Source organism: Cannabis sativa, chromosome 8, assembly GCF_029168945.1.
Source record: "Cannabis sativa cultivar Pink pepper isolate KNU-18-1 chromosome 8, ASM2916894v1, whole genome shotgun sequence".
NCBI lineage: Eukaryota > Viridiplantae > Streptophyta > Magnoliopsida > Rosales > Cannabaceae > Cannabis > Cannabis sativa.
Genome location: NC_083608.1, coordinates 20,055,406 through 20,184,271, shown reverse-complemented (window position 1 = coordinate 20,184,271; position 128,866 = coordinate 20,055,406). Strand labels below are relative to the sequence as shown.

Here is a 128,866-nt window from a genome sequence, read left to right as displayed (position 1 = left end):
ACCTTACATATATTACCAAAAAAAAAACATTTCAACTTTGTCTCTTGATCTCTTCCTCCCACTCACTCTAGTGCACTCATGGAGACTAGGTAAGTCAATCTATTGTTTCATATTCTCAATTTGTTGTTGTTTTATATAAATTATATAAGATATAATTTATTTTATCTAATTTATGTCTACTTTCTTTACTTTATCTATTGTTTGAGACTCACTTTTTGTACAATTATTTTCTCTTCATGCAACAATATATACGCCACAATGGGGTGTTGGAAGTTATATGTATGAGTATTGTTATATTTCATTTTATTCATATTAATTTAATTTCAAATAGTAAATGGTGGCATTTCTTTTAGAGTAAATACAATTTTGTCAACGCCAAAGACTTTCTCACTGTCTACAGATTTTGATTAGCAAATATGTATATTTTGTGTTTATGATTCTTCTTTTTCCTTTTGTTTATATATTAATATAAAGTTTTGATATTATGTTACTTTTAATGAGCAGGGAAAGATTTTTCTAATTTCAAAATATGGAAATTTTCAGCTTAATATATTTGTTTATACAATGAAGTGTCTCAAATACTTTATTGCCTTGATTTCAAAAAAAAAAAAAAAACTTTATTGCCTCAGGTTCATTTTTACTATGGTAACCTCTCTATCTCAAGTTAATTCATTTCTTTTATTCTGTTATTGATACTGATTTTTAAATAATAAGAGAAAATTATTGATATATATTCTAATTCTATAGCAGTTAATAATAGTATATTTGTCATGATATTTTTTTTCTCTATTCAAGTAATTTACGTGTTAATAATTACATAAACAGATTTTTTTTAAGATATTTTTATACACGATCTCCATTTATTTTATATTACATTTTTTTTACTGTCTTTATAATATTTTTCATACTCAAGAGGTGATAAATTAAATTGTACTTTTTATGATCTAACATAATATATTTCAAATTACTATAGGACATATCTCCAAATAGGCGTAGAAGTAAATTTTGAGTCATATTAAGACTACAATGCAAGACAAAGTGTTGTTTTAGATTAACACAAATATATAGCATTTTTCAATTATGTGTTTTTCTCATTTGTTTCTTCTCTTTCTATGGATATGTTTTGTATGATTTTTTTTATTGATTTCTATTCATTGGTTATTTTAGCAAGACTATCCCACAAATATTTTAGAGTAATTTAGTGTATACTAATTTAATAGTTTTTATTGCTGTGTATTTTGGAGTAATTAGTCTTGCTATTTATGGTATAAGTTTTATACTTTAAACTTATATAAAATTAATTATAAATTAATAAAATTATATATATATATTTTTTTTTTGTGAATTTTTTAGATTTTTCTTCAATTTTTAGATTATTTTAATTAATATTATTTAAGGTCATTAATTAATTATTTTTTTCTTCTGAAAAGCCATACTGTACCGGTTATTCCTCCTAATTTATTTTCCTTAAAAGAAAGCATAAATTTAAGTAACTAATTATAATTCTTCTGACATATCCTACCATTTTCCTTTTTTATATTAGTCAATATTAATATTAATTATTAATTAATATTTATTAATACACCAATAGTCCGGTTACAAAATTGTATAACCTTACATATATTACCAAAAAAAAAACATTTCAACTTTGTCTCTTGATCTCTTCCTCCCACTCACTCCAGTGCACTCATGGAGACTAGGTAAGTCAATCTATTGTTTCATATTCTCAATTTGTTGTTTTATATAAATTATATAAGATATAATTTATTTTATCTAATTTATGTCTACTTTCTTTACTTTATCTATTGTTTGAGACTCACTTTTTGTACAATTATTTTCTCTTCATGCAACAATATATACGCCACAATGGGGTGTTGGAAGTTATATGTATGAGTATTGTTATATTTCATTTTATTCATATTAATTTAATTTCAAATAGTAAATGGTGGCATTTCTTTTAGAGTAAATACAATTTTGTCAACGCCAAAGACTTTCTCACTGTCTACAGATTTTGATTAGCAAATATGTATATTTTGTGTTTATGATTCTTCTTTTTCCTTTTGTTTATATATTAATATAAAGTTTTGATATTATGTTACTTTTAATGAGCAGGGAAAGATTTTTCTAATTTCAAAATATGGAAATTTTCAGCTTAATATATTTGTTTATACAATGAAGTGTCTCAAATACTTTATTGCCTTGATTTCAAAAAAAAAAAAAACTTTATTGCCTAGGTTCATTTTTACTATGGTAACCTCTCTATCTCAAGTTAATTCATTTCTTTTATTCTGTTATTGATACTGATTTTTAAATAATAAGAGAAAATTATTGATATATATTCTAATTCTATAGCAGTTAATAATAGTATATTTGTCATGGTATTTTTTTTCTCTATTCAAGTAATTTACGTGTTAATAATTACATAAACAGATTTTTTTTAAGATATTTTTATACACGATCTCCATTTATTTTATATTACATTTTCTTTACTGTCTTTATTATATTTTTCATACTCAAGAGGTGATAAATTAAATTGTACTTTTTATAATCTAACATAATATATTTCAAATTACTATAGGACATATCTCCAAATAGGCGTAGAAGTAAATTTTGAGTCATATTAAGACTACAATGCAAGACAAAGTGTTGTTTTAGATTAACACAAATATATAGCATTTTTCAATTATGTGTTTTTCTCATTTGTTTCTTCTCTTTCTATGGATATGTTTTGTATGATTTTTTTTATTGATTTCTATTCATGGGTTATTTTAGCAAGACTATCCCACAAATATTTTAGAGTAATTTAGTGTATACTAATTTAATAGTTTTTGTTGCTGTGTATTTTGGAGTAATTAGTCTTGCTATTTATGGTATAAGTTTTATACTTTAAACTTATATAAAATTAATTATAAATTAATAAAATTATATATATTTTTTTGTCAATTATTGAAAGGATCGCGAAATGCGCGGTTACGTTACCTAGTTATACATTATAATCATGCTCTCATTAAGTCATTATGCCTTATGGAAGAATTATATACCCCTTATATTGTATCAGAAAGAAAAGGGTGTTCTATTTTTAGGTGTAATTCCACCACGTAAGAAAAAGCATCCACCTACTAATTTGGTCCGGTGAATTTTTTCCTCTTGAACTTTGACATGTAGCAAATCATGCCCCATAAATTTTTAAGGTCGTTAAAAATGCCACATGAACTATTGAGATTGTTGAATTTAAAAACTTTTGTCCACTTTTAGTAAAACAGAATTTAACATGGATGAAAGTTCAAAGAGCATGATTTAGTATATGTCAAAGTTCGAAGGGCATGATTTAATAGATATCAAAGTCTGGAGATCATAGTTTAGTACATAAACAATTACTGAAATAGTAAAATTAAATGAAATTAAACAAAAATCCTTAAATCTAACAATCTGAATAGTTCAAGGAAAATTTTTAACCGCCAAAAAAATTCAGGAAACATAATTTAGTACATGTTAAAGTTTAAAGGGAAAAAAATTCTAATTAGCCTTTTTTTTTTTTTAATTTAGATGTTTACTTCTTTTAAGCTTTCCTAGAGAGAACCTTTATATTACATTAATAAAAATTATCAAATTTAAAGGATATACCATTAGTCCTTTAACATTTTTTTAAAAAAATAAAGAGCCATGATATGATACTACTTTATAATTCAAAAAAGAAAATCTGGGAACCAATATTTATTGAAAGAGATATATTGCAATATAAATTTTTGAAGACCTGAATTTTATTCCATACAATTTTTATGCTCGTGTTTACATTAACCCCAACCAAACGGGCCTTAATGGAAAAACATTAACAAAATTTGAGGGTGTACAATAATTTACTGCAATTACAATATATACAATTAACAAAATAATGGCTCTAGTTAACAATACTTTCTCTTGTATAATCGGAAGAAGGAAAAGAAAGATTAGTTTCTAGATGAAAGGGAATATTATATATTCCACGTAGAAGAGATTCCATATGAATCTATAGAAACCTGCTATTGCCTCCTGCACAATTACTCAATATTATAAGAAAATTAAGTTTATTGCTTTCTAAGTAATAATAACAGAAGGGCCAAGATTATAGTACCTTAGTGTAATTTGCTTGTTCCAAAACCCAGGCCTGCAAGTATACAAGAAAATTATTTCAAGAAAGAATTCGACAATAAATAGATGTTTTACTTTTCGAGTCATGTTGATTTGACAAACCTGGAAAACTAAGGACAGTGCCAAGATTGTGTGAATGGGCAACATTAAGTTACGCTTGAAAGCCTATGAGCAAGAAATGATAAAAGGATAGGCTTCAATATTTGATTGATGTAAAATTTATGGAAGAAGCAAGGATTAAGAATGTTTTACCTGAGGCATGTAAATTGCAGCCGCTATAGCACCGATATAATTTAGCAAAAGAAGCCCAGAGCCAAGGTATGCTATGTTTCGAACTCCAAGTTTTGTTGCAAAGGTTGATATTTGAAATCTGTGAAAAAGATAGTTTCACATGATAAGCAGAAGGGACAAGTGGAGAATCTGGATTTCAAGATGTAGGTGTAAGATTTATTGAGATTGGGTGATTAAATTGAATAAAACTTGGCATTTTACATTCAGTATATCAGCATGATCAACCAAATATTTGGGAATTCTCTTTGTGGGTGCATGTGTTTTTTCCGATGGAAAGTAGAAAGTGATGAATTTCCTGAAACTTACTTGCGGTCGCCCTCCACATCTGGAAGATCTTTTGTGATGGCAATGACCAAAGCAAACAATGTCACAAAGGTAGTGATGAAAGCAACAGCTGAACTGCAGGTCAAACAATAATTTTATTTCAACTGTTGTTTGGAATTAGTGATGAACATAAGTTTATCTTAAGAACCAAATAAGAAATTACTGCAGATTATGAGGATGACCAACTGAAATCATATACGAGTTTATTTAGGTTTTCTCCATTTGTTCATTATCAAATGTCTATGAACTGGGAGAAAATAAGCCCTATATTATGACCAGTAGATTCAGAGTTTAGAATCTTATATACAATTCAAAGTGTTATTCTTTTTACATGCCAAATAGATTTGCCAAGATACTATGAAAAACTCACTATATAGAAAACATTTAACCAACCTCCACTCAAATGTAAGTCCAAGGGCAGCTCTGGTGGCATAATATACACCGAAATTCAGAAGGAACCCTCGTACCTGCATAAGTTGCTTTGGTTAGCTTTTCAACCAAATTTCAACTCTTTTTTTTTGTTAGGGGTTATGCATTCAAAGGATGGGGGAGAAAAATTATAATACCGTAGCTATTATAAGAAATGCTGCAACAGGAAATCTCTTCATTCTAAATGGAGGAACAGAGTAGATGGTGCCAAGGACAAGACCAAGACAGTAGAGTGAAGTGATGAATGGCCCGAAGTTGAATCCGACAGTCAATAAACCAGCTACTGCAAAAAGTATCACCAAGTACCATGCTGATTGAACTGAAAGGTCACCAGCAGCTATAGGCAAATAAGGTTTGTTTACCCTGTAAATGAAACATACATAGGTAAAGAGCAAGTCAGGGATGTTTGCCAGCAGATTAATTTCCATGAATAATTGATAACTCGATATAAAAATTCGCATGCCAACAGAAATTTTCTTTCTAGTTTGCAGGTTGAAGACTTAAAAAATTGAGCCAATTTGGATATCGAAAAATTATTATTTTATTTTCTTACAATATTGACATTAGCAACAACAACCAAAAGACCAAGAGACCTTCTCTAGCTATACATATGTGACTATGTCCTTTTGCACAAAAACTAGAACTGACTTCTCTATGAGTCTACAAGGTGCATAGTCATATACACCAAATATGGCTATACAAATCAACTGTGAGTTTATAAAGGCAAATCTGAACCTGGTTTAAGCCTCAAGAAACAGGAACTCTTATACAAATTCAAAGGTGGTTTGCTAGAATTGTTTTAGAATAATTGACTAAGTGATATAATAACATGTGTTAAATTTGTACAGCGTACTTGTCAATACCGATATCGTAAATCTGATTGATGCCAACAATATAACCATTCCCACATATTAAAGCAAGTAGGCCAGAGAATGCCTTTAGCAGTAGAGACCACTTGATCAAATTTGGGTTCTCAATCAATGCTCTTGCAACCAAAGCACTGCAATATAAGAAGAAGAGAAAAGAAATATTTTTATGATTAAGCTATATCAATCTCAGGATTCTCAGCATGGGTTTGAAAGAACATTGTGTTGTCCAACAATATTTTTTTGCTATTCCCAGATGTGACATTGACTTACATTGATCCTAGAGTGGTTCCCCGTATTGTATGGGGCCTTAGGAATCTCCAGCAAGCATCTCTAAAGTCTGAAACTTTGTTAAGTACTGGATTTGATCCAGCAGCTCCAGCTTCAGCACATGCCTGAAAACATCTACCTTTACTTTACTAATCACACATACTAACAAAACTACACCAAGTTCAAAACAGGTAAGGGGAAATATCAACCCAAAAAACATGAAAATTGGGCTCAGATTACTCCAGTGTTTCAGTACTTATTCAATATTATAAACACTCAAATTTCTTGCTTTGACATACTTAACCATTCAAAGTTCCAAGATAACCAGTTAATGTTCACATCAAAGCAAAATTTAATAGACAAAAGCTCAATTCCACAAATTTTCATAATTTAAAGACATAAAAAAAGCATTATTAAAATTCTCTAAGCCGAGCTAAAAATACCCAGAGTGAGATTTCTTAGAAAACAATATATAATCCTTATTATGGTAAAACCAAAGCGACCCACCAATCAAAATGCAAGGCTAATATAAAGTTATGAAAAAAATGAAGCTTTACCCGGATGGAATTTCTCCATTGGTGGGTGTTTAATAAAGATTTTGAGCCCCTGGTCGGGCCGTAGAAGCTAAGTGTTTGATGAAAGTTTTTGGTGGAGAATTTTGAAGGGAAGTTGGAGAAGTGGGTTGTGAGCTTGGTAGAAGTATATGAGGCCCTGTAACGAGGGAATATAGTTGGTCCTCCAAGGGAGAGTGAGAGCTCCATGAGAAAAGAAGAGAGAGAATGAGAATGGCCAGAGAGAGAGAGAGAGAGAGAGAGAGAGGTTGATTTGATTATATGGTTGTGCTTCTACAAAAGTTTAAGCGGTTAACCCACCAAATGCTGCCTGAATCCATGCATACCAGATCATCTCTCATTTCATTTCTTTTCTTTCCCAAAATTAACTCAACTTAAATGGGAGAGGTAAAAATTGTGGTATATTTAGCACAAAAAATAATTTTGTGGTAAATTTATACTAAATTTTAGTTTTGTGTTCTAATTTATAATTATAAAATTTTGATGTAAAATTTAGAGAAAATTACACTCTATATTCTTTTTATATTGTCCTTTTTTATTTTTATCCTCTTTTTTAAAGTATATTATTTTTACTTCTTTTTTAAACATTGTACCAATTTTGCCACTGTCACTTCAACATTGTACCAATCAATGGAGGTATATACACATACAGATATTTTATTTCATACATATAAAGTCTAACATATTGAAGATATTCAAACTCCACTAAGCATGCATTGATAATCAATTAAAAACAAAAAGTTAGTAAATGTATACATACCCTATCCCTTCGGTTATTAGAAAATAGTCGACGACATAGGATACACATGTCAATTATTGCGTGTACCCTATGGCAACGGTTATTTCTTAATAATCGACGGGATAGGGTTACATAAAAACCTTCGAGAATAAAATTCCTCCAACCGACTCTAAATGATATAGTCTAATTCTATACTTATAGTTTTTATAAAAAAACTGCCTCTAAATATCAATTTTCAATAGGCGGATATTTTTACACTTTTAACTTCCCTTTATCATTTGTGAAAAAAAAGTTTCTAAAAAGCTATTTTGTAGTAGTGGTGTTTGGATATACCATTAAAAAAAAAATTATGAGTATTTAGGAAATATATAAATTATTTTAATTTGGTTGAAGCTACAAAATTCTAGCTTTTTCTAAAATGACTTTTAAGTTTAAAATTAAGAAAAAAGACTTTTCATTAAAGACTTTAAGCCTCGATAATAAAATTTAGGCTAATTAGGATTTTTGCCCCTTGAATTTTGACATGTACCAAATATTGCCCCCTGAATTTTGAAGGTCGTTAAAAATGTCACCTGAATTATTGAGATTGTTGGATTTAAGGACTTTTGTCTAATTTCATTCAATTTTACTATTTCAATGATTGTTTATGTACTAAATCATGCTCCCCAGACTTTGATATCTACCAAATCATGCCTATCGAACTTTGACATGTATTAAATTAAGTCCCTGAATTTTCATCCATGTTAGATTTTTTTACTAAAATTGAAAAAAAGTCCTTAAATCCAACAATCTCTATAGTTCAGGGGGCATTTTTAACGACCTTAAAAGTTCAGGAGGCATGATTTGGTACATGTCAAAGTTCAGGGGGCAAAAATCTTAATTAGCCTAAAATTTATGACTAATTTTAAACTGTTAAATATTGAAAATTTTGAAAAATATTATTTCACAATTATAAAATTTTTAATTATATTACTATGAATAGATAATTCATTGAAATCTAACTCATAAATAGAAAAGTTCTGGATCTTGCAAAAAAAAAAAAAAAAATAAATTAATAAAATTAATAAAATAAAAAATAATTCTTACTAAAATAGGTACTAAATATTTTTTATTTAAATTTCATAGAAAACTAAACTTGTAACTTTGATTTGATCTTAAATCATTAAAAAAAAACTATTTTACAAAATTTTATAAATTTTTTAATCATTTTTTTACGATATATCTTATACATTAAAATTGAAGTTAAAATAATGAAATAATATTTATTTATTAAAAAATTATTATGAATATTTTGTTAAATAATAGTTATATTTTATTAAAATTCACAAAAGAAAAATGTTAAACCAAGGTTAAGTCTTATAGTCACATTTTATAGTTTCGGCCGGAAGAGATTTTAAAATAATGAATTCCATCGTTACATGAAGATTATTTCATCCTTTTGTGAATATGGAAGAGATCTTATTTTATTTTTATTTTTTGTGTAAGGGAAGGAGATCTTATTTTATTTTTATTTTTTGTGTAATAAGGGAAGGAGATCTTATTATCACTGATACTATTATCTCTAAAATAAATTGAGATGATGAGCAATTGTGTTGTATAAAACAAGTAAATGTTGAATGCAACATATCTAAAATTAGAATTAAAATATGCGGCTAATTAATATTCATTATAAAATTGATATTTTTTTTTAATTATTTTATTCAATGACAGATAATCATGTTAATCTGGAAGTTAAGAAAATTGAAATTGTTTAAGAAATCTTTTCTAAATGCTAATGCAATATATAATATATTGTGTACACGTAAAGAAAAAGGGAAAAAAAAAGGTGAACACAGAAAATCTAAAATTAATTAATTAGGACCTTAATTGTAAGAGTAATACACTAATAGATTATCTTAAGAAAATCTGAATTACATATTGAAATATCTTTTTTTTTTCTTAAAAATAATAACTATAATAAATAAGAAATCTCGAATATTGAAATAAACTTTAGTAACAATATACATGAATAAGAGTAATTATTCAGTGCACAATCTATATAAATCTGCATATACGATTTTATTAATACACATATATATAGAATTAAACAGAAGAAGAAAAATTAATAACTTCTATATATACATATCGATTAGTTAAAAACAGAAGAAGAAATCGAACCCGAAAACATACTCTGAATAGGTTCTCAAAATATTTTGTAGTCAATTAGGCCTAATATAATTAAGATAACTATGCATATAAATCAATCTTGGTTTTTAATCAGTTATGAAATAATTAATTAATTAGTCAATAAAATGATAATGTCTGATCAATTTTTTACGTGAAGCGAACAATTAAACTATATTTCAAAACAAATTAACAAATTATTGGTTTGTCTAGCTATGTAGCTCTAGGTTCACCCATATATGTAGAGGGATTTATTGATTTTTATTATATATAAGAAACTACTATATATATATATATAAGATGACAGAATAAATATTAGTGAACAGGATATCTTTCTCATATTAATAATTCCTGATCCTATATATATGTATAATAAAAACAAAAAGAAAAGGCTCTAGATTTGTGTGTAATATAACCAGTGATTAGAGACTCTGGTCTCTAAATTAAGGCTAAATATTCACATATGATGATGAATTTTCAAAGAAGATCAAATGGGGCAAATAGTCATCATCATGTGATTATAAACATTCTTATTATTATCGTATTTATGAGCAATACTACTCATCAGTCACGTGATAAGCTCGTGACCGATACAACAATAGATCAATCAGCAAACAACGACTACTCCAATCTTGCTCTTCAGCCCGTGACGTTGAATATCCTTGATAAATATGTAACATGATTTTTCCCATTATTATTATTATTATTATTACATACATATAACATATTTGTGTAAATTTGGACAATTATATATGTATTTTATTAATGTGCAGATTGTGTTGGACAACGGCATAGTGCAAATAACGCTGTCAAAACCGGAAGGATCAATCACCGGAATAAAATATAACGGCGTCGATAACTTGCTTGATGTAGTCAACGATGAAATCAACAGAGGGTACATAAGAATTCTTATAATATATGCATTTTCTTATTTGAAAAATAAATTAAGAGCATGTTTATGTATGGCTGACAAAATTTAGTTTGGATCAATAGTAATATTGTAGAATATTTTAAATACTAGTACGTATATAATAATTTTTAATTTATATTTTATTGATGATGAAAGATTAATTACCTTTTTCTTTTCTACACATCTTTATATATAATAGGTACTGGGACCTTGTTTGGATTGGGAATGGAAGTACAGGGAAAAAGGGCTCTCTTGATAGGTATATATATTGATGATCACCAGTTTTTTCTTTTATTTTTTCCTTTTTACAAATAAATAGATCGATATAAATATATATTTCTAATTCAAAGAAAAGAAAATATCATTGATTAAAATACTCAGCAAAAGCTAGCTAATTGAAACCAGTTTTTCTAAATTGAATAAAAAAAAATGTTACCAGATCATTGAAAATAGATTTGATTCAAAAATTATAAATATGGAAACTTTAGTATACGTACGTTAAATGTGATTAATCCCAACTTGGTGCTAGACATACGATTATATATATATACATATATACTACTAATAGAACTTCTTTATGGGTTGTAATTATATATATGCAGGCTCCAAGCAACAGATTATAAGATAATACTCCAAAATGAGGAGCAAATAGAGATTTCATTCACCAGAACATGGAATTTCTCACAAGAGGGCAAGGCCGTCCCATTAAACTTTGACAAAAGGTTTTAGTTATATATTCATATTTATTTTTATTATTATTATTACAATTTTGATTTATTACATTTAATTATTATATATAGATACATAATACTTCGGGGTTCGTCTGGCTTCTATACATATGGGACATACGAACACTTGAATGGATGGCCTGATTTCCAACTCACCAACACTCGAGTAGCTCTTAAGCTAAACAGAGACAAGTAATAATTAATATTTTCAATTATATATTTTTGTCAGTTCCTCTGGATCGTAATTAATATTTAATAAGAATTTGTACATATATATTATATATAGGTTCAAGTATATGGCTATAGATGATGATAGGCAAAGATATATGCCGATTCAATTAGATAGGTCACCAGAAAGAGGCCAAGCCTTGGCTTACCCTGAGGCCGTCAAACTTGTCAACCCTGTCGAGCCACAATTCAAAGGAGAAGTACGTCTATATATATATATATAATGAGTTTTTCATTAATGATCAACACTGTTATTAATATGTATTATTGTGATAAAATGATGAATTAATGAATTAGATGTTTTGACAGGTGGACGACAAGTATCAATATTCTATGGAAAACAAAGACAATCGGGTACATGGGTGGATATCCACAGACCCACCTATGGGTTTTTGGCAAATTACTCCCACTGATGAGTTCCGCTCCGCTGGGCCCCTCAAACAGTGTCTCGCTTCTCATGTCGGCCCCACCACACTCGCCGTAAGTATCTAATAATTATTATATTTTTGCCATCATTTAATTATTTTTTATAAAACAGTAAACTTAAATAATTTACAATGTTAGAAAACAAAATTTGAAAATTCGAATATGTGAATCTTGTTTTTTATACTAAATTTTAATGTTTACTATATCGTCTAAAAATAAAGATGTCCCTATATGTAGTAGATTTTTTCTATAAAATAATATATTTATGGAATGCATGTGAATCAGATTTTTCACAGTACCCATTACTCAGGAGCGGATTTGATAATGGAATTTAATAAAAATGAGTCATGGAAGAAGATGTACGGTCCCGTTTTCATTCATCTTAATACCTTATCAAAACAAGGTGACCCACTTCATCAACTCTGGCAGGACGCTAAAAAACAGGTACTAATAAATTCCATTTTTTTTTAATATTAATTACTTGTCATATATTTGGTAAATATATATATATATATTGATCATTATCTTGTTATAGATGGAAGTTGAAGTTCAAAGCTGGCCATATAATTTCCCACAATCAAAGGAATATCCAAAATCACACCAACGTGGCAGCTTAAGTGGCAAATTACTACTCTTCGACAAGTATTAATATTAATTTATTATTAGACTCTCGTATATAAATTTTTATTGGAAATTTTAATTAAGCTCATTTTATTATTTACTAAAAAAGCTTTATTAATTTTATTGGCGTGAGCGTAGGTATGTGAGTAATTTTCCTATAAGTGCAAGTGGTGCGTTTGTGGGGTTGGCTGCCCCAGGAGATGCCGGATCTTGGCAAAGAGAAGCTAAGGTACATTATAATGTTATATTATTTTATGGCTAATTATTATTTTTCCCTTCTAAATTTTAATATGTACTAAATCATATCTCTTAAATTTTTCTGACCAATTTAACGATTTTTGTCTAATTTAATTCAATTTTACTAATTTAGTAATTATTTATATACTATATCATACTTAATATATACCAAATCACGTCCTTTTTATTTTTACATGTGTCAAATTATACCCCTTGAACTTTCATCCAGGTTAAACTTTTCTTACAAAAATTGGATAAAAATCATTAAATTCAACAATCTTAATAGTTCGGAGAGAATTTTTAAGAGCATAATTTTGTACCTGTCAAAGTTTGAGGGTAAAAATCTTAATTAGTCTTATTTTATTAGACCAAAAAAAAACCATTAATTACATGCATGAAGAAACACAACATAATTAGTATTAATTAACTATTAATTGGCAGGGATATCAATTTTGGACCGAAACAGACAAGGATGGGAATTTTCGTATCAATAATATAAGAGTGGGAAACTACAGTATTTATGGATGGGTGCCTGGTTTTATTGGTGATTACCGTGATGGTAATGTTGTTACTATTACTCCAGGTATATATGATCTTATTAATATAATTAATATATATATGTATAGATTTGTTTTAATTAATTGACTTTGTAGGGTTCTTACAACAATTAATAGTAATAATAATGTTGTAGGTGCACATAAAGAGATGGGAGTACTTGTGTATAAACCCCCAAGAAATGGGCCAACATTGTGGGAAATTGGCACTCCTGACCGCTCTGCTGCAGAGTTCTTTGTTCCTGATCCTAATCCTGATTATGTCAACAAACTCTATCTCAATAACACTCAAAAGTACGTATATTCAATTTTGAATAGTGTATTATAAATGGTTCTATATATATAATTTTCAAGATTTTTAATTAATTAGCTAAATTTTGATTAGTTTTTTGCAATGAATTTACAGGTATAGGCAGTACGGACTTTGGGATAGATACACCGATTTATATCCAAATAACGACTTGATTTACACTGTTGGTCTCAACGATTACCGTGAAGATTGGTTTTTTGCTCAAGTCGCCAGGTTAATAATAATTAAATCCAATTAATTAGTAGTTTCTAATTTAAACTAATAGTAATACCACACACATATATTAGGATTATATTTATTTATTTATTTTTGTGATAGGAGGAGTAATAATAGCACATATACAGATACTACATGGCAAATAAGATTTGGTCTTCAGAATAGGACTGAGACCCAAACCTATGCATTGCGCATAGCCCTCGCCACCGCACATATTTCCGAATTACAAGTATGTTACACAACATTTAACCTTAACTAATATTTCTTTTTAACTAATTTTTTCACAAGAAATAATAAATGCACAAAATTCTTATTTGATGCAGGTAAGAATTAATAAAGCAGATGAGAAGATTCCATTATTTACGAGTGGAGTAATAGGAAAAGACAACAGTATAGCAAGGCATGGAATTCATGGGCTTTATTGGCTGTTCAATATAGAGATACCAGGGTCATTGTTTGTGGAAGGGAATAACACCATTTTTCTTACCAGAACAAATACGACCACCCCTTTTCAGGGAATCATGTATGATTATATTCGTCTAGAAGGCCCTGCTACTGCTTCATTCACCACCCACTTATAAATTAAACTATTTTTTACTCTTTATATATATTAAATTCTTTGCCTTAATAGCTGCTTTATAATAAGTATGTAATGATCCATATTAGTTTCTCATTAGCTTAGCTGTTGAAAGTATATATATGCTTTACTGCTGACAGCTTAGTTAAAAGTGCTGTGAGAATTATTTTATTCCTGGCATCTTTAGTTTATTTTTGTTGATTTAATTATAATATTATTAAAAAAAATTATATTTATGAAATAAAATTTGTCTGTTTCTAAATAGAAATTTTCATTTTTTTAATTTCTAAAATAGACTTTGGCTCTTATTGAAAGTATGGCATTTGTTATGATCTGTTATATATACTTTAACAACATATCATTCAGTTTATTTTGACTATTTAATTTGGAATAGGGTCCACTTTTAAAACTAATTAAATGAAAAATTAACTACATTTTCCTACATGAAAGGAAATACAATATACTCCGAGTAAAACTTGCTCCAAAATACTATGTAGAAATTTGCACTTGCCACCTGCATAATATTTATACATTATCAAATTATATTCATGCACATTAAGGTGTGTTCTCTAAAAGTTTTGTTTTTTTATTTTTTAAATGTTTATAGAATTTGAAACACAATTTCTATTTTTATTTTTAAAAATAAAAATGAGTTTTGGTAATTGTTGCCCCTGATTTTGCCCAATATACGTGGACCAACCAGATAAGGACACGTGGATCAAGCAATTTACAATATTTGCTAAGTCTTTATGTCATAAGGTAGCGTCCAGGACGTAGCTCCCGCAGAAGGCATATGGAACTCCATATGCTCCCGGAAGCTCGAGTAACGTTAAGGCATCTCCGCGAGGTGTCAGTTTTTTCCTGAGCAATCAAGTCGCATTAAATGCCGCATGGGAGGAAGCGTGTTGGGACTGCTACACGCAATAAAGTCTGACGGCACAACCTCCAACCAACAGCTACACAGTAATGATCATTTAAGTCTAGCGACGGCTACACTGTGAAGAGTCACATCAGTCAAAAGGCAATAAGGACATTCCACATAAAAACCCTACAGCACCTAGGGATTTGACCATGCATTACCCATGGTATATTCATTGGGAATGCCCAACTTTATGGATACTTACAAATACACTTGTAAGGATAATTCTGGGGATCGAGAATCTGGGGCTGCATATGAGCAAGTAGAGAAAATGCTCACCAAGAACATTCTCTGTATTTATAAGAGTGAAACACTCCCCAAATACATTCTCTGTATTAAAGACATCCATAAATAAAAAAGACTCGTGGACTAAGGCTCATTAACGCCCCAACCACGTAAAAATCCTTCTCTCAATTTCTTACAGCTCACTAACTTTATAATATTTTATTAGTTGCCGAAAACCTCGGTCAACATTTTGGTGCTTTCATTGAGAGCTGAAGAAAGCTACTATAAACGAACACTTGACTTCACAAACATGGTGGAGACTAGAAGTACTCGTCAGCCTCGCCCTCTAGAAGATGCTCAAGACCCGAATGAGGAAGATGTAGCCTCAAGAGCAGCAGAGGGTTCCGAGGAAGAAGAAGGAATTCCAGATGATGACTACGAGGGAAACCTCGATGAGTATGCCTACGACGAAGGTAGTTACTCGGAGTTGGTGCTTCTCAGACAAAAAGCTATCAATCACGAAGCCGAGATCGAAGCTCAGAAAGCGCAAAACCAGAAAATGCAAGAAGTGATGTTGGCCATGCAAAAAGCCATGGAGGCGGCTGGCATTCACGTGCACCCCAAGGCAATGACCGCTGGACCTGGTAAGGAACCAGCGACGTCCTCGCCTAGTTCCCAACAGCAGAAATCTAGGGAGCCTAGCCCTATAAGGTACCTTGCTGAAGGGAACCAAACAAAAAACCCTACCTCTACCCCAGTGCGAAAGAAAAAGGCGCAGGATCCGTGAAAGGTTCGCTCAGATTTCCCTAAAGGGAAATGTCCGCAGAGGGGCAAGCCCCAAAAAGGGAGCTTTGGCCCTCAGGATCGAGAGGACTGAAAAAGCGTTTCCGTGCACCGACCCCGGGGGTAGAGGGAGAAGAGGACAGAGGTGTCCTCCCGTTGATCTGAGAAATCAAATCAATGGGAACCAAGGTGATCTCCGAGATCACCTTGACCAAAAAAGATACGGACCCGCGGTCTCCACGGGTACGTTAAATGAAGGAATTATGGCGGAACTCGCCATACTTTGAAAAGACATTGCCCGAGTCTCCCGGAGACAGAAAGGAGACGACTTCGACTCAGACAGCGAGGATCGGGAGCCATGTGCTAAGCACATCTTAGAGGTGCAACTCCCTAAGAACTTCAAGATGCCCGAAATGGCAGCTTATACCGGGAACTCCGATCCTAGCGACCACTTATCACGGTTCAACCGTGTCATGACGGTCATGAGGGTCAGCAATGACGCCAAATGTCTGTGCTTCCCACTTACTCTAAGTGGGTCCGCGGAGGAATGGTTCAAAAAATTGGAACCGGGATCCGTGGGTTGTTGGAACAAGCTACAGACCAACTTTTGGAGACAGTTTGTCGCCGCAAGAAAGGTCAACCTGGAGGTCAGTGCCTTGACTAATATCAAGCAACTGCCCACCGAGACCTTGAAGAATTATATAAAGAGGTTCCGAGAGGAAGCCTCAAAAACTAAGAAAGTTGACGACGGACAACAGCTTGCGCTACTCCAAGCAGGCATCCGCACTGGGACTCCTTTCTGGAATGAACTACAGCAAGAAGTAGCCGCTAGCCTTCAGGACTTCCAGAAGAGTGTCCAAAAATATATCAACCTCGAAGAAGCCTAAATCGTGGCTTACGGAGGATACTATCCCACCGGGATAGTAGGATATACGCCCGGAGTATCGCCCTCGGGTATTACCCCGACCGCAACTCCACAAGCAAGTGGCATACAATTCTCTGCTACCCCCGGATATAGTCAGGGCCAGGCCTTGGCACCAGCATCATCCCATTTCGGCAACCCGTCTGGAATAAATGGACAAACTCCTTCGCACTCTGCTCCGGCTACTAGCCTGGCAGGCCCTTCCCAGGGCTCGAGGAGTAAAAGGTCCTCCAAGGGTAGCACCCGGACGGGGGAGAAGCGCCAGAAAATGGGGTACACCCCCCAGTACACTAAATACACGGAGCTGTCGGACTCCCAATAGCGTGTGTACTTTTCTACTAGGCAAAATACACACTACCGGAGGCCACAACCGTTGTACAAGGATAGCTCCCGGAGAGATACGAGCAAAAGATGGGAGTACCACAACGACATCGGTCATAGCACCAATGAATGCAAGAATCTCAAGGACGAGATTGAAAACCTAATCTTGTTAGGCCACCTCTACGAGTGGATCAAAAATAGGTTGCCCCACCTTAATCCGGGCCAGGCAACTGTGGGTATGCCTTAGGGAACACCGGGGGTACAGAAGGGGCATTAACTCCAGCTGCTCCCACGGACGACGCCCAACACATCCCCGGTCTGCCGCCCAGGCCTAATGGGAGGGTAGCCATGATCTCCGGAGGTCCCCATATCGGAGGAACTACTCGCAAGAAGCTTAAACGATACGCAGGGGCCGTGAAACACAATGAGGTTTGGGAGGTTACTCAACTCCCAGCTCAAAGGCCCCGGCTGATGGACCAACCCATCACGTTCACGGAAGAAGACGCCAAGACAGTGCGCTTCCCTCATCATGACCCATTGGTCATAGAGACCCCCCTCGCGAATAAAGTGGTGGCCAGAGTCTTAATTGACAATGGAAGTTCCGTGAACCTACTCTTCAAGGAAGCCTTCACCGTAATAGGCTTGACGGACCGGGACCTCTCGCCCAGTGGGTCCCAGCTCACAGGGTTTAACGGGACGACACTTATCCCAATGGGAAAAGTAAGGCTCCCAGTCACCTTGTGCCCGGACACCCCCCAGAGCACATTTAAATACTGCACTTTCGTAGCGGTGGACTGTCCGACTGCTTACAACGCGATCCTCGGCCGACCGGCCTTGGTAGACTTTGGCGCAGTCACATCGATTCGGCACCTGTGCCTGAAGTTCCCTACCTGGGAAGCCGGGATCGGGACGGTGAGGGGAAACCAGGGGGAAGCAAGACAATGTTACAATGTCGCAACCCACCTGCCCGTACTAATGGTCCGGAACCGCCGAGCCAGAAGTGGCTGAAGAAGATGAGTTAGACCCCCGTGTGGGGTCCGAAAGAATTGTGGAACCGATGGAGGATGTCGAGAAATTATCAGTGTGCGACCTCGACTCCACCAAAGTACTCCGGCTGGGGAAGAACCTAGATCCGGAGGAAAAAGAAAAAATAATAAAAACACTAAAGGGCGCCATCGACCTCTTTGCATGGCGCCAAGAAGACATGACTGGCATAAGCCCTCATGTCATCACCCACGTACTCAACGTCAATCCGGACATGCCCCCCGTCCAGCAAAAGCGACGCCCGCTTGACTCGGTGAAAGCCGAGGCTCTGGAGAAAGAGGTGGACAAACTTTTGACTAACGGCATGATCCGCGACGTATACTATCCGGAGTGGCTAGCCAATCCAGTCCTGGTGCCCAAGCCGAAAGGAACTTGGCGAGTTTGTATAAATTTCACTGATCTAAACAAAGCTTGTCCGAAGGACTGCTTCCCGCTGCCCAGGATCGACCAGATGGTAGACGCCACTTCTGGGTTCAAACTACTATCCTTCATGGACGCCTATGCTGGGTACAATCAAATAAAGATGCATACGGCAGACCACGAGTGCACTAGCTTCAGGACCGATAGCGGGGTATACTGTTACTTAGTCATGCCCTTCGGACTGAAAAACGCCGGAGCAACCTACCAGAGAATGGTCAATCGGATGTTCAAAGGCCTCCTGGGGCGAAATATGGAGGTTTATGTAGACGACATGCTCGTCAAGTCCAAAGCATGCAACAATCATGCAAGCGACTTAGAGGAATGCTTCGAAGTGGTCCGGAGATACGGCATGAAGCTCAACCCAAAGAAATGCACCTTTGGGGTCAAGTCAGGAAAGTTTCTGGGCTTCATCGTCAGTCAAAGGGGGATTGAGGCAAATCCGAATAAAATCCAGGCCCTCCTGAGCATGCCATCCCCCAAAAAGCATAAAGATGTCCAGAGCCTGACTGGAAAGGTAGCTGCCTTAAGCCGCTTCATCTCACGGTCCATGGACAAGTGCATACCCTTCTTCAACATATTGAAGAAGTGTCAAAAGTTTGAATGGTCGGACGAGTTCGAGGAGGCATTCAAAAAACTAAAAGAGCACATGGCCAAGCCTCCCATCCTATCAAAACCCGTTCTTGGAGAAGACCTATTTCTATATTTGGTTGTCTCTGAACACGCGGTCAGTGCTGCCCTAGTCCGGGAAGAAGAGAAAACTCAGCATCCTGTGTACTATGTCAGTAAGCGCATGATAGGAGCCGAAGCAAGATACCCAATCATTGAAAAGCTGGTTTTTTGCCTCCTGATGGCATCAAGGAAATTGAGGCCATATTTCCAAGCACATTCGATCAAGATACTGACCAACCACCCACTCCGGCAAGTCCTACAAAAACCTGAAGCATCCGGAAGGCTCCTCAAGTGGGCGATGGAGCTAAGTCAATTTGACTTGCACTACATACCCTGAATTTCTATAAAAGGCCAAGCCTTGGCAGACTTCATTACTGAATGCAACGAAGCCGAGGCGACCGCAAATATGCTGGTACCAACCGGACTGCGGCTCCAAGCGGCCCTACGGTTCAACTTCGCAGCTTCAAACAATGAGGCCGAATATGAAGCCCTAATAGCAGGGCTGAAATTAGCAAAAGCTGTAGGAGCCAAAAGAGTGGAAGTCTACAGTGATTCCCAACTGGTCGTAAACCAGATATCGGGAGAATACCAAACACGGGGCGAGCGAATGTCCGCGTACGTAACAATAGTTCGGGAGTTACTCCACGAGTTCACGGACTACAAATTAGAAAGAATCCCCAGGGAAAAGAACGCTCACGCGGACTGTCTGGCTAAGTTAGCCTCAAATAGCGAAATCGAAGAGTTGGGGGTAGTACCAGTGGAATGCTTGGCAGAGCCAAGCATCAAAATAAAAGAGACCACAATAACGGTTGGGCAAGAACCCAGCTGGATGGTCCCCATCATAAAATACATAACAAAAGGTGAGTTGCCCCAAGAAAGGGCACTGTCTCAGAAGATTCAGTATCAGGCTCATCGTTATGTAATGATGGATCAAATTCTCTACCGAAGAGGACTCAGCATGCCTTATTTAAGGTGTGTATCGGATCCTGAAGCTAGACAAATCATGCTAGAGGTCCACGAAGGGTTCTGTGGAGATCATACGGGAGGACCCAGTCTCTCAAAGAAAATATTGAGACAGGGGTACTTCTGGCCAACAATGAAAAAAGATTGCATAGACTACGTCCAAAAGTGTGATTCGTGTCAAAGGTTCGCGAACATACCGAGAGCTCCTCCAAATGAAATCACCCTGATGACTAGTCCCTGGCCCTTCGCGGTATGGGGAATAGATCTTATTGGGTCCCTGCCAACAGGAAAAGGAGGAGTAAAGTATGCAATAGTAGCAGTAGACTACTTCACCAAATGGACGGAGGCTGAGCCCATGAAGACCATAACTGCTAAAAAAGCACTGGACTTTGTTATCAAAAACATAGTGTGTCGATATGGCTTGCCTCACAAAATAGTCTCTGACAATGGAAAGCAATTCGATTGCGAGGAATTTACTGACTTCTGCAACCAACACGGAGTAGTGAAAAGCTTCTCCGCGGTGGCCAGACCTCAAACAAACGGTCAAGCGGAAGCAGTCAACAAAATCCTAAAGGTCACCTTGAAGAAAAAGCTGCTGGCCTGCAAAAACAATTGGCCTAAAGAGTTGCCTGAAGTGTTATGGGCCTACCGAACGACCCCCAGAACCACGACCGGTCACTCGCCTTTTTCAATGGCATACGGTTGTGAAGCGATGGTCCCGGTAGAAACGTTATTCCCGTCCCACAGGAGAACGACTTACGATCCAGCCACGAATCAGGCTTTGCTTCAAGAAGCCTTGGATCAAGTTGAAGAACTCTGGGACGAGTCTCAAATACGGATGGCAGCTTATCAAAAGAAGGTGACCAAGTATTTTAACTCTAAAGTTAAAAACAGAAAATTTGCTATTGGGGATATGGTCTTAAGAAGAGTCTTCCCCGCCACCCAGGAACCCGGAGTGGTGGTACTTGGGCCAAATTGGGAAGGACCATATGAAATCGAGGACGAAATCAGCTCAGGCACTTACAAGCTAAAAAGAATGGATGGAACCATTGTGCCAAGAGCCTGGAATGCCGATCACCTCAGAAAATATTACCAATAGCCAAAAATGTAACTTAGACTTTGTTTAAAGAGTTTGTACCGTCTAAATGTATACATCTTCCACATGTTGAATAAAACTGAGTGCCTTAAAAACAAAATTTCTATGCCACTCAGGGGGGTACTAGGGTATACCGCACGGACAGACAGAAAACAAACTAAGTAAAATATCCTGACCCAAAGGGAAAGTCAAAAAGAGTATGCACAAAAATAGAAAAAAAAAAAAGCATAAGTATAAAAATCCTGATCCAAAGGACAGGTCAAAAAGAGAAATATGTGCATCAAAAAAGATCACGTATAAATATCCTAGCCCTAAAGGGCAGGTCAAAATATATACAAATGGCCCGGGAACAGGACTTAGAAATTGTCTCCCCTCTAAATAAAAACAGCTATATAAATATTGTCTCAAAATAGCTGTATATAAACAAATATATACATAAAAAAAAAGTGGGTGAAATCCTGGTTGTACTGGGTTAATCTCGAGCGGCCTAATCAATGCGCGGAGGGAGACGAGGTCCGATGCGTGCCTCCACCATGGCATCAAGCTTTTTCTTCTTCTCCCGAAATTTGGCGATCATCTCCTCAGGTTTGGGGTAGAAGGTAAGCTTGATATTCTGATCATTGGTAGACCAAGCCATGAAGATGCCATCGTCAAAGCGCTTAGTGCACCGGCTGCAGGAAACGGGAGAAAGAAGCTCAGCCCTTTTTGCCTTCTTTGAGGCTTGCTCCTTGAAGTCCCTGAGCTCCTTCAGCTCCGCAGCCAGAGTGGCCCTGGATTCTAAGTTTGCCTGGTGAGTTTCCTCTAAGGATCTCACCTTGGCAACCATCTCGTCCAAGGCTTCCCTGGCCTCCCGAAGCTCCCGCCTGGCCTTTGCAGTGGCCTCGCCTTTCGCCCTCAGCTCCTCTTGGTGCCTGGCCTCCAGCCTGTCTCTCCGCAAGGCCTCCTCCCGGATCATCGCCTCCGCCTGGGCTTCCCTCTGCTTAGCCTCTTCCTCATTAGCTTTGGCAGCGGCCTCCCGGCGCTCAGCAGCCTCTTGGTAAAGCCGCCTCTCAGCAGTAAGATCCTGAAGAATCTTCCTGACTTCGACCATGTCCCCAAAATCAGACAGGACGAAGCCATGGTTGATTATGTTCTTGGAGAGACGGCCGGCTTCAGCAGCAAGCTAAAAAACAATACAAGTATAAGAAAGAATCTCCAAAAAAAAAAGAAGAAGAAAATAATAAGGGGAAAAGCAAATTACAAAACACTTACCACAGTGAGGGAGTGGCTGAGATCCTGGACTTGGAAGATGGAGTTCAAGGATGCACAAGCAGCGAACCGCTTAGGTGCGCACCGGGTAAGCTGAGACGCAAACTCGCCAGTCATCTCCGTAGCAAAGGGAGCTAAGGTGGGCCCAAGGAAGCGACCGAACCAGTCCGACAGGGGGTCCAAATTCAGGTCCCACGGATTCTGGTATTCTGGGTTGTTGATGGTGTTTTGCATCTCAACCCGCAAAACCCTACTAAGGGCTTCCACCTCAGCATACCCCCGGGAGTATTCATCCATGGCGTAGTTGTGTTTAGCTATCCGGAGCTCTTGTCTCGCCTCATCTCCAGGAACCGGAGTCAGCACAATGTTGGGAGGGGCAGTATGTTCTTCCATGGGAGAGACCCCACCATCAAGACCGTGGGCCGGAGTATCAGCCCTCCGAGGCCGCTTAGGCTCCTCCTGGGCAATCATTTTGCCTTTACGTTTGTGAATCAGAGCAATTTCTTGCTCTTTTTCACCTTCTTCAGCTTCCTCAGGAAGAGCCCGGAGCCCTCCTGCACCTTCTTCAACTTCCTCAGAAAAGTCCCATTGCTTTTCTTGACCTTCTCCCGGCAGCACCTCCTCGTCATCCACTAAATCAATAGTGTCTGGAGGAGTACTGGAAGAAATCTTTAAAGCAGGGGCCATCGGGGAAGAAGTAAAGGGAGGAGGAGCCTCAGGAGTGTGAACCCCGGCAAGTTTGGCCATAATGGCGTCCATAGAAGCACCTGCTACAACAAAAGAAAGCAAGTGTTAGAACATCCGTGGGAAACCACCAACACAAGATATGACAAGCAAGCTAGTCCTACCCTGACTCTCTAATTCGGCCCTAGCAAAGTTGCGAATTTTGATGCTGGCAGCATCATCTCCGAGATAGCTGTCTGAAGGCCGGAACCAGCTGGATGTAATGTAAGCTGAAGGGCCTAAGGGAACTGGCTCTGGAGGACCAGAACCCATCCGGGACCGACCTAGGAAATCTCCTAAGTTTGAAAAATAAAATTCCTTCAAATGGTCTCCCCACCGGGTCGAGGGCATCCTAAACCTATAAAGACACTCGTCGAACCCTACGGGCCTAAGACTGGCATACTCGCCAACAGAAGGGACATAATGAACTACTAAAGGACACTTACCGCCGGCGCCGGAAGTGCTGGCACCAGGAGCCCCAGTGTTCGGCTCCTGAGCCGAAGGCTGCGGCCTGGGAGCCCTTCTCTCCGCCGAGTCCCCAATATGAAGGGGCTTCCCGGCGATCGCCTGGCTTCTTCTCTCAACCGGGCTCCCCACGCGAAGTGACCTCCCGGAAGCCGCCTGGGCCTTAGAGTACGCCTTCTCCTGAGCCTTCCGGTAGAGATACTCCTGGTACTTCTTCTCTGCAGTGACAATGATCTCGTCCCGGAAGGTCTTCTCCGCGACCGGTGCCCTCACGTTGAGACAGATAACCCGGGAAAGGTTAGAGTCCTCCACGGATTGGTGCGGAAGGATGAGTTTTGCCTTCCTGCAATTCTCCGTAGTGACCAGGCCCCCGACGTCAAGATCAGCCCGGTCGTAAGAGGCAAAGGCCTGGGCTCTCCGAAGAAAGACCTGAGTAGGTGCAGTCCGTTCATAGGGAGGAATCCTGACCCACTCAGTAAGGAGATCCGGATGGTCCACTGCCCGGAACCCGGAGGAGAAGAAAAAACGATGGCGATACTCCTTAACGTGAGTTTGCCTATTATACGGGACCACTCCTTCATTAGCATGGTGGACCTGGAACCCGTAAAAATCATCCTTAAGTTTGTCCCCCTTCTTGGGGATGGAAACAAGTTTGTAAAAATACAATATTTTCACCGGGCGGGGAGATCCCCATCCCCGGGCAGAATAAAAAATAAATAAGCTTGAAAGCAGGCGGTATGCTTGGGGAATAAGTTGGTATGGCGCAAGGCCGACAAAAACTAAAAAATTAACAAAATAATCTTGAAGAGGAAGCATGGCCCCAGCCATCAGATGCGTCTGGCTCCAGGCCCCGAAGCCGCCGTAATTGTGATTGGGCGTCTCCGCGTCGCGAGGTGGCCGATGGTAGGTCTTTGATGTGGAAGGCTTGATTCCAACTACCTCCACGATGTTCTCCAACTGATGGGGACAGGTCAGAGTGGAGTGAAGCTCGGCCGCCTTCCATCCGGTCGCCCAAGACTTGTACCCCTCCTGGGCAACGGGACCCAGGGAGACCTCCTCGACGGTAGCTAGGCGCTTGCCGCTCTTCTTCGATGATTTTGATCCAGAAGCAGACATTTTTCGATTCTGTAAAAAGAGTAAGATTCCAGCAGTTAGGCCCCATACCAAACCCCAAATCAAGAAAAAGGGAATGGGGGTCCCCTAACCGCTGGAAAGAGGCCCCCTCCGGACACCTGTCATGGAGGAAACCCTAGGAGGATTCCCTGGACAAGAGTCGGGTGCAATAAATTTACAGAAGACGGCCTTACACGCTAAAGAAAAAGAAGAGAAAACAACAACAGACGCGTGACAACAGTAATCCTATCACTAGAGCAGTAAACTCAAACCGATTATATGAAGGACTTAAACACTTGCATGCCCAGAAACTTCGAATGCAAACCCAGAAAAGAACAAACAGATAAGTAACAGCATGCCATTCAATAATAAAGCAAAGGTTGCAAAGAACTTACGATGAAGTGTTGAAACTGGGGGTCCTGATGTGAATCGAATAGAGACAAGAAGGACTGATAGTAACAAACGAAGAGAAACTGGAGAAAATTGCAAAGTGTTTAAAGGCGTTGTTTTGGGTCTGAGAATTTTCTCTCTGGGAAATTTGAGCAAAGTTGGCAAGAAATAGAAAGTAACCGAAATGAAGAAAAGGTGGTGGCTTTTATAGGCAAAGCTGCATGAGGAACAGGCGTCATCACCTACCAATCAAACAGTGGGGGAAGCGCACGATTCGAATGCTCAAAGATCAACGGACCAGATTGATTTGCAATAAAGGCGGTGGGAACGTTTGAGTATCCGTCTGACACCATTAATGCGCCGTATCAATCAATGGGCGCAAAACGAATCGACCCCTGCAAAAAGTGAATCGCTGCATTAAAAGCCATCATTAAATACACCCTCACGCGCTCAAAGCTCGTGCCAAGAAACCGAGTAGTCAACCGGAAGTACTTGAACAAGCCTTGTTTTATTTTTCAAATAAACAAGGCTTGGGGGGTAAAATGTTGACCGAGGTTTTCGGCAACTAATAAAATATTATAAAGTTAGTGAGCTGTAAGAAATTGAGAGAAGGATTTTTACATGGTTGGGGCGTTAATGAGCCTTAGTCCACGAGTCTTTGTTATTTATGGATGTCTTTAATACAGAGAATGTATTTGGGGAGTGTTTCACTCTTATAAATACAGAGAATGTTCTTGGTGAGTATTTTCTCTACTTGCTCATATGCAGCCCCCAGATTCTCGATCCCCTTTAATGAGCTTTGAGGGGGGTATTTATAGTGTTTTTGGTGAGGTGATCCCCAAAATTATCCTTACAAGTGTATCTATAAGTATCCATAAAGTTGGGCATTCCCAATGAATATACCATAGGTAATGCATGGTCAAATTCCTAGGTGCTGTAGGGTTTTTATGTGGAATGTCCTTATTGCCTTTTGACTGATGTGACTCTTCACAGTGTAGCCGTCGCTAGACTTAAATGATCATTACTGTGCAGCTGTTGGTTGGAGGTTGTGCCGTCAGACTTTATTGCGTGTAGCAGTCCCAACACGCTTCCTCCCATGCGGCATTTAATGCGACTTGATTGCTCAGGAGAAAACTGACACCTCGCGGAGATGCCTTAACGTTACTCGAGCTTCCGGGAGCATATGGAGTTCCATATGACTTCTCCGGGAGCTACATCCTGGACGATACCTTATGGCATAAAGACTTAGCAAATATTGTAAATTGCTTGATCCACGTGTCCTTATCTGGTTGGTCCACGTATATTGGGCAAAATCAGAGGCAACAGTAATAATTTAAAAAAAAAAAAAAAAAAGAAACAGACAACCATTTGGTAACTTTTATTTCTCTCTTTTTTTTCCTTTTGTTTTTAACTTATTTTTGTTTTGAAAATTTTAAATGTTATTTAAAAAATTGAAAATAAAAACCAAACACAATATAACCCTTTAATTTTATGGATGCTGATGCTCTGTTATTGGGATAATTAATATCACTTTTTTAGTTATTGAGTAGTGTTAAGCATTCCCATTATCCATATGCTGGATTTTACATACCTTTATCTTTGTGTGCTCTAATATCCAATCCTGAAATTAAGCACATATTTGAAGAAGAAAAAAATAATAATAATAACAAAAATAGAAGAAATTGAAAAAAAAAATTGTTCAAGAATTACATTATTTATAATGGAGGACTAACCTGGAAAAGTAACCACAATGCCAAAATAATGTGAATAGGAACCATCAAATTACAACTGAAAGCCTGTAAATATATATTTATATATATGGAAGAGGTTTCAATGGTTATATTTTTATTGTAACCATCATGGTTACATTTTTTTAAGCCATTGGATTAATATTAAATGGTTATGATTAATTTGAAAATTAAATAAAAATAAATAATAAATAACTTGTAACCTAAAAGTGACCTAATCATTTATTTTCTTATAAAAATTTAATTAAGATTAATTATATTTTAAAATTAAATTAATTATAATTATTAATTAATTTTTTACAATTTATTACTATATAAGGATCTTTTAACAATTTATTTTTTATACTTAAATTATTTAAAATTTTATAGCAAAACTTTTTATAATTTAAAATTATACACATATAATTTCATAATTTAAATTTTATTATACTTGTAATATTAATTTTAAATTATTACACTTAATTATTTAATTTTTTTATTTAAATATTTAAAAATTTAAAAATGAAATAAGTTGAAGGATTTTTTAGAAAAAAAATGGCTGCACTTGTTATCGATTGATTAGCTTGAGGCCTCATACTTAGTTCATATAATTGTAACAAAATAATTAAATATCATTTAAAAATAATTAATTATTTGAAAATTTATTATAAGAAGAGAATTTTAATTTGTGTCAAAAGAAGTTTAATTTTTGTAAAAAAAAATAAATTTTATTGTAAATATTATGATTAAATGGCTTAATTATTAAAATAATTCAAGTAAGGATTTAAATATAAATATTAATTGTTAAAAGAGGTCTTGTTAAATATTTAATTAATTATTTTAAGAAAATAATTAATTATAATTAAATAATTCTAAAAAAGAAATGTCTATTATTTAATTAATTATTTTAAAAAAATAGTTAATTATAATTAATTAAATCTAAAAAAGGAAAGTCTACCTATTAGTAACATGCTATTACAGGTTAAAAAAAAATGTAACCGTTACAATAAAAATGTAACCATTGAATAGTCACCCTTATATATATAGTAAAGAAATTAGTATGGGCATATTTCTTTTTGTGATACATATTACATATCACGTTTTGATAGTGAAATTACATAGAATTTAGATTGGATTGAAAATATGAAAGAACAAAATAAAAGAATAAACTATAGTTCATCATTTGCCAATATAGTAAATTTAAAATAAATATATAGAAATAAATTGCCATGGAGATAAATATGTTGATAAATATTAAAAAAGATAAAATTATTATCTCAATTTTTTATTAACAGTGTTAAGAAGTTATCAAGGGGTATAGTATTTAGGTTGTTTGATTAATAATATTTTCGTATCCTCTGTAATTTACAAAAAAACAAATATAAATTACAATATTTTATAAATTCTATCAAATCTAATCTTGCTTTCCAAACATAAGATATTCATGTATTTTTCCATTTTAATTAAATTAGAACTGTTGCTTATTTCAAATAACAATTACTTATTCAAGATATTATATCTAATTAAATATTGTACTAAATTGCACAAAAATCAACAAAATGGTATAGTTCACACAATATTTTGAAACTGTAGTCAAATGTGTAACATAATAAAATACAATTCATAAAAAAAGAAAAGAAGAGAGGAAATTAATGATTGACTAATTCACAAAAATGAGAATTAATGTGTTTGTATAAGAAAAATATAAAGACCATAAATAAAAGTCATTTATTGTTAAAGAAAAAAAGAGTCGTTTTAAAGTATAAATTCTATTATTATTATTTAATTATTAAACAAATTATAGTAGACGTAAGAAAGGTACTTCACCTGAGGAACACAAATTGCCACGAAAATGGAACCAATATAAATGAGCAGGAGAAGACACGTGCCATGGAACACAATTTTTCTAACTCCAAATTTTGTGACAAATGCTACTATTTGATATCTGTAACTTCAAGACATGATGATAAACTGTTAATTACTATTTGTACACACTAGAAACCATAAATAACGAAGTATGAAAATTAAGAAGAAGAAGCTATCTTAATATACTAAAATAAATAATAATTAAATACAGGTTAATAACTACAATACTAAAAATACTTTTTAATACTTTTTAATCAGTTTTTTATTTGAAAATATTTTCTAAAAATATGATTTATACAACTGTTTTCACTTTTTAATTTTTTTAATTGAGAATCAAAATTTTAAAAAAAATTGAAAACAAAATAAAAAAATCACTTTCACAATTTTTTTAAATAATTTTTTTTCTTAATCAATATTTTAAATTCTGACCCAACTTGAACTATATGGGACCCAAACTCCAGCCCTAGACCCAATCCCGAACTCGGAACACGACCCCCCAAACTTGAACCTAGACCCATCTTAAATAAAAACAAAAAATAAAAATAAAAAAAAAAATGAAAGTTAGTGATTATAGAATACATTTTTTAAAAAAAAAAAAAAAATTAAGAACATAAATTTTACTTTCATTTCCGCGATTAAAAAATTAAAAATAAAAGTATTACCAAATGCCACCTAAATATATAAAAAAAATTATCGAAACGTTGAATGGATTCAAAAATAGGGTGACCACATCTGGTGTTCAAAGAAGCAAACAGTGGTAGGCAGGTCCAATACAAAATCAGAGTATCGTGCCCTTGCCTTAGCCACATCTGAGATTTAGCCATTGTTATTTGAAATTCAATTATAGTTTCCTCAATGTCCTATTCTCTGGTGTGATAATCCCCTTGCCTCCAATCAATGTTCCATACTCGTACTAAGGCACACTAACCTATTTGAGGGATATCCACGACTATGGGGTCTGGGGTTGCTACGATTGAAAGAACTTGAGGCACCACCTCTGCCATTGTAATTACTGGTTCTTGAACCTGTAGAAAATCTTGAAGAGCTCACAGACAGATTGGCAGAGGGCTTTGATGGTTGATCTCCAATGGTGTAATGTCTTTCCAATCGAATTTCATGAGTGAGAAGAAGAGACTGGATCGATTCAAAAGAAAGATCGTCGACGAGGCTTGTTACATGAACGACTACTGGATCGTATTCTGGACCTAAGCCATTTAGCAGGTGCATGATGAGGTCACTTTCATCAATCGGATGACCAGCAGTGGACAAAGTGTCTCTAAGAACTTTGACTTTATCGAAGTAATCAGCAATGGATAGGTTCCCTTTTTGAATCATAGAGAGCTGAGATTTTATTTGTAGAAGTCGAGCTTTGGACTGAGAGGCAAATCGTTGTTCCAAGGCTCTCCAGAGTGTATGAGACGAGAGACGATTATCAAGAGATCCAAGAATGGATTCTGCCATTGATGATCGAAGCCAGCTGAGAAGTAGCTGATCTTTTCTTTTCCAGGCAATGAATTCTTGATTGGGGGCACCAGTGACTAGTCTTTCAGGAGGTACAACTCTGGTGAACAGCAGATCGTCAAGGCCATGACCAATCATAGTGGGAACAACCTGTGATTTCCAGGCGAGGTAATTGGATCGATTGAGTTTTACAGTGAGAGAAGAGTTTAGGGAATTCTGGAAAGGATTCCAGTTCTGCGGGGGGAGGACATTGCCGGAGCTTTGCCCCTGAGTTTGAGTAGTAGAGCGCGGTGGATTTTCGAGAATTTGAGGATCCATATGAGACTTGCGTCAATGGTTTCCTGATACCATGCATGAACCTATCAATACTAAGCACTAAACAGAAAACTATTGAATGCAATGTCTCTAAGGCTTGTAAAGGTTAAGCCAAAGAGAAGAACCATTTCATTATTTATAGAGAGAGAGAGATACAGAAAGATTGAGAGACCAACTAAAGAAAACAGAACAAGAATGTAACAAAATTAGTTACAGTTAGGTACAAACAGTAAAAACTGAACAAACTAATTAACTGTAGAAGTTAGTTGGTTGACAGTTTGTAACAAAATCTTAGCTCAAGAATTGAATATGCGTTATGTTGACTCAGTTGGTCGATTTTTTCACAAAGCCTCTTCCAGTTATTTTGTTCTTTCAAATGATAAGTTGACACTTGGTGTAGACAAATGTCACTTAAGGGGACTTAAGGGGATATTTAGGATAACAAAATGTTAGCTGATTTTTCAAGTGTTTGTACTCTAATAGAAAGTTAGTTAGATCAATTATGCTTTTTGTTAGTTTAATTTTCTGTTATTATAGTCGGCCTCAGCTAATTCTTGTTTGATGTAATAATATTTTGTACAAACATTGTGTATAAATAAAGATCTAAGGTTAATCATTTGATGATTGAGCAATTCATTTTACTTATTCATCTTCTTCTGCTTTTCTTCTTTGCTCCTACCCTCTCCTCTGGTTTTATAGTCTTTCACTTATAAATATTTTCTCATAAGTTTTTTAGTTACTCAAATTTTTACCATAAATTATGGAAAAAGTATATTTTCTCCATATTTTTGCACTTGCACATGATGTGCTTAAAACCCATATCTATGTATATTATGAAACTTAATTATTAGTTGAAATAGAAAATTTTTAAGGCACCTCCATTTAAATGTAAGCCCAAGTGTAGTTTTGGTATCATGACATATTATGTTATTGATGAGCAGCATCTGCAAATTAAATCACTATGTGTTATTTAAACAAAATCATCTAAAAAAATTAATAAAAACGAATACCATATATAATTGTATATATATTATATAGTTACCGGAAGAAGCAGGAGAGGATTGTTGGCTTTAATAAGTGGAGTAAGTGAGTAGATGGTGCCAAGGAAAAGGCCAAGGCAATAGAGAGCAGTAATCACTGGTTCTCCACATAATCCCATAATTATCAATCCACTGAACAAATAAAATATCACCAATAACCATGCTGATTTTACCGAAACTTCACCCGCTGCTATTCCTAAATAATGTTTGTTCAATCTGAAATACACAATTGTATTGTATTATAAAAGACTTGAGTTTTAGTAGTTCATTTTAAAAGGGCATGTAGTTTTTATTTTCATGTAATAAGACCCCTAAAATATATGTTACTTACTTGGACATATCTACATCATAAATCTTATTAATGAAGTAGGCATTCCAACATATGAAAGCAAGTAGGCCAGCAGGTGATGCCTCAGCTAGTAGAGACCACTCAAACAAACCTGGGCTCTCAGTCATCACTCGTGTAAACACCGATCTGCAAACCAATAATATAAATAAATTTATGAGTAGTGTAAGTAACTCTATATATATTATCAAAAGAAAAATGTAAGTCTACAAAATTTATGAATAAGTGTAACTTTATATATTTAGATATATAAAAAAGTCACATACATGAATGCTACAATTGTTCCAATTATTGAATAGGGCCTCACGAATTTTAACCACACGTATCCAAAATTTGGAGCCACCACTTGAGGATTATAACTCACTTCACCATCTCCGACTTGATTGTGTGCCTAGTGATTAGATTAATTTTCACTTTAGCACTTAAAAAATATAAAACATTACACACAATGTGAAGTTGTTTCAACTAACTATGTCACTGTGTATAATAATTGGGTATACATTAAATAAGTGGCAATTTCTCTCTCTTTACCTCTTAGTTACATACATGTTTGGTACTATTGTATTAGGAAAAGCATGACATAAACTCTTAACAAATCATGATCCTATCATTTTTATTTACAAATGTATGTAACCATTGTTAAAAATAATTGTGTTTTAATAAACAAAATTTCTATTAAATCTTTGTGTTTTTTTTTTGGAATAATGTATATTTGTGCATTTTTAGAAATTCCCCAATGTACATAAACATACTAGTTAATCAAATTAGATATGGTAGCTACATGAAATGATATGTAATGAGATATCATTTACATTGTATAACTATTTTAATTACAACTCACAGAATTTTAACTGAATTTTTTTTAGATGAATTTTAACTGAAAATTGATGCCTTGTTAATAAAAAAATACAAGAATGATATAAAATAAAATTAGGAAAAATTAATATGAATAACATACTTGGAAAGAATTGAACCCCCTCGGCTGGCTGTTCAATAATGATTTGAAACAACTATTTCTGTTACCCAACCTTTCTTTATGATGAATCAAATTCTTAGTGGAGTAATTAGAGCGAGAAACAACGTCGTAAGAGAAGGATTTAGTTGTTGGGTTGTATTTAATTGATGCAAATTCAGAATGAGAGGAGTTATTTTTAAGATGAGCCGGTATAATATTTAGCGATAAGGGGGAGACGAAGAGCCCCATTGTATGTATGTATGTATGAATGAACAATGTAATATTCATACAAATCTATATAACAATTCAAAGAAGAATATAGACTTGACAAAAATACAAGTTTATTATCATTATTTAAAATTTAAAAGACATTTGTTTATTCCATCTCATGATACCATTATTAGGCCGGCAATTGGTCATGAATATGTTTTTCTCATTTTTGTTTCTACCTCTTTTTTTATTATTAAATTATTATTTCACACCTCCAATAATTTCCTTATTCATTTTCCTGTTAACAAAAATAATAAAAGCTTCATCACTTCAAGCTTATTTTTCTAGAATAGTTGTCTATTATTGATTCTCATGAAGTCCTTAGAAAAATGATACTCATTAAGTAACTAATCCCACAAAGTATTTTAACTCTTAATATGCACCCAAAATCTAGTTAACATAGAGTGGACGTTCATTTCTTGTATGTCCGCCTACGCTAAACTTCACTTTTAGCTTTTACTTAGGACACATTCTTCAAATAATTCGAATTGTCCTCATTATTTGCATTTTAGAAGTAGGAATATCAAAAAGATCCATTTAGTTAGATCTGGTTGGAGCTCCAATTCAACGGATCATTTCTGATTCGAAACATTCGAATACTTATTAATTTTTGGATTAGATCTGCTCTATCCTGCCTAATTTTTTTTTTTTTTGTTGGATCAGATCTGATCCAATTCGGTTTCAATATATAAAAAAAATTAATTCAAAACCCGGACCCGAACCCAAATTCGGACCTAAATCCAGACCTAGAACCCAAACCTGGACTCAGACCTAGGACCTTGATCCAGACCTAGAATCCGAACCCGGAGCCAAACCCGGGTCCCAGACCCGAGACTCGAACCAAACCTAGACCTGGACTTGGGACACAGACCCAGAACGACCCGGACCCGATCCGTAGTGGGTGTTGTCAAGCTTATTGAAAATATATTATAACTTTACACAATTTATTAATACAAGTCAATATCAAACATAGTATTGTATTAAATAATACTAATACAAAATTAAAATTAATATAAAACTAAAATTCTTAAAAAAAATAAAATAAAATAAAAAAAGATAAGTCGGGTTGGATTAGATACATTAATCTGAATATGTAAAGCCGAATTTAATCTGATCCAAGTATTTGATCTAGTGGGGTGGGACGGATCATCTGGATTGAGTTGGATCATAGTCAGATTAAATTCGATCCGATCCATTTACACTCCTACTTAGAATTAACAGAACCAACAGTTCGTTTTTTATTATGATAATGTGAATGCAGCGCAAGAAAGTGTGGTGGGAATGATGAACCACACAAACTTCATAAAAACAAATTTATAATTTTTCATGAAAAAAAATTCAATTCTAGCAACCGTAACTAGAATAGATTATTCTCGTTCACGACAATAGATCTAAAAGAAAAATAATACATAAATTTACCTTTCGCAGTGCAGATTTTCAAATTCTGATGAAGAAAGACACCAAGAATGAATCTCAGTTCTCCTCTTATGCATGTAAAATAGCTTCTATGACCAGTTGTGTAATGACCGCTCTAGTAATTTGGATTAATAAGGGCAATTAGCACTAATTTTTATTATTTTATTATTATTTGTGAATTAATTTATTTGTGGACCCCAATATTTAGAAATAAATATTAGAGTTATAATTTCTCAATTCCGGAGATTTTATTAAACTCTAGGGGTATTATCTAGCTTATATGTGTAATATGTTATTTTTGTAATTTTTGCTTGGCGATAACGGAAAATGCGATGGATGGCTAGATTGATCACATGGGTAAGTTTAGAACCTTATTTCATAGGGGGAAATATTTTAGGAAAAATATTTTATCGGGATTGAGCGGGGTTATGGAAATTGACCATTTTACCCCTAGCTTTTGAAGCACCTAAATGGTTAACTTAAAGGGCAAATTGGTAATTTGTTGCTAAGTGATTTGGTGGCTTCCTAGGGTGGGAACACCTGTCCATTTTATTCAGCAAGCTATTAGATTAGGTTAATTCTTTTTATTTGAAGAAAAAGTCAAAATTAAAAGGAAAATTGCATTTCTCTTGGCACTCTCTCTTTCTCTTTTTCGGCTGAGACAAAACCAGAGCAAGGATCAATTTTTCCTTCCAAATTCTCTGAATTTAAGCTAGGGATTGAAGGAGGAGCAATCAAAGGTAACCCTAGAACTATAGTGTTATGTTTTGAAGCTTTAAAAGTTAGTTTGAACTTGTAATTTTGAGATTTAGTGGCTGTTAGGTTTAGGCTTACTTAAGGTTCGAATCATAGGGTTTAATTGAGTTGGTTTTAGCTTCTTGTGGATGGTTTTGATTGTTGGATTAGGTTGTATGCAATTTTAAGTTTTAAGTGCAAAGCTTTGTTCATTAATGGCAAATTGATTTTGGATGGTTTGTTCTGTGAAATACTGCCTAGATTTTGTTGCTTATGCATTGTATAGGAGCTCTGGAAGGTTTCATGGCAATTGGTGGAAGATTGAGCAACAAATGAAAAGTTTGGGGAATACTGGTGCAAACCGGCTAGCCGGTTTGCAGTGCCACAAAAACCGGCTAGCCGGTTTTGGCAGGGTTCCCCGGGCCTTTCATTTTCTCAATTTTTGCCATTTCGATGCCTCGGTTGGGTGTTTCCCCATTTCCAGAGTTAGAATAACCCATTAAGAGTATAACAGAACCTAGGGTTTTTGTTTTGGGTTTCCCGGGATTAGGGTTTAAATCATGTGACTTACCCAGTTTCAAATGTGATTAGGGCATCCATCTAGCACAGAAATTCCGTTCAGGTCGGCCAGCACACTTGAATTCGGAAAACAGGTAAGAACTGTGTATAATGTATGATGTGATTATCTGAATGTGTGTATATGTGTTTGTATATGCATGCTTAAATTATGTTATGCACTACCAACACTTGTATGAATAAGTTACAGAGTGCATTGGTATAGTGATTATTGTCGTTATGAGTACGACACAGTGATACCAACACGGGCACGGGAAAATGCTCAGGTGTGTGGTACATCACTCAGTGTTACTCAATATTCGGGGTAAACCCTACCAACACTCGTATAGTGAGGTACGACGTGTATGTGGTATAGTGGTTGTACCCTAGTGTTGAACGTTCATACTCATCTGTTAAGCTCTGTAAATAGGTGTATGGGCGCCTATTTACAGGTCAGAAATTATATGGTATGTTATATGCATTTCTTACTGAGTCTATTGACTCACAGTTTCTGCTTCCATGTGTAGGTAAAGGAAAGGCGAAGGCCGAACAGAGTGAACCCGAGCTCGGGTGAGATTGTACATGTCGAAGTAGCGCGACCTGGAGTGTTCGGTCTCGGGACATCTGGGAGTTGTATTTTGAAAGTCGCTGTGCGACCTGAAAATTATGTATTTTGAAATGTAAAGTTTAAACAGTGAATTTTACAAAGTTTGAAATCGGGATCCCGGAATTTGTAACTTTTATATTATATTATAAAGTTTAATAATTAAAGTAAAAGTTTTAATTTTACACGTTTTTTTTCGAGAAATTTCTTTGATTAGCAAAGATTGCACAATAATTGAAAAAGCACTGTAGCGTGCCTTAGCATTAGGGCGTTACAATTTTGGTATCAGAGCCGCCAGGTTTGTCTACCGAAGCTTGCTATGACATGTACAATCTTCATCAGAGAAAGCTCGGTTCACGGTTCAGTAAGCCCGTACTTGTTTAGTATTTTAAATAAGTGTGATGTGAAAGCATGTTAGGAAGCATATTAGATTTAAATTAAATATATTTCTTAAAAAAAAAAAAAGAAAGTGTGTTGTCTTTAAGTTATTAAGAGCGGTGTTAATTTTGATCGCTGTCTAACCTGCCTGGCTTATGGATTCGCAGGCTAAGTCCTATTAAATGGACGCCCCGCGAAATACAAGAAGTCAGGGTGGTATGGTTGAGACCGGAGGCGGTCAGGGGAACCCTCGTGGTCGCGGCCGTGGCCGTGGTAGAGCTCAGGGTGGTCTCCCTGTAAATCCACCTCAAGCTCCTCCTGATTGGGAGCAAAGATTTGCTGAGATGCAAGATAGAATCCGCCAGCAAGATGAAGAGATCCAAAGGTTGAGGCAGCAGGGTCCTCCTGCCGTACCTCCTCAAGTGGTTCAGCCGTTGCGGTTCTGCGGTGCCGGCAGAACAACCCGTTGTTGGCAACCGTATGGAACCGATTGTACGAAAGATTTCGAAAACAGCACCTCCAAAGGTTTCTGGGAGGCCCTGATGTGATGAAGGCCGAGCAGTGGCTTTCAATGATTGAGCGCATCCTTAATTTTATGGGAGTGGTTGGAAATGACCGGGTGACCTGCGCCACTTTCCAGTTTCAGGAAGATGCTCTCGTGTGGTGGGAGTTGATAACCCTCACTCGGGACGTCACGCTGATGACCTGGGAAGAATTTAAGGAGTTATTTAACTCCAAGTATTACAACGAAGCGGTCCGCAGTGCAAAGCGGAAAGAGTTCACTGATCTAGTTCAGACTGAGGGAATGTCAGTCACTGAGTATACAACGAAGTTTGATCGGTTGGCTAAGTTGGCAGCAGGAATTGTGCCCGCTGACTTCAGTAAGAAAGAAAAATATTTAGCGGGTTTGAGTGCAAAGATCCGGCATGATCTGGTTATTACCACTACTGAAGCAACCACGTATGCAGATATGGTTGAGAAGGCTTTGAGAGCCGAGGGTGCAGTAAAATTTCTTCAGGAGCCCCGGGTGACTCCGAGTGTTGGTGGAACCCCCACTATTCCTACTCCTGTTTATGGTAGGGATGGTGGTGACTCCACCACTGAGCAGAAAAGAAAAGTTGTTCCAGCTTCTGGTGGCTCGGGGCAAAGCAAGCGGTTCCGTGGGAACCAAGGTAGAGGAGGACGCCAGGGTTACTCTTACCCTGAGTGTCCACGGTGCAAGAAACATCATCCGGGAGAGTGTAACCGGAAGACATGCTTCCTGTGTGGCATGGTGGGGCATTTCAAGAAAGATTGCCCCCAGGCAAGGAAAGATGAGCCGAAAGCTGAGGTGAAACCGGTTCCTTCTCGAGTGTTTGCCATCACCCAAGCTGATGCTGCAGCCAGTCCGTCTGTTGTGACAGGTCAGCTTCTCGTCAACGACTTATTGTTTACAGTATTATTTGACTCGGGAGCTACACGCTCATATGTGGCTACAAGAGTAATTGATCTTATGGGTAGACCTTGTGATATTTTAGAAAGAGGGTTTGGAACCCTAATGCCTAGCGGGGAATTGGTTATCTCTAATAGGCGTGTTAGGTCTATGCCGATTAGGATCGAAGATAGAGAATTGAGTACTGACCTTATAGAATTGAGACTAACTGAGTTTGATATTATACTGGGAATGGATTTCTTATCCAAGTATTCGGCCAGTATAGATTGTAGGCGTAAAATGGTGACTTTTCAGCCGGAAGGTGAAGATCCATTTGTTTATGTTGGATCGGTTCAGGGGTCTCGGATCCCGGTTATTTCTGTGCTGAGAGCTAGGGATTTACTATGCAATGGTTGTGTAGGATTTCTAGCGGTGGTATTTGACTCCAGCAGACCTGAAACATTTGGGCCTGAGGTAGTCCGGGTAGTGAAAGATTTTCTTGATGTGTTTCCCGAGGAGTTGCCGGGATTGCCGCCACAACGAGAGATTGACTTTGTAATTGATTTGGCACCTGGAGTCGAACCTGTTTCTAAAGCTCCATATAGGATGGCTCCAGCGGAACTCAAGGAGCTTAAGTTACAACTTCAGGGCATGCTTGACATTGGGTTTATTCGACCCAGTGTATCGCCCTGGGGAGCTCCGGTTCTTTTTGTGAAAAAGAAAGATGGTTCCCTCAGAATGTGTATTGATTATCGGGAACTAAACAAGCTGACGATTAAGAACAAGTACCCGTTGCCCAGGATCGATGATCTATTCGATCAGCTTCAGGGAAAGACAGTGTTTTCGAAGATTGATTTACGGTCTGGTTATCATCAACTCAGAATTCGGAAGGAGGACATACCGAAGACTGCTTTTAGAACCAGATATGGGCACTATGAGTTTCTGGTAATGTCATTCGGATTGACTAATGCTCCTGCGGCCTTTATGGATCTCATGAATAGGGTGTTCAAGGATTTCCTCGATAACTGCGTTATAGTGTTTATCGATGACATCCTTGTATACTCTCAGTCAGAAGAGGAGCACGAGCATCATCTTCGAATGGTGTTACAGCGACTTAGGGATCACAAGCTGTATGCCAAGTTCAAAAAGTGTGAATTCTGGTTGTCCGAGGTGTCCTTTCTGGGTCACATTGTTGGGAAAAATGGAATTATGGTCGATCCAAACAAGATAGAATCAGTGAAGAATTGGCCGAGGCCCAAATTTGTGACAGAAGTTCGAAGTTTTCTCGGGTTAGCAGGGTATTATCGACGTTTCGTCGAAGGATTTTTTAAACTTTCTATGCCCCTAACCGAACAGACCAAGAAAAATCAGAGATTTGTGTGGTCAGATAAGTGTGAATCAAGCTTTCAGGAATTGAAGCAGCGTTTGATAACAACTCCGGTGTTAGCTTTGCCATCAGATCAAGAGAAATTTGTTGTTTATTGTGATGCATCCAGACAGGGTCTGGGATGTGTTCTGATGCAAGCTGACAGAGTCATAGCTTATGCCTCTCGTCAACTGAAGGATTATGAGCAGCGTTACCCAACTCATGATTTAGAGCTCGCTGCTGTGGTTTTTGCTTTAAAGATATGGCGACATTATCTTTACGGTGAAAAGGGTGAAAATTATACTGATCAGAAAAGTCTTAAATACTTTTTCACCCAAAAAGATTTGAATATGAGGCAGAGAAGGTGGTTGGAGTTAGTTAAAGACTACGATTGTGAAATACTGTATCACCCCGGGAAAGCCAATGTTGTGGCCGATGCTCTAAGCAGAAAAGGTCCCGGTCAAGTGTGTACTACGGTTATGATAGCTCCTCAACTAGCCTCGGAAATGGTTAGTGCAGGAATTGAGTTCGTGGTCGAGAAATTACATAATTTAACCCTCCAATCTGATCTGTTGGAGAGAATCAGAAAGGCACAACTAGAAGATCCCGAGCTAGTTAGAGTTCGAGATGAAGTAGTGGCTGGTCGGCCTAGAGGCTTTTCAGTCTCAAGCAGTGGAATGTTATTATATAAGGCTCGAGTTTGTGTTCCTAGTGTTGATGAGCTTAAGAAAGAAATACTGGATGAAGCTCACACCACGCCTTATTCGTTACATCCGGGAACCACCAAGATGTATCAGGATTTGAAACCCTACTTCTGGTGGTATGGGATGAAAAGAGATGTGGTGGACTACGTGTCCAAGTGTTTAACCTGTCAGCAGATTAAGGCTGAACATCAGAGGCCGGCAGGGTTATTGCAACCTTTAGTCCTTCCAGAATGGAAGTGGGAGGACATCGCAATGGACTTTGTAACTGGTTTGCCTAGAACTACGGGAATGTATGATTCTGTTTGGGTTATCGTGGACAGATTCACAAAGTCGGCTCACTTTCTACCAGTGAAAGTCACCTATTCAGTGGATCCGTATGCTGAATTGTATGTGAAGGAGATAGTTCGTCTCCATGGAGCCCCTAAATCTATTGTATCAGATAGGGATCCAAAGTTCACATCGAAGTTTTGGGTGAGTCTTCAAAAGGCTATGGGTACCAAGTTAAAGTTTAGTACAGCCTTTCACCCTCAGACTGATGGCCAGTCATAAAGAACTATCCAGATTTTAGTAGACCTACTGCGAGCCTGTGTCATGGACTTTGAGGGTTCATGGAGTAAGTACTTGCCTTTAATTGAATTCTCCTACAACAACAGCTACCAAAGTACAATAGGGATGGCTCCCTATGAGATGTTATATGGTAGAAAATGTCGTTCTCCTATCCATTGGGACGAGACAGGAGAAAGGAAGTACCTGGGTCCAGAGTTAGTGCAGAGGACCAATGAAGCTATTGATAAGATCAAGGCACGGATGCTTGCTTCTCAAAGCAGGCACAAAAGTTATGCTGATCCGAAGCGCAGAGATGTTATATTTCAGGCAGGGGAACATGTTTTCCTGCGGGTTTCACCAATGAAGGGTATTAGGCGCTTCGGGAAGAAGGGTAAGTTAAGCCCTAGGTTCATTGGGCCATTTCAGATACTCGAGAAGGTCGGGCAGGTAGCGTATCGGCTAGCCTTACCACCAGCTTTATCAGCTGTTCATGACGTATTTCACATCTCTATGTTAAGGAAATACGTGTCAGACCCGACTCATATCTTGAGTTATGAAGCCCTTGAACTACAACCAGACTTATCCTATGAAGAGCAACCTGTTCAGATTTTGGATAGAAAAGAAAAAGTTCTTCGGAACAAGACTATTGCACTGGTTAAGGTGCTCTGGAGGAACAGTAAGGTGGAAGATGCCACCTGGGAATTGGAGTCAGATATGAGGACTCAACATCCAGAGCTATTCAGGTTAGATTTCGGGGACGAAATCCTATTAACGGGAGGATAATTGTAATGACCGCTTTAGTAATTTGGATTAGTAAGGGCAATTAGCACTAATTTTTATTATTTTATTATTATTTGTGAATTAATTTATTTGTGGACCCCAATATTTAGAAATAAATATTAGAGTTATAATTTCTCAATTTCGGAGATTTTATTAAACTCTAGGGGTATTATCTAGCTTATATGTGTAATATGTTATTTTTGTAATTTTTGCTCGGCGACAACGGAAAATGCGATGGATGGCTAGATTGATCACATGGGTAAGTTTAGAACCTTATTTCATAGGGGGAAATATTTTAGGAAAAATATTTTATCGGGATTGAGCGGGGTTATGGAAATTGACCATTTTACCCCTAGCTTTTGAAGCACCTAAATGGTTAACTTAAAGGGCAAATTGGTAATTTGTTGCTAAGTGATTTGGTGGCTGCCTAGGGTGGGAACACCTGTCCATTTTATTCAGCAAGCTATTAGATTAGGTTAATTCTTTTTATTTGAAGAAAAAGTCAAAATTAAAAGGAAAATTGCATTTCTCTTGGCACTCTCTCTTTCTCTTTTTCGGCTGAGACAAAACCAGAGCAAGGATCAATTTTTCCTTCCAAATTCTCTGAATTTAAGCTAGGGATTGAAGGAGGAGCAATCAAAGGTAACCCTAGAACTATAGTGTTATGTTTTGAAGCTTTAAAAGTTAGTTTGAACTTGTAATTTTGAGATTTAGTGGCTGTTAGGTTTAGGCTTGCTTAAGGTTCGAATCATAGGGTTTAATTGAGTTGGTTTTAGCTTCTTGTGGCTGGTTTTGATTGTTGGATTAGGTTGTATGCAATTTTAAGTTTTAAGTGCAAAGCTTTGTTCATTAATGGCAAATTGATTTTGGATGGTTTGTTCTGCGAAATACTGCCTAGATTTTGTTGCTTATGCATTGTATAGGAGCTCTGGAAGGTTTCATGGCAATTGGTGGAAGATTGAGCAACAAATGAAAAGTTTGGGGAATACTGGTGCAAACCGGCTAGCCGGTTTGCAGTGCCACAAAAACCGGCTAGCCGGTTTTGGCAGGGTTCCCCGGGCCTTTCATTTTCTCAATTTTTGCCATTTCGATGCCTCGGTTGGGTGTTTCCCCATTTCCAGAGTTAGAATAACCCATTAAGAGTATAACAGAACCTAGGGTTTTTGTTTTGGGTTTCCCGGGATTAGGGTTTAAATCATGTGACTTACCCGGTTTCAAATGTGATTAGGGCATCCATCTAGCACAGAAATTCCGTTCAGGTCGGCCAGCACACTTGAATTCGGAAAACAGGTAAGAACTGTGTATAATGTATGATGTGATTATCTGAATGTGTGTATATGTGTTTGTATATGCATGCTTAAATTATGTTATGCACTACCAACACTTGTATGAATAAGTTACAGAGTGCATTGGTATAGTGATTATTGTCGTTATGAGTACGACACAGTGATACCAACACGGGCACGAGAAATTGCTCAGGTGTGTGGTACATCACTCAGTGTTACTCAATATTCGGGGTAAACCCTACCAACACTCGTATAGTGAGGTACGACGTGTATGTGGTATAGTGGTTGTACCCTAGTGTTGAACGTTCATACTCATCTGTTAAGCTCTGTAAATAGGTGTATGGGCGCCTATTTACAGGTCGGAAATTATATGGTATGTTATATGCATTTCTTACTGAGTCTGTTGACTCACAGTTTCTGCTTCCATGTGTAGGTAAAGGAAAGGCGAAGGCTGAACAGGAGTGAACCTGAGCTCGGGTGAGATTGTACATGTCAAGTAGCGCGACCTGGAGTGTTCGGTCTCGGGACATCTGGGAGTTGTATTTTGAAAGTCGTTGTGCGACCTGAAAATTATGTATTTTGAAATGTAAAGTTTAAACAGTAAATTTTACAAAGTTTGAAATCGGGATCCCGGAATTTGTAACTTTTATATTATATTATAAAGTTTAATAATTAAAGTAAAAGTTTTAATTTTACACGTTTTTTTTCGAGAAATTTCTTTGATTAGCAAAGATTGCACAATAATTGAACAAGCACTGTAGCGTGCCTTAGCATTAGGGCATTACAAGTTGTCCTCCAAGCTATATCGTGCACAGTTCAAAGAGTAAAAGGTTTGATCATATACTTTGGCATCTTAACACATGAGTGTGTGATCTTTGAGTGAATGTAGTAGACTACAATGGTTGTGTTCTTCACTAGGGTTTGACACGCATTGGGAGAAGAAGAAGGAGTACAAACTAACAACAATTCCTTAGTAAAATGCAAGGATTACCCATTTCTAGTCAACCATAGGTTCTATAATAGAGAAGGTGAAGTGACCAAGAGCAAGCAAAGCTCCCACTTATCTTTTCACTAGGCTTTTGAGCACAAACAATGGTTCATGGACTATGGCAGCTGTGCTTTGATTTCTACAGTCCAATGAACTGTGGTGAGTTTTCTTTTATGCAGTCCTAGTAAATAAATAAATTACATAAATAAATAATTTTCTAAAAATTAGTTCTCTATAAAATATCAATAACAAGGGTATTTTTTATTTTTACACTTCTAAACATTTTTTTTTTTTGTATTTTTACGAAATTCTATATAGAAACTCCTGTTGTAACTAGCACTGTAACCTAAATTGCAACAAAAAATCGTACAAAAACCCCTATTGCAACTAGGGCTGCAACCACTTTAAAAACCCAAACCGTAAATTTAAAAAAAAAAGTTAAAAAAATAGTATTTGGAGTAATTCCCCTAACTTTTATTTCCCATGTTATTATTTCATAAATAATAGTTTTCTTTTTAAGTTACTTTCCAAAAAAAAAAAAAAACACTTTATTATTTTATTGTGCTTTATAAAGTAATATACTATTGAGAATAATAACTTATTTATGGACAAATGGATATATATATATAATTCTAAAGTTTAATAAATAAATAAAATTTTTACAAAAATATCTATTTTTTTTTTTTGGTTAATTTTATATTTTTGCTGTCATACTCTTTTTTTTTTTTACTATACTAAGTTTTAAAAAATATTGTCTTAAAGTTTAAAAATTACAAAAATATTGTGTTTGAGTAAAAAAAAAACTAAAATAACTAAAAAATAAATATTAAACACCTAAATAACAACATGAAAAAAAACTATAAAATAACAAAAAAACAGCTACAAAGTAACAGAAAAATAACAAGACATCAACCTCATTGTAATATGCAAAATAATATCAACTCTTCATCATATTTTTATATTACAAAATTCTTTTTTTACTTAGTTTTGATAAATTGATTGTTTTTGTACTGCTACGTTATTTTTTTCATGAAATTTATTTGTTACAACTTCATACTTTCAACTCTTTTTTTTTCTCTTCCCTTTTGAGTTAGTGACAACTAAAATAACAATTTATTTTTTAGAAATTAAATGAATGGTTACTGTTGATCGAGATTTTCGACAACCGCTAATCAAGTATTGGTAAGAATAATTTAGAAATGGATGAGGATTTTTTACGTGGTTGGAGCGTTGATGAACCTTAGTTCACGAGTCACTTTTATTAAAGGTTGGAATGTTCTCTAGTTTCAGAGAATATTCAGTTTACAGCCTATGGAGTTCATTGTGTTCCTGAATCCAAAAGTCCCCTTTACATTTATTGTCTTTAGGTACTTATAGGAGGGGAATGAGATCAGAGGAGAAAAGGGTAAATCTCTCTTTTACCTCTAGGCACTATCTAGTCTCCGTAGTAGGAGTTTGGTGCATGAGACAAAATTTATCCCATATGCAGTTGATGTGACAATATAGAGAATATAGCTGCCACTTTATTTATATAGGTAAATGGGTTGTCAGAACAGTATGGTCTTCTAATGATGTTAACCATTCGTTGAACCAGTCGTCTACAGTGATTTATTTTTTAGAATTCGTGTTATGCGAATAATTGAGTCTCCAATAGCTTATGATCCGAGAGCTCGTGACTTTCTGGATGGCAAAAGTCATCATTCTCTCTTAACCACTCTCCTAAAAAGTGCGTGACTCCTCCCAAATGCGTCTTCACACTTTGTGATTTTAATTAAAGGATTTATACGACAGTGAGTATTAATCTCATAGCAGGTAGACCCCTTTGTCACGCGGTGCCTCCTGTACTGACCACTTGTTTTGGTAAAATATATGCTCAACAATTACATTAATAATAGAAATAATAATATAATATAATGGGTAATATATATTTGAAATAATAAAAAATTAACTAGATAAGTAGGATTTTAACTCCTTATCCCTACACCAACAAGAAACCTCTTCATTATTTCAAGGTAAATTTTGACCTTTTCCCTCAGCTAAGTATGCTTTAGACTCCAAACAACCTCAAAAACTTATGTTGTATTCCACGACTAAAACACTCATGGTTTTGATATCTTTTAACAAATACGGAAAAATTGGAGTAGGTTATTGCCATACAATTGGGGTCAACAATTCTATTTTATATTTATTTTAAGAATTAATTAATATTTAATTTTACAATTGTACATTGGAGATAAATATAGTATAATTTTTATATTTTCTATTTGAAATGGTCTTTATACAATTGTTATGCTTGCTATAACTTGGTTTTTAGGTTGCTATAACCCTTTTATGATATTGAGGGATGAGAGATTCAAATTTAGAACCTCCTCTTTATTAAGATAAATGTGAAACTACTAAGTTAATGATTATAATTATAAACCTATTTATGTTCACTCTAAATAAATTATTTGTTCTTTAAAATAAAAAAAAAAAAACAACAAGTAAAATAATAAGCAAATAAATAATTATCGTGAAATGACAGCGTCTTTGAAATTTTTTTACTGTAGAATTTCTATTTAAGAATACTCTATTCAAGAATAACTTCTATTTTATTATAAAATAAGTTTCAATTTGAGTCAGTTATAAATAAAAATAACCTCTAAATTGTAGTTAGATATATATTTTTTAAGTCCTAATTAAGAAATAATACTTATAATTATATCTAAATAAAAAATATATAGTTTGTAATTATATTTATTTTAAAAAAAAATTATTATGATATAATATTAAAATTGTTTATTGTTATTAGTTTTACATTTTATAGTATTTTGATTTTTTTTTTTAAATTACACTGTATATCTACTTTTTATGTTTTATTTTAATTTTTATCTTTATTTTGTTACTCTTTAATTTATATCTAGTTGTATATAAAAATTCTAATTTTAATAAGTTATATAAAATTATATTTAATACTTTGATTATAAAAATAATATTTATTAATTAAAATTATTTTACAAACTATGACAGTGTTTGGTAATATTTTTTTAATTAGTTTTTTGTTTTTAAAATTAAAAAAGTGAAAATATTTTCTAAAATCATGTTCTATAAAATTATTTTTACTTTTTAATTTTTTAATTAAGAATCAAAATTTTAAAAACAAAAAAGAATTACTTTTTAAATTTTTTTAAATAATTTTTTTCTTAATCAATATTTTGAACTCTGACTCCAACCTAAATCTTGGAACCCGAACAGACCCTGGCCCCGAGCTCAGACCCGAACCCGATCCTTGATTTTGGCTTCAGACCCAAATCCAACTTAAATAAAATCAATAAATAAAAATAAAAATAAAATTTACAGAATACACTTTTATTTTTTATTTTTAATTAGTTATAGAACGCATTTTTATTTTTTAAAATCAAAATTTTAAAAATAAAAATTTACCATTATAAAATGTAAAAACAAAAACATTACCAAACATTACTTATATTTATTTAATATATAATAAAAATGGATAGGGAGTATTGTAATTGTAAAGTCCTTTTTTGAACCATTTTCTATTTTTTTCATCAATACCAAATATAATAATAATGATCTCTCTCTGACGAGGCAAGTTTCTCTTTTTTCCCTGCTCTGGAATGTTCTAGGGTCCTTTCTGGTTTTTCCAGTTTCACTCCCAGTCTCTCTTCCAGTTCACTTCCACTTCTCAACCGTCGTTTTTCTCCTTCTCTTTCTCTAATTAATGCATCCTCATCATACTCTGCATTTCATCATTGTTGTTTCTTAAATGCAGCCCCCGTTTTTCCTCTACCGAGGCTACCATTAATGAATGCTCAGAAAATCTTTGGTTCTCCTTCTCTTTCCCATCCTTTCATGCATTCAATAACCGTCTGTTTCTTCAGATGGAGGCGAATCATTGCCCTATGGCTGGGCAGGCGAGGATCTAGACCTCCAGTAGTTCGAATGGCGCACACACCTCCTCATCTTCCAGGCTCTACTTACCTCAGGTATATCTTTCTTCCTTTTTTCTATTTAAAGACCTGCTTTTTGTCTTCTGATCATCCTCCGTCTGTACCTTTTACCATTTTTGCTCTCTTAAATTTCTTGCTTTTGTACCTACCCATGGCTCACCTACCCACTTCCCAGTCCACTCAGCTAACCCCGGAAAAAGCCTTGTCCACGACTTTGACCATGTCTCTCTTCATCCAGAACCCCAAACCCATTCCTATTGCTTGGTAGTTAAAATCTTATCCCCAAAAACCTTGAAAATCGATTGGATTCGAAGGCTATGAATGAAGCACAGGTTGCCGATGCCCCTTCACGTTCTCTGAATACCATTCTGGACTTTTCCTAGTCCAGTTTGGCTGTGAAGGTGATCGTCGAAGGGTCATGGAAGGCCAGCCATGGCACTTTGATCGATCTCTCATGATCTTCGCCATCCCCGATGGCTTTGACACCATCCTCCCTCTACCAATGCGTTACATCCGCTGCGGGTTCGGGTTCATTCATCCTGCGGGTCCAGGATCCTATGGTCGGCTCAATTTGTTGCCGATGCCATTGGTGACCTCATGAGAGTCCATCTCATTTCTCTTTATGACTCATCACCCCGCTTCATGCGTGTTCGTGTTCTTGGACACTGCAAGCCCCTCACCGTGGAATGAATGTCCGATTTAGGAAACTTTCCCTTACCAAATGGCTCGAATTCCTTTACGAGGGAATTCGGAACTATTTATCATTGTGGAAAACTTGACCACACTTTCAACAAGTGTGACAAGTTTCTTCATCCTTGTGACCCTGACAACCCTTTTCCCCCAGTTTAATTTCTACAAGGGACGTCCTTAGAGCCGCCAAATCCATCTATAAGAAGAGTATCTTTGAATTGTCCAACTCCATTCCCTTTGAGGAACAACCATCCACTTACCAACCTCGATCACCATAACTCCCGGGACCAAACAAATAGTTTTCTTGTGACCACTTGTTCCCACCACCTTCCACCTTTGTAGCATCTCCTCTGCTTTCATTCATCGCACTCTTGATCCCTACCCCGACGTTACTCACCCCCACCGGCCCTCAAACGGTCAATCCCACTCTCCACTGCACTCTTCCAACTCATCCCATCATGACCACCACCACCCCTCCAACCACTTCCAAAGGCAAGGCACCTATGTATCCACAACCATCCCAGGTTTCTCTGAACAGCCCACCTCTCTCCAGTCTTAACATCAATGATCCCCCTACTGCCCCATCCTCCACCAGGAAACGATCTTTTGCTCGTCAGACCTGTCAAGTTGGCTCCTCGGTCCGCGGCCATCTTTGAAACGGGCCGAGCCTCTCATGCGACTTTCTTTGTTGTCCCATACTATGTCGATAACGAGGAAACGGCGGGTGTTGCTCGGCAACCCCGCCAGAAAAATAATTTCATCGGTTGGAATGCTCGTGGATTAGGGAGTTCCCAGAGCATTCCAAAATTTCTCCCTCCTTGTGAAGCAGCACCAGCCCCAGCTTCTTTTTGTCATGGAAACAAAGCTGCCAGATTCCTCCTCTTTTGTTGCAAGGGCTAATACTTTTTTTGATAATGCTTTCCAAGTTCCTAGATCGGGTTTAGGGGGGGGGGGTTTGCTTTTGTTTTGGAAGGAGAATGTTTTTGTTAATATTTTGTCACATTCCCTCCATCATATTGACTGTATGATTACTATAAACAATACTACTTTTCATTTATCTTGCTATTATGGATCTCCCTATGTTGTTGATAAACAAGTTTCCTGGACTTTGTTGCACGTTTGTTGATACGCACTCTATTACGTGGCTCATCATCGGGGATTTTAACGATTATCTTGGCTTTAACGATCGTAACACCCGCGGTTTACCACCCTCACATGCCATGCATTCTTTTCAAAATTTCGTTGGTAAATACTCACTTTTCCCGCTTGTTTTCTCTGGTAGCCGTTTTACTTGGAAGCACGGTACCACCCTGGAACGATTGGATTGGGCCATTATTAATCAGAAATGGGCTGATCTTTATCCTATGGCCTCTCTCCAACATCTTGGTTTTTTCGGTTCTGATCATAGAGCGCTAAAAGTGATGCTCGATGGCAACCCTGTTATGTTTGCCCGCAATTCCACTTTTCGTTTTGACAATCACTGGTTACTTGAGCCGGACTTTCCTAAGCTCTTAAGAGAAAGTTGGTGTACGGACTTAAGTCCTTCCGCTACCAATAACCCCATCGTCACTTTTACGGTCCAAACGGAATAATTGTCTACACTTCTTTGTCCTCTTGGGGTAAAAATAAAAATCAATTCTCGGATCGTATCAAAACAATCCAATCGGACATAGAGCGTCTCATGGTGGGTCCCCTACTTTGTTTCCCCCTTATGACGCTAAAAAGGCCAATGATCTTCAGAAAAGTCTAGATACCCTTTTAGTCAAAGAAGAAATCTTTTGGAAGCAACGCTCCAGAGTTAATTGGTTAAAAGCGGGGGACAAGAACACTAAATATTTCCATAGCAAGACCTCTGCGCGAAAACGTACCAACTTCATAAAATTTTTAACTGCGGATGACAATTCTCGAGTAACCTCTCTCAACGATATTACCACCACTTTTGTCCACTTCTATACCGAGCTCTTCACGTCCCAAGGTACTAATATGGAGGCTATGACTCTTGCTGCATGAGTCTCTCCAAACGTCTTACCCCACTCAATCAACATTCCTTTCATCTCCTTATACCTTGGAGGAAGTCAAAGCTGCCCTTTTCCGGTGGCGGGTGACAAAGCCCGAGGTCTGATGGTTTTAATCCTAGTTTTTTCCAAAAAGCGGGACTCTCTGACGAGGACCTCGCCATGCTTGCTTACATGCTCTTGCTACCAATGCGACTGGGGACGGGTCAATGAAACTATTTTGGTCCTCATTCCCAAAATTAAAAATGCTTCTCGAGTTAAGGATTTCGAGTCCCATCGGCCTCGCTCCACTCTCTGGGTAGTTTAAAACCATTGCCAATCGTCTCAAACTACTCTCTCCAGGCTTAATTTCCCATAACGGGGTGCTTTTCTCTCTCGATCGCATTATTTTTGATAACATCATTATTGCCAATGAAGTCATTCACGCGATCAATAATCGTAAGCATGGAAAAGTGGGATGGGCTGCTCTGAAGCTTGATATGGAAAAAGCTTTTGACAAAGTGGAATGGGCCTATATTGACCACATCCTTCACCACTTTGGCTTCCCCGACCCTTTCATCTCTCTCATTCTCAAGCTTTGCCTTTCCTCTGTTTCTTTCCGTCTCTCCGCATTAACAATGTCTCTCTCACCAAATTTTACCTTCTCGTGGAATTCGTCGGGGCGACCCTCTCTCTCCTATCTTTTCCTCCTTATTCTTTGAAGGTCTTTGGGACCATAAACGCTAAAGCCCACTCTAACGCTTTCCACGGGATTTCCATCTCCCGCTCAGCTCCTACTATCTCCCACCTCCTTTTTGCGACGACGGGTCTTCTTTCCACGAAGGTAACTCCTTCCACGGCCATGGAAATCAAGGATATTCTTAACCTTTATAACCTTGCCTACTGTGCCAATGCAACCAACTTCCACAAATCCTCCATCCTTTTCTCTCCCAATACCTCCTCGTCGTTGTCGTTCCTTCCGGGACACTCTTCACCTTGATGACAAACCTTTCATTGACAAATATTTGGGTGTCCCTCGATGTTTCTCTAGGATGCTAAAACCTCCTCTTTCTGTTCACTTCTCCAAAAGCTAGTTCTAAGCTTTCGGTTTGGAACCAAACTCTTCTACAGAGCGGGAAAGAAGTCCTTTTAAAAGCGGTCATTCAAGCCATTCCTTCATATGCCATGTCTGCTTCGCCTTCGGTGTCTCTTTGTAAGCATTACGGCCAGTTAATGTCTAAATTTTGGTGGGGGTCACAGGCCACTGACCATAAGATACATTGGAAAAAGTGGGACCATCTTTGCACCTCCAAATTTTACGGGGGTTTGGGTTTCCGAAATATTGTTCATCACAATCAAGCCATGCTTGGCCAAGCGAAGCATGGCGCATTCTCACCAACACTGGACTCCGCTTGTTGCCCGGATCCTTAAGGCTAAATATTTTAAACGCAACGATTTTTTGCTCGCGGCCAGCAGCCACACTCCCATGCTTTCTGTTGGAGAAGTATCCTTTGGGGTCGGGATCTTCTGACCAAAGGCCTTATTTGGAAAATTGGGGATGGTAACCTAGTCAATATCTCTGAATCCAATTGGCTTCCCTCTCATGGCAAAGCTATACTAAAACCTGGCCTTTCACCTCCTTCCCAAAATGTTTCTTTTTTTATCATCGAAGGCAGGCATTGGGACCTTTCAAAGCTCAGACGTTTTTTTGATGAGGAGATGTGTAACGCCATTCTTGCTGTTCCCATTGACCCTCACAACAATGATAGCCTCATCTGGAACCATCACCCTTCGGGGGTTTTCACCGTTAATTCTGCCTACCACTTGGCCAACTCAAATCTTTCCTCTCCTGGTCCTTCAAACCCTGCTACATACAAGCGTTGGTGGACCAGCATGCAGTCCTCCAATATCCCACCCAAAATCAAACATTTTGTTTGGAAAGCCTTCCATCATATCCTTCCCTCTAATCTTAACCTTTTCAATCGTAAGTCCACTACCTCCCCCTTTTGCTCCCTTTGCCTTTCTCATCATGACTCCAACACTCACTCTCTTCTTGAATGTTCCAGGGCAGGTAAAATTTGGAAACGCTCCTCTTTTTATCAATTTTATATTAAAAACAAACATTGTGATATTAAAGAGTTTATGTTAAGAGGTTTTGAAAGTTTTGATAAAGATCAACTTTGCTCTTTTTTGGGTTTAATTTGGGCCATTTGGAATAACAGAAACAGAGCCATTTTTAATCCTAATCATGTCACTGATTTCTGTGTGGAGAGCTATGTCAGTAATTATTTGCAGGAATACAGGGATGCACAAGCTCGGATATCCATATCATCTCACACCTCACATCATCCTTCACCGCGAGTTCAAGTTCCCGATGACACATATCGGCTTTCTGTGGATGCTGCCCTTTCTCAATCAACTAACCAACATGGGTACGGGGCGGTAGTAAGCGGCTCCAAAAGACGACCATTGCAACTTTTACGGCTCCTTCGCACACAACTCTTGCCCCTATTTTTGCCGAAGCCGAAGCCCTCCATCGAGCTCTCCTTTGGTGTCAAGCAGTCCGTTTCCCAATTGCTGTCATCACTTCTGACTGCCAAACTTTGGTGCATCGTATCCAGAATTTTTCTCTAGATCGTTCAGCGCTCTCGGGTCTACTTGCCCTCATAGTCTCCTCTTTGTCGTCTTTTCCAGGTGCGGTCCTCCACCACATTCCCAGATCTACGAACGTCGCAGCTCATGACCTCGCCAGATCAGCCCTTGGAACGGACAAAGAGATAATTCGGAACCTTTTCAGTTCCCCTCCTTGAAGATCTTCGCCTTCTCCAGCTCTCGGTTTAGATCTTCTTTTTCAAAAAAAAAAAAAAATATATAATAAAAATGGATAGGTCTTAATTTATTTATTTTTCCCTAGTGTAACTCAATACTTTTTTAATTCGTTTGATGGCAAGAGTTTGTTCTGTTGTCCGCACCGGCCCATGATCTTTCTTCTTCCGCCGTCGTCGTCACTCGTCAGTCACCAATGAAGAGCTTTGCCTCTGACCTCAACTCTGCACTGAAATGGCACTCCCGTTTCAGAACTCGAAACGTTTTAACTCTTTCTCTCTACTCTACCGCCACCACCACGGCTGCAACTATTGACGATCGTTTCCGCGATGGTAAAATGCGTTCTCTGTACCGTAGAATATCTCCTAATCTACATTCGGTTTCCATTCTTCCGGTTCTCGACCAGTGGATCGAAGAAGGTCAAAAGGTCAATAGGTTTGACCTAGTTGGTATCATCAACGAACTCAGGCATTACAAACGCTATAATCACGCTCTTGAGGTGAGGTACCAGCTTAGAGTCTCTTTCTTTGTTTTTGTATTGTGTTTGTTTGCTTTGTAATTGCCGGAAAGTTAAATGCTTTACTTGTTTTCTTTGATGAATTAATCGATTGAGCTTCATATGCTTGTAAAGTGGAGTGATTATGATAATGCATTAGTGATGGGTTTTGGCTTTTATCTTGATTTTTTTACATTGTGGTATTTGTAGCTCTGCGCTTAGTTTCCTTAAGGTTCAAGATTATGTTAAAGTTTTACTTGTATACAAGTACAACAGGCTCTGAAGAACCAGATATCGAAATTATAATATATAGTTTCACTTGTTTGAGATTGTTACGCTGCTCATATTTAATTTCCTCTGTGTAATTCGATAGATAAGTTTTTGAATAATTTTCTGTTCCCTCTTCTGAAGTAATGCTTGGAGAGTGATTTTTGAGAAAGTAAGTTTGATGGGATTTGCTTTCTGTTGTGATTTCTCTGATAATGAAACATATAGCTCTACTTCTTGTTTTGGAGAATCTCTTGCATTGCATGTTGAATTAATTAAATAGGTTCTTTGAAATCTTGTTCTTGTTGGTGGTGACTAAAAACTTTATGGCTTTTTTTTTGAGTCTGTAAACTGTAATTGTAGGGTTAAAAGTTTTAACACTAACACTCAATTTTCTCGGTAGTATTACCATAGTATATGAAAGAGAAAGGGAACTTGACTTGTAAGTAGCCTATTCTGTACAATGATTTAAGCCCTTTATGGTAAGCATCTATATTGTTCTGGGTGTGTACATTTTGAATCTGTTGATTACATTTACATAACTAGATCGTAAGGAACTAGACATTTCAGCCTTTGACTTATTTAAACAGATGTTCTTGTTGCTTATTTTTTATTTTTAAAAGCATATATGAGAAAGTGATTTTGGTTTCTTTATTTTGTTGGCAGGTATGTATGTGGATGTCTGACAATAGATACTATCCAATTACATACACTGATGTTGCAATTCGGCTGGACCTAATCTCGAAAGTTCATGGGATAAAAGAAGCTGAGAATTATTTTAATGACATTCCAATGCAATTGAAAGTTGCTGAGGTTTATAGTGCTCTACTCAACTGCTATGCTTATGCAAAACAGGTGGTGGAAGCAGAGGCAACTATGCAGCAAATGAAGGGTTTGCGATTTGCCAGTACAGCATTGCCCTATAATGTATTGCTTAATTTGTATTATCAAACTGAGAATCGTGAAAAAATTGATTCCCTGATGAAAGAAATGGACGAAAAGGGCATCCGTTATAACAAATTTACATACAGCATCTGGCTCAGTTCATATGTAGCAGATACCAATGTGACAGGAATTGACAATGTTCTCAAAAAGATGTCATCTGATTCGGAAGTTACTGTTGACTGGCTAATATATTCTGTCGCAGCAAATGGATACATTAAAGCTGGGCTTGTGGAAAAATCTTTGGCAATGCTGAAAAAATCTGAGGAACTTATGTTAACTGCCAAGAAACTGAGTTCAGCATTTGAGTGCCTCCTCACACAATATGCAGCCATAGGGAAGAAAGAAGAAGTATTAAGACTATGGGAACATTTTAAAATAAAGCATGAGGTTTATAATAAGGGATACTTAAGCATGATAACCTCACTGTTGAAGCTTGATGATATTGAAAGTGCCAATAAGATCTTTGAGGAATGGGAATCCAAGAAGGCAAAATATGACATTCGAATCCCAAACTCCTTAATTGGTGGTTACTGCAGGAAAGGTCTTCTAGTGGAGGCTAAAACCTTGGTTGATCGAGTCATATCAGCGAATGAGAAACCAAATGCAAAAACTTGGAATCATTTCACAACAGGTTACATTATGCATAACCAAATTGACAAGGCAGTTGAAGCACTCAAAGAAGAAATCTTGGTTGCTGAACCTAGGCAGAAGCCAAGCAAGGATAATTTGGTTGCGTGTTTAGAATTCTTGAAAGGAAAAGGAGATATCCAGGGAGCAGAAGAAATTATAAGGCTACTTAAGCACAAGGGGTTTGTTGTGTCTGAAGTTTCGGCAATGGATGTTGAAAAAGATAAAAGAAGGGTAACCAAGAACAGAAAATTACTTAAAGATATGCAAGGACAGAAGGATGGAAGGAAATAGAGGAATTGGTACTACTTGTGAAATTGTATTACTTTGTAAAATACTTTAATGTGGAAACAAATTAGCTTGTATTCAAATCAAGTTTTATGGGTTAAAGTGAAAATTATTTAGCCAAAAAAAATGGCTTACTTGAAGTTGAAATGGTGTGCAGTTGAATGTTCGGATTATACATGTCTTCTTCGTAAGAGGACTCTCATTTTGACCAATAAAGTATAGTGATGCTCTCAACACTACTATGTTTTTCAGAGACTAAGACTACTAACTATACATATTGGACATATTTGTATTCTTTAATATTAGAGACCAAAAATGAGGAAGAGACTGAATTATTTCAGTAATTGAGCGGAATTAAACTGAAAAGTAATATTAATTACACTTAGACCATCTCCCATTATAAGTTATGTTTTATTTGATAAAAAAAATGACATTATAATATTTTATTAATATATTTAATAAAATATAAAAATAATAATTTTCGTTAATGTTATTATGTAAATACGAAAGACATTCATGATGTCTAACACTTTTATAAGATGTAATCTCAATATTAATGCAACTCATATCGACTTTTATTTATTTTAAATTAATAAAAATTATAAAAAAACTACCAACTAATTATAAGACGTCATGATAAGTACATTGGTACACATAGTAATACTCTAAAAAAATATAAATAGTTCATCATATTTAATGTTATAATTAAATATATTAATAAAATAATACAAATGACATAAAGCAAATGAAAAAGTAGTGCATCATAGCAAAGTAGTCCAACAAATTTTGCATCATAGCAAATATTGTGTTAAATTTTACACAATATTTGTTATATAATACATTTGCATCACGGTACACGAGCACATTTTTTTTCTTTATAAATGAGTTATATTTTAATTTTGCATCATTTGCTTCTCCATTTGAGATGTTCTAAGAGAAGCTTTATTTATTAGAAGAGTGGATAGATATAGGGATGTTAATTATTCGAGTACATGCTTTTAATGGGGCAGGGTGTGAGCGTGTATGAGTTTAAATGTTCATACCCGAGTTAGAATTAGGTAGGGACAGGGAATAGATACCCACCGTGAACACGCCCCAATATGATGTATGTATATATTTAAGTTTTAAAATCATCACTAATACAATTAAAATAACTTCATGCTTTAGGCTTTTTATTGATTGCATTAATGAAAATTTTTAGTTTTTCATGAAAAATATCTGCGGTGATGCATATTAATAATCACACTTAACGACTTTAAAAAATGACACTTAATCACGTATTTTCAATTACTAATTTTGTATTTACTAATTTCATTTACTATATACACTATTCTACTTATGTTTGTTGTTTTAATGAATTTTTATGATATATTTTTTTTAATCTCTTTAAGACATTATTTTTTTTAAAAAAAATATATATATGTAATGGGTATCTAATAATTCTCATTCCGTTCTCGCTTTAATTTAAACGGGTATTGAAACGGGTTCGAGATGGGGAGCAATCCCCGCCCGTTTACATCCCTAGATGGATTTTCCTTCCTTCAACTAAACGATATGTCGTTGTACAAACACGTAGTGTAAACGAAGGTATTTGTGGTAAACGACATGAAACTTTTAAAGGCAAACTGAACAAATTGCTGATGCTTCGTTAACTCAGTTCAGACTTGTTAGGTAACGAGAGAGTGACCAATTTCCGGCGCTGCACCGCAACAACAATGGAAGACGAAGTTGAGCTTCCCACCAACCCCAACTCTCTAAGCAACCACACCAACCCTTCCAACGAAGACACCGACGATGACCCACCAACACTTAGCTCCCAAGCCATGGCTGCTCTAAGAGAGTTCTTAGCTGAGCAAAGCCAGTCTGTCGCCGAACCCACCAACGAGAACGATGGTCAGGGTGGTTCTTCAGTGGCTCTAGTCTCCGAGGACTGGAGGCTCAGCCAGTTCTGGTACGAGCCTGACACTGCCGAGACCCTGGCTCGAGAGGTTCTCACTCTCTGCCAATTGGGTTCGTCTGACTCGGACTTGGGATCGCCTCGAATCGCTTGTATTGCTTGCCCCACGCTCTATGCTTATCTCAAAGTAATGCTTTATTTCCCAAGCTATTGCCTTTTTTTCCTTTTGATTTTGGGTCTGCTTTTTATTTTATATTCTTAACTTAATTGTAATGTGTTCAGAATATTGATTCGAATTTGAGAGTGCAACTTCTTGAATTCGACAAGCGTTTTGAGCAATATGGTAGTGATTTTACGTTCTATGATTATAACCAACCTGAAGAATTGCCATTGGAGCTTAAGCATGCTTTTCATGTGGTTGTTGCAGACCCTCCTTACCTGGTGAGAAAGTTTATACACTTCTTGCTTAGGTTTCAACTTACAGCATTTAAATTATGTGGTTTGGAAATTTGAGAAAGCTTTTTTTATAAGGGTCTTATTTGCTTTAGTTACTATGATGAACACGGATTGATCTTAACAACTTCAAGATGATCTGTTATAAATTGATTAAATTAATGGGTTTATGGCTTGGTTGCTTACACTTTCATTTTGGTTTTAAAGCACTTCAATTTATTTTCTTTTGGTTTCCAAAGGTGAAAGAATGGTGAGGCTTTCCTTGAATAACATGTTTTTGTATAAAAATCTTTCATTCACTTTGAGAAAAATAAAATTAAAGAGTTACCAAGCAATTTGATTGTGACTGCCTCACAAGATTTTGCAGTTTGTGCACTATTTCAATGCTTTGATATCTTTGTTTACCTTTTATAGCGTTTTGATTAAATCTTTTAACTTATTAGTTAGCAAAGTATTTAACTATTTATAACGTTTGAAGAAGTTGATGGGTATTAAGTAAATCTCAATGTTGGTGACAGAGCAAGGAGTGCCTGGAGAAAGTTGCTGATAGTATATCTTTTCTTGCAAGAAGTAAGGAGTCTCATTTGCTTCTACTTACAGGTACAGATTTTTGGTTATTAAATTTGTTTTATTATGTTCATCAGGGTCATGTAACACACTACAATTGATTTTTGGTTCTTAAATTTGTTTTATTATCGATTTGCAGGAGAGGTGCAAAAAGATAGAGCAGCTGAGCTGATGTGCTTGCAGCCTTGTGGTTTCAAGCCTCGACACTCCAGCAAACTTGGAAATGAGTTTCGGGTGTTCACAAACTATGATCCTGGGACACGATTAGGGGGATGGGAGAAATAGAAGTGGCTGACATTGCCTTGTAAGTTTGTACATTGTTGTGAAGAAAAACAACTCAGAAAATATACTGTATAACTTTAACATTTCATACATACTTGGGATTGTTAAGTACTTCACAGAAAGAAATCAGCTTCTTCTTTTTCTTTTTTCCTTATTTGCTGATCTTGACTCTGGTGTGTTTCCATCGTCACTTGTATAAAATATCCAATCCAAATATGGTTTGTATTTAGTTTAGCAGCTTCATAGCGAACCATGAAACATGATATCATCTTATGGGGTTAAATCTTTTCGACAGATTCATTGGTGGGACAAAGAGACAATTCTTACTTTTGCAGGAAAATCATTCAGTTCTAGAAAGATGACAATTTCATCTTAATTCCAAGCTTTGTCAATGCAGTATCAATGGCTTTGGAGACGGTTAATGGGGTGATCATCTCTTTGTTCTTGTAACTTTGCATATTTCACTTGTTTTGGAGGAAGAAAGAAAATTGAAGCGAAACTTAAGTTACCCTCACCCTATCTGGATAATGGCTTACTTGTGTTCACCTCTCTACTATTCCTAAGATTCTTCAAGTTGGTGTTCTTACTGCATTTTATAATTTATTACAAATATGAATCATTGGTTTAGGTATTTGCCTAGTTTTATGATTGGCCGCATAGTTTTATTTATAATTTATTTTATTTTAAAGAGTAAAATGAAAATTTCCATTACATAATAGCATAATCAACAAGATAGATAAACGATGCCGCTTACAAAAATACAAATGAAAACTCTAATAGCAAATTCAATTAAAATACTAATAAGTTGCTAACGTTGAAGCATCAAAAAAGCACAAAGAATGCTAGATCTTTACTTCAAATGTTTTAATAGCAAACTCTTATAGCAAATTTCCATTGGTGCAGGATGTGCTTCTTCCCTTTATAGCGGCTTCTGTCATTTTCACATAAATGTTGTAATAAATCCTATCTCCCCCTATCTCTACTTCTGCTAACGAACGCTAGAATTGGGATATCGAGAAAGAGGGTAGACCGTAGAGGGTTCAACAAAGAAAAGCAAGAAAACGTAAGCCCGGTTGGGCTTACGTTTTTACAAATTACACATATTAATAACTATTAGTTAAAGATGTTTTAATAAAACTTGGTTAATAACAACTTTATTATTTAATTTAGAATAAAAAGAAATAACAAAATAACCAACCAGAACATAATAAATAATCTCATAATAAATTATGAGGTCTATACAAACATATTTTTTCTTAAGGACTGAGATGTAAAATAATTATAAATTTGGTAACTAAGTTAGTAAATGTTTTTTTTTTTTATTTAGAAAAATAAGAAATTGGTCAAAAAAACTCCATATCCTAATATTTTGTAAACTTTCCAGATAGTATTTTTGTAAGTTCTCTTTTAGTTTACGGGGCCCAAAAGTTTTTGAGCTCATATCTCTATCGGGCATAAAGTCTTCGGGTCAACCCAATTTAGAAAGATCCGAATGGGATCAGTATCGTTGGAAGTTGGAAACTTGGGCGAGATGGCGGAGGAGAATTCGAGAATATAGCGGTTGGTAGTGGTGCCAACTTCATAAGGCAAACAAATTTCAAAACCAAGTCTCAGTCTCGCTCAAACACACTCACTCAAAATGAGACCCAACATTGTTTCTGAGGTGAGTTCTATCTGATCCACCACTTTCCTTTTTCCAATAGTGTGTTTAGCTCTCAACATTCATCATTTCTTTATGCTCCCAGCTCAATTTTAGATTCCCAATAGGAACCCTAGCTTTTTTTTAATGAAGGATCCTTTTGATTGCTGGCAAGAATATGCCTAAATTTAGATTCAAAAAATGAAATTAAACGGTGTGATTATTGTTAATTTTGATTTAATTTTAATTCCAGAAAAGCAATACTCATTTATTCGGTTTGAACTTTGAACATCTATATATTCTGTACAGTGAATAAATTGTTTTGAAGAAGTGGGCTTCTACTTTTAAGTTTTAAAACATGGTCAAGGGCTTCAGTTGTCTTGATGGATTATTGGGTTTTGTTTAAAATTTGATTTTGTTTTCTTATTATGCTATGGAATGGTAATCTTTAGGCAGGGTTGCAGACAAGGTTGGGGCAATGGTGGGAAAGCATTCCGGTCCTTACTTCTGGGATTGTGGCCGTTTGTGGGATTATTTACTTGGTGTGTCTCTTGGTAGGATATGACTCTTTTGTTGAAGTATGCTTCTTGCCTTCTGCAGTTGCATCACATTTCCAAGGTAATAATATCTCTAAGTTTTTAATGTAAAAGAAGTTAAATAAAGAGACTTAATTATTTACTGTATTTTTTTTTCTCTTGTTCATGTAAATTTGTTTTAGTTGTTTGAAAATTAGCTCAACCCTTGGTTATGCTTGCTAATCCGTAATGAGAAACGAAATGGGGAAAGTGTTTATCCTCTGCTAATGGTTCATAGGTTTTCTTACATGACTTTTGGTGATTCTCACTTAATTGACAAAAATTAGGATGAGAAAAATCCATTTTTTTTTATTTCTTACTGTATTTTTTGCATAATTACTTTCTTACAAAGTAATGAACATTCTAAAATGCTGAAGATGAAAAACTGTTTTGTTACTACTTGGTTTTCTTATCTCTCATTCCATGTTTGTAATAAGGGAAAGAGATCGATCCTTCAAGAATGAAGAGCTGGATAAAATAAAGAGCACGATTTCATTAATGTATTTTAGTATTCTGAATTGTGGGATTATATTTAACATGCGCTTCAAATTTGTTTTTAATTCTCTCTCGCAGTCTACAGGATTTTTACCTCGGTTCTGTTTCACGGCTCAATACTTCACGTGCTCTTCAACATGATGGCATTCGTTCCTTTGGGTTCTGAGCTTGAGAGAATCATGGGATCTGTCCGCTTGTTGTACTTGATTATTTTGTTGGCCATCAGCAATGCTCTTTTTCATCTTCTAATTGCACTTTTGGTCATGTATAACCCAATCCACTCGGATGGTTATCTGATGAATGAGTGTGCAATAGGCTTTTCAGGAATATTGTTCTCTATGATTGTTATAGAAACAAGTCTCAGTGGAGTCCAATCTAGAAGGTGGTCTTTCGTATCATTTATATGAAATATATTTATGATACTATTTTCATTAGTCACTCTAATTTATAGAGAAACGTTTTTATACATATATAGATACAAATAGATAGATGGGTATTCTTTTTGGGTAAAGACTGTATCATCTCTGAGTTTGGATGACACTACTGGAAACAGGACACATGCAAATTTATGCACTTATAAATAGACATAGTGAAGCCAGTCCTTAAGAGAGAGAAACAGAACTGATAAGAGAGTGGAAGCTCCTGATTTTTTTTTTCTTTTTTTCCTTTTATTGTTTTCAATATATTATGATAGAAAAAACATAGCCTAAAATTTTGAAGAAAATATGTCGATGAAGCTCCCCTAAAATATTAAAAATGCTATTAGCCCTCCACAAAACAATTTCTGGCTCCATCACTGCAGACATGTGGACTAGGACAACTGTGTATGTTCAAGGGAATCTCTGCCCTACATATAACTCTCTTCTTAAAGAATTAGTTAGTTTGTGCAACTGCATATGGTTTACTAATTAAAGTTTGGTCCATTTTGCAGTGTGTTTGGACTATTTAATGTGCCTGCTAAGTGGTAAGTTTATAAACATGCATTGATGATGACTAGTCAATTTATATGCTGATATTTCTATAAAATGTTGTTATGTAACTATCGAATTTCATGTTTCAGGTATGCATGGATCTTGTTGATTGTGTTTCAGCTTCTTATGACAAACGTCTCATTACTAGGACACCTAAGTGGCATATTATCTGGCTTTGCATGTCAGTTTCTTCGTCTTCTGAACACTATTCTCCTCTTGTGCTGCCATATAATTTGAGAATACAAATGATGTCTTACATGCTGTCTTGGCAATTATGATGCAGATACTTATGGCTTCTTCAACTTCCTAATGCCTGGAGCAGCATTCTATTCTGCTATTGAGGCCTCATCTTGGCTTGTACGTATGCCTAATGGTTTATTGCAAGTATCAATTCAAGACATTGATTTTTTATTATATTCATATTGTGGCTTTAGAAGGCAAAAATTTCCCGCTTTTGACATTATGTCTTCTTGTCTACAGTCCAGACAAGAAACTAAGTGAGATATTATTAACATTGCTAAATCTTGTTCAGGCTCTTTATTCAGTATTGAATAGCAAGTTTTTATTGTACCAATTTATTCTTTTGTGAACCTTAAAAAGCCACTTAATGTGTCAACCTTAAAACGTCTTCAAAGGAAACGAAAAAAAGAGATTTAAGTAATTGAGCTTTTGTTTAATGAATCATTTCTTGGTAAGTGTATAAATACATGTGCAATACCTTAATAAAGACGTTTAAATGATAATTATTTATAAATTTATATGTTCAGGCATGTTGTGTTAGGCGACCCAAATTTATTTTGTGCACTGGTGGGAATCCTACTAGCTACATCCCAACACATTCAACCCAAAATACAACATCCAGGTGAGTTCTCCTTTAGAGTTAATATTGATCCTCTATGAGTTACATAACTTGATACGTTTTCTCTTGCAGTGGATTGTTTTCTGGAAATGCGTGGAGGAACTTGTCTTCTTGGATGCCACAGAGAGGAACATCTACTGAGGTATTAGGTTTCAAGGACTTTTTCTTTGTATAATTTTGGTTTTCCATTTGCACTTTGACTAGCCTCGACAGAGGAAACTGAACTTTTAAACCACGCATATCGATGTGCTTAATCATTGATGTTTAGGGTCAACTATCAACTTGGTTTTCATGAGAAGTCAAATCTACTAGAGTGTCTATCAAGATTTATATTTCTGTCTATCACTATGAAATTGGTTTGGTCCAACTTTATTGAATTATATCACCGAATTTCCTGGTTTGACAATGATAAATATATGTTGCCATACCTACTGCTTTTTTAAAAAAAAAAAAAATAGAAAATTATCTGAGTTGTTTTGTGGAAAAAATGAAAGAAAGATGACAACCAAGCTGTGGAATTATGGATTTAGTGAATATGAATGGATTTTCAGTGTAGGTTTTGGGTTATAATGGGGGAAAAAACAGAGATAAAAATCTTGGAGATAATGTTCGAAAGGCATGTTGTTAGACCCTTCGATCGCTTCACTTATGCTAGGAGAAGTAAAAGGTTTCACTAGAATTAATTTGTTGGTCAGTTTCTCTAGTATATTTATTGTGTGTTTATTGTTGGCTTTTGGTTTGGCTTTTTGAGTGTGTGAGTGCTATGTATATTTGTGTTGAGTGGTTTAGTGGGGGGTGCTTGATCTGATTATTGATTTTAGCATCAATTGGAGAGACCCCAGGCTCTCGAAACCTGTGGTAATTGTGGCAGCTTATTTACTTAATATCAATATCAGATTTCCCTTCACTCTTATATTCCTATAAGTATTATTTTATACTGCTATATGTGTTACTAACCTAGCAGCAGCAGTTGGGATCATATCACATGCAGTTGAAGTATAATACTCAAAAGTCTTTTAACTTTTGGTATTGAAAAGTAAACTACTACTGCTAGTGCTTCGGCTTATGCTCTGTTTCCTTCCTTAATCTCATATTCTCAAAGCATCTGGCTGATTTGATTTGTGTTGAATCTAATAAAATTTGTGCCTAAATGATACAGTCAACTGTAGACAGTAGATTTCCTGGGGCAGGAAGGACACTTGGATCTACAAGAACTCAGACGGGCCCTGCTGATAATTCAGATTCAAACCTTCAGGTTAGACTTTTGGATGATAGTAGTCCACCATCAGACACAGCAGCAACTGGCACAGGACAGCCATTATCTGATGGAAGGTGTTACAATAATAAACTTATGCACTTGCTTTGCTAAAATGGATTTATAAATATGCTTGTCAATTGTTTCCTTATCACTATGACATTTTACTTTTCGTGATCAATGACCATTCAATATCGAAGCAGTTTCTGTAGCTATGACTGAAAGTGGTTTCTATTGTCAATCCTTTTTAGGCGAGTAGTACAACATGCAGCAACAACTCCCGGGATCCCAATACAAGGTTCAGTCGCATCTGAAGAAGAAATCCAGAAACTTGTAGCTATGGGATTTGAAAAGGTATAAGTCTAACCTACTGTTCTTATCTTTCTGTTGCATCATCTTCTGTATATAATATAGTCCCTGTTAGAAAATTGAGTTTTGACTACAAAACACCTTCAAATGATTTCAGACACAGGTAGAAGTTGCCCTGGAAGCTGCAGAAGGAGACCTGAATGTGGCAGTGGAAATTCTTATGAGCCAACAGGTTCGTCTTTAAGATTTAGTTTTCTCCAGTGTTTGATGATTTGTCATTTTATTTTGACTAATGGTGATTTTGACTTAATCTGCAGGGTTAATTTGTTGAGCCTCTAGTGACCAATTTCAGTTAGCTTGTTTCTCCTCTCAATCTCGTGTATGTTTGATTTTTGTTTTTTTACATGTGGGTGTACTTTGTATGTAGTAGTTTTTACTAATTCTAAACTCTGACATTGTTTGGAACAGAGGAGAAAATATTCTGAAACATAGTAAAAACAAAACTGTACACTAACGAAATACTTCAGAAGATATATCACAAAATGGTCTTGTAAAGATGTTTGGAGACGTATACATGAACCGGAAAATTATTCAATTGAAAATATGGTTTTGTAGCTTTTGTTTCTCCCAGTTGTATTTGTGTTTTTTTTATTAATTTTCCCTAGTCTAAAACTAGAAGCAGCATTCATTTGTATATTTATTGTAACCAAATATATATACAAATGTTCAAACAGATAAATCGCAATTTCAAAAGACATTAGATCTTCAAGTGTAAAACTGTGCAATCAAATTAATTATAGAAACTGCAATTATTAAGGTTTCTATAGTTTAGAAGTTTGGACATTTTTTCTTACTTCGCTTTATTTTATTTTTCTGCTACATACAATTGGTCGGCTGTAATTTATCAAAAGAAGAAACAAAACCAAACAATGAAACTTTATACACACTACTTTATTTGACGTTCCTAATTAGACTAATTAGTATTTTTGTCCATTAAACTTTAACATGTACTAAATTATATTCTCTATCTAAATTATTGAGATTATTAGATTTAAAGATTTTTTTCAATTTTAGTAAAAAAATCTAACATGGATAAAAGTCTACGAGTCATGATTTAGTACATGTCAAAATTTGAAAGGCATAATTTGGTAGATATCAAAATTTAAGGAGCATGATTTAACATATAAACAATTACATTGAAGAGACATTATTTAGTAGATATCAAAATCTTAAAAGCATAGTTTATACAAAAGTCCTTAAATCTAACCATTTCAATAGTTTAGAAAATATTTTTAACGACCTTAAAAATTAAGAAACATGATTTAATATATGTCACAATTCAAACTTCAAAAGGCAAAAATCATAATTAGCCTACAAATTATTTTTCGCTCGTTAATTTAGCTAAAGTTATTTAAATTTTAACAGAAGTCATACCTTAATAAATGTACGGTTATATCTTTTAAATATTTATATTTTATAGTATAAGACAATTACAGGGCCTTTTATTTGAAATAATAACTATTAAGTTAGTTTAGTTTGTCTTGCTTTTCTTTCCGCCTTTTGTCATTTTGTCTTTTCTTTTGTTTTGAGTCGTAATTGTTACTTTAATTTTGGCTTTCACATGCATTGTTTCTTCTTTCGGCCATCGTTTACTACTATTAGATCATTCAAATCATATAAATGTACTGCTGTTCCTCTTATTACACACAAAAGCTTTTGAAATTTTTACATACAAAACAAACTACTAAATAAAAAAGCACACCCAAACAAAAAAAAAATCAACCCCAGCTTATTCATTAAGATACTAATTTACGCAATTACAGTACTTCTTGGTTGGAGAAAGATAATGAGTCCTTCACATGGTAGTCGGAACAGCAGTTTCCTTGGGTGGCCTTACTATTAGGATTGGACATTTTGCATGATGAGCACAGTAGTCACTTACACTCCCCAGAAATGCTCTGCATTTATATATACAACCAACCAATAATAAGTAAAACAAAAAGTATCTTTATATTGGGTCCATACATAATGAGCATTCCTATTAAGGACGAGTGATAGCGATACTCTTATAGTATTTCTCATATATAATATATAAATAAAATACCTCTTGATGGTTCCAAGGCCACGACTACCAACGACGAGGAGATCCATATGCATTTGCTCTGTAGCGTTACATATCTTGTCCTTTGGTTCTCCCTCCAGAATCAGTGTTTCTGCTTTCACATTCTACATTTATATACATAACATAGTAATTTTAGATTAGCAGATATAAAATTAAGGTTGAGAGGAATAATGTTAAGAATGGAATAAAATTTTAAATGTCAAATTTTTTTTGCATATCATAAAATTTAAAATGTCAAATTGTTTTTTTTGCATATCGGAACAGCCTTTATTTTCATTTCAAAATGGATAGTGAAAAAGTTATTCTATTGAAATTGGATTCTAATATTTTAAAATACAAAGAAAAGAAAAATGGAATAATGAAACTTATTCTTTTCCTCCAACCAAATTAAGCAACATAAATTAATTAAGTTATATTATTAGATAGGTACCGGCTTCGTTCTGCACATTTGTAATGCACGAGACATCAAAATCGCAGAATTCTCTTCCTGAGCTTTCCTCACTGATTCCACCACTGATGTTGTTGCATATACCGCTGTCAAATAATTTCAAACTTACATATATTTTTACATGTGCTGTATGAATTAATTAATTAGCTAGCTAGTACATCTTTATATCATGATTATACACATGCAAATTAAGTGTAGACAAACCAGATCCACCTGGTCCAGCAGGGAAACCATAGTGCTGAAAAGGCTGCTGAACATGGACGAGAACCAGCATGTCAGGCTCCACCGGGTTGGGCTCCTCCGCCAGTACTGTTGTTCCCATCTCTGGAGGCGTAACAAATAAGTGGTCCAGTGCCCACTTGAGAGCGTTGAAGCTGCATTCGCTGTCGTCCATTGCCACCATCACCTTCATTGTCTTCCTTGATCCCCTCATCATCTCACCTGCCATAGTATATCTCTCTCTTTTATGAATTACCTATTCTAAGTTTTCTTTCTTTCCTTTGATCAATATAAGTATATATAATAGTAGATAAAACGAGGTCCGCGTGTGGGAGAGTTGGACATTATATATGTTGATAGGAGAGGACATCTACGTGGCAAGCATGCATTTATAACATATTAATTTCCAAATTTTACATGCAAACAAAAATATTATAAAAATAATTAAAATACTTGTTACACTTTTGTCTTTGTTGGGACTATATACCTATTACCCACGCAAGCCACGCCCACCACCACATGAACTCCAATATTGAGAATCGTTAGCACTCATAACTTCGTACATAAAGCAAATACAAATTTAAAAAATATATATTTATCAAGTCATTTGAAATTAATATATTTATACAGTAAGCAACTTGTTGAAATTAGATCTCTCACTATTATTTGTTATCTACAACAATTTAACCACTACAAAAAAATTTTACTTTTAGTCACAACAAAATTTGTGATTAAAGATAAAAAATTTGTCACTAATTATAAATTATCATTATTATATTGTGACTAAAAGATCCGTAGCTAAAAGTATTAGTCACAAAAATTACAATTTGTTATGACTAAATGTGTTTTTACACTACAAGAATTCCCACCAATAGCGGCGGGCCTATTAGCGGCGGAGCTCCTCCGCCGCTAATAATGGGGCTATTAGCGGCGGAGCCCCTGCTTGGCCGCTATTGGGGGGCAGAATTTTTTTTTTTTTTAAAATATTAATAACGTGCGGGGTACAATCCAGCTAATGCCCGCCGCTATTACTATTAGCGGCGGGGTCCGGCTAATACCCGCCGTAGCTAATAGGTGGGCGGGAAAAATCACGCCCATATTGATTCAAAGTATTAGCGGCGGGGTATTAGCGGCGGACCCCGTAGCTAATAGTATTTTATTTAAAAAAATAAAAAAAATAATTAAATGTTATTAGCGGCGGGGTCGCCGCTGTTACCCAGCCGCTAATAACACTATATATACCCCATCAGACCCCTCATCCCCATTTTTCCATTTTCTCTCAAAAAAAACCCTAATAGCCTCCTCCTTCCCCTTCTCCTTTTAAAATTTCCACCGCCTCCATCTCCGACGCACCACCACTCCGACGCACCACCACCCCGACGCACCACCACCCCGACGTACCACCACCCCGACGCACCACCAGTTATTTTAGGTAAGTATTGTTTTTTTTTTAGTATTTTAGATTTGTTATTATATAGTTTTAGGTTTTAGATTGGTTTATATAATGTATATTTAAATTTTGAATGTTATATATTTTAGGTTTTAAATAATTTTGAGTTTATAAGTGTAGGTTTTTATATAGAAAAATTTGTGTGTATATATATTTTTGTATATAAAATTGGGTATATTTATATATAAATATATGTTTATGTATATTTGTGTATATATAATTGGGTATATATATAAGTTTTGATTTTTTTATGTGTATATATACTTTATAAAAACTGTATATTATATATATATTTGTATATAACAGTTTATATATATGTATATAGCAGTGTAGTATATATATTGTATTGTATTATTATGTAAAGTATAAAAACTGTACATTATATATATATTATACATAACAGTGTAGTGTATGTATTGTATATATTAATCTGTATATATATATATTATATTTATATAACAGTTTAAACATAATAGTATAGTGTATATTTTGTATATACAGTAGAACCTCTATTTAAGAATACTCTATTCAAGAATAACCTCTAATTTGTTATAAGAAAATCAAGTCCCGATTTGGGCCAGTTATAAATAAGAATAACCTCTAAATTGTAATTAGTTATACATTTTCTAAGTCCCGTATTAACAAAGTATACCTCTATATAAGAATAATTACATCTTAATAAAATATATACGTGTATTCTGTAAATTTATTTAATTATATAAAATTAATAATTTTATTTTAAATTATAATACATGTATGAAATTATATTTACTCTAAAATATTTCTATTATGATATAGTATTAATGATTATTTGTTGTTATTATTGTTACATTGATATTTTTTGGTTTTTTAATTTTTTTTTTCTAGTGTAACTCTATTTAGTTATAACCTCCCAATTAGAATATAATTTACTTGGTCCCAAGTGTATTCTTGGATAGAGGTTCTACTGTATTATTTTTTTTATTTATATATTTGTGTATATAAAATATATAGTATATGGTTTTTTTTTGAAGAAAATATATAGTATATGTTAATGTATATATAATTTATATATTGTAACAATGTTGTATATTGTATTGTTGTTATTTGTAGGTTTTTTAATTAATTTTAGTAATTAGTAATTTGTATTTGTTTGTATTTGTTTATTTTATGTCAGATTTTATTGATATTAAATTAATTTGTTGTTAAGTTTGCTAAAATTTGAAAAGTAAATTTAGCAAATTTAGAATATTGAAAAAAATTTAAAAAATTAGAAAAAAAAAAATATTAGTTTGTAGCTTAATATATATATATAAAAAGATTTTTTTAAATAATAATAATTAGTTTTTTAGTAACTTAATAAATAATATAAATATTAAAAGTTAAAAAGATTAATTAGAAGATTTGATTTATTTTTTAATTTTAATTAAAATTTAAATTAAATGGATTAACTTTTATTTGAATTTTAAAAAATAATTTTTTTTGTATTTTTAAGGTGGTAAAAATTAATTATTTTATATTTATTTTAATTTAGAAAATAAATTTATTTTTATATAAATGATAAATAATTCAAAAATTTAAAAATTTAAAATTTAAAATTTAGTAATTTAATGAATTTTTATAGTGTAATATATAAAATGAATTTTTTTATAATATAATTAGTTTAAATTTTGATAACTAATTTTAAGTTTCAAAAAGTAATAATTCATTTAAAATTTAATTATTTGATATTTATTTAAAATTAGAAAATAAATTTATTTTTTTATAAATAATAAAAATAACACAAAAAATTAAAAATTAATAATAAAGAACAATAATAATTCATATTTATAATTATATTAAAAATATATCATAACTTTTGTACTCATAAAATTTCATAAGACTTTACAAAAATTTAAAAATTAATAATAAAGAACAATAATAATTCATATTTATAATTATATTTAAAAATATATCATAAAATTTATATTCATAAAATTTCATAATACTTTACAAAATTCATATTTATAATTATATTTAAAAATATATCATAACTTTTGTACTCATAAAATTTCATAAGACTTTAAAAAAATTTAAAAATTAATAATAAAGAACAATAATAATTCATATTTATAATTATATTTAAAAATATATCATAACTTTTGTACTTATAAAATTTCATAAGACTTTACAAAAATTTAAAAATTAATAATAAAGAACAATAATAATTCATATTTATAATTATATTTAAAAATATATCATAAAATTCGTACTCATAAAATTTCATAAGACTTTACAAAAATTTAAATATTTAATACTTCATTTGTCGTCTAAATTGTAGATGGCGACAATCGATAAGTCTTGGACCAAAATCAGAAATCGTGGTTGCCATGAATTTTGGAATGGTCTACAAGCCTTTTTAGCAATGGCATCAGAACATAAGGATTGTGATGGACGAATACGATGTCCTTGTGTGAGATGTATAAATAGTAGGTTTGAAAAAATAGATAGGGTTAGAGCACACGTATTTGATCGAGGTTTTATGCAAGGATATGAGAAGTGGATTTATCACGGGGAGCACGAGGATGCGTCGTTGATGTAGCGATTCTTAGATGTTGAATCGAGAGGATGAAATGATTCTATTTTAGAAGACTTCTTTCCCTCGACATGGCGAGGAACCACGAGGAGAAGATGAACAACCAACCACGAACCCACAATTTGATGACTTATTTGAGGAAATTGAAGTGAATTGTATCCGGTTGTGATTGGATTTCATCTCTTAACTTTTAGCAAAAGCTATTGCATTTAAAAGTTAGGGGAAAAATTCTAATAACATCTTTGAAGAATTATTGAAGCTTTTAAAGTTTGCGTTTAGAAGGAAAATAATATTCCATCAACTTACTACGAGGCAAAAAGAGATTGAAGAAATTAGGCTTGGGTTATGATAATATCGATGTACGTTTGTATAATTGTTGCTTATTTTATAAGGAGAATGCATCCGAGGAGGCTTGTCCGATTTGCGGAACTAGTCGTTGGGTTACTTCAGAGAACGGGAAAGGAAAAAAAGTTCCTTGCAAAGTCATGCGATACTTTCGTTGACACCTCGACTTAAAAGATTATATAGTTCGAGGATTACGGCGAAAAGCATGATATGGCATCATGCTTGGAAAATCAAAAGATGATGGGGTGTTGCGACACCGGTCGATGGTTTAGCTTGGAAAGACTTTGATGCAAAACATCCGAGTTTGCAAGGGACCCGAAATGTTCGACTTGGGTTAGTGCTGATGGATTTAATCCATTTGGCAACACGAGTCTTGCATACGGCATGTGGCCGGATGGTGTTGGCTAGCTATAATCTACCACCTTGGTTATGTATGAAAGATAATTATGTTTTGCTATCTACCACAATTCACAGTGCAAAATCTCCGGGTAAAGACATGGATATATTTTTAAGACCTTTGGTGGATGAATTAAAGTAGTTGTGGAATAATGGGGTAGCAACGAGAGATAGTTCGACCAACTCGATGTTCACCATGCGTGCTTTGCGCTTTTGTGGACGAGTGAATGATTTTCTGCTCGTAGTAGCTTGTGCAGGTGGAGTGGTCAAGGTTATAAAGCTTGCCTACTTGTAATGAAGACACGACGTCCATTCGAGTGATCGGGAAGACATCATATGTTGGTCATCGAAGGTTCTTGCCAAGTAACCATGCAATGAGAAGGGATACTCGATTTGATGGTAAAGTTGAAAGAAGACCTCTCAGGACGATTTACTTGTGAAGAAATATTATCACAAGTTAATGCTCTCAGGAACCCCGATTAGGACATCATGAAAATTTTGGGGGCGTGAAACGTAGAAGAGTTGCGAGAAAATTATAATTGGAGGAAAAAAAGTATTTTCTACGAGTTGGAGTATTGGAGCACGAATATTTTAAAACACAACATTGATGTCATGCATGTTGAGAAGAATGTGTGTGATAGTCTCTAGGAACCATCTTGGATAATGATAAATCAAAGGACACTGACCAATGCGCGCCATGATTTAAAGAAGATGGGTATTAGGGAATCGTTGTGGATTTATGAAGATGGGAATGGGAGGCTAATGAAGCCGCATGCTCCTTATGTTTTGACTCGTGAGAAAAGACAACTTTTTTGTCGGTTTGTTAAAGGAATAAAGTTTCTCGATGGCTTGTTCAAATTTAAAGAGCAAAGTTTCTCGAGATAGTCTAACATTATTGGGTTAAAATCCACGATTGTCATGTCATTATGCGGCGAGTACTAGCGGTTGGTGTCAGTAAATTTCTACCTCGTGACACTTTGCTGACAACTATTACTCGGTTGTGTAATTTTTTTAAACGAGTTATGCTCTACAGAACTACAAAAATGTAAAAGATATGGAGGATGCTTAAAATAATTTAATTACATTTATTGTGCAAGATGGAATTGATTTTTCCTCCGGCTTTTTGACATAATGATACACTTGGTATTGCATTTGCACGAAGAAGCGATATTGGGTGGTCGGTCTTTATGAGATGGATGTATCCTTTTGAAAGGTACATGAAAAAATTGAAGAATTATGTGGGAAATAAGACACGTCACGAAGGGTCGATTGCGAAGGTTATGTTGCTTTGTGAGGCGGTAACCTTTTGTTCAATGTACTTTAAAGGGTGTGAAACAAGATTTAATCGGCTTGATCGAAATGAAGATGCGCCTTACATTTGTCGCTATCTCTCGGTTTTTAATTCTCAATCTCGTCCTTTAACTAGCGGACTTATCAAGCCTCTTGATCATATCGGTCGTGAAAAAGTGAGTGGTACATTCTTCAAAATTCTCACGAAATCCAAGCTTACTTAGAGTAAGTTTGTTACATTTTTATAAATTATTTTATTAAATTTTTAGTTTTTATTTTCTATCTCCCTCTATTGTATCTTGACATTATCATACTTCACAGTGAACATTTGGACAAGATCAAGCATGAATATCCTAATGGTAATCACGATGTCTTGCATAGGCAAACTTTCCGTCCGTGGTTTCATAAGAAGGTATAACGACAAAATTGTAAAGTTTTAATTCAATCATTTATATTCCTCTCATATTAATACATTTTATGTATTTAGATATATGAGTTGCACAAGCTTGAACTTTACAAAATGGTGATGAGTTACTCGGCTCTCGCTTAGAGATTAGGTGTGCCAGCAACATTTTACGAAGGTTGTGTAGTGAATGGTGTTCGGTTTATTGCATCAAGCGAGACCAAAAGCGGAAGACACAAAATAGTGGTGTTCTTGTTATTCTTTGGGCCCGAAGGGTTTAATTATTACGGCACACTTGAAGATGTAATCACTATATCTTATCTTGGTGCATATACGGTGTCATTGTTTGAATGTAAATGGTATAACACTAATCCATTAAGAAGAAGACAATCATGAAAATAATATAACTAGTATAAATACTCGTGGATATTGGTATCAGATGAAGCCGTACATCCTTGCTAACCGGGCGAAGCAAGTTTTCTATCTTGAAGATCCAACTCGGAGGTCGCGATTGGAAGGTTGTTGAAGATATTAGCAATCGACAAATTTGGGACATTACTGACAACGAAGATGAGACTGATGTAGATGTTGTTAGTGATTCTAACTCTGCCAATTTTGTGTTGACGGTTGATCTTGGAGAGTTGATTATGCAATCGAATGAACCTCAGGTAATTGTTGAATCGTCCAGATCAGTTAGTGGATTCGAGATAGAGAATAATGAACTTGATGAAAATTATGTTCTTTGAAAGTAGATGATTTACTAGTTGAACATGTGGAGGATGAAAATGTAAACTTAGTGAATGATGGAAATGATAGTGATTCTTCAGTGTAACTTTTATTTTGTAAACATTTGTTATTAAATTTTTTTACAATTAAAGGACTATTTAATTTCTTTCGCATTAACATTTGTGTGATATTTCAATTATGTGTTTCACATTTGTGAATTCTTACATTTTTTCCGAGTCTTCAAAGTAAAGTAAAATGTCGGCTACGTTAGCGACATACCACGGTGGGGATGGTGATGGCGGGGATCCCCAGTCCTTCGAATGCCGTCGTCTTGCGAAGCGAGGTTTTCATATTTTTTCAAATCTACAATTGTTACCGAATATAAACGGTGAATGTATGATTTACTAATAAAATTATTTTTCCACTCGAATATATATAGTTTCACCTCACGGTCGAAAGGGTCGTGGGGTTGCGGCAAACGCTAATCTCGAAAAAAAAAAGAGAGATCTTTGGTAAGCCACTTGCGGTGGAGGTAGATCTTGAAACGAGGCAAAGTTGTTGGCGGCGAAGCAAGCAATTATGTTCGATTTCTTGGCCAACAAGTAAGCATGTTGTGCCGGGTGGTCATCTAAATTTTTTTCGATGTACCCAGAACAATACAAGGATCGAAGTGCTCAATCGAATTAGAGTGAGTGACTTTGAATTATTAAAAGTTGTAATAATTTTATGTCCTCATTTATAAATTAACATTACTTTAAATTACTTTTATTACATAGTACTACTTTGATATCGATGGGAATCCCCATCGAGACCTACTTATGGGGACTTTATATTCGGTGATGGCGGAGCGGTATAGTGAGCGAAAGACACTCAGACACAAGCATTTCAAACAACATTACAAAAAACCAGAAGATTGGGACACAGTTCTCAAATTCCCCACGACTACTTGAATACGAGACTTGGAAATAGGTTTGCGAATTGTTCGTTAGCGAGGCATTTTTGAATCGTTCAACTAAAAATAAATCGAATCGGCAACTAATGAAATATCCAACAACGCAAGGCACAAAATCGTTGGCGTCCATACGCCACGGAATGGTATGTATTAATTCTTTAATTGTTAAATGTTTCATAAAAAAAAAATTCTTTAATAGTTAATAATATTTTTTTTCTTATAATAAACTAATTTAATTGTTTATATTTGTATAGGGGGGTCCTCCTGGAGAGCATGTAGTTGAAGCATGGAAGGAGATCCATGTGAAAAAACCGTCTGGAACTTTCGTTAATGAATTAGCTCCAAAAGATTATGTAAGTGATTAAAATGATTTATTATTAAAATTTATATTTTATATTAATTACATATTCTAATAATTTTGATTTAAATAGGAGGAGCGTCAAGGAGCTTGATAGGAAGCGGCGGAACGACAATCCCGGGCGATGCGGGATTGAATGCGAATGCGATGCGGTTATCGGTTTGACGTTATGGAAACGGTTCTAGGCCAAAGATCGACTATCAAAGGCGTGGGTAAAAGGCTCGAGGGCAAGGGAAAGAAACCAATCCCTCGACTCGATCAACGGTGCCTCCCCCGACCAACTGCGAAATGATGAGCAACGTAGCGGATATATTCTCGGCTATGCGTGCCACTTGGGGGGGTAATTTGACGCACGAACAACGTGCCCGAATATTTAACCCACGCTTTGACAATTTCATTCAAACGTATAGTCGATCGCGATCGCACAGTGGTTCGTCTTCTCGGAGTCATGCGGCTCCTCAGGAACGGCAACAACAACCTCCTTCGCAACCACAATTTGACCTTCCTCGCAACAACAATTCCAAAATTTGTCACGGCGGCAATTTGAAATTTTTTTGCGGCGACGGCAACCCCGATCTTTTCCTCGGCGGCAACGACGACGGTCTGCTCAGCGATGGGAAATCGGTTCTTATACGAACACGTCGAGTCTCCTCAGCTCGGCTCAAACTTTGCGATTTTAGATTATTTGGGAGTTCATCGCGGGGAGAACCAATTTTTTTCAACTCTCATTTTCAACGAAAGTGAGCTCGGTAATTTAACGGCAGGTTTATCATCGGACTGAGCGTATGTGCCTTCTCGCCACGGGCTTCGGGGACTCGTACGAAAATAATCCGGATCAAGACTTCATAATTAGAACTGTGAATGAAGATGTTAATGAATAATTTATTTATGTTTTGTAATAATTTAGTTTAATTTTGAGACAATATTTTATTAGGATTAATATGTTAAAGTTAATTACTTTGGAGACAATTTTAAATTATTAATAAATTTTATTAAATTGTTTTAATTATATTAATTAGATTTATTTATTAAATATTCGTATATTAATTAATTATTTATTTATATATAAGATTAATATATATTTATTATTATTTATTATTTATAAATATTTATTATTTTTATTACGATGGGTAATAGCGGCGGGACCGCCGCTGTTGCCTGTGTCGATCTCGAAACACGAGGCCGACACGGGGGCAATAGCGGCGAGGTCCGCCTTCGAGCGACGACATAGGGCAATAGCGGCGGGGTCCGCCCGTTATTCTTCCGCCGTATTAATAGTATTAGCGGCGGACACATTTTGGCCATTAATACTATTAATAGCGACGACGATAGCGGCGAACCAATAGCGGTCGAGGTCCGCCGCTATTGCCCTTTAGCGGCCAGATTGTGGACCAATAGCGGCCGAGGGGCCCGCCGCTATTGGTCCTTAATGTTGTAGTGTTAGTCACAATATTTGTTGTGACTAAAACTAAATTAGTGACAACTTGTAACTAAATACACTATGTTTTAGTCACAAGTAATTTTTTGTTGTGACTAAAAGTCACATTTAGTCACAAAAAATTTATGTTGTGACTAAAAAGTTGTTATTAAAAATAGCAGTTTTTTGTAGTGAACAGAAAAATAAATATAATTAAAGGCTCATAATTCTCGCTCACCAGCCATAACTAACTCCAACTATCCTAACAGAATTTCTGTTATGACAACATAAATTTCTCTACTCTAATTACAACAGTAATAAACAATTATAAAAGGAGGTGTCCTCACTAATTGTCCAGCATAGCAAAAACATCAAAAGTGTGAGACCTAGATTTGTGAGAGGAGCTCCTATGTTGAGCTCGTGGAGTTCATGTAAAAGAAAAACAAGAAAAATTAGTAGAGAGAGAGAATATCAAAAAAAAAAAAAAAAAAAAGAGGAAAGAAACCATGAAATACCAGTTAAGATTGTGGCTTGAATTTCATACCTGATGTAAAATTCTTCAAAGTAAGTGCAGATCTGATATCGTTCTTCAAGACGAGCTCAAAGAGAATGTACCCCTATATTTAAGGCGAACCTTTATAATTTTTGTGTTTATTTTCTCTATCTCTTTTATTTTGATGCATGTTCTTATGTTTGTATGGCTTTGATCTAATTTCTGGGGTTGGGTTCTGGTGATATCGATATGGTTTGATCGAGAAGGGGGATTTGGTTCCTAGGGTTCTTTCGAGAGGAAGAAAGGGAGAAAGAGATTTGGTTCAAATCTCGAAAGTTCTTTGATTGAATCTGAGCTAGGGTTAGCTCACTTGGGATTTATTGTTTGCTCTGGTCAACGACAAATCGTTTAAGTTCAAACGATTTGTCGTGTGAAGATAAACTACTTATAGTTTTACATTGTTTTAATTAAATTGATTTTAATTGTCTTCATCAAATTTAACCATGTCGCTTTGCAAGGATATTAAATTGGTGTAGGATATTATTGGAATTAAAGAAATCCTACACAACTTAAAAACATAATGACCATCTTAATATTAATTAGTTTTATTTTTTCACTAGATAAATTAAGTTTGTGTATAATTTATAATATTACTCATTATTACTAGTGGTGTCCAATTATACGCTACGTTTCTTAGACACAAAATTTTGGACAAAATTATACATTATGGGCTCGTTTGAAACGCCGTATTAGGTCGTATTGTATTGTATTGTATTATATTGAATTGGATTATATATCATATTTTTATATAATACTATGTTAAACTTTAATTTATACTAAAATATTATACATTTAGGTGTCCATAAAAGTTAATACCACATATAGTTTTATATAAAAATATTGCATAAAATACAATTCAATATAATATAATACAATACAATACAATACGACCTAATACGGCGTTCCAAACGAACCCTATTTTCAATCCATCGGATCAAATGTGATACAAAAATTATGATTATAACAGCTTATTGGAATAATATAATTAGAAAAATATTAATTAAAGTTATATTTAGAAAACTTAAAATCTTTTAAATTCTCTCTCACTATTGTTATAGCTGAAGTTGTCATCTTAACTGAGAATATCACCTTAAAAACCTCAAACAATCCTCTAAATATTAGTTATGGCCCTTTCAAATTCTTTCATGTATTGAGATTTTGATGTTAATATTTTTATCTATCAACATTTGAAAGAAATGTCAGTATCTTCACTGTTGATCTTAATACAGCACCTGAACTTTGATGAAATCCTTCCTTTAAATCACCATTATTTTGTCACCAGAAGCATTGCTATAAAGCATATCCTAATTAAAAAAATCCTTATTCATCATCCTTGTAGCTTTCTTAAACTTAAGCTTATTTTCTAACAACGCTACCATATCAATTTTATTCACACGAAATAGGTCCCAAATAGCAACTTGTTTCTCTCGTTTATTCAAATATGCACGTTCCAGCTAACCATTTTGGTGCACTCCATTAGAAAAAACCTGAACTAAGGTCCCTACTATCTCCCCTGTCACATGTTCTTGGAGCACTTTAAAAGTGTTCCTCACTTTAGCAGCCTCTATGTTATTTTCTACACTTTTCATTTTAGCATTTTCTGTCTTTTTAGGGACTTCCTAATTATCCTTGTCATCAGTTTTCTTCAGTTTAGTATGTGTTGTACCCCCTGCATCCATTGCAATATCATTGTGTCCCGCTTGCAACCTGATCATTATTTTGACTCTGTTTCACATTAGTTTCTACAACACTATCATTACATTACTAGGATTTTCCTTGCTTGCCTGAGACTTCTTAACCCTTCCTTTCTACATTGTGCCATATTCTGACCATATCCATGATATTCTCCACACTTGATTGGAAGCCATTCATATTCTACAAATTGATCTTGAATTTGCCCCCTCTCATTCTCAAAATGAACAATGAGGGTCATCCATTATTTTCATTTCCACTAACACTCGAGCAAATCGAATCATGGACCTCTCCTTTGTAAACTTGTCTATCATTATAGGTTTCTCGATTGTTCTAATAATAGCACTCAAGCAGTTTTGTCCCCATTATTGTAAACCAAGCTTAGGTAATCTAATCTAGAGTGGAACAAATTTCACAAACCTTATTGTGTCCAGATTTTGTGTCCAAGGTCTCATAATCAGAGACTTCTTATCAAATTGAACCACACCTGTTCCAAGACTAAGTCACTAGTGACTTCATCATTGAACTTCACAATTGTCACGGTACCTTGTTGAGTGGGAGAGTTTCAAGGAACTCCATCCTGTTATGACTTGGAAGACACATGTGATAGAAAACCATTGTTAGTTTAAACAATCAATGGATATTCATAATAAGGAACTAAAAAGCAAAATCAAGAAAACTAATATTAAAACTATTCATATAGAGTAACCAAAAAAATTATATAACAAGGACAAGAAGGAAAATTTAGATAATAAGTCTATTCAATGGACTTAACAAAACTTCTCGATCCTAGTATCGTAGGTTTGAGATTATCTAAACCTATGACTTTGTGGTATACCTGGTAATTTACTTACTCTAGTGAAAGTAACTTACTTTAGTAAGATGTCGAAGTATTTCTCTAATGGCTAACTCTAAAGGAAGTCTTTTCGCTTCTAGACATAGATTTTATTTATCTAAGGAACAATTTCAACTATTCCAAAAAAGATAAAAGTCATGAAAAGAATTCCTTAAGCATCAACAGTGAGAGGTCTCATGTATGCTCCAGTATGCATTAGACCAGACACATGCTGTTGAGTGAGAGTTATGAGTAGTTTTAGTTTAATCTAGGAAAGGAATATTGGAAGACAATCAAACAAATCTTAAGATCAAAAGAGGAACTATATGTTAGTCGATAATGATGGTACTTTAATACTCTTAGACTACACCAAATCAAGTTTCTAGACTTGTGTTAATGATAAAAAGTCTACTTATGAGATTGTGACTCTGGGGGTGGAACAATAATTTTTGGAGAAGTGTAAAAACTTATCCAGAGTTTCTAACTCTACCAATGAGTCTGAATATTAAAGTGGCCTAGAAGGCTAGTAGATGATTATTCAGCCTATAGAAAATTCTATACAATTTTTAAAATTATTCCAGTAATGAATTAACTACTAGTGTTACTTCCTGACAACACAGATTTATTTGTCAAACAGTAAAGAATCCAATACCCTAAGATGATAAAATATTTAGATAGGAATTTCATAACATCAATGATTTTGTGACTAATAAGATGTAATGGTGGAGAAGATTAATACTGAATACAACCTGTCAGGTGTTATTACACTGATAATACTACATACTACATTTGATATGGACATCAAGGTGTTAAGATTAATTGAAATGCACTTTTAGTTTTACATTAGTGATAGTGGGAGTTTGTTGGGATTTTATGCCCTAAATAAAACTCATTTCAATATAATCAGAATTATTAATTAATAAAAGATCAGAAATTATTTTATGTTACATGGTTCACATGACTACTTTCATGCTTATATGTTTAATGTATAAATTCTATCAAATTCATAACATATAGTTATTCATGATTATAGTGTTGTCTACACAGTGGAACATAATCATGATTGTATTTCTCAAAAGTTAGTCCCATAATTTGTCAGTACACTAGATTTCCACTGACGTGATAATCAACGATAATGTTTACTTACACATTGATATGTGGTATGTCCTTTCAAGGGTATTGGCAAAGTATGCTAGTATAGGATGTATGTAGTATACATCGGACTGGACCGATATTGACATTGGATAAGATATCATAAACTTACAGTTATATCTTTCAAAGTCAGGTCAATAGATCTTAATCATGTGATGGGGTTAGGTTCTGACTTAAATGTATTATTCATGTTCTTTGACTTGTTCGTTAAAGTTGACCAAGTAGATATTTCCAATACATACATCTTGGGAATATGATAGTGCAATTGAGTGGGAGCTCTAATCATGAATATAGAATTTATAGCTTCAATAACTTATTAGAAGTGAAACGATAATTTCTTTTGAGTTTGGCTTAACGCTATAAATAATTGAGCACTCATTTCAGTAATTATATTAGTTTACTTAAATATAATTTATAAATAGTTGAAGTGTTTTAAGGAAAAAATACATTGAAGGACAGAACGGTAAATTTGTCCCTACTCGATGTAGATCATCTATAGAGGATCTTTGATTATTTGGATTGAAATAATGAGTAATTCAAAGCGCATCTATTTTTGGTATATAGAGCGTTCTATGTAATTAGGAGTTCAAATCTAAATCTACTTATTGAGAGCTTGATTACATAAGATTATGGTCCCCACACTAATTATAATAATATTATTTTGTAGTCTTAATTAATTAATTTTAATTAATTAATTAGAATTCTAAATAAGACTATGTCTTGTTTGTAAATTTTTCACTAAGCAATGACTTATTTGAGAAGAAAAGAGGATTTAAGATTTATTTATTAATTAATAGACTTTACAAGGTCTAATTAATAAATAAGTTAAATGACAATTTTATTTGATAATTAATTATCATTATTAAATAGATAGATTTGACATTTATAGGATTATAATTAAAATATGGTATTTGTGAAATAAAAGATAAGTTATTAAATAAATGACAAAATTAAAACTTATGGGGCCCACATATATGGTCAACAACTTAAGGTTAATTTAAGCTATTATTTCATCTTTTTTAGTTCATATAATTTAAATCCTAACCCGATATGAAAATCTATATAAAGAAAGAGATGACTCTTATTTTCATAACCTACATCAGACTCTTTTGTCAGAAAATTAGAAAATAAAGAGAGCTTCTCTTCTATTCGAAATTCCCTCTTATTCCTCCTCAAATTTTCGAAGCCTATGGTGAATTGAGAGTATGCCCACTCATGTCAAAGCAATACCTAACATAGTGAGGAAGACTGTGTCTAACCAAATTGAAGGAGAGAAGATCCAAGTTCAGATTGATAATGCTCTGTTACAGACAAGAATCAAGGGCTAGATATCTAAATGGAAGGAGTCATTATTATTCTACTCCCATCAATGTAAGGATTTCTTAATCTCTTTTGTGTTTATTTCTTTACTTTAGGAAATTCATATTTAGGATGTTAGATTATAGACTATAGTCACATACATGCTAGTAAATCTAGATCTTGATAAAATAAGTTTCAATAAGATTTACATGAGCAAGGACTATCGGTGGATTACCCCGAGGTGGTAGTTGCGCGTTAGGGTTCTTGACCCCTATTTCAATGGGAATTGGATAATGAGATCCGTCGCTGTTGGATCACATGGCTTATTTGATGAAGACATTCCAGTTAGAACCATTGTCAACCAAATTGAAGAGAATCAAAAATTTGATGGATGGAAGGTTGTGTTCATTTACTCTCAATGAAATTACCAAATTGTTGACCTCACTTTTAGCCAACGGCTCTGAGTCTTTAAGTCAATGAAATTGAATTACCAATCATGAATAAAATAATAATAAGCAATAACAATAAGAACACATAAATTTATAGAGGTTCGATCCCGTAATAATGGTAATAGTCTACTCCCCTTTTTGTTGTATTACTTATAGAATGATTAAGATCACAAGGTCCAGCTAGGTGAGTTTCTTAATATTCTTGAGAAAGTTTACAATTATTTTAGCAGCGAAATAGTTCTCTAGAAAGTTGAAATTCAGATCTCTAACAATAAAATAACTCTACTATTTATAGGGAAGCTACGAGGGTTTGTTACCCAAAAGTACAGAGAAATAATCAAGAAACTGAATGTTAATTCCCAATAATTTCTCGGTTGTACCAAACCGATCCCACAAATATAGGAATTTTAATTAAGCTATAATCATGGTGATATTTAAGGAAATTATATTGGGAAATCTTTAAATATCGCGTCCTTTAGTGCGAATAACGATACTTTTCTGAATACATACATGCTGCTCGGAACACTGTGAGGTACATAACCTGTTCGGATACTTCATGCTGAAGAACTAGACTTTGTCGATTTAACCCTGAGTTATTGTGGACGGAACCTCAGGTGATTGTAACTCGTCCAAGTCTTAAAATGATGACACGTGTCACTCCATCAAGTGTCACGTCATCCTGTAAGTAAATTGGGATAACTAGAAGAAAAGAAATATATATTTTTTAATTTCTAATTATTTTAATAATTTTGTTTTTTATTTTTAAATAGTTTTTTTAAAAAAATAATTAAAATTATGTGGACTAATAAAATATTGTCACGTACCAAACCTTAAAATTCAAGTAGTTTAACCGCTAATTACCTTAACCTTTTTATATTTAAACACTTGTATAAAAATAAGATAAAAATAATTATTAAAATTAAAAAAACAAATTGTAAAAGAAGAATTTCATCGGGAGATTGAAAAATACTTTTTTTTTTTTATTATTATTATAATAACTAAATTTACTTCTAAATAAAATTTAATTAAATATATCTCTTTTTATAAGTATTGTACCCAAATTATCCTCACACACTCACATAATTAAGACATAATTTCAAATAAAATAGATTTGTATTCTTTGTAGATGGATGTGTAGGTTTATGGGTAAGTTGGAGTAAAATTTTGATTAAAAAAAATACTATCATGAAATGATAAGAGTAAAATTAGTAAAATGATTAAAAAAAAGGTAAACATAATACATTTTAAAAAGGAAAACTCACAAAAATATTGGAATTTGGGTTAACTTTTACAAAAATACTGTCACACGATTTTTTTTTTCAAAAATACTGTGTTTTTATAAAACACTAGTAAAACACAAAACATAACAATTTAAAACAACAGTAGAACAAGTAAAAAACACCAGTGAAAACTTAACAGAGTATACTGTAGTATAAAACTTATAAAAAAACACAGTAAAAAATACTTTCTGGCAGTATTTTTGTAAAAAAATGGCAAAAGTTAGTATACCATATTCCTTTTAAAAAAGAGAATAAAAATTAAAAACATAAGTTAAAAAAATAGGGGTAAGTTGAAAAATACCACTTTTATTAATCAATTAATCAAATTTACCTCTAATTTTATATTTAATTGAAACATACCTCTTTTTATATGTATTGTACCTAAAATACCCTGACATAAGAGAGTTACATGGAGAGTATCTTAAAGTGACAGGGGCAAAATTGGTACAATGTTTAAAAAAAAGGTAAAAATAATAGACTTTAAAAAAGAGGATAAAAATAAAAAAAGACAATATAAAAAGGGTATAGAGTCAAATTTCTAAAAAAAAATAAAATATGCAGTCTAATTTCCTCAATTTCATTTATAACTGGGCTGCACGGGCCATGAAGTGTACTGGGTCCAGCAACAAACCCAATTTCCAACTCCCGGCCCATAATGTTTATTAGTTCACTCTTAGCACCGACTAGATAGATTATCTTCAAGGTGAAATACATAAAGCCGTACACCCAAAAGACGTGGATTTAATTATCTTGAACAAATAAAATACAATTAGTAAAGTAAAATAGAGCGTCTGCCCTATTGTTGTGCTCTGAGGCAGTTATTGTCCACTAAGGTTTTTCCAGTTTTTTCACATTATTTTCTTCTTAACTGCTCATCTTCCACTTCCTATCACCATCTTTTTCTTCCTCTGGTACTATGGATCCATTTCTACACAAGATGAAATCAGCAATGCAATTATCTGATGCTGAGAAGACGGTTGTTGCTATTACTGATGATGGCAATGACGGCCTTGCTGAAGAATTACCATCTCCTGATTTTTCTCTGTTTGCTCGTGTGATTACAAATAAGAAGGTCTGGCTTTCAACTTTTCAACGTCAAATGGCACAGCATTGGGATGGTCGATTTAAGGTTAATATCAAAGAAACCTTGTAAACATGTTTATACTCTGTTTTGGGTGTGAAGGGGATCGATTTCGGGCTCTTGAAAAGGAGCCGTGGCACTTTCAAGATCATCATATTGTACTTTATCCACCGATGGCGATGCATAATGTTACTCCCGAAGCAATGATTTATTCTCCTTTTTGGGTGCAAGCCTACCGTTTGCCTTTTCTTAGTAAATCAAAGTCCTTGGCCAGATCACTAGGAAATTTATTAGGGGAGTTTATTTCTGTCCATGAAGACTCTTTGAATGAAGGTTGGGGTCCGTTTTTGCGTTTTCGAGTTCGATTGGATATCACTAAGCCTTTGCTTAGAGGCAAGATGATTACTTTGCCTCGTGTGAAGGATGAGTTCTGGGTTGAGTTCCGGTATGAACGTCTTCCCGAATATTGTATGGAGTGTGGTTTAATTGGCCATTTGTATCAGAAATGTCCTGTGTTTCTTGAGCAACTAGACAACGGTGTTGATCCTGAACTTCCATATGGACCTACGTTGATTGGTTCTGCCCTGCCTTCTTCATCATATGATCGCTATAGATCGGATTTCTCTAAGGGAAATGCATGGCCACTTCTCACTCGTCTAGCAAGAACTTCTTTAACTGCTTCAATTCCACAATTGCAACACAGGCCTGCTGCACATCCACGACCCTTGTTAATTGGTGAATCGTCAAATACTGGGAATATGGTTACTAATTCTACACGGGTTCTACCTTCTACCATTACAGCCACCACTTCCTCCGAAGTACCACATCCTTTTTCCCCTGGTTTTCTCACTCAATCCACACTCATACCACCTAAACACGACATTAACAACTTTCCATCTGATCAATTGTCTCCCCATATATCCAATGCAATTTCAAAACCACTTTCTACTTCTACCACAACAGCAACTCATTTATCCAATGTGTACACACCAGATGTTGGCCATTCCTCTTTTTCGCACTTTACATCACCACTGCTTGATCCCATACATGCTACTTATCCTCCCATTATCAACACTAATCATAAATCACCACAATTAAAACCTGCCATTACACTGCCTATGCCTGTTTCCCATAAATATCCCTCTATGTCTCTTTCAACAACACCACCATTTACAGCTTCACATTCTATATCTGATCCTTTTGTTGATATGGATCAAGAGAACCTGAATCCTAACCGCCAATTCAAACGGCAATTTGATCCAATCTCTTTAAGACAGACTCTTAAACGATGCCGTGGAAACCAAGTTACTGATCCCTCAACCTTGTCAGCTGGGGTGCATCCTCTTCCTACAGTTTCGACAGAAAGCTCAGATTCTGATGGAGAAAATGACAATGCAGCGGTGATTGCTTCGCAATCCCGCTCCTCATCATGAAACTCTTAAGTTGGAATGCACGGGGTTTGGGGAACTCGAGTGCATTCCGTCGTCTTCGATTGCTTATTCATGAGCAATCTCCTCAGGTGTTGTTTCTTATGGAAACTAAATTGTGTGATGGTGCTCTTTCTCGTTTTAAGAATCTTTTAAATTTTAGTAATGGCTTAGAAGTTGCTCGGGTAGGTTTGAAGGGGGGTCTTATGTTATTATGGCAAGATGTTGTTGATGTAACACTTTTATCAATGAATACAAATCATTTCGATTGCTATATCTTGTTTGATGATGGTCCTCGTTGGCATTTTTCTGCTCTTTATGGTTTTCCTGAAGCTGTCAATAAGAAGCATACTTGGAAATTAATAAGGAGATTGGCTGATGTCTCTCCTCTAGACCCGTGGCTATTAATAGGGGATATAAATGAAATTTTCTCAAATGAACATAAAAATGGTGGTCCTTTAAGAGATGACAATCAAATGCAAGCCTTTCGTACAACTTTGGACCAATGCTTTTTGACCGAAATCCTAGCATTGGTGATGAATTTACATGGGCTAGGAATCGAAAAAGTGCATCTAGCTTAAAGGAGAGATTAGATTGGTGCTTCATTAATCATGTATGGAGAGATAATTTTGTTTGGCCAAAATTGTCGCATTTAGATTATTATGGATCTGATCACAGAGTTTTATTGGCTGAAATAGACTTCAATTTGACACCACCTGCTCAAGCTCCAAGGAAAACACGCTTTCGTTTTGAACAGTTTTGGTTGAAGGATAAAGAGTGTTCTGAAATTATCTCTAACTCGTGGCTGCATTCATCAGAAACAGACCCAGCTTCTCGTTTAGTGTCCTCTTTACGTGTTTGTGCTAATAACCTTCATGATTGGCATTATAGGAAGTTTGGAAAGATGAAACAAGACATCAAACTTGCTCAAAAAACTGTCCACGGGTTGAATACATCCGAGTTCGGACCCGGATTTCTCTCGCAAAAGTGCATTCTGAATCTATATTGGATGAATTGTTGGCTAATGAAGAGCAATATTGGCAACAACGTTCACGGGTTGATTGGCTTCAATCGGGAGATCGTAATACCAAGTTTTTTTCATTCCAAAGCTACTGACATTCAAACAATAGAATTAAAGCACTTACGGATGACAATGGAAACACAGTTACAACAAAAGAAGGCATTTCAAGAGTGGTGGCTGATTATTTTCAAGAACTTTTTACTGCTTCCAATGAAGATCACTGGGCTTTATCTCATGTTCTATCAACCATACCAACAACCATTTCGGATGAACAGAATGATTTCTTGTCTCAAGATTTTACGATACTCGGAAGTTCTTACAGCATTGAAGACTATCGGTTCAGATAAAAGTCCAGGCCTAGATGGGATGTCAGCTATGTTTTATCATCACAATTGGAATATTGTTGGGGAATTAGTGACTCAGGTGGCTCTTGATGTCTTGAATAATGGAACCAATCCTGAATCTTTCAACAAGACTCTTATCACTTTGATTCCTAAGATCAAAAAGCCTAAGACCATGAAGGATTTCCGTCCAATTAGTCTCTGCAATGTTACATACAAAATAATCTCTAAGATGCTGGCCTTGCGATTTAAAGAAGTTTTACATTCTGTTATTTCGAAACACGAGTGCATTCCTTTCAAATCGCTTGATTACGGATAATATTCTTGTGGCTTTTGAGATGGTACATAGCTTGAAGCACGGAACTCGTGGCTCTGGGGTTTCTTTGCTCTCAAACTTGACATGAGTAAGGCGTTCGATAGGGTGGAATGGTCTTTTCTTGCTGCAGTTATGGGGAAGATGGGTTTTGGTATTAAATGGATTTCTCTCATCATGACATGCTTACATACAAACTCTTTTTCTTTCCTAATCAATGGAGAAGTCTCGGGTTCGTGTACCTCGGCGTGGGTTGCGTCGGGGTGATCCACTCTCCCATATCTATTTCTCATTTGTTCGAAGGGCTTTCGCGATTGTTGCGACATGAGGAAGCAGTTGGTAGACTTGAGCTGTTGTTTCTCGACATTCACCATCCATTACACATCTTTTGTTCGGCGATGATAGCCTCTTGTACATCGAAAGCCAATGATAGATCTTGTGGTTCCATTAAGCGTGCTTTGGATGTATATCACCGTGCATCTGGACAACTTTTAAACACTGACAAGTCGGTTATGTCCTTCTCGCCTAACACTCCTGAAGCTGTTAAGCTTTCCTTTCAACAAATTTTAGGGATGCCGATCTGTGCTTGTCATGAATCTTACTTGGGACTCCCAGCTTACAGTGAACGAGATAAATCCCAACTCTTCAATAACATAAAGGAAAGAATTTGGAAATTAATGCATGCTTGGAGTGATAAAATTTTCTCCATTGGTGGAAAAGAAGTGCTTTTAAAAGCTGTGGTGCAAGCGATTCCAACATATGCTATGAGTTGTTTTCGTTTGTCCGCTAAGTTTTGTAAGCAAATCGAAACTATGATGGCAAGATTTTGGTGGGGATCTTCAACAGATAATAAAAAGATACATTGGAAGAATTGGAAGTCTCTTTGTACTTCTAAACGAGATGGTGGCTTAGGATTTCGATCATTTGTACATTTTAACCAAGCTTTTCTAGCTAAACAAGCCTGGCGGATTTTTCAAACTCCAAATTCTTTGCTAAGTCGTGTCCTAAAGGGTCGATATTATCATCAAAATGATTTTATGACAGCAAAAGTTTCTGGTTTATCATCCTTGACATGGCAGGGAATCGTTTGGGGCAGGGAGCTGTTAAGCAAAGGTTTAATCATTAAAATTGGAGATGGTCTTGGTGTGAATTGTGCTCAAGATTCATGGATTCCAGGCAATGAATATTTTAAGCCTCTGCGTTTCACAGGCAGCTGCAGTAATTTGGTAGCAGACTACATTACTGACACTAGGGAATGGGATTTGGAGTTGCTTCACAATGATTTCTCTCCAGCGGATATTGATAGAATTTTAACCATTCCTTTGTCTTATAATTCCACACGTGATCGATGGAGATGGCACTATGATTCCTCTGGGGACTACACAGTCAAATCCGGGTATAATTTAGCCTGCTCATTGGAAAACAAAGAACCCTTTCTTCCGGTTCTACATCGCGGGGAGGCATGGTGGCAGCTGTTTTGGGGATTAAATCTCCCATCTAAGGTGAGAATTTTTGGCTGGAGAGTGATCAACTCTGCCTTACCAGTGGCACAAAATCTTTTTCATAGGAAAGTGATTACCTCAGCCACCTGCTCACTTTGTTCAAGAGCATGGGAATCTATTGGACATGCATTATTTTCCTGCTGTCATGCCAAATCTGTTTGGCAGCATACCAGTTTTCAACTTGATTTTACGAAGGCTGGTTTCATGAAAGATGGTGACTACCTACTGTTTCTATCCACAATTCTAACCAAATCTGAACTGGAAAAACTATTTTGCACTATGTGGTTTATTTGGTCGGATAGAAATAATTATATTCATGGCAAACAACTCAAGCATCCAATGGCTATTTCATCACAAGCTGAAGCTTATCTTGCTAATTTTCACTCTGTGAAATCTGCTACTGCACCAGCAGTTTCGTGTGTGGCAGCCGATGCAGGACCTGTGAAATGGGTTCCTCCTACTGAATCAAATTTAAAAATGAATGTTGATGCAGCACTTGATTCTTCGAGGAATAAAATAGGTATTGGTGTGATTATACGGGATTCCACTGGTCGGGTTATAGCAGCTATGTCCAAGCCTGTTGTTGGCAATTTTAAATCGCAAGAAATGGAAGCCAAAGCTATGTTTTGGGGTCTCCAATGGGCTAAACAATTGCAGCTACAGCCTCACAGTGTGGAAACTGATTGTTTGATGTTAGTTCATGCTCTTCAAGGCAAAAAGTCACAACTCTCTAGCTTTCATGATTTAGTTGAAGATATTTCTTATCATTTATCCTCTTTCTCTAATGCTTGTATATCTCATGTTAGACGGGATGCTATGGCCATTCACGGCCTGGCAAAACAAGCTTTACAGTTGGATAATGATTGTATATGGATAGAAGAAATTCCTTCTACCATTTTCTCTGTTGTTGTAAATGACACTCTTTGATTTATAATAACAGCTTTTTCTCAAAAAAAAAAAAAGTAAAATACACAAAGTCGTACACAATTTTAATTAATTTTAAGAAAAGATTATAAATAATAAATAAAAAAGAAGAGAACTGCATAGCATGAGAGACGTTGATCTTGGACCTGAGCAAGCGCACGTGACCTCCCAAGCCTGCCACGTAAGAATTGTATATTCAAGTCTACTCTCTTTCCCCTACGTGGAATTGTTTCATTGGCTCTTTCTTACCCACGATATCGCATCGGAGAGAAATTTACCACAGCCCAGCCACTGTGGTACCGATATTACCCCTTGTTAATAATGAAATCCCGAAAATACCCCTCCTCCCCGTCCCTCCCTACCCCTGAAGTAAAAACTCCCCCACAGAGCTTTTTTTGGGAGCCAAGTTCCTTCGGGAGTGTTTTACCTCCTTTTTTAATTTTCTTCCCAAGTCCCCTGTTTGGCTTTATTTTCTCGCGATTTTTCTCACTGATTTTCTTTTTCTATCTCTATATTCATCGATTCGTCGATCGTGACGAACCCTAGTTTTCTTCATCAATGACTATGATGACTCCTCCGCCGTTGGATGTATGTGCATACCGAAAACTCAGTTCTTTCCCATTGTTGATTTCGTTTCAACGCTCGTTTCATTTTGTTGTCTTTTGTTTCTCTCTTTGAATTTTGAGCTTTGTTTTGTTCGTTCTTTTGGTGATTCATGATCGCTTGAGGGCTTTTGTCCGCTTGGTTTTCGAATTGGCTGAAAATTTCGGAAAATTCAGGCTTTTTTAGACTGTTGATTTCTAGGGTTTTGATTTAGTAGGATAGGGTTGTGTTTTACTCGATCGCAGTTTCTGATTTGCGTATTTCTTTCAGCAGCAAGAAGACGAGGAGATGCTTGTGCCGCATTCGGATTTGGTCGAGGGACCTCAGCCAATGGAAGGTTTTAGTTAATTATTTATTTCTATTTTAGTCATTTAAATTCGATGAATTTGTGAACGAAGCTTGTTTTGAAGCTTGCAATGTTGCCAAATTGATCTGGGATTGAGTGTTTTGATCGCTGGGTGTTAGGGTTTTGATTTTGTTGATTTCTCCAAACCTTATTGTTTTTAATTTGATGGTATCAGCAGCTCAGGTGGAGCCCGCTAATACGGTGGAGAATCAAACTGTTGAGAATCAACCAGTAGAGGATCCTCCATCAATTAAATTTACTTGGACAATTGAAAACTTTACAAGGTTGAATGTAAAAAAGCACTATTCTGACGTTTTCGTCGTGGGGGGTTATAAATGGTAATTATGGTCATATACTTAGCGTCATGTTGTGTTGTGTGTGTGTTATTTTTCCTGGTGATGATCGGATATTGACCTTACTGGTTGTTGGTTGGTTTACTCAGGCGAATACTAATTTTTCCCAAGGGGAATAATGTAGACTATCTATCAATGTATTTGGATGTGGCCGATTCTTCAACATTGCCTTATGGATGGAGTAGATATGCTCAGTTCAGCCTGGCCGTGGTTAACCAGATGCATAACAAGTACTCAATAAGAAAGGGTATTCTCTTTTGTTGTTATTTAGTCGTTTACTAATTTAGTTCTTTAGTGGATAATTTGTTTGTATGTCTTGGATTGACTTCTTGTTTTTTTCAATGTTTTACTGTCATAATCTTGTTTATAATACTTATTATTATGTTAAAAAACTTGTAATGGTAGTTGTTTTCTTTTCTTTCCCTATTCTCTTACTCCCACTCAACTTTAAAGTATACTTGATCAGTTTTTTATCTTAAATAAAATTGATTTATTGGTTGATTCCTAATATTGTCAAGATCATTTGTTCGTTTAGTCATACATGATGTTTGGGATCTCCATCATTCTATCAATAAGAAAATGTATCTCCTCCTCAAATTCTTTTGTACTACTTAAAGGTGTAAATTCACAGTATAATTATGTTGCAATATCATAGAGTAGATGCTATCCATTACCTTAAGGGATCTAGTCTTCCAGCCTGTATTAATTTACTTCTCCTGGTTCTACTACGAACGCTGACTGATATTCCTTATTTACAATAATTCTCACTTGATTGGGTTATATATATAATTATATATGTATATACATATATATTACAAAAATCATGATGTGATAGAGCAATTGGTTTTCTTGCCAATTGTCTTTTCAGACAATAAGTGAACTGACTTGCAGTTTCTACCTATTACTGGATCTTGTAGACACGCAGCACCAGTTTAACACAAGGGAAAGTGACTGGGGCTTCACATCGTTCATGCCTCTGAGTGATCTTTATGACCCTAGTAGAGGATATCTTATGAATGACACATGTTTAGTTGAAGCCGAGGTAGCTGTCCGCAAGGTTCTTGATTACTGGTCTTATGATTCTAAAAAGGAAACTGGTTACGTTGGGCTCAAGAATCAGGGAGCAACTTGTTACATGAATTCTCTGCTCCAGACGTTGTACCATATTCCTTATTTCAGAAAGGTCAGCAGGTGTTTTCATTTTCATCTTAGAGGAAATTTTGATTGTTTCTACTGTTTTACTTATGTCTAAAAAATGTTCTAAGTTGGGCTGTATTCATTAGGCTGTGTACCATATGCCAACTACTGAGAATGATATGCCATCGGGAAGCATCCCACTTGCACTACAGAGTTTATTCTATAAGCTTCAATACAATGACAGCAGTGTTGCCACAAAAGAATTAACCAAGTCTTTTGGATGGGATACATATGATTCTTTTATGCAACATGATGTGCAAGAACTCAACAGGGTACTTTGTGAAAAGCTTGAAGACAAAATGAAGGTAAAAAAGGTTTGATGTTATGGGCATTAGTATATTTCTTGATTGTTTTCATTGTAATTATGCCGTTGCTGGTTCAGGGAACTGTTGTGGAGGGTACAATACAACAATTATTTGAGGGTCATCACATGAATTACATCGAGTGCATAAATGTAGACTACAAATCTACAAGGAAGGAATCATTTTATGGTAATTCTTTTCTGGCTAAAGTGTTCAGTTATAAGAGTTCAAAACCTATTATTGATATCAGAGCATGATTCAAAATTTGACTTTGTACTTGACAGATCTTCAGCTTGATGTGAAAGGATGTCGGGATGTTTATGCCTCTTTTGACAAATATGTGGAAGTTGAACGTCTTGAGGGCGATAATAAATACCATGCTGAAGAACATGGTTTGCAGGTTAGTTCCCATATTCTATTTTACAGAAAGAAAACTAAAATGTCAAACCTCAAAGTACAATGCTCTTTACCATATAAAGTAGGGTTTTTTTTTTTAGATTCATTTATTATTTTATGTATCTGGTTTTAATTGTTTTTTAATATCAGGATGCTAAGAAGGGTGTCTTATTTATTGACTTCCCACCTGTCCTTCAACTTCAACTAAAGCGGTTTGAATATGATTTTATGCGGGACACTATGGTCAAGGTTGGTTTTGGATACTTGTTCTATTTTATCATCAGGTTGATAGCAGCTGTTTTATGTGCATGTTACCAATTATTACAGTTCTGTAAACATCTTTTCCTTTTTTAAATTAGAGGATTTCTTTTGTTCCTTTGCTTTGAGTTTGAGTTTGACTTTTTTCAGTGCATCCGTCTTGTACTAACTGCAATTTTTTTCCCCTTGCAGATCAATGACCGCTATGAGTTTCCTCTTCAACTTGATCTTGACAGGGAAAATGGAAAATATCTATCACCTGATGCTGATAGAAGTGTCCGCAACCTTTATACACTTCATAGGTATATATGTGAATTGCATGCTGAGGATTTCTTTTGCTGCAGTTGATTCAGGGACCATGTTTCATTTTTGTGATAGATTTTTGTGTAAATCCGGAGCTTTACTGTATCTACTTAGCATCTCCTCATATGACTAGATATTTCTTTTGTGACAGTGTTTTGGTTCATAGCGGTGGGGTGCATGGTGGACACTACTATGCTTTTATTCGGCCAACCCTCACAGATCAGTGGTATGCAATTTTGGTTGAAGTATATTTATGCAGTTATACATGTGTATGAAACTGCACTCAGTTGTGAGCAAGGTCTTTACACAGTCCATGGAACTGGTTGTATTTTTTGGGAGTTCAGGTACAAATTTGATGATGAACGCGTGACAAAAGAAGATATGAAAAGGGCTCTAGAAGAGCAGTATGGTGGCGAGGAAGAGGTAAATCATAAATTGTTTTTAGATTTTTATAGTATCATTAGTTTATTCTTATATCCTTCAATGTTATAATTATTTGTGAATTAATCTTGATGCCTTTCGTTTTGTTTCACAGTTGCCACAAACCAATCCTGGTTTTAATAATACTCCCTTCAAGTTTACAAAATACTCTAATGCATACATGCTTGTGTATATAAGGGAAAGTGACAAGGACAAAATAATTTGTAATGTTGACGAGAAGGACATTGCTGAACATTTAAGGGTAAGTGCGTGTATGTAATTATAGTTTGTTTTGTTTGTATCAACTCTAGGTTACTTAATATCCCAAGCATGTTATGTAGTCTAACTTGTGGTTAATTTCAGGTGAGATTGAAGAAAGAACAAGAAGAGAAGGAGGATAAGAAAAGATATAAAGCACAAGCCCACCTTTTTACTATAATAAAGGTATTGATTTTGTCTTGACCTTTAGTGTGGCTTCTTGTCTTGTGAATTAGTAGTTTCTATTCTGGGATATTAATGGTTGTGATAATTCATTGACGTATTTAGGTCGCACGAGATGAGGACCTTTCTGAACAGATTGGAAAAGATATATATTTTGACCTTGTAGATCATGATAAAGTTCGTAGTTTCCGTATTCAGAAACAAACACCTTTTAACCAATTCAAGGTACTGTTGACAGTTAGTTCTGGTTTCAAAATTCGTATCATAGTTTTTATTGATATTTATTATATTCCCTGAATAACTATTTTGCTAAATTCAAATGAATAATACTGATAACTTTTCCAACTTTTTTTTTTTGGTCCTGTGGTATGTAGGATGTATTTATGAATTTTAGATGCATCAAATTCAAACTTCTTATTTGAATGTTTTGGCTTTGGCCATTATGTTACCATTATACTCATATTTTCTTCATTCTTTCATCTTCGTTTTGTCATTTAATCCTTGAAACTAAGCTATTCTTTCCACATATTTGTCTCAGTTTTTTTCCCCTTTCCTTGTGCTATTCTTGTTAAGTTATATATAGCTTTTACAGATATACTTCATTAAAATTTACAGATAATTGTGAGTAATGTGGATTTATATACTTCATTAAAATTTACAGATAATTGTGAGTAATGTGGATTTATATTCCTAATTTGCATATTGATTTTCTCTGAACCCCCTTTTTGCTGGGTTGAAATAATATATTTTTGACCAGGCGTTTGTTGTGGTTTATAGGAAGAGGTTGCAAAAGAGTTTGGAATACCTGTGCAATTTCAACGATTCTGGATTTGGGCAAAACGGCAAAATCACACGTACCGCCCCAATAGACCTTTGACACCTCAGGAGGAAACACAATCAGTAATTCGTTATCTCCTTTAATTTTTAAAAAATGCTTACAAGTACTTGTAATGCATTGGTTAAAAGTTTGCTAATGTAGCTGACCACAACTGTATGCCTTTTTGTAGGTTGGACAGTTGAGAGAGGTCTCAAATAAGACACATAATGCAGAGCTCAAATTGTTTTTGGAAGTTGAGCTCGGACCGGTAATATGTTTTTTTTGCTTGCGGGTTTTTGAGTCTTCCATGTCTTGGCAATTACTATGTTAGTGATAGCAGCTAGATAGTTACTGATAAAATTTCTATAATGCTTCAGGATTTACGTCCTATTCCTCCACCTGACAAAACTAAGGAGGATATACTACTCTTTTTCAAGCTTTATGATCCTGAGAAAAAGGAGCTACGGTACTTAGAGCCTTGTCCTGTCCTATTATATATTCTCTGATTTAGTCTCATTGTTTGTGACTCAATAATTTCTTTTGTGTTGCAGATATGTTGGGAGGCTTTTTGTGAAAAGCTCTGGTAAGCCAATGGAAATTTTAGGAAAACTTAATCAAATGGCTGGATTTGCTTCTGATGAAGAAATAGAGCTTTATGAGGTTTGTTTGTCATTTTAGAGTTCCTGTCCTGTCATCTATCTATTATTTGGCTGACGTAGTCACCTTCATTCTTTAGAATTCTACAATGTAAAATGTGTGATCTATTTTTCAGGAGATAAAGTTTGAACCTTGTGTCATGTGTGAACACCTTGATAAGAGGACCTCTTTTCGGTTGAGTCAGGTACTCATGTTATCCTTTGACCTATCTATGCCTCGCAAGTAGTTTGATTTGATGTAGTACTTTACCATTTTTGTCCAATTTTATTACCAGATCGAAGATGGGGACATTATTTGCTTTCAGAAATCTCCTCTACCTGAAACTGAAGTAGAAAGCAAATACCCAGATGTGCCTTCATTTTTGGAATATGTACACAATCGACAGGTACTAACCAATGTGGATGGTTTTAGTCAGGCTTACAAAATTAAGGGTCCTCTAGAGTTAAATAAGAAAAAAAAGTACTCGAAATTTTGTTTTGATTAGAATGAATGACCCTTTTTTTGTACTATTTTAGTAAGAAAATAATTACTGTCTAAGTTATTCCACTCCTTATCTATGCTGACCATTTATCTTCTTATCAAGAATGAAAATATCAGAAATTTACGGAGATCACAAAAATTGTCTAAAATTATAAAAATTCTTGATAAAAATTAGTAATGCAATAATATTCAATAATTACATGAATATATAATATATTAACAGATCAAATTTATTATTTTTTTTGAGATAACTGCAGTATATAATAATCTCGTAATCATAATATAAAAATGCCATGTTTCAGAAATTATAATTCAACAAAATACATAAAAAAAAATCAAAAAGGTCTGCTAACTTGCTGCTGATGCATATTATAATTAATCTTAAGCTTAGGTAGAGGTATATTTGAGCAGCATGCTTATATACTATATATTTTATTATCATAAATGTAAATCAAACATTAGTATATACTATATATAATATATTATTTTCATGATTATATTATCACTTAAATATGATAATATTTGACATTCATACGTAGTAAGAAAGCATCAACACCTAACTAAACTCATAAAAAGTTCAAACTTATTAGCAATACAATCTTAGTGTACCCAATATTGATACGAGGGTATTAGATATGCAATAGTAGAAAGTGAAATAGAGTTTTTTTTTGGTACTATGAAAGAATGGAAAGCAGAATAAGTAGATAAAACTTGATCTATACATACAAATTACAACACCAATGTTGCTCATGATTTTAAAAGATATTTACTTATTATATAAATTTTAAAACAAACGTTTTTTGAATAAAAAATTCAGATATATGATCTACCAATATCGACATAATATTAGTGTTTGTTTTTATGACTTATCTCTAGATAATGTTGAGTTGAATTAGTTCTTGCACTTGTATATACAATTTTTGCCTTGAACAATCAACTAAAAGACTGAGCATGGTGCTGTATGTCCTTTTACATGAGAGTTTGCTGTTATATAATTTGATATTTTGTAGATTGTTCACTTTCGAGCATTGGAGAGACCAAAGGAGGATGATTTCTGTTTAGAACTGTAAGTGACTTTTGTAAAGCCATTTTGTTATTGTATAATCATCTAGATTTTGGTGATGCTATATGAATCTACCCCTTATTTTCTAGGTCAAAGATACACAGTTATGATGATGTGGTGGAGAGAGTGGCTCGCCAAATAGGTTTGGATGATCCATCTAAAATCAGGCTAACAGCTCATAACTGTTATTCTCAGCAACCTAAGCCCCAGCCTATAAAATACAGAGGAGTAGAACATTTGTCAGACATGCTAGTCCATTACAATCAAGTAGTCAGATCTTTGATTGAACTCTTTCTTAGTTAATTTTTTGCTCCTAATAGTATATATTTGTAATATTATTTCTTGATCATTTTGACAGACCTCAGATATTTTGTACTATGAAGTTTTGGACATCCCCCTGCCAGAACTACAAGGTTTGAAAAATCTGAAAGTTGCTTTTCATCACGCAACAAAAGATGAGGTCCGTATGAATCAATCTTTTAATATGATATTGTATACATGTTTCCAGGTCCTTAATACTTGTCTAAATTGTCTCTAGGTTGTTATTCACAACATCAGATTACCCAAACAGAGCACTGTTGGAGATGTGATCAACGAACTTAAAACGAAGGTAGTTTCTTCCTCTTCTAATTTTTGTTTTTTTTAAAAAAAATTAGTTAGTCGATACTCAAAACAATGAAAATATAAGAATTCACCAAGCATGGCTGCTTAAAACAGGTAGAGTTGTCTCGTCCAGATGCAGAACTCAGACTGCTTGAGGTTTTCTACCACAAGATATACAAGGTACTGGCCTATTTAAAAGTTAAAAATCTTAATGACATTTTTCTATTGACCATCTTGTTTCGTGATGCCAATGTACTTCATAACATTATTGTCACTGAGGATTTATGTGGCTGATACAGAGATTTTAGAAGCTCTAGCATAATTGTTTTCATTTCATTTTGTAGATATTTCCACACACTGAAAAGATAGAGAATATAAATGATCAATACTGGACCTTGCGAGCAGAGGAGGCAAGTTTTCCTTTTTCTATCCAATTTCTGTGAACTTATTAGAATCTTGTTTCATGAACTTTATTGTCTGATTGGCGTGTCATTGGCATGTCCTACTATTTCTTATTCTTTCATGGAGTGTTTTTATAGATGACTTTCATCTCCAAACTGGAGTCTTATACAACTATAGACTATCTTTGTTCTTTATTCATTTGGTATACCTTATGATTTGATGCTGTTTTTTTTTAACTGTGAGTTACAGATTCCGGAAGAAGAGAAAAACCTGGGTGCCCATGATCGCTTGATTCATGTTTACCACTTCACAAAGGACACTGCTCAAAACCAGATGGTACTGAATTTTAAGAGCTCAGTCCCATAAATATATGTATATATATATGTATTCTTTTTAATCGTTTGCTTAAATTAGTGATTAGATAAGTAGTGAAGGATATTCTTAACAAGTAAGATTTTGTTATGTTCTTTATTTGTACATTTTTTTTCCATTTAAACAGCAAGTCCAAAATTTTGGTGAACCCTTCTTCTTGGTCATTCGTGAAGGTGAGACTTTAGCTGAAGTCAAGGTGCGTATTCAAAAGAAGTTGCAGGTTCCAGATGATGAGTTTTCTAAGGTATGTTCTGTGCTGTTTCTTCAGCAATAGACATTTATTTGTTGTCAAATTTTATCAGCTGCTCTTTTTTTTTTTTTTTTCTCTTTATCATCTTGTTTTTCTTTTATGCAGTGGAAGTTTGCTTTCTTATCCCTTGGCCGTCCAGAGTACCTGCAGGATTCTGATGTAGTTTCAAGTCGTTTTCAGGTTTGTCTATAGTTATGCATACCTCAACTGTAATATGCACAATTTATTTTACTGGATATTTCAGTTTGAACTCTTTTATTTTTTTTTTTGTTGCTCTCTTCAGAGAAGAGATGTATACGGTGCTTGGGAACAGTACCTTGGGTTGGAGCACTCTGATAATGCTCCTAAGAGGGCTTATGCAGTAAATCAGGTAATACTAACTCAATGCTATATAAGCACAATAAAGGGGTGAAGTATCAAACAGATACTTATTCATTCTTAATGCTCTGTTATACATGAGTGATTCTCATTAATGATTTTCATCCAAAATTATGCAGAACCGACATGCATACGAGAAGCCAGTTAAAATTTACAACTAAAGCTTTTAGCAGCTGCTGATCCCTGCTTAGCTCTTGAGAGTGTATCAAGCATTCAGTTGTCAAGTCGCGGCCACAACATTTGTGTTAGGGATGGAAATGGCAAGAGTGGGATCAAAAAGAGCCATTTCAGTTAAAAAAAAAAATAGAAAGAAAACACAGCCAAAGAATGACGACCATGATGCTCTCACTTTTAGGGGATTTGGTTAGGCACTCAAATTGTTGGTTTTTAGGTTTCTATTTTCATATATATTTCTCTCTTTTTTTTTTATTATTGCTTTGATGCTTGTGGGGGGAAAGGGAATGAGATCATCATCTCCTGAATGTGTAGCCTATCTATTTATTGTTATTCCCTGCTTGAGTTCTGGGTCTGTTCTTTTCCTCCTTTTCTTTTTGGGTTTATTTTCATTTTATTACTTTTCTTCCATAGGAAGACACCTCCTTGCTTCAAGGGGTTGGTGGCTTTCTATATATACAGCTCCATTGTAATCTAGCACAGTACATAAGGAGATTTTGAGGGGATGTATATCCGGGTATAGTCGGCCGCTTTTTAGTATTTTTTTTTTAGCTCCTTTGTATTTCTTTTTCACTTTTCTTTTGTTGGTGTTCCCTTTCAAGTCGTAACTTGTCAAAAATGGAGGGAAAAGGAAATCTCATCATCAGAAGTGGATCAGTGTAAAATGGTCGATTAAATTGGCATCTGCCCCTAGGATTCTGTAGAAATTATTATTTACTATATTGCAATTTGAATTGTTTATACATCATTTTGCAGAAAAAAAAAAATGATGGTGCTCTTTTTTTTTTTTTGAAGATTGCTTATTTTCTTGCGGTTAATAAATTATTGATGTGCTAATTGGACAAATTCTTGTGGAAAAAATGGCTTAAAACTTTTCTGAATGGGAAAGAAAATTAGGTTTACGAGTACGTTAAATAATTTTTGTGTTTGGTATGTTTAGTTTATTTACAATTGATTGACTACATATTGAGATCAAATTGAACAGTAATGCAAATTATAAAAAATAAAATATATGTATTTATGAAAATTTTACATAATTGATAACTTATTCATAAATATAGAAACAAATCTATTCATAACAGATTTTATTCTCTCTCAAAAATAAATATCTTACAAATAATGTCAATTGTGGACAATTTTCGGCCATGCTGACGTGTTAGAATTCTTCCAGGGTAAACTTCTTTTTTTTACCAAAAGGCTCCTTTTAATATAAAGTTTTTCGCAAATAACTTACATTCTTTCTACCTAAAGAAATGCATATATAGCAGTGTAACGATGAATTAGGAAAATTCGTATGTAAATTCTTAGACTATTGTATTGCAATTATATATATAAATCATAGCCGCATAAGTAAATTGTTTATAAAAAATGAGCAAAATATAACAAAAGTGGGATATTTGCAATAATTTGTATAGTTTGAGAGGAATTTTTACTAAAAATAATAATAAAAAAATCAAGGGTCAACTCTACAAGGATTGTAATTAAGGGAAAAAATCTAATTTATTTATTTGTTTTTTATTATTTCCATGAACTAAATAATTAACTATAAAGTAAATTAAGGTTTATCGTTCCAAAATTTATAGATACAGGATGTCTTTTTTTCCAGCTAAGTCTGCCAACCTTCTTTGGCCATAGGTGCGGCTTGTTCCGGGTTATATTTTCCTATTGCCATTCGATTTTTGCTATTATGTTAGTCTTGTCTCTGTGATATAGTTTTGAGTGTCTTAATCTTGTGTTTGTAACATGATTTTGAGTGTTTTAGTCTTGTCTATGTGAAATAATTTTATTTTGTTTCGTTCCTGGTTCTTCGATGGCTCACTATCAAATTGTTGTTAGTGGTTGGGAATAACAAGTTCTCTGCGACTAAAGGTATTGTTAGTAGTGCCGTTACATACCTTACATAATAGTTAAGTGCTCAATTTCTCTCTTTTATATGTACCTCTCTCTTTACCTCTCAATCTCTTTCTCTCTCAAACTCAAAGTCTCCTCTTTAAACTCGCCAATTCAGCGTGCTTGAAATCATAAGTGTTGATAGTATTTATAAGCTCGTGATGAAGATCCTAAGTCGATGACTGCAACTGTTAAGTTGTTAAGTTAGTTACGACTTAATAAACTATTTGTAACAAAATCTCCACATCAGCACAAGACAAGATGCTTTCGGATGAAACATATGCTTCCTAGACAACAGGCTGAAGCGTATGCTGAAAGAGCTTCCAGATAGGAAAATAGCCAACTGGAGTCAACTATACAGAACACCCTTTCATGAGGAACAACTAGCCATCTAGAACTCCCTCCGGAGGAGAACTAGCTTTCTTGAAGACAACACCCAAAGTGAATGATATCATTCGGGAAGGACCTTCCAAATGACGACTATCATTCCACGAGACTTCTTTTGAATAGACAAGTTAGCTATCCGAGAATATACTTTCGGGAGACAACTAACTTTCCATTACTTGGACAGTCTTATAAATATCTTTTTATTTGGAGAAATTATACCACATCTTCTTATAAACAAAAATTCTCCTTTCTAAGACAAATTTAAATTTAAGAGCTAATATTGAACTAATATTAAAACATTATGGCTATTTAATGCGGTTTGAACATTATTGCTAATCTCACTCCTTACTCCCAAATTATAATACCCAAATAATTGATTCCTAGTAGCCTATTTCTTAATAAATTTGTGCAAGTAAACTGTGGTAAACAATCAATTCCTTAATCCCATATGTAATCACATTCACACCAATATTTGCCGAGTTAAGACTTGCTAGCAAATGCCTTAAACTAATGCATTACTAGAAAGAAAACAAAAAAAAAGTGTCAACCACATACATTATTTTTTACATTCTTGAAATTACACATTTAAAATAATAGAACTCGACACATCTGCAGATCAGATCAATATTTTCAGCTAGCATACATATGAGTTCCCACATCTATAAAACTCGGTAGGAAATCAAACCATTTATAGTTTCGACAACAAGCCGGTCCATACGTACAAGCAGTAGCAGGTAAGACCTCGCCTTTGGCCCTGTACCAGCAAAATTGCATATCTCATGAGTGTAATCTTAATGAAACTAACGTTGTTGAATATGGTTTGTTTTGCCGGGGATTCATCAATTCACTGTTAATTTGTAATTTTTATAGAACTACTACCATGAGATCGGAAGAATTACTCACCCAACCCCAGTGATGAAATTTCATCTTGGCCAAAGAAATTACTTCCATTAGTTCTCTGATTCAAGCTTGAATTGATCTTGTCTACGGCAGTGACCAAATCCTTAAAAATCAGAATGCAAGATATAATATTTTAGACAATATGCATTACAAAATTGTCCTGATCGTTAGATATTAAGTAAAATGCAATCATCATTATATAATCAGAACTGTCATATTTTCTCTAGAAATCGAATACATCAATCTGATGCATAATATGAATGATGAAACGATTGTAAACCCGTCATTTAAGAAGGATTAGCGAAAACATGTACTCCTATTACCACCGATCAACTTGAGATATTGCCAGAACTCAGAATGTTCCAACTTTCTTGTCCATGAACTTCTTATATTAAATCGGTACAATGAAAAAATCTCATTGTAGATTCTCTTGCTATTTTCATTCACTACTATCTAGTTATAAGTTTTCATAATTTGGCAATATATTCTAAGGATTAAAGAAAATTCTCAAAACAAAGATCAGATAATTCATTACTTGCTTTACAATCATAGGTTAAACCACAGGACAACAAGGAGAACTTCATACCTCCCATGACGCTAGACCTTTCATATAGGAAGGAAGATTCTCGTAATCGTCCTTCACTAATTTTATTGATGAAAGAGCTTGGACAGGCTTTAGAGCATCGTCATTTCCCTCTAAATTCATGAGAGAAAGAAGGGGCAGAAAATGTTAATAGATTAATAGGAATGAACTTGGCACAAAATGTAGTGATAATGATAAAGATATAATATGTACCATCATCTAAGTACATTTTCATTTTGGATTTTCCCAATATTGAATAATCTGGCTCCTTCAAGTCATGTGACCTGTGTCTGTATATTGCAAAAGAGTACATTTATAACCTTTGAAGACCAGAAGTAATCACAGATAAGATGATGGATAATGATTAAAAGAAAAAAAGCTCCTTTCCAAGACAATGAACTTCTAAGATTTTGTAAACTAACCTTGTGGGTTCTTGCATATACACATCTAGATCATCAATCTTATTATTTGCTGCATCATATATCGAATAGGAGAAAGGTAAATATTATCATTATCACCCTAAAAATGAAAGGCGACTTTTCAAACAAAAAATAAAGCAACTTACCTTCGGATGCTAAAGAAGCAAGACAAACATTGGAAAGACCAATATTCTTCAAACTCAACGACTCATCGAATCTATTGAGCAAGCAATTAAGAAAGACAAGAGAGAAAAACACATTTTGCCTAACAAACTGAATTGAATCCCAAACAAACTTTTAGCTGTACATAACATGAGACACAGTATCTCGGATATACTAAATTTTGTTATACAAGGATACAAATCTTCGTCGTCCAAAAAAACATTTCCACGGTTCGAACTCATTATATTCGAGTGTGTATCAAGCGCAGTTGATGAATCCGTGTTTAAAACCTCATCTTCATCATCAATCTCCAATTCTAAAATCAGAATTCAGAACCAGTATTAATCAATTTAATAATTTGAAGATTTAATCAAACAAATACAGAATGAAAAACGCACATTAAAAAAAATTGAAAAATAAAAAGGGGAAGGGGATAATTACCGGGGACGTATCCCAAGGGCTTGAGACAATCTTGGAGTTCAAGAATATGGATTTGATTATTCTTGTAAACCTCATTACAGTGACCTAATAGTTCCTCAAACGATACAGTTGACAAGGACATGGATTCGAGCAGATTAAGTTGGCCACCGGCGGTGGAAACCCTCCGATTGAGGCATTGTATAAAGGTTGAAGATGCGGAATCTTAAATAAAGATGTAAATAAGTAGAAGAAATCATGTTTGGTAGGTGAGAAAGTAAAGTAAAGTGAAAATGAAAATGGTGAGATTATTAAAATACGGTACCTACCGAGAGGGATGGCGCGACGGTTAATGGATTGCTTGAGGGCATGGCAGCTGCTTTCCAGATGGTTACTGAATGAACCTAAACTTCTGCACAACCTCTCTATTGATTCCTCCATTTTTCTCTCTCTCTAAGAAATGAGCGCGGGAAATCCCTTTCTCCAACTTATTCAAAGAGAAAAATCTTTCTATTCAAAAAAAAAAAACTTATTTAAAATGTGATTATCAGATATTAGCAGCCTGAGATAAAATGAAATAACGGGGAATGATATTGAATGCCTTCACAGTTCACATTTCTCAACGAAAATAGAGAAATACGTTGCAATAATATTATTTGGTAAAATTTATTATCTACTTTATTTTAATATAATTCATAAAAGATTAGTAACTAATTATAAAACATGATGTTATTGGGGTATTAGATATTTTGATATTTTATAACAATACCTAAAAAAATATGTACCAATGTATCCAAAAGAATATGAGCGGGCATATTTTTTAGTCAAATTTATTTTTGTGATGGTGTCATAAATATTTAAGATATTTGGTAAAAATTTGAAAAATTAAAAATAATTTACAACATAGAGCATGTCGAAACAGTTAAGATGGATCGGTACACTGGATACAGTATACAGTTTTTAACTGATTATTAAATAAAAATTTATGTAATTACATTTTTTTTTTTTAGAAATATGTAATTACATTTTGTACTATATATTAATTTAAAATTATAAATAAATATCTTCATAAACTACTAAATATTTAATAAGAAAACAAAATTAGCAAAACTTTATCAAGACGACAAATAGAATGAAAATTTAGAATATATCAATAAGCGCCTGTAGCTCAGTGGATAGAGCGTCTGTTTCCTAAGCAGAAGGTCGTAGGTTCGACCCCTACCTGGCGCGTGCATTATAACATTTTTTTTCTTTTTTCTCAAATTACGAATTTGAAGTTTTGAACCAATTGGCTTTGCCTCCATTATGGACATGAATGAAACAAATCTTCTTCATCAGCCAATTGCACTTTTTCTTTACGAATTAGCTAACTGAGAATATTTCTTATCTTTATTGGGAAACTGAGAAATAAGAAAATGGATTTCTCTAAACTAAACTCCAAATCATCTTTTTTGCTGTGAGTTGTGCAATTTTTACTTATGGCAGTCCCATAAAAAGGTCTTCGTAGCCTCTTTGCAACATCATTTCATAAGAATATGAGATTTGGAATTCTCGTGACGATTAATTTTTTTAGAAAATTACATTATATACTCACTTTAATTTATATATTTTTATTTTTATTTTTATTTTTATATTCTTTGAGATATACCCACTTTTATAGATGATGTCTCCATTATACACTTTAAGTTAATGAAAATTAGGTGATAGACTTTTTTTTTTTTTGGTAAATACCATTTTGTACCCTCTGTTTTATAAAAGTTACCAATTAGACCCTGTATTTTGTTAAATGACAAAATGGACCCTGTATTTTCTAAAATAGTACAAATAGGACCCTGAATAGATTTTTTGTCAAAATAAAGTTTAATTATAATCCGATCTAAAAGTGCTATGACAAAACTGTTTATATTTTTTGTATCTGTTCGTATTAAGCATTGTCTTCAAGTTGGTTGTATTAAAAAAAAGTTGTCAAAAATTAAGTTCAGGGTCCTATTTTTACTATTTTAGAAAATACATGGTCCATTTTGTCATTTAACAAAACACAAGGTCCAATCTATAATTTTTGCAAAACACAGGGTCCAAAATAGTATTTACCTTTTTTTTTTTATGAAAAGGTGCTAGACTTAAGTGAAGGGTGAGGGTATATTAAGCAATACACTCACAAAAGTGATTACATTTTAATGAAATATAATATGAGGATATTTTTAATTAATAGATACAAAAAAGAGGTATTCCTCAACTTATCCCTTAATTTTTTGTATACCAGAAGTGGACTATACTCAAAAACATCATTTACATTTTTGAACTGAAGTTCTTTCCAAAAAAGAAAAAGGAAAAAACATCGTACATATTTGTTAAAAAAAACACATTATACAAATAAATGTGGTCTCTAACACTAAGATGCACAAGACAAAATATGATATTTGTGTGAGTTGTGTGTTTTTCATTTTTCTTTTTCTCAAATTACACAATATATTTCATTGAATTTTGTCTTTTGTTTATGGTATTTTTACACTAAGATACATAGGACAAAATATGGTATTTTTAAAAACTAATCATGCGTCCATGACTAATTTGTAAAAATAAAAAAGAGAGTCCAATAAAGACTTGGTCCAATCCAATAAGCAAGAAAAAAAAAAACCCTAAAAATTGAGTATTCTACTCAAAATGTTCGAGATTCAATCTCGAAACTATTTGTCTCTCACAAAGAGAACCCTAGAGCATGTTTGGTATTATTTTCTGTTTTTTATTTCAAAAAATTATTTTTTGAAATGAGAACAAAAAATAGTTTTTGAAGTTTTTAAAACACTAGTAATGTTTGGTTAGTGTTTTTTAAAAACAATATTGACAAAAAGTGAATTGGTTTTCAAAAAAAAAAAATTGTTCTTAAAAACAAAAAATAGTTTTTTAGTTATGATGTGAAACATGTACCTAGGGTTTCAGAACCGGAAATCACACAAAACACACACACACACACACACACACACACACACACACACACACACGAATTGGTTTTCAAAAAAAAAAAATTGTTCTTAAAAACAAAAAATAGTTTTTTAGTTATGATGTGAAACATGTACCTAGGGTTTCAGAACCGGAAATCACACAAAACACACACGAAATCAAGAACACACACACACACACACACACACACACACACACACACACACACACACACACACACACACACCTTCTTGTAGTCACATTCATTTGGTCAATCTCCATATTAAATTGATTAGCTAGGGCTAGCATCAGCCTTATAGTTTTGTACTTTACTACAGGAGAAAAATCTCAGTGTACTCCACACCTTCTTTTTGTGTGAACCCCTTAGCCACTAATCTGGCTTTGTACCTTACTAGTTCACCCTTGGATCTTCCTTCGTTATGTCTAAACAATCACTTACATGAAACAATACTCTTCTCTCAAGATCAAGAGAATAGTATCCAGATCTTGTTTTTTATTAAAAAGTGCATCTCCTCATTCATATCATTGTTCAATTTCTTAGGATCCTTGCCTTTGATGACTTTCTCATAGGTCTCTGGCTCAATCTTTTGTCTATCCAACATGCATAGAAGAGCATATGCAGTATCCTCATTCCGGATATTGAAGTTGTATTTAGGATTAAGTTTAGGTGTTCTTTTAACTCTATCGTTGTCTAGCTGGTAATCTTCAAGGTTCACAATTTATGTCAACGAAGAAAATGCTTGGGATAGTTCTTTAGCATTTTTTTTGTTAATGCCCTAGGTTGACAATATGCCAACTTGGGCGCTAAGTGCCTTGGGCACCTGGTGTTCCGGGTGCTCAAAATTGAAAGTGCTCCGATTCTAATTTTGTTTCTTCATATATGTTCGAGATAGGTCTAATTCACTTTCTCGTACAAAGTTTGACCTATTTTCACTAAGATGGGTTTGGAAACTAAAACCATAGTAGAGTTGTCAACTTGGGCACTGGGCACCTAGGTTGATTTCTGGGTTGTTGTTTCATGTATTTTTAGCTTTCAGCCTTGGATTTGGATTCTTCATGTTTTCATAGTATAGAATACTGAAAGGTAGCGAATTGGAAACAACTAGCGGGATCCAAACACCCATTCTAGAGTTTCTGGAGTAAATTGGGGTGCAGGGCTAGGGATCCTTTCAAGTCGACTGCCATGACTCGGGACTACTCAACTCCAGGATGTTTTATTTCTTGACACGTGTCAAATATTGATATTTGCGTCATCAGGGTCAGTTTCTGGGTAAACGTTTTATCTTTGCACAATAGGTGACGTTCACTCATTAATTGCAAACCTCTTTCACTGATGTGTGCTAGCCTTTTGTGTTATAGGGTATCGTTAAAATCTTTAGGTGAGTTTGATATTGTATTGTGGCAATTTAAACACGGTTCCCCTTTTAAGTAGTAAAGACTTCCTTCTTTGTAGCCTTTCATTATTGTCATAGAACCCTTGCTTAGTTTCATTGTACCTTTTCAATCTTACTCACGATACGAAGGTCATCTAGTACACATAGATATTACATTCCTAGCTAAGTTCGATACAAGTCTTACCCTTGTTAAACACCTTACCACACCATCAAAAGTTCTTAAATTTACAATTCTTGAACCTTCAATATGACATGTTGATTGTTGCCAAGAATTACCTTTTCACATTTAGATTCCCTGAAATTCATAAGTAAAGATTTACCATTAGTCATGTGAAAAGTACAAACTAAATCAAGAATCATTCATTCTTAAAATTAGGAGCATAAACTTTTCCACTTTCATAGCCATCATTTAGATTGGCTTCATTCTATTTTTCTTTCTGTTTTGAGAATTAGTTCTCTCGTTTGCATCATTGTCTTGTTCATTTAGTTTGTTTTTGTTATTTCTCTTTCAATAGTAGTAGTCCCTTCTGGAGTGTGTTGGCTTTCCTCAATGGTAGCAACCATTTGGATCCTTTGGCCCTCTTGATTGTGATCTGTCTCTGCCTTGTTTTCTACCTTTATTAGGGCCTCTACTATGACTTCTTCCGAGGAAATTATATTGTATACCCACTTTATTTTACATTTTTTAATTTTTACCTTCATGTCCATATTTTTAAAGATATACCCACTTTTATAGCTGATGTCCTAATTATATCCCTTAAGTTAATGTAAATTATGTGCTGGACTTAAGTGGAGAGTAAGGGTATATTGGGCAACACACACTCACAAAAGTGGGTACATTTTAATAAAATATAATATGAGGTATTTTTAATTAATAGATACAAAAAAGAGATATTCTTCAACTTTTTTTTTAAAGAGAGAGGAGATCGATATGCCGTAACGATGGAAAAATCATCGGCTCTGCATGCAATCAAGGCGAAGAGAACGACCCGACCCAAATTCCCTTGAGAGCAAAACCTCATTCTTAAACTAATGATTGGGTATTCCTCAACTTAATTCACTTCTTCCTTTATTACTCGATGGCTTCTTGTGAGGTCTTCCTCTGCTCAAATTTAGTTCTCTATTAAAACTACCAAGTTTGTCATTCTTCAATTCAAGATCCATTGATTTTAGAGTAAAAATGACTTCATCTAAGGTTATATATGTTGTTTCATATTTAATAGCAGTCTTTATTTCTTTTTAAAAATCAATTTCATATGTATTGTAGACTAGTTTTATGCATTTGAAAAAGAAAAAGCGTCATTTTAGCTACTTTGTGTATTGTAGACTAGTTTTATGCATTTGAATTTGTCATGTCTGATAATTTGGCATTAATTTCATTTACCAATAAACTTGGTTTGGATCTTAAACCTACCTACATTTGGTACAATATTTTAAAAAATAGAAAGAAAGAAAAAAAAAATGTATAATTGAATATTTATTATCTTGTTTGGTAGGGATAATTAGAAACAACAAAAGAAAAATGGAAATGTGAAACTATTTAAAATTAAAAATAAGGGTAATTGATTCGAAGAAAAAGAAATTGTTCGACCAACTTAAAAGTGCTTGATCAATGGCAAATGCATTTTACTGTAACCTTATTTTGTCATGGCACGACTGCACTTCATTGATTTCATTTCAAGTGTTTTTTTCATGTATACTTTGTCCATAAAAATAATGTTAAAGTTAAAACAAAACTGATCTCAGACATGATAACAATTATTTACACACAAAAAAGTATGGAAAACTACACACAAAAAGGAGAGATATACCACTCATATGTACAAAATCAGGTAATGTAAGCTCTCGCTCTCCCAATATCTAACTCACAAGAACAGGTCTAAAATTTTGTTAGTGTACAATGCATCAAGAAAGCTCTCCTCTGAGGGCACTGGTAGCCCTTTGAATGGCTCTAGCCACCCTCCATATCTCATGCTGAATCAGTGACTGCCTTTGCCTCAAATTCATTCCAGTCGATCTAAAATTTGCATCTGCTATACCCGGAAAGAAGTCTAATTCGGTTTCTGGGTCACTAGGACCATATATCTACCAAAAGCAAAAACAGTCAAACAATGAGGTCAAAGAGTGCATCACAGAATAATCAAGAGGAATATTGAACAATGAGAAGAAAACTTATTATAGACTTATGTTGTAACTTGTTTAAAAGTCTCAACTTTACTGTCTGCATTCTTAAACACTACTTATTAATGTTTGGATTATGATTACCAATAGAGCAAAAAGGATAAGCCTTACAAGATGCTTGAACCATTTCTTCCCATCAAGGCCATCTGTGTTGAGGAAGGCTCTTTCAGCGAGCATCAGCCGATCATTTAATGCCCGCTTCTGCAGGGTGACTAGTTCACTAGTACTACTCTCTTGCTCTCTCAGGATCTGCAGTTGCACAAAAACTAATACAATAACATAACCTATATGAAAGAGAATTTCCAAGGTATTAATAACAATGATAAAGAACATAATGATAATCCTTCTTGTGAAGATTGACCTGCACTTTAATGTCAATTTCTTTGGCTTCGGCAGCAAATTCTTGGATTGATGTAGTTAGAGGAGACAAATATCCAATATTACTGTCTAAAAATTTGCTTAAAACCTCTGTGTGCCCCTGCAAAAAATTGACATAGTTCATTTATCTTTTTATTATATGGAAATGAAGTTTAAAATTCAGCATTTAAACTCAGATAAAGATGGCGAAAATCAAAGCTACACAGTAAAAAACCAATATACATGACAGTTGATCTGATCTAAAATTGCTCTCCAAAACTAGCAGCACGTGAGAAGAGAAAATTGTAGGCCTGTGTATACCTTCAGCTGCTCTGCATAAGATCGATAGTTGAATGGTAGAATTGAATCATCAGCAAGGCGAAGGGCTAGAAGACCCCAAACTCCAGCAACTGAGACAGTTTACAATAGAGGAAGTACGATAAAAAGGCAAGTCAAGTACTAACTTGAAACCACGATATACTTATGGCAAGTAAAAGCTTACCAGCTACATGGCGCTGGAACAAAGGGTCTCCATAATTTGTCATCCACTCATAAGAATCAAAGGCTGTGTGATATACAGGAAAATCTGAAGAAAGAAGATTAACAAGCATTGAAAAAATTGTACCCAGAATAAAATTTTTCATGGAAGTGTTTCTAAGTATGATTTATTTTGGTAAGTGCGAAAAACCAAAAGAAGAAGCCTTTTCTTTTCAAAACACCTGCAATTATACTGAAACCCCAAATGCAACACCCTAAAAGCCTTATACACTTGAATACACATTACCACGCACTTGTAACTATCCCTGTACTCGATTTGACGTAGCAATGTTTGTTTGCCTACCAAAATTTTAAGTCTGATATATTTACCTCTTCCGTAGTATAAGTCTATAGATGGAATTCCAGCATGGTGAACAAATGCAGCAAAGTCCGAATCTACTCTTCCAAGTCTGGTAATCTGCATTACAGAGTGGTATCTTAAACACTCAGAAGCATAGCACTTACAATATGCACATGCAAAAAGAGAATAAGTTTACTTATAAACCAAGAAAAGTATTTCCTCATTTCAAGTCAGAGATGCCATAGTCAACTACTTCAAAGATTAAGTAATTACTTAGGACAAGTTTTAAACGACAGAATTATATTATAGATTATAATCAGTAATATGTATTATCAAATCATTATACCCATGTCAAGTCGGCGATGCCATTGTATGTTAGCAGAAAACGAAAACACTTTTGTATGTTATAATGAAAATTAAAGACCATGTCGAACTTACAACATTCTGATTATCTCTGTCTGCCCAGTTTTGATATAAGGTGGAACCATCGAAATCAGGATCCTTGACCTGAAATCAAATTGATAGCAATTAATTACAAAAAAGAACCAACTAAAGAGTTTCATTATTATGACTTTTGATTCTCTATTTACCTTCTTCAAGACTTCAAGGAGGAGATTATCTAGTTGAGGAGTAGCCCCAGCATGGAACCCAGGTCCTTGAACAGCACAATCTACATTAAGGTATGCAACAGCATTGGACCCCAGATTTCCAAGATTTTGTTCAACCCACTCAGTAGATCCAATCTACACAAGATTACATAAATTTGAATCAGATCATCAGTTTTCCAGACAACTTTACCGCTGATGATGAAGGTGGAGAATTTACCTACCATCCCAAACTCTTCTGCATCCCAACTGCAGAGGACAATCGTTCTTCGTGGGGTCCATCCCAAATCCCTCATGCGAGCGAATCGACGAGCAATGTCGAGCAAGGCTGCAGTCCCGCTGTTCGGATCAACAGCTCCATATGTCCATGCATCTCTATGGTTACCAAGCAACACATACCGGTCAGGCTCTTCTAATCCTTTTATCACAGCAAACACATCATGAATTGTTGCCACCTTTTTCTCTCCCTACCAATTAAAAGACAAAGACAATTAAATTAAGTCTCTAAACTGAATTAAACATTCTTATAACTGATTATAACTGTATTTTCCAAATTCAACTAACAACACAGCAAAAAATAAAAAATTACTCAAGCCATTAAAAACTAAAAAGTGATTTTTTTTATAGAACAATAGCTACAATTAGCAATATCACATGGAGAATGAAACGACAAATGCCGTCTTCCGTTAAGAGATTTGACTTGGACCTTTTTATTTTTTTATACAAAGAACAAATAAATCCAAAGGACAAAAATGTATACTATGGAGAAAAACACAAAAAAAAAGTCAAAGATCCTCAATAAGACTTGTTCTTTTCTTTTTCCACAAAACGTTGACTAAAATTCTCAGCTGAGAAGAGAGTGAAAAACTCCAACCTGGTAATTGAAGTCCACCATTGTCGGACCAGGTCCAACACGTCTGACCTTCGATGGCACCGACTTCCATTGAGCCGGAACCGGAGCTCCTCCCAGCGAACCCAATATGGTTTCCGCGGCCTCAGAAGACAGAGGCATAGATGGAATCTTCGGGAACCTTCTAGAAATATCGACGTCGTCTACTCTCAAACTCTCGCCGCCATTGACTCCGGCCCACCCGGGGCTCAGTGGGTCCCCAACGCCACTCATCACCGTGCCTCTCTCGAACCCTTTCCTAAACCGGTCCCCACCGCCACCTTCTGTGTACAATAGAACGGCCGCCGCACCGTGCGCCGCCGCTTTCTCAATCACCGCGAATCTCGGGAGATTCCCTCTCCTCGCCAAAACTACGCACCCGCTAACATTCACCCCTGTCCGTCCCAGCGCACGATAGTCCTCATCCCTGCCAAAATTCACAAACACCGCCTTAGCTCGCGACACCGAACCGGACGGCGAGTAAGCGTGGTACGGCCGAACAACGCCGTCGAGTCCGATCTTTCGCGTCCCACTCCGCTCGGAAAGAGGGAGGTCGGCGCGGGTACCGTTGCTAAAATGCAAGGAGAGCGAGGAGTGAGTTGGATAAGAGAGAAGGGCTTCGTAAGGGACGGAATGGGAGTCGAAGCCTAACCCCTTGAAGTGGTTGAGGACGTAGTTGGCTGTTTCAATGGAGGGTTGTGTTCCGGCAACGTGAGGGTGCATGGTAAGGTGGCGTAGGTAAGCAGCGACGGTGTCGTTTGAGGCGGTTGAGAGGAAAGTGTGGTGAAAGCGGAGGGCATTTTGGGAACTCGAGAGTGGTGATGATGGAGAGTGAACGTAATGCAGTGTGTAAAACCCCAGAATGCAAAGGAGAATGATGGAAATGAAGGTGACTAATGGTGATGGCTTTCCAGTAAATATGGTGTTGTGATTGGACCAAAGCTGCGCCATTTTCTCGGGAAACAAACACTACTACTACAAAAGAATTTTTTTGTATATATAATCTAACATAAACAAATATAGCCGAATAGGGTTTCTTAATAAACAAAAAAGAAGAAAAGAACAGAGAAAATAAGAAAAGACAAGAGAGTGGAAGACAGAGATGAGAGCAAAGATTTAAATTATTGTTAATTTCTAATTTTGTTTTTTTAGATTAATAATAAATAAATAAATTACATTTGATCTTAGCCAGAGTTGAGAAAGAAAGGTACAATCTGATGTAATGGTATGTATGTACAAACATCGAAGCAGCACAATCTATAATTAAGTGTATGATCCAATTTATTTTATTTTATTTTTCTATGGTCCTATCCAATGGATGTGATTTAAAGAAGAAGAAAAAAAATAGCTTTTGAGTTTGGTACGAATTATATTATTATTATATAAAAATAAAAGAGCATGGGCATATTAATAAAAAAAAATGTGAGTTGAAGGAGTGGGAGTGGGGGAATATGAAAGGAGCACTGTATTTTGTATAGTAGAAATTAATAATGTGGAGTGAGTCTAGTCTAGTCTCTAACTTTTAGTCCGAGAAAAGTGAAGTGGGGTCACAGTAGTAGTACACTTGTACTCTCCTCCCTTCTTCTCTATTCACAACAACATATGACGCCTTCCCAAGGCTTTATTTTACTGGAAATTATTAGGAGTGTAATTAAGTAGTTCTAGTAATTTAATAAATATTGTGTTTATTGTAATTAAATCTATCAAACCGGGTTGAGATTTATTGTTTGTGGTGTCTTGGTCCGTACGGTTTACATTCTTTGGGAGATTGTAGTTTTTTCTATTTCTTCTGATGTTTGGGTGTGCTTCTGAATGGTTTTTGCTGTTTTGTTATGTGTTTTTTGCTGTAATAATGGTGTTTTACCACCCTTATTTTGTGTGAGGTTGATTTTTTGGTAGTTTTTGTGGAGTATGTCTCTTTGGGTTTTTGGTGGGAGTTATGGGCTTTCGGCTTTTCTAGTTGCCATACTTTTATAAAAGGGGTATTTACAAAACTATTGGAAAAAATAAGAAAGTTTAGATAAATATAGCATGAAAACTTAATGTTACAATATATGGCATTTCTTAACAAAACAAATCAAAAATATGGTTTTATAAATGAAAAAAGCCATACAAAACATTAAAAAACAAAATTATTTTTTGAAACAGTTCTCTCATGCAATACCACAATCTTTTTTTTTTTCTCTGTGTTTGATTGCTTAATATAAATCTGTATATAATAAAATATAATAGTAAATAACATTATCTGAAAAATTTATATAATTGATTGAAAAAAAAAATTGTTGATGCAATAAATAAATATAAATATAATACAAATTATATAATGTATATTAATTTAACATACAAGAAACAATAATAGTATATACTTTGCTTTTAAAAAATCTAGAGCATTTCATATATTTTAGATATTAATAAATTCAAAGCATGTAATAAAATTGCATGAAATATAATTAATTTTACCTAATAAGTAACTGGTTATGTAATAACACAAGTATAAAGTAAATTCAAAAACTAACTTACCTACAAATATCAAATCATACAATGGTCATTTAAATATTATCAAAAAACTGCTTTCAATACAATTAACCTAAAAAAAATAATTAAACTCAATTAAGTATACTTTCAATATTTTAATAAAATAAAGTAATACGATGTAAAAATTAGATCAATACGAAGTAAATATTCTTAAAAAGTTATTGAAAAAATAAACAAATAAATAAAAACTTAACTAGAAACCAAAATTATGTAACATAAATGTAATAAAAAGTTGATTCATTCAACATCCTGTCTTTACAAAATATATCCATTTAAACTATATAACATTGTATGTATCTACTAAATTCAAAATACAACTAAAAGAAATTAGTTTTTCAACAATATAGAAACATATGTCCAACAAAAAGAAACTAATTATAAACATTTAATCATTCATCTTTTCTCATTTGCCTTTGTCTTATCCTTTGTCTTTTCCTTTCTTTTCAACGTTTCATCATCTGTTATGTAACCACCAACTTGTTTCTTGGTAACATGAATAAACAAACTCACAACAAGATCATCTTGCTACCATATCGACCATCTTAGATGGAATCTCATCAATTTTTTCACGAATAAACAAGTCAACAAACTTAATAACAAACATTCCACAATCACATAAAAAAAATGGATTATAATATGAAGTCAAAAACCAGTTTCGTTTATCACTTAGTTAAAATTCTAACATAGGGAAACTAGTTAGTAAAGCAAAACCAGTTTTTCGATTAATCAAAAAAAAAAAAAAAAACTGAAACTTAAAACTCAGTAATGAAAAATAATAAAAAACCAATTATGAAAACTCGTTACTTAAAAAAAACTAATTATGAAAATTAATAAAATAATAAGACATACCACAATTTTTTTAAAACAAATCTATATAAAATTAAATCATAAAGACTAACTATATTAAATGACCAATTAAAAATACATAAAAATCTGTTTCGTACCTAACAATAAAATAATACGAAGAAACTTAAAATAAAAAATATACACTAATATCATAATATGGAGCAACCCCATTAACAGAACCCTCAAATCTGTGAAACCAGTTTCAAACATGTGAACCCTGTGAAACCAGTTTCTCGACCCTGTAAAAATCATAACAAAATTAAAATGATGAACACTAAAGTTGACTGAAACTAGTTTCATAAATCAACCTAATAAAAAAAGAAGCACACGCACAAACACAAAAATACAAAAAAAAAAATATATATTAATCACAAATATAATTAAAACAACACACAATGCATAACAAAATACTAATCGCAAATATAATCTAAATCAGTTTTGAACCTATAAACAAAATAATAATAATAAAAAAAAGAAACTTAAAATAAAAAATATACGATAACATCATAAAATGGAGCAGCCCCATGACATAATCCTTAAAACCTATGAAACTAATTTTGAACATGTGAAACCAGTATCGAACCTGTGAAACCAGTTCTGAACTTGTAAACCCAGTGAAACAAGTTCAAACCTATTAAACATGTTTCGACTATATGAAAAAATATAAAAAAAAAATAATAACAAAATCTGTGAAACCATAACAAAACTTGTAGAACTCATACAAAATTATAACAAAATTTTTTAAAATCTAATTAAAAATCAGTTGCATAAAAATAAATTGTAAAAACTAGTTACATTAAACAACTAATTAAAAATCTAAAATAAAGAAATCAGTTTCATAAAATAAACAAATTAAGAACTAACACATGATAACCAATTACATGAAACAATATAAAGCTCTTTTTCTTACATAAAATTTCTAAATTTAACATAAAGAAACCGGTAACAAAAATCAACCAAATAAAAACCAATTACTTGAAAAACTAAATCAAAAGCTGAAATTTAGAATTCAATTACATAAAACAACATAACTAATAATTAACCACAGAAACCAGTTTATTACTATTATAACTAACTAAAAAAAATAAAACAAATACATGAAATAGCTAAAACAATCAAAAAGCGATTGGAACACAAGAAACAATTACAATAAAATAATTGAGCAAAAATCTAATATAACGAAACCGGTTACAAAAACAAATAAATTAAAAATTAATTGACGAAAATCAATTACCTAAATAATTAAAACAAAAATTTAAACTTCGAACCCAAAACAACAAAACCAACTATAAGATACAGAAACCAACACCAGTTAACAAACAATATTTCTAACACCCTTTAAATATTAACTTATCAAATGAAAGTTCTCAATAATTAGGTAAAATAAAAAATTTACATAAGAAACCGGTTTCTTAGAAATCGGTTTCTTGAAGAAGAAACCGGTCTTCAAGAAACCGGTTTCTTGGTATTTTTCCGGCAACAATGCCAGTTTCGACGAATTTTCCTGTGCCGACAACAATTCCGACGACTTTTCCGTCACCAGCAAAATAATAAACATTAAAACCAATTTCCAACACAAGCTAAAAAATAAAAACCATAAATATGGGCAAAACAAAGATACTAAGAATATAGTCTACAAATAAAACTTGAATGAAAAAAAAAAAAAAAACACATAATAAAAAATGCCTAAAAATAAACAAACAAATAACACAAAAAAGCCCTAAAAACCAAAACTACCTAAAGCAACAATGAAAACACAACTTAAAAACTAGTTTCTACCATTTACTAAAAGTTTCTACCTAAAACCAACACAAATCATAACCAAAACAAAAAAGTTAAAAAAAAAAAAAAAAAATACAACAACAACAACCTGATGCTTACCAAAAATTAAAAAATTAAGACCAAAACCCAAAAACCAAAAACCAAAATACTAAAACATACAACCAAACCTAAAACAAAAACTACATATAAAATACATTATGAACAAAACAAAAACACACAAAACACTTCTGATGAATCATTTTTTTTCTAAAAAAAAAACAACAACAAACTCAACACATTGAAATGCTTATCACTTAAACGACATACAATAAAGAACTTGGAAAAATTGTATAACAACAATGATAACTTCCAAAAACTAAAAAATGTAGATGAAAAAAGAAACCCTAAAATCAGCCAATAGAAAAAGAGAAAAAAAGGATAAATACCTTGAACAACACACGAGAAATGCCACTCTTACTCAAAGCACATTACCACCATTATTGATCAAAAACTGAGAGCAGGAAAAAAAAAAAAAAAAGAGGATAAAACGAAGAATGGAGGAAGAAAGGAGAAAAAAAGAAAAACAATGAAGTGAAATAGAGAGGGAGAGAGAGAAGTATATAGGTAGTTGATTAGAAAATGAAAAGTGAAAAAGGAAGAGTGGAGGGAGAAACAACCATCAAATCATCATCATTACATGAAAAACAAAAAAAATACTGTAAACAATAAAAAAAAAAAACTAATACAAAAATATATAAAATTACAAAAATTACCTCCAGAAACTACAAACAACAACATATGGGCTTTTTAAACATACATTATACACGTATGGGCTTTAAAAACCCATAAAACATGGCCAAAGTTAAAAAAAAGCCATAAAAAGTGTCCAAACTAAACTATGCCATATTTATCATAAAACATTCTAAAAAACCATACTGCACGTAATTTCCACTTTATAAAACACAAATGTTTATAAAAGTTTATTGACGCATATAGTGTACTTTTGTCGGCGCATTATTTCTTGTAGTGAGAGTTAGGGCCTTAATTATGGGCTAGAGTCAGATTTTTGAGTAAATATGAACCTGATAGGGTTTGCATGTAAAAATTGTTGGAAGTTATTTTACCAGGAACTTAGATCTACTCACAAGTATGTTGATTTAACAACCTAAATATGAACTTCTAAAACGATATGAAATTAAACACATAAGAGTATCAGAAATCTTACAGTGATTGCAGCGGAATATATGTCTCCTCCCACTCAGATCTCTAACCCTTGATTCCTTTCTGTAGCAGAGTATAATCAAGATCTGAGCCCGATAGTCTTTCTTTGTTGTTTCTGAATTCTACACAGCCTTCCTCACTATGATTGAGGTATTACTTGATGTGTGTGGGCACTACTCTAGCACTTATACATTTCGAAACAGTGAAGGAAGAGAGAGAGAGAGGGTGGCGGCTCAGAGAGAATTTTCTGAGAGAAAATTCTTTCAGAATAATGCTGTGAAAAGGTTGTACAGTTATGTGCAACTCTGAAGCCTTTGCCTTCTATTTATAGAAGACCACCAAGGGCTATGATTGACATTTGGAATTGAAAAAATCAAAGAGAAAAGGAAGCTAAGTGGCCGGCCTAGGCATTGTGGAAACAAGGCTTGCCACTTTTCCAACTTTCCTTTTCCTACACTGATAGTTTCCTGTTTTGTGAAAAACTGCCAATTCCATTGTTCAACCACATTAATGACAAATCTAATTATTTAATAATTAAAATTAATTATCAAATAATATATTATCATTTATTTTATTAATAATGAAACTAATTAAAGTTTCCTAATTAATAAATATGCCCTTCAAAATCTCTATTTACTGTTTTGCCCTTAATAAGTGATAAATTCTCAAATAGACAAGTCCATCTTGAGAATTTTTAATTGATTAATTAAAATCAATTAAATGAGTCTTACAAGTAATATCATCTCAACTAGTGAGGGGACCATGGGTCTATATATCCGAGCTACCAATAAGCAGATCTAGAATTTACCACTTAAATTCACTGACTTATTAATTCTTCGTTGAATCCACACATAGAACTCAGAATTGCACTCTCAGTATATAGAATGCTCTATATGTTCCACCATATAGACACATTATTAGTTATCCATTGTTATAATCCTAATGTGATCAATGATCCTCTATATGGATGATTTACACTGTAAAGGGACTTAAATTACCGTAACACCCTACAATGTATTTTATCCTTAAAACACTTAACCCTGTATAAATGATATTTCAACTAAGTGAAATGAGTACTCAATCATTTATCTCGTTTGGTTAAGCTCGAAGGAAATCACCCTTTGTTTACTATTCGCCAGATAGAAGCTATAGATTCCATATTTATGTTAGCGCTCCCACTCAATCGCACTACCGTGCTCCCAAAATGTATGTATTGCCCAGACTAAAGATTAGGCTTAACTAACAAATCAAACAACACGAATAATACTCTTGAAATTAAGCCTAACCATATCAGGATTTCGATCATGTGATCTAGGATCAACTTATGATATTGAATTGAATAGATGTTTACGGTAAGTTTCAAAATCTAATTCAAAGTTCAATATCGGTCCATTCCAATGCATACTCCATGCATCCAACCCGAGCTTTACTTTAACCTATGTTCTGGAAAGAACATAACATTTCTCCAAATGTAAGTAAACTCTGTTGTAGATTGTCATATCAGTGAAACCCAGTGTTCTAATAAATCTAGGAATACTTTATTCACATAGTCATGTTTATTTTCCACTGTGTTGACAACACAATAAACATGTTCAAGTATGTGAAAGGGGTTTGGATGAATTTATAAATCAAATAGGCAAGCAATTGATTAAGTGAACCAAAACATACACAAGTGAATGAAAAATTACTTCTGTTACTTTATTGATATTGAATAATCTGGATTACATTGAAACAGAGTTTTATTTAGGGCATAAAACCCAACAAACTCCCACTTGCACTAATATAAAACAAATCAGTACATTTCAATTAATCCTAAATTCTGACGATGCTTTTCGAATGAAGTTACTGCCAAGACTTTGGTGAATGGATCAGCCAAGTTATCCTGCGTATCCACTTTCTCCACCAGTACATCCCCTCTTGCCACATATTCTCTGATAATATGATACTTTCTTTCTATATGCTTACTTCTCTTGTGGCTCCGAGGTTCCTTACTGTTGGCTATAGCTCCAGTGTTATCACAAAGCAGGACTAGAGGCCTTTCCATTCCAGGAACTACACCAAGACTGGTGAAGAACTTCCTAAGCCAAACAACCTCTTTAGTTGCTTCGCAGCTCTATGTATTCTGCCTCCATGGTAGAATCCGAAATCGCAGTTTGTTTAGCACTTCTCCAAACCACTGCTCCACCCCCAAGAGTAAACACCATCCCAGATGTAGATTTCCTGTCTTCAAGACATCCCTGGAAATCTGAGTTTGTATAGCCTAAGGGATTTAAAGCACCACCCTTGTAGACTAATACATAATCTCTTGTACTCTTTAAGTATTTCAAAATATACTTAACAGCATTCCAATGTACCCTTCCTGGATTTGACTGATACCTGCTCACGATTCCAACTGCATAGCAGATGTCAGGTCTAGTGCATAGCATATCATACATTAGACTTCCAACTGCAGAAGCATAAGGAATTTTTGCCATGTCTTCTATCTCTTGAGGATCAGTAGGACACTGTTCCTTAGATAGACGGATACCATGTCTAGAGGGCATGTTTGCCCCTTTGGTATTGGTCATGGAAAATCTCTCTAGAACTTTGTCAATGTAAGTCAAGTTTGAGAGAGAGCAAGGGATCTGTTCTTCCGGTTTCTGACAATCTGAATACCAAGAACATAGGCTGCCTCACCCAAGTCTTTCATGTCGAATTGAGTGTCAAGCCATTCCTTTATGTGAGTCATTTTCTTGATATTGTTTCCAATGATCAAAATGTCATCAACATAAAGGACCAGGAATACTACCACTTGGTTTTCCTTGAGTTGGTAAACACAAGGTTCATCTTCATTTTGATGAAAGCCGTAGGTCTTGATGATCTCATCAAACCTTTTGTTCCATGAGCGAGAAGCTTGCTTAAGCCCATATATGGACCTATTTAATTTGCAAACTTTATTCTCCTGCCCAGGAAGAACATAACCTTCTGGTTGCTCCATATAGATGGTTTCTTCAAGAAGCCCATTAAGAAAGGTTGTCTTGACATCCATTTGCCAAATTTCATAATCTAAAGCGGCAGCTATGGAGAGAAGAATTCGGATGGATTTGAGCATGGCAACAGGACTAAAAGTTTCCTCATAGTCCACACCTTCTCTTTAGGTATAACCCTTGGCGACCAGTCTAGCTTTGAAAGTTTCGACTTCGCCTCCAGCACCTCTTTTCTTCTTGTAGACCCATTTACATCCAATTGGACGAAAATCTTCAGGTGGTTCTACATATTCCCAGACTTTGTTCTTTTTCATGGAATCCATTTCTGAATCCATACCGGCTGACCATCGCTTCCGTTGTGGACTTGCCATTGCCTGTTTATAGGTCAATGGGTGGTCATCAATACCGTCACCAACGACCATATTGATTTCACCATCCAAGCCATAACGAGATGGTTTTGTAGAAACCCTCCCACTACGACGAGGAGCGGTGACCTTCTGAACAGGAGCTTTAGTAGTAGTTTTCTCGATTCTGCTACAACTGAGGGAGTGGGATGTTCCTCTTCTTGAGTAGAAGAAGATGGTACATTTGAAGGAACAGTATCTGTGAGCATTTCCTCTAATACAATTTCACTTTTCGGTTTGTTGTCTTTCATATAGTTATCTTTAAGGAAAGTAGCATTTGTAGAAACAAACACTTTGTTATCCTTGTGACTATAGAATAGTCCACCCCTAGTCTCTTTAGAATTTCCGACAAACATGCAAACCTCAGTTCGCGATTCCAGTTTGCCTTCTTTCTTTCTTAAGACGTGAGCAGGGCACCCCCAAATCCTATAATGGCGCAAACTAGGTGTGCGACCATTCCATAGTTCGACGGGTGTCTTAGGGACTGCTTTAGATGGAACAACATTTAAAATGTCGTTTGCCATTTGAATAGCATATCCCCAGAAGGACGTAGACGAGTTGAATAACTCAAAGCATAGACCTAACCATTTCTAAGAGAGTGCGATTTCTTCTTTCTACAACTCCATTCGCGTGGAGTGCTTGGGGCAGTATATTGGGATTCAATTCCAAGTTCAATTAAATGATCTTTGAACTGCATATCCATATATTCTCCACCCCTATCAGTTCGCAAGATCTTTAATGTTTTACCTAATTGGTTTTGAGCCAACGCATGAAATTCTTGAAACTTTTCAAACGTTTCAGATTTCTTTTGCATTAGGTAAAGAAAACTATATCTAGAGAAATCGTCAATGAAAGTGACGAAATACTCATAACCTCCTCTGGCTTTTACATTCAGCGGTCCGCAAACATCTGAATGTACTAACCCTAGGGGTTCTTTGGCACGCTCTCCCTTTGCAGAGAAAGAACGTTTGGTCATTTTTCCTTCTAGGCAAGACTCGCAGAGGCAGCGGTTCTCCTAAGACGACATTTTTCAATGGACCGTCTTTGGTTAGCCTATTGAGTCTATCAAAACCTATATGACCTAAACGTAAATGCCATAGATAAGTTTGATCATCATTATCAATCTCTTTTCTCTTAAGGCTTCTAGGTTTAGCTACATTGAAAAGTTCAGTATTTAGTGAGATTTGAGTATCAGGTCTTAAAACATAAAGCCCTCGTTCCATGTTTGCAACACATATATGAAATCCATTACGAGAAATTGAACAATTTGAACTCGAAAAATTCAATATATAAAAAAGTGTCTGTAAACATGAAACACTAATCAAGTTTCTACTAAAATTAGGAATATATAGAACATTCTCTAAAAGTAAAAACTTCTTAGAATTAAACTTGATTCGGTACATTCCTCTTGCTTTAAGCGATACCAACTCGCCATTTCCAACTTTAAGCTTTAACTCATCCGGGTGAAGATTCTCCCAAGTTTCAAGTACCGCAATGAAGAACATACATGGTTAGTAGATCCGAATCAACAATCCGGGAGGATTTGTCGTTCTCTAAAACACATGATTCAAATACAAAAGCATCACCTTCGTTTGAATTGTCTAGAAGCACAGGACATTGTTCTTCTTTATGTCCCTTTCCATTACAATTCGCACATAGAACATGATGTCTGATAATTGTATTTGAAGAAGCAGCTTTGTTAGAGCCCTCATGCTTAATCTTCTTCATCTGATTAAAGCTTGCAATGCTAGGAGGTCTCATTGCAATCAGATCCCGCTCATGGACCCTCAACTCAGACTTGAGTTTGTCCATGTCGGAGGAGTTAGGATTGTTCAATAAATAATATAGAACAAAACTGTTATACTCCTGAGGAAGACTATAAAGTATGAGTTTTACCCATTGTTCCTTTGATAAATCAATTCCTAGTAGATTTGCCTTTTGGAATTTCAGATTCATCAACAATAGGTGCGAGTTAATGCAACTACCAGGATGCATTTTCACACTATTGAGTTCTTTTGCAAAGATACTAACTAGGAGTGGATCGGGATGAGGGTTATTCATATTGGCACTACAACATATCAATAAACAGAAGTAAGGTTTTGGTTCTATAAATTCATACACAGGTTCAGAAAACAAATAATCACTTATGTTATAAAAATACTAAATCTAACATAGTTTATTTTCCAAGGTTTCCAACGAACTGATACAGTGTCCCGTTTAGGCGAGAGTCAAAGCATCATCCATTGAATAGAGTTGTCAATTCATCTAAAATGTCAAACATTCTAGCAACCTTTTATTCGATCAAGATTGGAATTCAGCGTTGTCCCGTTTAGGCGAGAGTCAAGGCAAGTCTATCTTATGAGCTTCTACCATTGTTTCGTATTCTTGTAAGTCTTACATAGTCGCCACCATTAGGGTGGTCATGAACCATATAAATAAACCTATAAGAATACTTATCTTTCGAGATTAAACGGCGCTAACTTGCTAATGAACGTTCCTCCATTAGGGAGGATTACTCACTAAAACAATAGCTATGTAAAACCAACAATGGAGATCGAATTTCTCTTGATTAAAGCTCATTATTTAAACATGTATTTTGTTTAATCATTTATATTCCATATCTCAATAATGAAATATTACAAATTAAAGTAAAAAACTTTAATTAAATTTCAAAATGGAATAATTTTGAAAAATATCTTATTTAAGTTGTTTAGAAAAATCTAAATACCCAACTTAAAAATATTCCTCAACCAATGACTTAA

At 34.8% G+C, this 128,866-nt stretch overlaps 10 protein-coding genes, 1 long non-coding RNA gene and 1 other non-coding gene across 22 annotated transcripts; 7 read left to right on the top strand and 5 right to left on the bottom strand.

Annotated features, from left to right (window-relative positions):
* Positions 1 to 3,713: 3,713 nt before the first annotated feature.
* Positions 3,714 to 7,176, bottom strand: LOC115699217 (homogentisate solanesyltransferase, chloroplastic). Its single transcript, XM_030626512.2, has 10 exons — positions 6,866 to 7,176; positions 6,312 to 6,433; positions 6,026 to 6,172; positions 5,310 to 5,535; positions 5,137 to 5,210; positions 4,726 to 4,818; positions 4,381 to 4,498; positions 4,231 to 4,293; positions 4,112 to 4,144; positions 3,714 to 4,029 (listed from the first exon to the last, which is right to left on the bottom strand). The coding sequence occupies exons 1-10, from the start codon at positions 7,067 to 7,069 to the stop codon at positions 3,955 to 3,957; spliced, it is 1,155 nt and encodes a 384-aa protein (XP_030482372.1). The 5' UTR covers positions 7,070 to 7,176; the 3' UTR covers positions 3,714 to 3,954.
* Positions 7,177 to 9,828: 2,652 nt separating this feature from the next.
* LOC115699976 (rhamnogalacturonate lyase B) lies at positions 9,829 to 14,769 on the top strand. Its single transcript, XM_061102536.1, has 15 exons — positions 9,829 to 10,455; positions 10,556 to 10,677; positions 10,892 to 10,951; positions 11,295 to 11,414; positions 11,493 to 11,612; positions 11,707 to 11,848; positions 11,958 to 12,128; positions 12,360 to 12,518; positions 12,610 to 12,716; positions 12,834 to 12,924; positions 13,374 to 13,515; positions 13,624 to 13,780; positions 13,893 to 14,009; positions 14,115 to 14,241; positions 14,336 to 14,769. The coding sequence occupies exons 1-15, from the start codon at positions 10,246 to 10,248 to the stop codon at positions 14,591 to 14,593; spliced, it is 2,103 nt and encodes a 700-aa protein (XP_060958519.1). The 5' UTR covers positions 9,829 to 10,245; the 3' UTR covers positions 14,594 to 14,769.
* A 12,531-nt stretch (positions 14,770 to 27,300) lies between these two features.
* LOC133030044 (uncharacterized) lies at positions 27,301 to 32,553 on the bottom strand. The gene is made up of 4 exons (XR_009683945.1): positions 32,302 to 32,553; positions 29,445 to 29,568; positions 27,624 to 27,686; positions 27,301 to 27,511 (listed from the first exon to the last, which is right to left on the bottom strand). It is a non-coding gene; the product is annotated as an uncharacterized LOC133030044 (long non-coding RNA).
* A 20,439-nt stretch (positions 32,554 to 52,992) lies between these two features.
* LOC133030461 (uncharacterized) lies at positions 52,993 to 53,907 on the top strand. Its single transcript, XM_061103208.1, has one exon. The coding sequence runs from the start codon at positions 52,993 to 52,995 to the stop codon at positions 53,905 to 53,907; it is 915 nt and encodes a 304-aa protein (XP_060959191.1).
* Positions 53,908 to 54,152: 245 nt separating this feature from the next.
* On the top strand, positions 54,153 to 56,958 carry LOC115701415 (pentatricopeptide repeat-containing protein At2g20710, mitochondrial). The gene is made up of 2 exons (XM_030629204.2): positions 54,153 to 54,598; positions 55,529 to 56,958. Exons 1-2 carry the CDS (start codon positions 54,296 to 54,298, stop codon positions 56,726 to 56,728), a joined length of 1,503 nt encoding a protein of 500 aa, XP_030485064.2. The 5' UTR covers positions 54,153 to 54,295; the 3' UTR covers positions 56,729 to 56,958.
* A 1,391-nt stretch (positions 56,959 to 58,349) lies between these two features.
* Positions 58,350 to 60,552, top strand: LOC115701499 (uncharacterized). The gene is made up of 5 exons (XM_030629312.2): positions 58,350 to 58,806; positions 58,902 to 59,060; positions 59,591 to 59,672; positions 59,779 to 59,943; positions 60,217 to 60,552. The coding sequence occupies exons 1-4, from the start codon at positions 58,438 to 58,440 to the stop codon at positions 59,922 to 59,924; spliced, it is 756 nt and encodes a 251-aa protein (XP_030485172.2). The 5' UTR covers positions 58,350 to 58,437; the 3' UTR covers positions 59,925 to 59,943; positions 60,217 to 60,552.
* A 683-nt stretch (positions 60,553 to 61,235) lies between these two features.
* On the top strand, positions 61,236 to 66,638 carry LOC115700566 (rhomboid-like protein 15). Of its 3 annotated transcripts, XM_030628142.2 has the most exons (12): positions 61,236 to 61,584; positions 62,013 to 62,178; positions 62,709 to 63,012; positions 63,562 to 63,594; positions 63,691 to 63,782; positions 63,885 to 63,958; positions 64,369 to 64,463; positions 64,533 to 64,602; positions 65,620 to 65,792; positions 65,967 to 66,069; positions 66,182 to 66,256; positions 66,342 to 66,638. In XM_030628142.2, the coding sequence occupies exons 1-12, from the start codon at positions 61,561 to 61,563 to the stop codon at positions 66,345 to 66,347; spliced, it is 1,215 nt and encodes a 404-aa protein (XP_030484002.1). In that variant the 5' UTR covers positions 61,236 to 61,560; the 3' UTR covers positions 66,348 to 66,638. The 3 variants fall into 3 exon arrangements, with proteins under 3 accessions (XP_030484002.1, XP_030484001.1, XP_060958510.1); XM_030628141.2 differs by having other exon boundaries at positions 66,182 to 66,638; XM_061102527.1 differs by lacking the exons at positions 66,182 to 66,256; positions 66,342 to 66,638 and having other exon boundaries at positions 65,620 to 65,715; positions 65,967 to 66,068.
* Positions 66,639 to 67,696: 1,058 nt separating this feature from the next.
* On the bottom strand, positions 67,697 to 69,125 carry LOC115700795 (universal stress protein A-like protein). 2 transcript variants are annotated; one of them, XM_030628445.2, is made up of 4 exons: positions 68,799 to 69,125; positions 68,577 to 68,680; positions 68,129 to 68,250; positions 67,697 to 67,982 (listed from the first exon to the last, which is right to left on the bottom strand). In XM_030628445.2, exons 1-4 carry the CDS (start codon positions 69,040 to 69,042, stop codon positions 67,880 to 67,882), a joined length of 573 nt encoding a protein of 190 aa, XP_030484305.1. In that variant the 5' UTR covers positions 69,043 to 69,125; the 3' UTR covers positions 67,697 to 67,879. The 2 variants fall into 2 exon arrangements, with proteins under 2 accessions (XP_030484305.1, XP_030484304.2); XM_030628444.2 differs by having other exon boundaries at positions 68,808 to 69,125.
* A 23,808-nt stretch (positions 69,126 to 92,933) lies between these two features.
* LOC115700507 (ubiquitin C-terminal hydrolase 13) lies at positions 92,934 to 102,910 on the top strand. Of its 8 annotated transcripts, none has more exons than XM_061102532.1 (32): positions 92,934 to 93,161; positions 93,447 to 93,513; positions 93,701 to 93,860; positions 93,965 to 94,122; positions 94,793 to 95,058; positions 95,159 to 95,377; positions 95,455 to 95,563; positions 95,659 to 95,774; positions 95,921 to 96,019; positions 96,221 to 96,330; positions 96,483 to 96,557; positions 96,676 to 96,754; positions 96,867 to 97,013; positions 97,115 to 97,195; positions 97,298 to 97,417; positions 97,970 to 98,092; positions 98,200 to 98,277; positions 98,387 to 98,475; positions 98,561 to 98,669; positions 98,782 to 98,850; positions 98,941 to 99,051; positions 100,157 to 100,212; positions 100,299 to 100,476; positions 100,568 to 100,669; positions 100,748 to 100,819; positions 100,927 to 100,992; positions 101,157 to 101,222; positions 101,464 to 101,550; positions 101,714 to 101,830; positions 101,942 to 102,016; positions 102,120 to 102,206; positions 102,334 to 102,910. In XM_061102532.1, exons 1-32 carry the CDS (start codon positions 93,132 to 93,134, stop codon positions 102,373 to 102,375), a joined length of 3,363 nt encoding a protein of 1,120 aa, XP_060958515.1. In that variant the 5' UTR covers positions 92,934 to 93,131; the 3' UTR covers positions 102,376 to 102,910. The 8 variants fall into 8 exon arrangements, with proteins under 8 accessions (XP_060958515.1, XP_030483914.1, XP_060958516.1 ...); XM_030628054.2 differs by having other exon boundaries at positions 92,935 to 93,161; positions 93,450 to 93,513; positions 93,698 to 93,860; XM_061102533.1 differs by having other exon boundaries at positions 92,956 to 93,161; positions 93,450 to 93,513; positions 100,299 to 100,479.
* Positions 102,911 to 105,086: 2,176 nt separating this feature from the next.
* Positions 105,087 to 107,762, bottom strand: LOC115698739 (uncharacterized). Its single transcript, XM_030625895.2, has 9 exons — positions 107,476 to 107,762; positions 107,171 to 107,371; positions 106,928 to 107,045; positions 106,714 to 106,784; positions 106,571 to 106,619; positions 106,362 to 106,438; positions 106,152 to 106,261; positions 105,569 to 105,668; positions 105,087 to 105,419 (listed from the first exon to the last, which is right to left on the bottom strand). The coding sequence occupies exons 1-9, from the start codon at positions 107,585 to 107,587 to the stop codon at positions 105,325 to 105,327; spliced, it is 933 nt and encodes a 310-aa protein (XP_030481755.1). The 5' UTR covers positions 107,588 to 107,762; the 3' UTR covers positions 105,087 to 105,324.
* A 541-nt stretch (positions 107,763 to 108,303) lies between these two features.
* Positions 108,304 to 108,376, top strand: TRNAR-CCU (transfer RNA arginine (anticodon CCU)). The gene has a single exon. It is a non-coding gene; the product is annotated as a tRNA-Arg (tRNA).
* A 4,765-nt stretch (positions 108,377 to 113,141) lies between these two features.
* Positions 113,142 to 117,677, bottom strand: LOC115701120 (probable glutamate carboxypeptidase AMP1). The gene is made up of 10 exons (XM_030628815.2): positions 116,357 to 117,677; positions 115,707 to 115,949; positions 115,468 to 115,620; positions 115,316 to 115,384; positions 114,907 to 114,994; positions 114,542 to 114,625; positions 114,361 to 114,449; positions 114,044 to 114,160; positions 113,794 to 113,931; positions 113,142 to 113,586 (listed from the first exon to the last, which is right to left on the bottom strand). Exons 1-10 carry the CDS (start codon positions 117,320 to 117,322, stop codon positions 113,407 to 113,409), a joined length of 2,127 nt encoding a protein of 708 aa, XP_030484675.2. The 5' UTR covers positions 117,323 to 117,677; the 3' UTR covers positions 113,142 to 113,406.
* Positions 117,678 to 128,866: the final 11,189 nt, after the last annotated feature.

What these genes read in the sequence shown, in the direction of transcription:
- LOC115701120 (XM_030628815.2), bottom strand. Translation starts at nt 117,322, where the DNA reads ATGGCGCAGCTTTGGTCCAATCACAACACCATATTTACTGGAAAGCCA. An exon ending in GTTCCAGCGCCATGTAGCTG is followed by an intron (nt 114,450 to 114,541) that starts GTAAGCTTTTAC and finishes AAACTGTCTCAG; the next exon opens with TTGCTGGAGTTTGGGGTCTT. An exon ending in AGAAATGGTTCAAGCATCTT is followed by an intron (nt 113,587 to 113,793) that starts GTAAGGCTTATC and finishes TGCTTTTGGTAG; the next exon opens with ATATATGGTCCTAGTGACCC.
- LOC115700795 (XM_030628445.2), bottom strand. Translation starts at nt 69,042, where the DNA reads ATGGCAGGTGAGATGATGAGGGGATCAAGGAAGACAATGAAGGTGATG. An exon ending in AAATGTGCAGAACGAAGCCG is followed by an intron (nt 68,251 to 68,576) that starts GTACCTATCTAA and finishes ATATAAATGTAG; the next exon opens with AATGTGAAAGCAGAAACACT. An exon ending in GGCCTTGGAACCATCAAGAG is followed by an intron (nt 67,983 to 68,128) that starts GTATTTTATTTA and finishes ATATAAATGCAG; the next exon opens with AGCATTTCTGGGGAGTGTAA.
- LOC133030461 (XM_061103208.1), top strand. Translation starts at nt 52,993, where the DNA reads ATGTGTAACGCCATTCTTGCTGTTCCCATTGACCCTCACAACAATGAT.
- LOC115701499 (XM_030629312.2), top strand. Translation starts at nt 58,438, where the DNA reads ATGGAAGACGAAGTTGAGCTTCCCACCAACCCCAACTCTCTAAGCAAC. An exon ending in TTGCAGACCCTCCTTACCTG is followed by an intron (nt 59,061 to 59,590) that starts GTGAGAAAGTTT and finishes TGTTGGTGACAG; the next exon opens with AGCAAGGAGTGCCTGGAGAA. An exon ending in TCATTTGCTTCTACTTACAG is followed by an intron (nt 59,673 to 59,778) that starts GTACAGATTTTT and finishes ATCGATTTGCAG; the next exon opens with GAGAGGTGCAAAAAGATAGA.
- LOC115698739 (XM_030625895.2), bottom strand. Translation starts at nt 107,587, where the DNA reads ATGGAGGAATCAATAGAGAGGTTGTGCAGAAGTTTAGGTTCATTCAGT. An exon ending in CCGTCGCGCCATCCCTCTCG is followed by an intron (nt 107,372 to 107,475) that starts GTAGGTACCGTA and finishes TCTTTATTTAAG; the next exon opens with ATTCCGCATCTTCAACCTTT. An exon ending in TATATGCAAGAACCCACAAG is followed by an intron (nt 106,439 to 106,570) that starts GTTAGTTTACAA and finishes TGCAATATACAG; the next exon opens with ACACAGGTCACATGACTTGA.
- LOC115699217 (XM_030626512.2), bottom strand. Translation starts at nt 7,069, where the DNA reads ATGGAGCTCTCACTCTCCCTTGGAGGACCAACTATATTCCCTCGTTAC. An exon ending in TACGATATCGGTATTGACAA is followed by an intron (nt 5,536 to 6,025) that starts GTACGCTGTACA and finishes TTTCATTTACAG; the next exon opens with GGTAAACAAACCTTATTTGC. An exon ending in AACAAGCAAATTACACTAAG is followed by an intron (nt 4,030 to 4,111) that starts GTACTATAATCT and finishes GTAATTGTGCAG; the next exon opens with GAGGCAATAGCAGGTTTCTA.
- LOC115699976 (XM_061102536.1), top strand. Translation starts at nt 10,246, where the DNA reads ATGATGATGAATTTTCAAAGAAGATCAAATGGGGCAAATAGTCATCAT. An exon ending in GGCAGGACGCTAAAAAACAG is followed by an intron (nt 12,519 to 12,609) that starts GTACTAATAAAT and finishes ATCTTGTTATAG; the next exon opens with ATGGAAGTTGAAGTTCAAAG. An exon ending in AAATTACTACTCTTCGACAA is followed by an intron (nt 12,717 to 12,833) that starts GTATTAATATTA and finishes GCGTGAGCGTAG; the next exon opens with GTATGTGAGTAATTTTCCTA.
- LOC115700507 (XM_030628052.2), top strand. Translation starts at nt 93,132, where the DNA reads ATGACTATGATGACTCCTCCGCCGTTGGAT. An exon ending in AGCTTGAAGACAAAATGAAG is followed by an intron (nt 95,378 to 95,454) that starts GTAAAAAAGGTT and finishes TTGCTGGTTCAG; the next exon opens with GGAACTGTTGTGGAGGGTAC. An exon ending in TCAACGAACTTAAAACGAAG is followed by an intron (nt 100,820 to 100,926) that starts GTAGTTTCTTCC and finishes TGCTTAAAACAG; the next exon opens with GTAGAGTTGTCTCGTCCAGA.
- LOC115700566 (XM_030628141.2), top strand. Translation starts at nt 61,561, where the DNA reads ATGAGACCCAACATTGTTTCTGAG. An exon ending in TTGAGGCCTCATCTTGGCTT is followed by an intron (nt 63,959 to 64,368) that starts GTACGTATGCCT and finishes TTATATGTTCAG; the next exon opens with GCATGTTGTGTTAGGCGACC. An exon ending in CAGCCATTATCTGATGGAAG is followed by an intron (nt 65,793 to 65,966) that starts GTGTTACAATAA and finishes AATCCTTTTTAG; the next exon opens with GCGAGTAGTACAACATGCAG.
- LOC115701415 (XM_030629204.2), top strand. Translation starts at nt 54,296, where the DNA reads ATGAAGAGCTTTGCCTCTGACCTCAACTCTGCACTGAAATGGCACTCC. An exon ending in GCTATAATCACGCTCTTGAG is followed by an intron (nt 54,599 to 55,528) that starts GTGAGGTACCAG and finishes TTTTGTTGGCAG; the next exon opens with GTATGTATGTGGATGTCTGA.